Genomic DNA, 143228 nt, shown 5'->3' on the forward strand with positions numbered 1-143228 from the left:
ACTCTGGGATCAGGGGATACGTGCGCATGCTACTCCCATTGACTGTGGCAGAAGTGCTTGAAGGGTAAGCAGAAATGTGTGATGCCTCTTAAAGTCTCCTTCTGGAACTGATACTTTTTCGTATTTCATAAGCTGAGGCAAATCACTTAGCTAAGCTGATCATCTGAGGGGCAGCGTCACACACAATGAACCAGTAAGGAAATCACACACTCCAGGTGTGGAACTTGGAAACAAAGGAGGCATTGAGTCCTTGTCAGAAAGTCCCGCCCACTATTCATGGCACAGCTAGACCACTGTTGGCTTCCTCACATGAAGGCCTGCCCCTATAAACTTAACGCCTAAGGAAAAGCAGCCCCAAATGCATACTTCATATAGGAATCTGGGTCTCTAAGAAGAAAGAAAGGAGGGGCTGAACTGGGAATGCCCACTTCCCCTTTCCCTCATCAGAATTCAGAGGGAACAAAGGGTTGGTAGGAGGCCCAGAGCATGACCCCAACTGATGGTCCTAGAAATGGAAACATGGACAGCAGAGAAGGTTCTCCCCAGACACCACGAGGGGCACTTGGTCTTCCACAGCCCACTGGGCTAGGCATATACTCTCCTTGTATGGATGGTACCCCAGGGGCTGCTGTTTGTTCTAAAGGGAACAAAGGTTGTGTTATTTATTCGCTCAAGGTCCATCTATTGAATCTCTATTAGGTGTCAGAACTGTCAGAACCCTTTAAGATCCTCAGGCCATAGGCTCTCCTGCCTTAGGACCTCCCAGCACTCACTATATCAAACACATTGAAAGACACCACCATCACACATTAGACATTCTCTTTTGGAAATTTTGAAAGCCTTTAAGATGGTTTCACCTTTATTTATTTTAAATTTAATTTTTTTTCAATTGACAAGTGGAGGCTAAAGTAGCTCCATCTTAGATGCTAGTCTGCCATGTTGACTTCCGATTAACCCCAGGTCTGGGAATGCCTCTAATTCCCACTTTATCTCCTGTCCCTGTGTAAGAGCATATGCTTGCCATAAATCCTGCCTTTAGGTCAAGACGGCCTTGATATTATCATACAAATTCAAGGCTATGATGTACACAGCATTTTTGTCCTTTCCTAGAAGGTCAACTTTAATTGTCCTGCGCATTCCTTATAGGTCACATGTATCTTTTCCCTGTGGTATATAAGCCCTGGGTCTCCGGGAATAACAGTGTAGAGAGCTATCTGTCTTATGGCCATACAAGACCACACTTCTGTCCATAATTTCCTCAGTAAATCATCCTCTAAAGGCAAACTAATTTGTCTGCCTTGTTCTTTGGTTTCTTAGCTTCTTTCGCATTTTGGGATCACTTTGTATACATGGCCTTTCACAAAACAACAAATAAAAATGACATATATTTATGGTGTACAAAGTGATGCTTTGAAATACGAATGCACTGTGGAACGGCTAGATCAAGCTAATTAACATATGCATTACCTCACATACTTACCATTTTTTGTGGTGAGAACATTTAAAATCTACTCTTTTAGCAATTTTCAAGTACATAATACATTGTTATTAACTATAATCACCATACTGCAACAATAGATCTCTTGAACTTATTTTCCTGTACTGTCTAATTTATGTCCTTTGACCAACATCTCCTCATTGCCCCCTCATTTTACTTTTAAAATGATTTGTATTTAAGTAATTTATTGTGATTATCTATGATTTCTCATCAACCATTATGCATATGAGGGATTCTTGCAAAGAAAGAAAACCTACCCTACAATTCGTTTTCAATTGTAATGACATTCTTACAAACACTAAAGTGAATAACTAATGAAAATGATTTGATGTTACGGTTAATGGACAAACATTAATTTTAAATTTGGTCTCTTTTTTCTATAGTTGGAGCTATTATTTTTTTTCACGTCCCAGATATTTTTGTTTGACACTTGCAAATTTAACTGGCCTTAGGTACAGCACTAATTTATCCCTAAAGGGTAAAGTAGGGCTGAGTACTGTGCAGGAAGCAGCAGAAACAAGGACAGGAAAAGGCAGCAGTCTCGTCTTCTGGAAACTTCCAGTTTAGAAGGCCAAATGGAGATGTAAAAATAGAAATGACAACGCAGTGTGAGAAATGGGATCATAGGAATGTGTCCAGGGTGTAGTGGGCACAAGAAAAGGAAGGGGCAGCCTTGGTGAAGGCTTTGTGGAGGCCAAGGTGCTTGACTATGACCTGGTGGGTGAGTGGGTGGTCTCAGGATGGTGAGGGGGCGAGCAGGGGTTGTGGCAGGACAGAGGGGAGATGGGGAAGCGATTCCAGTTCTGGGGAAGGGTGTAAGCGAAAGAGCATGAACGAACATGGTTGGGTAGCTTGGAGTAATTCATTGTCGCCGAAGCCTAGAATGTGAGCAGGAATGTGGCGAGCCTGTGGCAGAGGTGGCAGCCTGAGGCGCCATCCTTGTAGCTGGGTACCTGGGCAGGCTTCAGTGGTGTCCTAATTTGGTTTGATGCAGGAAAGTATAACTTCCGAAGTCTGGGAAGTTTTCTTCTATTAAAGTGTGGACTATTGCTCCTGTATTATTTGTGCTTTCTTTGTAAAACTTTGTACTAATAGGTTAATATTTTGCCCCTTCATTTCTTTTACATTTTGTTATAACAGTCCTTCATTTACAGACACAAAAGGCCTAACAGGTGACTTATTTTTAATTCTTTCTCTCATCTCTCAGCAAACCCACTTGGGGCCTATCTGCTTGATCAGACAGCCTAATCATTTAGATCTTCTCTCTCTCTCCTCTGTGGCTATTAATTTAACATTTTTATTCCATTTTTTTCTTCCTTTTTAACTGGAACTGTGACCTAGAAATCTTCATTAGTTTCCTAGGGCTGCTGTAACAAATTACTACAGACTGGGTGGCTTCAAACAACAGAAATTTAGTTCAGGTGGTCACAAGTCTGAACTCAAGGTGCTGGCAGGGCCATGGCCTCTCTGAAGCCTCTGGGGAGCATCATTTTTGCCTCTGCCAGCTCCTGGTGTCTCCTGAAAGTCCTTGGTGTTCCTTGACTTGCAGCTGCATCACTCCAATCTCTGCCTCTATTGCCACATGGCCTTCTCCTCTCTGTGTGTGTCTCTTCCTAAAAGGACACCAGTCTTTAGGCTTAGGACTCACCTCATTCAGTATGGCCTCATCTTAATTTAACAAATTAAATCTGCAAAGATCCTATTTTCAAATATGATCACATCCCGAGGTTCTAGTGGACATAAATTTTGGTAGGGGGGCGGGAGACACTATTCAACTCACCACACCCTCTGTAATTTGATTTGCTGCTTGGTCAGCTTTGTCTTTAGTGCCTCAGAGGTGGATTTCATCTTTGCAACTGCAATCCAGCTTTCCTGCAGGCTTTTGTCTCAGCCTACCCTTTTCATCTCAGCCTGCTGTCCTGGAGTCTGAGATTGTCAGCTGAAGCTCCTGGATCCTATTCCACAGAGGCCACATCTTCTGAGATACCCTATCTATGGTTCCTAACAGTTTCCTTCTGCTTAATGGGGAAAATAATTTTCAGAGCAAGTCGTTTTTCCTGAGGCTTTCTTGTAGTGTTCCATTTCTCTGTGGCTGTAGCACTTTTCAGGAGTCCTAGGATGTTTTCCCCCCATCTATTGATTCCTTCTTAAAAGAGACAGATTCCACCTGTCCAGACTATGTGGACTCCCTTTGGCTGATGCTGAAGGAAGGGGAGTTGTAGCCAACTCCTAGCTCAACTTCCAGCATCCAGCCAGCACCCACTGATTTAGCTCTGCTGAGCTGCGTAAGACTTTCTGTCCTCTCAGTTCTATAGGGAGGACCATTTGCATTAGAAGAGCAGCTTTCATTTACACCAGCCTAATCAGAATGGCCCCAGGGAGCATTTCACAAACACAGATTCCTGGGTGTTATCCTAGAGAGTCTGAGTTATTAAGTCTGGGGAGGGGTCCAACAGTCTGTTTGTAACAACTCCACGAGGAATTCTAATACATGGCCAGATTTGCAGACCTTAACGACTTGTTTCAGGTTTGCTTCCCCAACAGGGCTGTGAGCTCCAGAATGATAGTTAATATTTACATAGCACTTTCCTCTGTGCCAGGCACTGTCTAAGCACTTCATGTACATTGACTACTCACATCAACCCTATGAGGGTACTATATGTACATTCATTATCCCCACTTTACTGATGGGGAAATTAAGGCACAGAGTAGTCACAGCTGGTAAGTAGAGCTGGGATCTGAACGTGTAATCTTTCATTTTAAATAATACACAGCCTCTCTTTCCATGACAGCAGAAGCTGTGTTTGATGTACTCCTCATGGAAGTCTCTAAGTGGCGCAACAGGGACTCAATACGTAATTGTTGTGTAAATGACGCCCACCTCCCTCTCCCAGAAGAGGCCTGGTTGACCCTTGTCAGTCCTGTAGGGATAAGGGTGTGGTCAGAACATCTTTACTTGAAAACGCTGCTGACTGTGGCCTAGTGAGGTGGTGCGTTCGCCACTGCACTCCAGCCTGGGTGACAGAATGAGACCCTGTCTCTCCAAAAAGATAAGGAAATGCTGCTGAATGGAGTTAAGGGTGGGAGGATTTCAAAGGGAAGGCTTGACTGGGGCAGGTAGAGATGTGCTAATGTGTCACATCCCAGGAAGACACAGGAGACTACTGAGAGCCACACATTCACAGAACCTGGGAAGCAGGAGCGAGGGAGAGTGGATTGACAGAGATGGCATGTGGCTGGCTGGCCAAGCCTGGAGACCGGAACAGCCTAAGGTTGGGATCTTTGTGCTTCCCCGGGCAGCGTGTGTGGCCAGCTGCCTAACCTAGACGGCTAGGACTGACTTTGGGCAAGTCTCTGAAAATTTCCAGGTTGCCATTTCCTGACCTGAAAAATGGGGCAAACAGTATCTGTTGGTTCCTATCTTGTGTCATCAAGCACTTTGCTCTACGAACAATGCTGAGAAATGCTTATTTTCACAGCAGTTAGCATGGGCGTGTTTTGTAGGGATGACTGGCCTTTGTGGAGGGGCACATATAAGCTAACTAGGGCACAAAAAGGTGCTGGGTCTCCAGGGCAGCTCAGGAGGTACGGAGGAGGGGAAGGGTTTCTTTGATGCTCAGGAAGTGAGTGGGCGGAAGCGGAAGCGCGGAGAGCCGATGGAGCCAGCGAGAAGCATCCAGCCAGGGTTTTGTCGCGTGACCCCCCACGGCATCCGCTCCCCATCAGCAGCATCACACTCAGGTAACTTCTGGAAGTGCTTGAAAGAGTGGAGTTTTGTGGAAATTGGACCTGGGGCTGGGTTCTGAGAGAGGAAGCAGGAAGTCAAGCAGCTGGGGAGAGGATGGGGAGGGGCATCAATCTGGGCACCAATCGAGTGGACTCTGAAATGGTGAGGAGGCGCTGGACCTTCATAGTAATCTGGAATTGGGCTGTGGGCTAGATTTAATATGATTTTGAAGGTCAGGAGGTCCTCTATGGATGGCAGAGTTATGCTTAAGTGCCATATAAAGTGTTCCTATGTGTAAACTGAACTTCTGTAATTACTGCAAGGGGGTTAAGTCCCTTACACTCCAAGGCAGCGGTTCTTAAACTTGGCTGTCATTGGAATCCCCTGGTCCCTGGGGAGTTTTTAACAATTCCAGTGCCCAGGCTGCACTCCATACCAGTTTAATCAGAATCACTTGAGGCACAGCCCAGGCATAGGTATTTTTTAAATTTCGTAAGACTCCAAAATACAAACTTGAGAACCAATGATCTAAGGCAGACATTGACAACCTTTTTCTGAACAGGGCCAGATAGTGACTATTTTAGGCTTTGCAGGCCAGCCAGTCTGGCACAACTACTGGACTTTGTTGTTGTGGCATGAAATCAGACATAGGCAATATGTAAATGAATGTGACTATGTTCCAGTAAAACTTTATTTACAAAAACAGGCAGACAGCTAAATTTGGCATGTAGCCATAGTTTTCCAGCCCGTGGTCTAATGTATGGTACAAAATAAGACATTTAACAACACATGGGACTAGAGACCTCCCAATAGACAGATGGTATGATGGTTAAGAACTGGGCACTGAAGACCTGACTTGGAGTCCCAGCTCAGTCACAAATGAACTGTGTGACTTTGGCAAGGTCCTTAACTTCTCTGTGCCTCCATATCCTTATTAATTAAATGGACATAACAGAAGTACCTACTCTACAGCATTATTTGAGGATTAAATGAGAGGTAATGAATATAAGAAGCTGGCCAGGTGAGGTGGCTCAAGCCTGTAATCCCAGCACTTTGGGAGGCTGAGGCAGGTGGATCTCCTGAGGTCAGGAGTTTGAGACCAGCCTGGCCAACATGGTGAAATTCCATCTCTACTAAAAATACAAAAATTAGCTGGGCGTGGTGGCGGGAGCCTGTAATCCCAGCTACTAGGGAGGCTGAGATTGCACCATTGCACTCCAGCCTGGGTGACAAGAATGAAACTCTGTCTCAAAAAAAAAAAAAAAAAGAAAGAAAGAAGAAGAAGAGCAATGCCAGCTGAGCATGTCGTACAATTCTTAGTAATTATTTTTCTTTCTTTTTTTTTTTTTTTTTTTTTTGGCGATTCTTACCATTTTTCTAAACGAAGAGGATCATGGAACTTTTACCAGGACCCTCAGATAGATGCTGTTTGAATAGATGCTGATTTGCTTTTAAGCTAGCAGCTAAAGCAACAAGGGAAATGCATTTCAGGGAGATAACTTTTGTTTTCTGACAATTAAAGTTAATTTAATTGCCAAGGAGTAATTAGCATGTTAATCTAGGTCTCAGTTTCTCTCTTATAACCACAAAGAATGAACTTTGATAAGAAAAACTCTGAAACAAAACCAAACATCCAGCAAATTGAAGAACTGTGGGACCTACTTCCCCAGACCCCACCAGGGAGGCAGGCCCCTGGGTGGGGCAGATGTAGTCCTGGGACTTCTAGTATGCCTTTTAATTACCTGTCAAAATCATCTCCAGGGGCCCCTTGCCTGGTTTTCATTATTTTTTTTTCTGTTACTATCATGTAAACAATGACCATTTGTTTTCTTAAAAGATCCTCACGGCGGACAACAAGCCCCCGGGCTGCAAAACCCTCAGTTATGTAAGGATGGGGTTTAGGTATTGCTAGGCTCTGTGACTCGGAAAAATATCTTGGTACCAAAGGTGACCTTTTATTTTTTCTCTACCTGAAGTGATGAGTTCATTTGCTTGTCTCCCCCCACCTCCCTACCCGCTAAAAGAGCATAGCTCAATCTGAACAGCCTCACCAGTGGAGCGTCAGCAATATCTCACTGTCCAGGTGGTTCCAAAAAATACATCGTCACCATGGAGCTATTTTTACCATTGCCCAATATTTCTGTTTCCTCTGTGGTTTGCAAGGATGGGCATCACTTCTCAGTGACGCACGAGCTTCTCAGAGTTCCAGGGAGCCTGACATGTTTCTTGTAGCATACCCCATCCTTCCTGCCTGTTCTATCCTTGAACTTTCTTCCACACAGCCTAAGCCTGATCTATTCTTGAAAACAAAATTCAAACATCTCCCCAACAGAAAGTGAATGTCTAGTTTTACTGGGCCTCCCCCACCTTTTGTCTAAATTTCTTGACAGGCAGGGAATGCTCTCTCTACTGTGGTGCTGAAAATTCTTCAAGGGCAGAAGGAGCAGGCTGTCTTCCTCTTGCAGAAGACATTGTCAGAGCAGAAAAAGCAGATGGTGCAGGGAGAAGGGTGTGTCCTTTGCAGCCAGAGTTTGAACTCCAGCTAGGTGACTTAATGAGTAAGGCAAATGATTGGACCTGTCTGAGCTAAACTTCCTCTATGTAAACTGAGTATCATAATCCCAGTGTCAGAGATTGTGGGCTGGTGGTGGTGAAATGCTCTGTATTAGGTGCCTAGCACAGCAGCTGCAAGAAAGGGCACACCAAGATGTGTTGATTCATTGATTTCCCACCTGTTTGACAGGCTAAAGGTATTCATGGAAATGTATGTGGATGGAAGAGAGAAGTGGCATAGTCCATTTGGGCTGCTGTAACAATTTATTGCTCACAGTTCTGGAGGCTGGAAAGCCCAAGATGAAGGCACCAGCAGATTCAGTGTCTGATGAGGGTCTGCTTTCTGTTTTACAGATAGCTGTCCTTTTCCTATGTCCTCACATGGCAGAAAGGGCAAGGGGTCTCTCTTGGGCCTCTTTTTTAAAGGCACTAATCTCATTGATGTGGGCTTCACCCTCATGATCTAATCACTTTCTAAAGACCCCACCTCCTAATACCATCATGTTGGGGGTTAGGATTAGGATTAGAATATGGAATAGACACAAACATTCAGACCACAGCAGGAGGGAAAGGAGAGGGAAGACAGGGGAGTGGGAGGAAGGAAGGAGGGAGGGAGGGAAGGAAGGACGGAAAAGCTGGGGGAGAACTCTAAGCAGAAAGGCAGGTGATGAAATGCAGGACAGCTGGGCATCCAGGAAGTTCTGGAGTGGGACCATGGAGACCTGTGCCTTAGCTAGGCTGAAACTTAGGCCAGGCCAGGCCTATCGTGCTGCGCTCAGCAGGCTCATCTTGCCTCGGTGTGGCTGGATGCTTGAGCAAGGCTGTTGGTGCATTGAGGACATGGTACAGCCTGGACAGAGCAGGCAGGACTGCTCAGTAGATAAGAGGCTGGGTTCTGAGTTGTTCTAGGCTAAGTTTGGTGAGACAGGAAGTTCTAGAGAAAGGCCAGTGGTTGGTCTCCTGCTGGTGGTTTCGAGGGAAGAGGCCTCATGGTCAGGAGGCAATAAGATATGCTAGCATCACCCCAGAGCAAAACCTGCTGAGTCTTAAAGAGCCCAGTCTGTTATGAAAGGACTGACTCCCCAGAGACAGGTTGGTGGTCTTTTGGGGCTGAAAGTTCATTTGCCTTGTTCATTTGTTGAACATTTATTGAGTGTCTACTGTTTGCTGTCCTAAGTGCTGAGACAAAACATTGTCCCATACTTGAAGGAGCTTCCAGGCTATTGGAGGTCATGGGTGTCAATAAGTGAACAGTTTGTTCCAATTCAGAACAATAAGTACTGTTCTGGAGCTGAGTGAGGTGCAGATGGGCAGGATGCATGTGTCAGCGGACACAGAGAGGACCCTCAACCTAGCCTTGGAGGTCAAGCAAGGCTTCTGAGTATTTTGCTTGGCCAAAAGGGTGGGAAAGATGTTTCATTTGGAAATGCAATATTTGGGGGCTCAAGAGAGAGCATGGTGCCTGCAGCTGGGATATGCTCTGATTGTGATCCTAGGGGAGGCTGAGGGTGAAGGATGCATGGATACCAGGCTAAGGCCTTGGCATTTTATCTTCAAGGCACAGAGGAGCCAGTGATAGGTGAATTTTGACCAGGGGAGTGCTTTGATCTGGTTTACCATCTAGAAGCATCATGGGGGGAAGCTGAGAGTGGTCAAGAGCATTCCCTGGACTTGGGGACCAGAAGGGTGTAATGGGAGCCTGCATGAGGGTTCTAAAAGGAGAGAGGAAAGGAGTGGCAAGGAGAAGGTGGACAAGCATGCTGGGGAGGCAGAGCTAGCTGGCCTTGGTGACACAGTGGATGTGAGTGTAAGGAAGAGAGGGACAACCCCTGGGAACACAGAGGCTGCAGATTGGATAGGAAGGGGTAGCTCTAGAGAGAGAGGTCAGCAAGGAGGAAGTTAGGAGTGTTGGGCTGAGACACGCTACTCCTGATCTGGAAGGAGGGTGGTGTGGATGGAGAGCAAGTGCCTGTATTGGTATGTTTTCTTGCTGCTGATTACAAGACAGGGTAATTTATAAAGAAAAAGAGGTTTAATGGACTCACAGTTCCACGTGGCTACGGAGACCTCACAATCATGGTGGAAGGCAAGAGGCACATCTTACATGGTGGCAGTCAAGAGAGAAATGAGAGCCAAGCAAAAGGGGAAACCACTTATAAAACCATCAGCTCTCATGAGACTTTTTCACTACCGTGAGAACAGCATGGGGGAAACTGCCCCCGTGATTCAGTTATCTCCCACTGGGTCCCTTCCACAACACATGGGAATTATGGGAGCTACAATTCAAGATGAGATTTGGGTGGGGACATAGCCAAACCATATCAGGGCCATTTTTTTTCTAAAATATTTGGGAGAAATCTCCCTCTCTGTGAGCTAGAACCCATTTCCTGCAATGGAAGTTGATACAAATTATATGCACCTGATTTCCCAGGTCCCTTTGCATCCAGGCTGTGTGCACATGACCTGGGCTTCTGCTCCTTGAGTCAGAAGTTTGTGAAGAAGTAGAGATATCCTGGCAGGGCTGGTGGCAAGGCTCTATTGGATTTCCAGGTTAGCAGTGGCAGGGTCTGGAGTCCAGCACTGGTGATGCATCTGTGCCCGGCAGCTCAGCAGCCACGTCTCCACCCAGTGGGGTCTTCAGGATAGTTTGGGGTGTCAGTCCTGGATATGTAGCTTCCAAGCCTGGTTTTCTAGCCCTCCCCAAGAGTGTTACCTCCCTGATGTCTTTAAAAAAATTTTTTTTTTAATTGTGGTAAATTATACATAGCATAAAAAGCACCACCTTAACCATTTTAAAATCCATCTCCAGAACGGCTTCATCTTCTCAGACCAAAACTCTATACCTGTTAAACACTAACTGCTCTTTCCTCGCTCCCAGCCTCTGGCGGCACCATTCTACATTCTGTCTCTGTGAATTTGACTGTTCTAGGTACCTCAGATAAGTGAAATCATACAGTGTTTGTTTTTTGTGACCAACTTATTTCACTTAGCAGAGTGTCTTCAGATTTCATCCATGTTGTCGCATGTGCCGGTATTTCATTCCTTTTTAAGGCTAAGTAATTTCCCCCGTGTGCATAGACCACTCATCTGTCGATGGACTCTTGGAGGCTTCCATGTGTTGGCTATTGTGAACAGTGCTGCTGTGCATGTGGGTGTGCAAATATCTGTTCTAGTCCCTGCTTTCAGTTCTTTGGGGCATATATCCCAAAGTGGAGTTGCTGTATCACATGGTAAATCTATGTTTAATTTTTTTGAGGAACATCATATTGTTTTCCACAGCTGTGCCATTTTGCAGAGATCGGATTCTTTCTGGGGCTCTAAGTAGGTCTGAGCCTGGCTGGGGCAGATTCAGGGCTAGGTCCTAGGAATTATTCAAGAAACCAGATTATTCAAGGAACTCAGATGAAGGGTCATCTGAGTCCTCCTCTTTCAGGGATTGACATCCAGGGTAGGGAACAAACTCATGACTCAGTGTCATTTCTTGCCTGTTGGACTATTCTGGGATCCGTATAGTCATTTGTACAGAGACTTCACCTCTTCCTCCTCCAAAACCCCCTTCCAAGATCAGTCATCACCTCCCTCTCATTAGCTCCCATGGGAACATTAGCTCCTTTCCCCATAAGCAATGCACCTTAAAAATGGCCAAAGCCGTCCGAGCACGGGGGCTCACGCCTGTAATCCCAGCACTTTGGGAGGCTGAGGCAGGTGGATCACGAGGTGAGGAGATCGAGACCATCCTGGTTAACATGGTGAAACCCCATCTCTACTAAAAATACAAAAAATTAGCTGGGCGTGGCGGCATACGCCTGTAGTCCCAGCTACTTAGGAGGCTGAGGCAGAAGAATGGCATGCACCCGGGAGGCGGAGCTTGCAGTGAGCCGAGATCACATCACTGCACTCCAGCCTGGTCAGCAGAAAGAGACTCTGTCTCAAAAGGAAAAAAAAAAAAAGGCCAAAGCCTGCCGAGGAGGAACAGTTAGAAAATTATTTGGTTACTTCTCTGCTCACCCCTCTCTCATTTAAAGAAAACCTTTTCCTTGGAGGCTGTGAGCACTGACTTGGGAATGAGGATGTCCTGATTAAATCCTGGCCTTATTTAACTCTCAGGGTGACCTGGGTGAGACCCCACCCTCTCTGGGCCTCAGTTTCTCCATTTGTAAAACAGAGAGCTGCTGTAGAACAGGGATTCCCTACCCCCTCGCCACCAAGATACTCTTTGGTTTTTGTCCTTGGAAGGCTATATTTTGAAAGATGTTATCTGTCAAATAGAGCTTATTTAATAACATTAGGTTCTCCATGTTTTATTAAAGACATCCATAACTTCCAACTAAAGCTTCTGATCACAGTATAAGCAAATTGAGTTGATGTCATTTCATGCAAGAGCTGGTGCGACCTCATCTTGGTTGGGAATGTGATGTTCCCTTTGCAATTTAAAATATTGAAAATAGTTCTCAGATCCCCATTACTATTCCTGGGGAACCTAGCCTCAGTACCACTGGTAATGTGGCAAGACTGCAGTACCTGAGTCTTAGAACCAGCTCTATAATTCTGTGAAATGGAAAGAGTGTAGACTTCGGGGACAGAAGCCTGAGTTTTTAATTTTATTTCAAGTCTACTGATTAATCTGGTGTGACCTTGGCAGTGTGGAAAAAAGTCCACAAATTCTTTGAAACTTCAGATGAGTTTGGCCACGTTCAGGGTGTGTGGCCGTAAACACCCAGGTGCCTTCCACTTATGTGAGGACTGTACATACTTGGTGACTATGCAACTAGAATGTGGTGGGAAAGCTGATGTTAGACTGTTAGCACTAGAGCACGAAAAGCATTGCAGCTTCTTCCTTGTTCTCTCTCTGAGAGCACTTGCTCTGGAGGAAGATGGTTGCTCTGTTGTAAGGACACTAAAGCAGACTATAGGAGTCACCCTCATGGTGAGGAACTGAGGTCTTCTGCCAGCAGCCATGTGAGTGAACCACCTTGGAAGCTTGTATTAGTTTTCTATTGCTGCTGTAACAAATGACCACAAGCCTAGCAGCTTAAAACATCACACATTTATCTTGAAGTCTGTAGGTTAGAAGTCCAGCAGGGTCTCCCTGGGCTAAAATCAAGGTGTTAGCAGGGCTGTTTCTTTATGGAGTCTAAAGTAGGGGAGAATCTACTTCCTTGTCTTTTCCAACTTTAGCAGTAGCCTGCATTCCTTGGCTTGTTGCTCCTTCCTCTGTCTTGAAACCAACAACACTGCATCTTTCCGACACTGCTTCTGTTGCCAATCTCTTTCTCTGACAATCTCTTCTGCTTCCCTTTTCAATTTTTAGGACCCTGTAATTACATTGGATACTCTAGGATAATGTCCCTGTATACTAGTTGGCAGCCTTCATTCTGTCTGCAACATTCATTTCTTTTTGCCATACAATATTCACAGGTTTCAGGAATTAGGATATGGACATCTTTGTGGGGCCATTATTCTACCTGACACAGAAGCGGATCCTCCAGCCATCCATCAAGGCTTTGGATGACTGGGACCCCTGCCAATGTCCTGATTGAAAACCTCATGAGAAACTGAGCCAGAATTACCCAGCTATGCTTCTCCCTGGTTTCTGACCCACAGGCACTGTGAGATAATGCATGTTTGTTGTTTTAAGCCGCTAAGTTTTGGAGTAATTTGTTATGCTGCGAAAGATACCAAATACAGGCAAGTTAATTAGCCTCTTTGAGCCTCTTTCATTTATAAAATGGGGATGGTTCCTACCTTGCAGAATTGTTGTAATGGTTAAGTAGGTCAGTGTTTGGAAAATACCTGGCATGGAGCAGATGTTCCATAAATGCTAAATTTCTTTTTTCTTAGCCTCCCTTTTTGTTTTCTAAAGGGCACCCCAGCAGTGGCAGAAAATGAGGGCAGCCCCCGGCAGTGGCAGAAACTCCAATCTTTAGCAATGAGTTTGTCATGCAAATTCAGCATCAAGACAAATATCCAAGGCCAATTACCAACCAGACCACCTCCCTTAAGCCAATTCTACACAGAAATTCTGATTGGTGTTACCCTTGAGGCACTGCTGGAACTCTTATAAGCTCCAGGGCACAGCAATGGAAAACCACTGATAGACAGATAGACTCCACTTAGAATATTCACCTTCCAAACAATGAGGTGAGCATGTCACACACACTACTGTGTGTAACTCTTAAAGGTTTGGAGGTGATATGTGGGTTTGACCAGGTGAAGGAGGGATGGAGGAGCAGCTGCTTTGGCTCTTTGTTACATAGGAGTTCTCATCAATCGTGCACCAGCCACAGCTTCTCAGGGTGATTACTATGATTTTTTGGCTTCTGAGGCTTGACAATTTAAGATATTAATACATTACCAGGAGTGGAAATGTTTGGAATATTAAATGTCATTATTTTAAAAATGGTTCCTCCATCCCCAAAAAAGTGGTTGTAAATTTAGGAGAGACATGTCAGAAGTGGAGTGAGAGCGTGGGCATGGATTTGTCTGCATGAAAAAATAAATGTGCCATCTTGAGTACCTTTATAAAATGTGGCACCATCAATGGGAATGACTTGCTTATTGAAAATGTACAGTGTGGGCTGGGTGTGGTGGCTCATGCCTATAATCCCAGCATTTTGTGAGGCCAAGGCAAGTGAATGACTTGAGCCCAGGAGTTCCAGACCAGCCTGGGCAACATGGCAAAACCCCATCTCTACTAAAAATACAAAAAATTAGCCAGGTGTGGTGGCGTGTCTGTAGTCCCAGCTACTCAGGAGGCTGAGGTGGAAGGATCAGTTGAGCCCAGGAGGCAGAAGTTGCAGTGAGCTGAGATCATGTCACTGCACTCCAGACTGAGTGACAGAGAGAGACCCTATCTCAAAAGAAAAAAGAAAATGTACAATGTATAGGTGGGGCCCTTAGAGGAAGAAAGGAGGTGAGAGAAGACAGAAGTAGAATGCAGAAAAACTGTACTGGGATTAGAGGGGGGACCTGAGGATTGGGGGCAGAGGAGGATATCAGAATGATTTCTGGAGCACTGGGGCAGGTGGAGCACTGGGGGAGGTGGAGCACTGGGGCAGGTGGAGCACTGGGGGAGGTGGAGCACTGGGGCAGGTGGAGCACTGGGGGAGGTGGAGCATTGGGGCAGGTGGAGCACTGGGGCAGGTGGAGCACTGGGGGAGGTGGAGCACTGGGGCAGGTGGAGCACTGGGGCAGGTGGAGCACTGGGGGAGGTGGAGCACTGGGGCAGGTGGAGCACTGGGGCAGGTGGAGCACTGGGGGAGGTGGAGCACTGGGGGAGGTGGAGCACTGGGGGAGGTGGAGCACTGGGGCAGGTGGAGCACTGGGGGAGGTGGAGCACTGGGGCAGGTGGAGCACTGGGGCAGGTGGAGCAGTGGGGCAGGTGGAGCACTGGGGGAGGTGGAGCACTGGGGCAGGTGGAGCAGTGGGGCAGGTGGAGCGCTGGGGCAGGTGGAGCGCTGGGGGAGGTGGAGCGCTGGGGGAGGTGGAGCGCTGGGGGAGGTGGAGCGCTGGGGCAGGTGGAGCAGTGGGGCAGGTGGAGCACTGGGGGAGGTGGAGCACTGGGGCAGGTGGAGCACTGGGGGAGGTGGAGCACTGGGGGAGGTGGAGCACTGGGGGAGGTGGAGCACTGGGGCAGGTGGAGCAGTGGGGCAGGTGGAGCACTGGGGGAGGTGGAGCACTGGGGCAGGTGGAGCAGTGGGGCAGGTGGAGCACTGGGGGAGGTGGAGCACTGGGGCAGGTGGAGCAGTGGGGCAGGTGGAGCGCTGGGGCAGGTGGAGCGCTGGGGCAGGTGGAGCGCTGGGGGAGGTGGAGCGCTGGGGCAGGTGGAGCGCTGGGGCAGGTGGAGCGCTGGGGGAGGTGGAGCGCTGGGGGAGGTGGAGCGCTGGGGGAGGTGGAGCGCTGGGGCAGGTGGAGCGCTGGGGGAGGTGGAGCACTGGGGGAGGTGGAGCACTGGGGGAGGTGGAGCACTGGGGGAGGTGGAGCACTGGGGCAGGTGGAGCACTGGGGGAGGTGGAGCACTGGGGCGGGTGCTGTAAGACTCGCAGATGCAGGAAAAGGACAGACAGGACAGACATCTCAGAGTGAGATAGATACACATACGAGACATACATTTACCGAGTGAGGAAAACGGAAGAGTATTTGCTGGGGCTCAGGCTGAACAGAGGGGTTAGTGACACCCCAAGGAAGGGTGAGAGCATGTGCCACAAGCTAGAACCAGTGCAGCTGAGCCAAGGAGAGAGGGTAGAAGGAGCGGGAAGGCAGTCATGCTTGGGATCAACTGTTTAGGGCTTTTCGTACATTCAGTCTTTTGTTGTAATATTTACTGAGCATTTACTGTTGTGTCATGTCCAAGCTAGGCAGGAGGGTGGGATCTGCAGAATAATGCACCCCCTCCCCAGAGATGTCCATGTTCTACTCCCAGGTATCTGTAAATATATTAGCTCGCATGGCAAAGGGGAAAATTAAGAATGCAAATTGGCCGGGCGCGGTGGCTCAAGCCTGTAATCCCAGCACTTTGGGAGGCCGAGACGGGCGGATCACGAGGTCAGGAGATCGAGACCATCCTGGCTAACATGGTGAAACCCCGTCTCTACTAAAAATACAAAAAACTAGCCGGGCGTGGTGGCGGGCGCCTGTAGTCCCAGCTACTCGGAGGCTGAGGCAGGAGAATGGCGTAAACCCGGGAGGCGGAGCTTGCAGTGAGCCGAGATCGCGCCACTGCACTCCAGCCTGGGTGACACAGCGAGACTCCGTCTCAAAAAAAAAAAAAAAAAAAAATGCAAATTAAATTAAGGCTGCTAATCAGCTGACTTTATATAAGGAGATTTTTCCTGGATTATCTGGGTGGGCTTGATGTAACCACAGGGTCTCTATGAGTGGAAGAAGGAGGCAGAGTTAGAGTCAGAGAAGAGAAGACACTAGGAGAAAGGTCCAAGTGTGAGAAGAATCCAGCCTGCACTTGCTGACTCTGACCATGGAGGAAGGAGCCATGAGTCAAGGAATGTGGGCAGCTCTAGAAGCCAAAAAGGTGAGAAGTGGATTCTCTCTCAGTCTCCAGAAGAAACGTAGCCCAACGGCATGCAGATATTAGCCCAGGCAGACTTGTGTTGGATTTTGAACCTACAGCATTGTAAGATAATAAATGTGTATTATTTTAAGCTACTAAATATGTGGTGATTTGTAATAGTAGCCATGGGTAAGTCATACAGAGAGGAAGGCATTTTTTTTTGAGATGGAGTTTCGCTCTTGTTGCCCAGTCTGGAGTGCAATGGTGCGATCTTGGCTCACTACAACATCCGCCTCCCGGCTTCAAGCAATTCTCCTGCCTCAGCCTCCTGAGGGATTACAGGCATGTGCTGCCACACCTGGCTAATTTTGTATTTTTAGTAGAGATGGGGTTTCTCCATGTTGGCTAGGATGGTCTTGAACTCCCAACCTCAGGTGATCTGCCTGCCTTGGCCTCCCAAAGTGCTGGGATTACAGGCAGAAGGCATATTTTAAGCCCCATGTCTGATTGCTCATCCCTGGCACTCATCACCTGGTATAGGCTCATTAACGATTTGTGGAATGAATGAATAAGTTAGGGCTCCTTAGTCAGTGTTTCTGGAATGAATGGATAAAGATGCCAAGAGGATGGTGGTCTGGTCAGAGAGACAGGCTATGAAGAGTCCCCATGGAGTGAGACTGGTGCTCGAGCAGGCATTAACACAGGCTTACCACAGGCACCCACCTGCTGTGGGTCGGTGGCCATCACAGATTCGATTCCCAGCCAGTGGACTCTGAAAGGGAGGTTGCGTGCAGAAGGCATATGGGGGCTGCTGTCAGCGACACCTGCAGGGGTGCAGAGCAGGGAGCAGGGCTGGGCAGAGGCAGAGGCTGCCATGTGGCATGGTTGCAGCATAGGAAGCTCTAGATGGTTCTTCAGAGTTGCACTGAGTGAAGGCCAGCAGCTGCCTCTCTGCCCTGGGCCCTACTGCCCGCATCGACAGTGATCAGGCTGGAAGGATGGCATGGCCTTGGGAGAAGCAGCTCTCTTGGGAGAGGGCAATTCCTGGGAAGGGATCCAGTGAGGAGCTCCCAGCCTCCAACACCCCCACAGCTGGGGAGGAGAACTCAGTCCTGAAGGAGGATCTGGGTGATGCCCAATAGCATCTCCTCTGGGAGGAGAGAGGGAGGAGCTGCAGAAGAGACTCCCTGTGCATTGGGGCTGTAGAGCAGAGGGCAGAAGGGATGTCAGGCTGAGAAAACAGCTGTGGCAAATTGTGGAGGCCTGGAAAAGTAGAGAAGACATGGGTCCTGCAAGTCTCTGGGGACATCTGGAGGGAACTGTGCAGAGGAGGACTGGACATTGGTGGGCAAGGAGCCTGGGAGGCGAGTGATGACCATATGATGAAAGAACTTGCAGATGAAACAAGGAGGTGGCTTCATCCTCTGGGTCGGGGTATGGCGGGATAGGGTCTGGATAGACTTTGAAAGCTTCCTGGGGCACAGTTCAATGCAGAGGAAGCCATGGGAGGCAGGGAGGCTGCAGTCCAGGCGAGGGTGATGAGACTGCTGGTGCTGGCTCAGTTACTGCAGTGCAGAGCCAGGGGACCTTGGTACAGTCCCCCAGGGCAAAGCTTGTCTCCAGAAATCTCCTCACTCACTCTGTGTGTGTGTGTGTGTGTGTGTGTGTGTGTGTGTGTTGGGGGATGGGATTAGACTAGGACCTCTGAATTGCATGTGCTGGATGGCACTGCTAGAGGGAATGGCCAGGACCAGGGAGGACCATTGCTGGGATGTCTTCTTTCCTTTTAATCCTTGGGGTGACACTGATGAATAACTTACCTTGATATTGGCAGTAGTGCCGAAGAGGTCAGGCTGTGGTGGACCCCAAGTGGGCAGAGGTCTGAGATGGGGGTTAAGCATTCCCCACTGGGAGGGGTCACAGGAATGCCAAGGGAATGAGAGCCACACAGCCCAGGTGTGTCTGAGGTGCCAGAAGCATCACCAGGGACTGGGGCAAAATCCTGCTGTTTTGGCCCAGAGGATGTTTTGGCCCAGAGGATGTCATGACCCTGCTGCTTTGACCTCATCGTGCAGCAAGCTCACTGGTGAACTTGAAAGAAATAATGATGCTAAGCAAAACCACCTGGCAGAAGCCAAGATGGGTCCAACAATTGCTCAGTGAATCCAAGCTTTGTTGTATGACCACGTGGACAAGATAAGCCATGCCCAGACCCATAGCTTGCTGCCCCGTGCATGCCAGGGGCTGCCCCTAGCCAGCACTTCCTGAAGTTGTAAGATGCAGCAGCTCTGTGCCTGAGTCCAATCCTATGAAAACAATTTCTAAAATGACTAATGGACATGGGGAAAGCAAGATACAGCTCATGATATGTGGAAAACTATTTTAAGGGCTTACATTAGTTCAATGGATTTCATACCAAAAATAGTTTCTTACCAAAGTCACTATTATCATAATTTTGATTCCAAAGCTCCTATATATAAACATGGGATAAGCCATCCCTGAGGTCACAAGGGGAAGGCCAGCATGGTCACTGGTCGGACTGGCAGGGTCAGAGTGTCCTAAATTCCCAGACGAACCTGGAGTTTAATTTGGAGCAGATATAAGAGTTGGCATTTTGGAGTACAGCAGACAGAGCTTGTTGTGGCCTCTGTCCTAGTGGGTCTTGGTAACAGAGTCATGAAATCAAAGAGCCACCACAAGTCTGATCATGATTGAGTGCTTTCTGTGTGTCAGAAGCTGTGCTGGGTGGTGGTCAGGGAGGGGGTGTTACAGGCTGATGTCGTTGGAGGAGGGGCCTGCTGGGAGGTGACTGAATCATGGGGGTGGACTTCCCTCTTGCTGTTCTCATAATAGAGTTCTTATGAGATCTGGTTGTTTGAAAGTGTGTAGCACTTTACCCTTCACTTGCTTGCTCTCCTGCCAGCCATGTGAAGATGTGCCTGCTCCCCTTCACCTTCTGCCTTGATTGTAAGTTTCCTAAGGCTGCCCAAGCCATGATTCCTGTACAACCTGCAGAACTGTAAGTCAATTAAACCTTTTTTCTTTACAAATCACCCAGTCTCAGGTATGTCTTTATAGCAATGTATGAATGGACTAATACACAGGCATTGCTACATTGGATGACTAAGAGGTAGCAGAGGTAGTTTCTCCAATGAGGGAGCATTGGAACTTTAGGAGGATTAAGTCAATTTTCCCAAAGATAACCAGCTGAGAAAGAGTGACCAGGATTAAAACAGAAGCTTGCTGGACTCCAGAGGTCCCACTCTTAACTGCCTGCTGGGTTGCCTCTGGGAGAAGACATATATAAGCCTTTAATACACCGTTGTGTGAGCCTAACCCCTTCTCCATCTTCCCAGGCTCCTACTGGGCCAAGCCTCTGTCATCCTGGCTGAATTATTACAAGAGCTCCCTCATTGACTCTGCATCCACCTTGTCCCCAGCCATCTATTCTTCACATAGTAGACAGTCCTCTTTTAAAATTCAAGTCAGATCACATTCCAACACTGCTCAGAAGCTTCCGGTCACTTCCAGCCATGCTCAAAGGAAAAGCCAAAGAGCTTTTTGTGGTGCACAAGGCCTTGTACAAGTTGGCCTCGTCCCAACCTCTCCTCCTTTCCTATTGCCTTCCTCTGGCTCATGCTGGCCTCTTGCTGTTCCTTGACCAAGTAAAGTCGCTCCTGCCTCAGGGCTCTTGTACATGCAGTTCTCTTTGCCTGGAATGCTTCCTCCCCAGATATCTGCCTGGCTACCTCCTTCTGCTCCTTTGGGCCTTTGCTCAAATGAAACTGTCCTAGTGAGGCTTCCCTGACCTCTGATCTAAAATTGCAGCCACTCCCCTCCCGTTTTTTTTGCTTGTCTCCACAGCCCCTGTTTGGCCATCTGACACATGGTATGTTTACCTGTTTACCTCTGTATGTGGGGCTTATCCATCTACCAGAATGTCAGCTCCACAGGGCCAGGAGTTCTTGTCTGTTTCCTTCACTGCTGTATCTCCAGCACCTAGAACAGGACTTAATTCATAGATAGGGCTCAACAAAAACTGTGTTAATGAATGAATGCAGGTATAGAAAGATAGAGAAAGCATGTCCTTGTTAAGAGTCTGTTTCTGTCATCATATTGGCCAATGGGCACAAAAGTTGTTTTGAAACAGACAACATCTAAAGATCCCTCAGTTGCTAGACAAGAGTCAGTCTGAGTGCAGGCAGGGCCCTTCATGCGCTTTTGTGGAGTCTCTGTTATTTTCTGGAATTAGCCACTCCTGTCCAAGGCAGAGGCTTCTCCCTGAATCCCTGGGTGTGTATTTCATCTCTGTCTTCATCCAAGGCCAGGGGTGTGCCCTGACTTCTGGGTGCTTTGACCAGTAGGTAAGGTCTGTCCTGCAGCTACCAATGTTCGGGGAGGTGCTGGAGGGGAGGCTGGAGACCCCGACTGTATTGGAAGGTTCCAGCCTGGGAGCATGTGAGAGTGGGGCTGGGTGGGACAGGGCAGCTTCGCTAAGCAGAGTGGGAGGAGTAGGCATGCTGGATGTCAGGAGCAGAGGTCCTGGGAGGAAATGGCCCAGGACACAGGAGTGTGGCTCTCTACATCTTTATTTATCACCAAACCGGGTTCTTGGTGTATGTGTGTATATGTGGTGTGTGTGAAGTGTGTCGGGGGGTGGGGTGGTGTTATTCCTGACCTCACCGTTTGGGCTTTTTCTCCAAAACTTGTGAACTTGTGTAGCAGAGAAGAGCTCTGCAATTGTTTAAATCCCGACTCCATGTGAATCTAGGAGATGCTCCACCCACCTCTGACCCTCAGTTTCTTCATCTACAAAATGGTGGTAATATTCTTATTTCATGGAATTAACATATGAAGTTCAAATAAAATAACCAATAAAAAGTGAACCTAGGCCAAGTCATATTCTCAGTAAGCAGTTCATGTTAATCCTGATGATCATGCTCACAATTTTGCCACCGGGTGGGTGGATTTGTTGGCCATTGCTGTTAGTGATTCTGAGTCTCCCAGCAGAGACTGGCAAAATCTTCCTCCCCCTGTCAGCCTCAGCCTGGGTTTTTCCAGAACTGTCAGGGAAGCAGCTCCCCTTCCTCTGCTCCCTGGGCCCAGGAGGGGCGTCATTGTTGTAGAAATGAGAGAAGCACGCAGGTAATTAATTGCCTGCTGAAGGTAGAGGGAAGAAGAGCAGGGACCTGTCACCTCACCATCTGCTCAGGCTCAGCCCCATCCCTGCAGGATCCTGAATAGGGGCTCTACTCTCCTCTCTTCCTTGCACCATCAAAACACGCTCCGGGTGGTGCTGCATGAAATCCCCACATGCTCATGCCTCCATTTCTTTTTCCAATTCAAAGACATTCTGGGAGTGTCTACCACATGCCCAGCCCTGGACCAGATGGAAGCATCATGTTTGTTCGTCAGTATCACTGACTGAGCACTGTTCTGTGTTCAGCACCTCTTGAAGATGTGCCTAACTTAATGCTAGATTTAAAGCCTACAGCAACCAATGGAGACAGGCATACTATTATCCCCATTTTACAGATATACCCAAGGAAATCAACAATAATTCCAAAGCATCTCCTGATATCCAGTTCACATCCAAGTTTATCTAAAAGAAGGACCAAGAAGATTTGACTCAACGTTCCTCTTCCTTTCATCTGAGGTCGTCCTGTAGCATATCATTTCCAGCATTGACCCTGGATCTTGCCCTTCATTAAATTAACATGCTTATGTCTTTAGTCATTGGTATTCTCTACAACTAGTGGGGAGTGGGGAAAACAGGTAGGTGAACCATCAAGTGGTAGCTACAGTGATGGAGATCAATCCATGCTGCTTTAGGAGCATGAAGAAGAAGCTGATCAGCCTAGGAAAGGCAAGGAAGGTTCCTTGGGGAAGGGATATTTGAGCTGCACACTGAAGAAAGAGAGGTAATGTTTCAGGGAGGAGAAGGCAGGGAGGGCATTCCAGGCAAGAGGGGACAGTAGAGCAAAGATAAGAACATGGGACATATCATGGGGACATGTAGAAAAACTCAAGCAGTTAGGTGTTGCTGGAGTGTGAAGTGCAAAGCAGGAAGCAGTGAGCAGTGGCGGCTACAGAAGTCTGTAGGAGCCAGGTCATAAAGGGCCTTAAAGGTAGGGTTAAGGACGTTGGGTTTATCCTCCAGATGATAGGGAGCTATTGAAGGGTGCGGGTAATGATTTGTGTCTGGTATCACTCTGATGGCAGCAATTGGGAGCCATAATCATATCATATCATATATCATATCATATCCATTCATTCATTCATTCATTCATTCAAACACTTATTGAGTACTTTCTATGTGCCAGATGCTGTTTAGATGCTGGGAAAACAGCAATGAATGAAACAGCCTAAAATTCCTACCTTCATGGAACTTAAAATTGAGTGGAGGGAGACAGATAGAACAAATGAATGTAAGGTATGCCAGAGCGTGAGGCGTGTTATAGGAAAATAAACAGGGGCAAGAAAGGGTCCAGTAGTGGTGTACTCTGTGTGTGAGGGTGTTAGTGGGTATCTTTTTTTTTTTGAGATGGAGTCTTACTCTGTTGCCCAGTCTGGAGTGCAGTGGTGTGATCTCGGCTCACTGCAAGCTCTGCCTCCTGGGTTCTCCTGCCTCAGCCTCCTGAGTAGCTGGGACTACAGTTGCCTGCCACCACGCCCGGCTAATTTTTTGTATTTTTAGTAGAGACAGGGTTTTACCATGTTAGCCAGGATGGTTTCGATCTCCTGACCTCATGATCCGCCCTCCTCGGCTCCCAAAGTGCTGGAATTGCAGGCGTGAACCACTGTGCCCAGCAGGTGGATGTCTATTTTAAATAAGGGGCTGGATGCAGTGGCTCATGTCTATAATCCCAGCACTTTGGGAGGCTGAGGCGGGTAGATCACGAGGTCAGGAGATTGAGACCATCCTGGCTAACACGGTGAAACCTTGTCTCTACTAAAAATATGAAAATTAGCTGGGCTTGGTGGCTGTTGCCTGTAATCCCAGCTACTTGGGAGGCTGAGGCAGGAGAATCCCTTGAACCCGGGAGGTGGAGGTTGCAGTGAGCCAAGATTGTGCCACTGCACTCCAACCTGGGTGACAGAGCAAAACTCTGTCTCAATAATAATAATAATAATAATAAATTTTTAAGAAAATATTAAGGGCCATTAGGGAAAGCTTTTTTAGATGAGTGGCACTTGAGGGAGGTGTGGGCAAGAGCCATGCAATTATTTAGGAGTTCCAGGCCAAGGGAGCAGCAAGTGCAAAGACCCTGAGGTGGAAACATGTTTGAGGCATTGCCAGGGGGCCACAGTGGACAGAGCAGAGGGAGCAGAAGGAAGAGTAATGGGAATTGAGTGAGAAGGGTAAGGGGGATGGGCGACAGATCAGGTAGGGCTCCATTGGCTATTGTCTTGACTTTGGATTTTAGTCTAAGTTAGATGGGAAACCACTGGGGAGTTTTGAGCAGAGCACGACATAACAGGGTATGACTTCAGGTCAAATGGTGCTGACAGGTTGAGTAAGATGAAGGGTGAAAACTGTTGGATTTGGCACAGTGATGATCATGCGTCATGAAAGCAGTTTGGGAGGAGCAGTGGGGTGGTGAAGGGATTTGCAGGAGCACACATAGACAATTGTTCCAGTGTTGAGTGCTGTCTTGTCACTCACATCTTAGTGGCACAGAGCAATGGCAATCATTTCATTATCTGTCATGGTTTCTGAGAATAAGGGCTTGGCTGGGCAGTTCTGACTTGGGACCTGCCAGGCAGTGTCATGCAGGCCCTCAGTGACTGGAGCCGGAGCTTGCTGGGTGCTGATCAGGCAGATCTCTGTCTCGCTTTTCATGAAGTTTCGGGGTCTCTCCATGATGTTGCTGGATGGGAGCTCATTTGGGCTTCCTTGCAGCATGGCGGCTTCAGGGTATTGAAACTGCTTAAGAAGGAGAATTTCTGTGAGCAAAGCAGAGCTGTGTGTGTGGCCTTTTACCCTACCTTGTTAGTCAAAATACTCTCAAAAGCCTACCCCATTTCAAATGGGAGACATGGACCTCATCTCTCCCTGGGAGCAGTGTGAAAGAATTGGCAGACATAATTAAAAACCTCCCCAAGAACTCTATCAAGGAGTTTTGCAATAAAAAAGAACAAAGAAATGGGGCCACAGTGGGAGCGAAATGTGGGGTTGAGTGGCTCATTTTCAAAATGGAAGGAAGTGACTCCATGTTTATCTTGGATGTATATGATGTATGTATCATGTATCATGGCTGTAAAGCATGACTACCACGTATATCATGGGTAGAAAGAGCCCTGGCCCATAGTCAGAAACCCTGAGTCTTCTCACTTACAAACTGGAGACCACAAGAGGATGGGGGGCTGCAAGGGTTCCTAGAGGACACTTAGTTCCATGTCTTTTTTAGAGATGGATAAACTGAGGCCTGAGTGGGTCATGACCTGTCCAGAGTCATAGAGGGAATGAGCGGCAGAGCCAGGATAAGCTCCCAGGCCCTGAAATTTCTGGGCCAGTGGCCTATACACAGAGCTTCCCACCCTCCCTACCTCATTGGATTTCTGCAAGCCCTCCCCAACCCCAGCACTCTGCAGGGCCTGGGAAGTGAACCAGGTAAGCTGCAAACCTAAGGCCTTATTATTAGAAAGCCCATCCTCACAGGTTGCTCCCTCACTTGGAAGGAGAATGTGGCCAATGTGTCTTGTGCCTTGCTTGGCATGAAAAGTCGGACCTTGGGAGCAGCAGAGGCAGGTGTTGCAAAATTCTAATCTTATAATGGCGCTGGGACTGTAGAAAGCCTGGGCAAGCATTGTGGATTTTGAATTTGAGAAGAGAGAAGAGCCAAAAGAAGATTTCTAGGGCATTTGAAAGGCAAGTCCAGTGCCAAGCAAAGTTCCACAGTACACCAACTATAAAAGGAGGGAGGAGCGGAAATGAAGGAGTCAGTGCTGAGCCTAGAACAGACACTAATCATCCTGGGGCATAGCAGTAATGGGGAGAAAGGGAGCTGGGGGCAGGGGGCCTCAGCAAAAGCCTAGCCACGTGTGAGATCTGGCTCACACCCCACATACCCCATACACCTGGGGTTTTCTTGATACCATTTTTACAGATGAGGAAACTGAGGCTCTGTGTGCAGGGAAACATGGGTGTCACTGGTGGCCTGCAGATGCCCAGGGAATTGGGTCTTGTTGCAGAAGTATCACCCCGGGACTTGGGAGAAATGCAGACTCTCAGGCCTCCCTCCTCCCTGCAAAATCAGATCTGCATTTTAACAAGACCCCCCAAGGTGGCCACACTAAAGGACTCCCCAGGGTCACCTCATTGAGTAGGGCAGCACCATGATGTGTCTGCCTGACTCCAATGCAAGACTTCTTTCCATTTATGTGGTTTTTGCCCTCAAAAAGCCATCAGAAGGAACTTTTAAAAAATGCAAATCAGTATAATGCAAATGACTTGCTTATAATTTTTCTGACAATTCTGATGTCCTTCAGAGCAAGCCCAAACACCCCATGATGGCATTCAAGGTCACAGAGCGGGTAGCTGATTTATCTGAGGTCACATAACTGAACTCTCCTTCCAGGGGCAAGAGGCTCATTTGGAATGGGGATGTCAGACTTCCTGGCCTAAAAGCAGATGTAGGAGAGCTGGGGACAGGAGGAGGGCTGTGACTCAAACAATTCTTCCTCCTGAACAGCACAATCTAGTAACTGCTGAGGAGCTGAACTGAGGGTCAAAAGTTAAGGAAGAGTCAACGTGGGGTCATGGCCTCGAGAGCTGAGAGTTGCGGTGCAGTAAGGCACAGAAGACATCTAAAGCCTTGTAAACCTGTTGTCTGGGCTTGTGTGGGGCTCACTTTCCTGGGAGCATTTCTGGAGTCTTTCAAAACCCCAATATTCAAGCCACTTTAGGCTGCTGTGCTGTCAGCCAGGGCCAAGGAAAGGAGGGATAGGGAGGGGGAGTCTGGGGGCAGCTGCCCATTCCTGTCGGCGGTTATCTCTGTGATGCTCTAGCCACAGTCTTGCAAGGCAGGACCATATCCCCATCTGATGAGGCCACCGTCCACACCAGCCTTGAGTCACCTTGTCTGCAATGGCGGTGGCAGTTTCTGAGACCTTTTTCTACAGCTATGTCCACTTCTTTGAAGTGTTTTTATAAACCCCATTCTCTGGGAATTTTTTTTTTTTTTTTTTTTTTTGAGACGGAGTCTCACTCTGCCGCCCAGGCTGGAGTGCAGTGGCCGGATCTCAGCTCACTGCAAGCTCCGCCTCCTGTGTTTACGCCATTCTCCTGCCTCAGCCTCCCAAGTAGCTGGGACTACAGGCGCCCCGCCACCTCTCCCGGCTATTTTTTTTTTTTTTTTTTTTGTATTTTTAGTAGAGACGGGGTTTCACCGTGTTAGCCAGGATGGTCTCGATCTCCTGACCTCGTGATCCGCCCGTCTCGGCCTCCCAAAGTGCTGGGATTACAGGCTTGAGCCACCATGCCCGGCCTCTCTGGGAATATTTTTAATTTTTCTGTGTGGCTGGGAGTATTCTTAGAGAAGAAAAGTGCTGATTTAAGAGATGCTGCATTATTTGTGAAATATAAAATTCATCTTGTGAGTGTAAGAGATGCCTTTGCAGACGGATGAAATTCCTGGTATAATTAGCAGGTAGACAGACCCCACGACTCTCCAGAAGAACGTGCTCAGCCCTCCGACATGGATCTGTGCTGTACTCACTGAGCTTAGGGGCCCTCCCACCCGGGACCCTCTCTCCATGCCTTTTTGAGCTTTGTTCTTTTTTGTTTTCCTCTTTAGGAGTGCAACGAAGCTGCTGTGTTCTCCAGCTCTGAGTTAAGGGCCAGTCAGGATCAGACGTTTTGCCCTGATGGAAAAGAAGATGAACAGATACCTCCTGACCTGGATAGCCATTAATTTTGGGGGCCTAGATCCCAAAGGGCTTTAGGATAGGGCAGCAGTTTGGATTTAGGATCAACATGGTGTTTGTAAAAGCATTGCAGTGTTGGGGAAGCATCATTTAAAAGAACTTGTGGGTCCTTGTCAGGCCCCTCTTGAGACAGGCCAGCCCCACAGAAGAGAAGGCCTAGGGCTGGCTCCCTAGGGTTTTGAGAAACTCCAGAACGGTGTTGACTTCTTTCTTCCCCTAGGGTCACGCCAGCATGTAGCATGATGCCTTGCACACAGTAGGTGCTTAGTAAACACTTTTGGATCACTGAATGCAATGACCAGTGGATAGAAACATTGTTCTTGCCCTGACCAGATAAGACCCGCTTCCCTGGGCATCCACAGGCCGCTGGTGATGCGCAGCCTTCTCTTTGTGGCCTCTCTGCCGGGGGAAGCCTTGTGACCAGTTCCTCCCCGCTGAGTCAAGGGAGAATGAGGGGGAGCATGAACATTTGCTTGTTTCCCTTATGGCTTCTGAGTCTTTATTTTTTTTTTTAATGAAAATGTCTACTTGAATTTAGTTAAGGAAGACCTGGCTCTTAGTTTTTACATTTTGAACTAAAAAAAAAAAGTCTTTCAATGAACACTAGCAGGACAGTCTAAGCAATCATGATAAAGACCTAATTCCTGCCTCTTTCTCCTGCTCTGATGGAGCTGACAACAGCACAAATGGGAGAGGGAGAATGTAGCAAGGACGCTGAAGGACAGAGAGTTGTCCAAGCCACCAGGAAGGTGGAAGTGGGAATTCATTTTCTGTGCGATTGGGTGGTTCCTTAGAGAGGAAAAAACATAGACTAAGAAAAATGTATTATTTGTGGAAATCAAGTTCATATTGCGGGTATAAGAAATGTCTTTGTGGGTTGACAGCATTTCTTGAACATGAGCCTTTATTTTTGGAGCTCCTCCAACGTACCATGCACTGTCACCTTAACAGTTCCTTACAGTGAACCCATAGAGTCAAGAGTCAACTGCATTTTTGCAGAACTGAGGCTCAGAGAGGTTGAGGGTTGTCCTAGGTATCCAGGTAGCGAGCAACAGAGCAAGAATTTGAACTCAGGTTGTAATGCTTCATTGTATGTGTCAACTTGACTGTGCAAAGTGATGCCCAGATAGCTGCTAAAGCACTATTTCTGGGTGTGTCTGTAATCTCTTTCTGGAAGAGATTAGCATTTGCATGGGTAGACTGAGTAAAGAAGACCTGTTCTCACCAAGTAAGCAGGCATCATCCAATCCACTGAGGGCCCAGATTGAACAAAAACACAGAGGAAAGGTGAATTCTCTCTCTTTGCTCTGACTGGGACATCCATCTTCTTCTGCCCTTGGACATTAGAGAGTTTAGTTCTGGGGCGTTTGAACCCAGTAACTTATAGCAGCTGTCCCCCAACCCTATCTCAATTGTCAGGCCTTTAGACTTGGAAAAAAGTACACCACTAACATTCCTGGTTCTCCAGCTTGCAGAAAACAGGTCATGGGGCTTCTCAGGATCTATAGTCTCAAGAGCCAATTCCCATAATAAATCTCCTCATGTATATCCCAATGGTTCTCTTTCTCTGGAGAGCCCTGACTTATGCCCAGGTTGAACAACCATTCCGGGGTTCTTTTTCCACCTTGCCATATGGCTTCTTAGAACAAGACAAGGCCTCCACTGTGGTTTGAGTCAGAAGACTCATGAAGGTTGTATGAAAGAGTTAGTGGTATTTATGAAGAATGGCTAGGGAAATACTTTTGTTCCTTTGTGAGGAAGTGGGCACCGTGGAGTGGGGATAGATTGGAGGGCCCTCTAGGAGAACGAGGCCACATGAACAAAGCTGAAGATCATGAAGCATTTTAGGTAACTGCTAATAATAATAAGTAGAATTATTAATATTAATGCTGGCTGCTATTTCTGAGAGTAAATTCTGTCTCAGGAACTTCACATGCATCATCTTCCATCCTCACAACTGTCCTGGAAAATAGATTGTATTCCTAATGTGCAGATGAGTGGTTGAGACTCAGTGAGACCATACCTTGTTCAGGATCCCATGGTAAATACGTGGTGGAGCCCAGATGCTATTACAAAGCCCAGTGAGGCAGGAAAGCAGGAGTCATAAAAGGGAGGACATCTGGGGCTCAATAGAAGTGGGGAACCCCAAGAGGGCCCATCAACTCCTCCCAGTGGCAGAAAAGATGGTTTTCAGAACCAAGTCCATTCATTCTCTTTCCTGTGCTCCTTCCCATGGCTTTCAGCTCAAAGACACAACTGACTCTCTAAGACCAAGAGAGAGCAATACTATTAAAAACACTCGCTTTTCCTCAGTGACTTCTCTAGCTCATGGCCCTCCAGACAGAACAAAGGGCTCCCAAAATTCCTAGTGTGGAATCACAGAATGGCCCAGGCTTGAACCATCTTTATTCCCAGAGACAGTCACAGGGATGCATGGTAAGGGACAGTCTTGGCAGGGCCTGTGAGGAGAAAGTGGAATCAGCAGGATGATGGGGCTGGCCTTTGCAACATGGATGCCTGTTTTTGGTGTGCCGGTACTACACACATGCATTCACACATATATGCAGATACATGTACTCACACATACACACACACACAATAAAAACACCCACAGACATGCATGCTTTTCCATTTATTTGTGATTGGTGTGCCCCAGAGAAGAGTCTCTTACCAGCTGCTCTAGTTGTTTCTGACTTCTGGAAGAGTCTGCACAGAGAAATTCCCAGTGTATCCTACATCTTATTCTTGGTGTGAACCAGGAACACGCACTCGTTCCTATTTGGCTATAGTCAGTATTCACAGCTTTCTACTGTTTCTTTTAAAAGAAGGAAACTAAAATAATATAATTCAATGTTGTCCAATCAGCTTTGATTACTGTTGGTCCGTGTGTGTGAAGTGCTGTGCTGGCTTGAATGGGAAATTCAAAAATCAAGAAGGTAAGGTCCAGTCCTTAAAGCCCCTAGAGCAAGGGTTGACAAACCATAGCACTTGGGCTAAACCCAGCCCACCACTTGTTTTTGCAAATAAAGTTGTATTGGAACACAGCCATCCTCATTCATTTAGATGTCTCTGGTTACTTTCGTGCTCTAATGGCAGAGTTCAGTGGTTGCTACAGAGACTGTATGGCCCACAAAGCCTAAAATATTTACAATCCAATTCTTTAAAGAAAAAATTTATATACCTTAGCCCTAGAGGACTGTATTGGAGAGAATACATGTACCCCAAAAGACAAAGAGCTTGACCAGTCAGCCGTGCTAGGTGCCCTGTGCCTTTGTGGACAATAAGTGGCTTCAGAGTGCAGAGGAAGGGTATGTGTGGGCTGAGGTAATCAGGAACGGCTGCTTGGTGGAGGCAGGCTCTGGGTTTTTTAGTGTACAGGAGTGTAGGATGGAGTAGTGGTGGGATGGGCACGAGGTTGTTTCAGGTGTGGGCATTGGGGTGAGTTCAAGTCCAGAGGTAAGCACAGATCATGCGGGGGTGAACATTTGTGGTTTGGAGCTAATCATCATCCACTCAGCCATGGCTAGTCAGAGCTCCGATTTCCTCTGAAAGTCATCACAATTTGCTTCTAATGAAGGTGACCTCCTCCCTGCTTCCAAGAGCATGCAACTCAGGCCTGGCCAATCAGAGCCTCAGGTCCCCCTCTGATGATAGTGATTGGCTCAGGGATGGGCACATGACCCAGCTCTGGCTGCAGAGCCAAAGAGCCCCAATCCTAGACTTGTTTTTGTCATTGAGGAAGTTGATTGTCCGCTCTCCAATCTTCTGGTTGTGAACAAAAGATGGTGTGACTGAGGCAGCCACCTTCCCAGTTCTGGCCCCACAGGTTGAGCCTTGAATCCAGCAGGGCCTGCCCCTCCACCTCTCCCTACACTTTCCCATTATATGAACATATTTTCGGTTTTGCTTATGGCCATTTGGGATGAGCTATTTAATACTTGTTGCTTGCAAACAGAAGAGCTAAACAGATCTGGCATATTTGGGGATGCTCGGGTTTTTTTGTTTTTTTTGTTTTGTTTTGTTTCTTTTGTGATGGAGTCTTCTCGCTCTGTCGCCCATACGAGGGTGCAGTGGCACACTCAGCTCACTGCAGCCTCCACCTCCCGGATTCACGCCATTCTCCTGCTTCAGCCTCCTGAGTAGCTGGGACCACAGGCACCCACCACCACGCCTGGCTAAGTTTTTGTATTTTTAGTAGAGACGTGGTTTCGTCCTGTCAGTCAGGGTGGTCTCGATCTCCTGACCTCATAATCCGCCCGCCTTGGCCTCCCAAAATGCTGGGATTACAGGCGTGAGCCACCGCGCCCAGCCAGGATGCTCGTTTTTTCTGTGGGCTGAGAGTAGCCAGCTCAGACCAAGCCTCTGACAAGAGAGCCTGAAGTACTGGGAAGACGGATTTACCCCTCCTGGGGGCGATTTTGGTGAAGCCCCTAATTTGGGTGAAGTTTTGAGGTCCATCTAAGATTGGGCGAATGGCCTCCCTGGGAAAACAAGAAACAGGACACAGGCGGCTGTGGGTGGACAGGCCCCAAGTTATTTCCGATGGAACCTGCTGGAGGGAGCGTAGCACAGCAGTTAAGAGCCTGGGCTGCCGTGTTTGATGTCTGGGTCCAAACTGGCTTCTCAGGCTTTGCCTCCTGTTGGTTAAGCCATGCCAGGCTCCCTGCCAATCTGCTGACAATGAAGAAGGCAATCTTACATAGACTTGGGCTGCTCTGGTCCCTACAGAGTTACACCTCGCATTGTTTTAATAAATTAATAAACTGGCCTTCTGCTTCTTACTTCGCTGCTGTGGGCTGGGTTAGTGGACATCTACTGAGAACTGGAAAATTCAGTTTCTATGAATGCAAGGTTGAAGGCTGACTCTGGATTGCGAAACATTGACCAGGAGGCCTCTGGGAGACAGGTTGTCAAGCGTGGTAGCTCCCTGTTGCTGCCCGTGCCAGCATGCTTAGATTCTTGTCCAACATTTACTGATCATCTTCTGTGGCATTGTACATGCTTGGCCTCTTTTAATTGTCCTGCCCTCACTGTTGAGGAGTTTCCAGTTGGGAGACCTGCCCCAGGGGCCTAGATGAGGATGCTACAGTGGAGGGGTAGAAGGAGGAGGGGCAGCTGCCTGTAATCCTCAGAACAGCCCTCCTCTGTAGCACACTCTGAGCCTCATTTTGAAGTGACTGATCTTCTGCTTTTAAGATCAATAGCTCTGAAACGTGTTCAAAGGGAAGTGGAAGGGTGAAATATAGCAGCAGCCTTCAAACTGGATTTCTGATTCTGTTGGCCAAACCAAGCCCTGAGGCTGTGGCTCATAAATTGTTCTGTGTCTCCCACGCCAGCTACCTGCACAAGAAGGACAGTGATGGCAGGTGGGACAGCAGGGCTGGTAATGGGGTTTGATTGACAACGGTGTCAGGGACGTCTGCCCTGTGTCACTGAGGCTGTTGGTACCTGATGGATAAGAATCAGGCTGCCTGCCCCAGCCAGGCCCACATGGGGACAGCAGGGTCTTAGTGGGGCTCCTCAGAAGCCAGCAGTCTGAGGTACTGAGACATTGTAAGCCATTCTCAAATCCACACTGAGGACTTTTCTTACTCATTGTTTTCTTCTTCCCTGGATTCCTAATTTTGAAAATGTGGTTGCCTAACTCTGTATATAAAGTGATGTAATAGTTAAGTAACTGTATCCATCAGAATTCCTTCCAGATAGAGCCCATATTCCTAGTTGCTAGAATATACAAAGAATGCTCAAAGCTCAACAGTAAAAAACCAATCTACTTAGAAAATGAGCAAAAAATGTGAACAGACATTTCACCAAAGAGGATATAGAGATGGTAAACAACCACGTGAAAGCGTATCCAACCTCATTAGTCATTAAATGAGTGCAAATTAAAATCACGAGATACCCCTACACACCTATCAGAATGGCTAGAATACAAAATAATGAAGACACCAAATGCTGGCAAGAATGTGGAAAAACTAGATGTCTCCTACATTGCTGGTGGGAGTAGAAAACGGTACAGCCACTTTGGAAAGCAGCTTGGCAGTTTCTTGTAAAAGTAGACAAGCAACTACCATGCAACCCAGAAATAAAAACTTGTGTTCACACAAAACCTGTATCCAAATGTTCCTAGCAACTGTGTTCATCATCGAGACTGGAAACCATTCAAATTTCCTTCCACAGGTGAATGGTTTAACGGTTGTGTGTGCATACCATGGAATACTATTCATTGATAACGAGGAGTGAACTATTAACAGATACAACAATTTGGATGAATTTCCAGATAATTATGGTGAGTGGATAATATCAATTCCAAAACATTATATACTGTATGATTGCATTTTGATGGCAATCTTGAAAGAACAAAAGTATAGAAATGGTGACTAGATTAGTACTTGCCAGGCGAGTGGGGAGGAGATGGCTCTGGCAATAGAAGCGTGGCTTGAGGGGTACCTCTGATGGACCTGTTTCACATCTTGATTGTGGTGGTGATTACACGAATCTGTGCATCTGATAAATTGCACAACTAAATGTGCACATGCACACTCACACACACAAATGAGTGCATGTGAAAGGAAATCCGATATAGTGGATCATATCTAATATGGTGGGTCATATCTGAATACAGTGGATTATCAACCAGGGCTTTCTTGGTTATGATGTTGTACTACAATCATACCATAGGAGGAAAGTGAATGAAGAATATATGGAATCTCTCATATTATTTTTTCCAACTGTATGCAAATCTACCATTATTTCTCAATAAAATATTAAAAAAAGAGAAACAGAATTTTAGCCATGGAGTTAATTTAATTAATGTGTTGTTTTGACCCATTTACCTTTTGGGGTAGATAAATCCAAATTGCTGTGACTGGTCCCAGAAGGACCTATAAAAGTTCTATGGTCGGTCCTAGGAGAGTGTTCTCTGGAAAGTGGCCCAGGATCAATAAACGGCTGCTGTCTACCTTTGAGGGCGCTACCTCCAAACACAGTCACGTTGGAAGTCGGGGTGTCAACCTAGGAATTGGGGGGAAACACAAACCTTCAGTCCTTAATGGGAATCCAAGTCAGGGGGGTCATAAGTTGAGTGTCAGAAGAGAAAGATGAAGGAGGTATTATTAGTGCCGGTGGGCCAAACCTGAAGTCTGGACACTTACTTAATCATTACATTGATTCATATAGTAAATATTCACCAGGTACATATATATTGAGTGCTGGGCTAGTTTCTGATGATGCAAAAATGAATGGCTTTATTGTCTTTGTCCTCAAGGCCCTCATGGTCTAGTGTAGAAGACAGGCTGTAAATATTTACCACTCAGTATGATATGTGCTGCTGCAGAGCGTGATTTGGGCGTTATGGGGAACCAGAGGGCATGGAGCCTGGTTTGGAGGGCTAGGGAAGACTTTCTGAAATATGGGAGACAAGTTGAAACCTATCTGGCGGCAACATGCAGGAGGAGGCGGGACATTCATGGCACAAGGCCAGCATGGCAGCAGTGTGAGGTGTGATGGGCGCGATCCATTCGAGGAACTGCCAGGTGCCCCATCTGGACCAATATGTCCGAGCTGGGGGCCTGGCATGAGGGTCATGCGGTCCTGTGGGTGCCAAAACAAGGTGGTTAATTTTATCCTAAAAACAATTGGCATCTACTGAGGAGTTTTCTTTGGGAAGATGTAAAATTAAATTAGAATGGGCAATGTATCTCTGGAAGCAGAGTGAAGGGGGAGCTGGAGGGGCAAGCCCAGAGGCAGGGCCGACACTGAGCCGCATGGTCCCTGCAATGGACAATGTGAGCCTGAGGTAAATGGGCTGATGTGGGACTGTTGGATGCAAGGTGACAGGCTAAGTAGGGACCGTCATTGCTCCCAGTCACACTGCAAGCTGCAGCAGGGCAGAGCCACATCTGATTTGACCCCAGTGCCTGACCAGAGTTGGGGCTCAGAGTTTGTTGAGTGAATTCTTACTGCATGGCCAGGGTTTCTGGTCCTGGCAGCTGGGTGGATGGAGGGGTCATATGGAGAATCCTGGAGTGCAGTAGTAGCCATGTGTGAAGAGTCAAGCAGGTCTGCAGCCTGAGGATGAGTGTGGCAGCAGGAGGGTCCTCTGGGAGCTGGTCATGAGTTTGATATGGACCGTGGGATGGGGCCCAATTTTGTTTGTATCCTGGGGTACAGATCACAGCTCCATGAAGGTTTGAGCTAGGCAGGTGAGCCATGCTGGGAGCAAAGATGGTGGTGGCTAGGTACTTGCTTGTCCCTACCAGAAGGGCTGTCTGAATTGGTTTGGCCTGAATAGTTACAAAGATCTGCCCAGATGGCAGGAGAGCTCCTTGCCCTTAAGTAGCAGGTGTGGCTGAGAAGGAGGAGTCAGAGCTGGAGAGGGGTACCAGGATAGGGTGAGGTGAACAAGCTGGGTATGGGTGCACAAGGCTGGAGCACCAGTCCTATGTATGAAGATGGGAGTCAGCTTTTCTGCTCCTATTTGACCCCCTCTTCCTAGTGGTTCCCCACCAAGGTGGGAACAGACACATTAGGACAAGGACACTGCCAGCATTGGCTGCTGTTCTGGGAGCAAAAGCATGGCTGCCATGTGAGTTTTTGTCTTCAGTATAGTCACGGTGCTGAGAATCATGCCTTGAAATCCGGCAGCTCTGTTAAAAACTGAGCAAGGTGTACTTCGGGGTTGTATTGAGAAGGGTGGTGTTCAGCTAAATCAGGAGGGAAGGCCAAGGAAAATCAGGCCTAGTACATGTCAACAGGTGGGATCCAATAGCCAAGCACATGGTCCTGCACACTGTACTACCCAATGTTCACAGCAAGGATTGCAACTTCTCACCAGGGCATCGAAAATTTGCCTTCATGTCAACCACCACCTCAGCCCTTGACTTTGCCTAACAGACTCTTCCCAGGTCAATAGCCACTTCCTCCCTGGGGCTTAACAGGCATTCCTTGAATCCTGCCCTGGGCAGTTAGTCCTTCCCTTTTTTGTGAACTCATGGCTGTTTTCATTGTCTACACACAGAGCAGTGGTCTAGGGAGTGAAGGGTTTGGGAATGGACCTTTTCCTTTCTTAGCTTGCTATAGGGAATGTGTTTCAACTAAGTAAAGTGGAAAAACAGAAGTACAAAGCAAGGGTCCCAGACCTGAGGGCTCTGTAGCTCTGGAATCTGGATTTTATTCCAGATTCAACACTTAGCAGGGAGCTGAAGTGGTCAGCCCTGTGCTTTACAAGGCTGATTGGGCAGCACCCATAGTAGAATTGTCAGCATAAAGTAATTGAAAGGATCAGAATCCAGGGTTTTTAAAGTTGTTTTTATTTGCTTTCAAGTTTACTTCTCTTTAATCGGTCTCACTTTATTGACCAGGCTGGTTTCGAACTCCTGGGTTCAAGTGATTTCTCCTGCCTCAGCTTCCGAAAGTGCGGGGATTACAGGCGTGAGCCACTGCACCCAGCCCAGAATCCAGTTTTAAAGAGTTTATTCAAGCCAAAAGCTGGGAGTGACCGTCTGAGAAACACAGACTCCAGGGAAATGGAGCCAGGGCTCTGAACTTAAAAGTTAAAGTCTTGCTGACATAGGCAGAAAACAAAGAAATTTAGTAACCTTGTAGAACATTTTCTTGTATAACATTTCTTGTTTAACTTTGTTGTTTAACATTTTCTATGCGAGGCTGGTTTATGAGTTACAAGGTACAATTAATTAGAGGTTGTTCCCCTGCCCCCACCTTGTTTTCTTTTCTCTACAGCTTGTTTTCATTTCCTTTCCAATTTAAGAATGTGTTTAACATTCTACCCCAGACAATGTGATGGTCATGAAGTCTCTGGAGAGAGGAAAGAGGGAGTTAATCTATACTGAAGATCAAATCACCAGTGAAGAGGAAAGGGGTCTTCCCTGGAGCCCTTCAGTCATATACAACATTTTACACAACAATGTAAGTAAGGAAAAAGGCTGATCTATAATCAGAGAAACGAAGGTTGCATCTGCCTGTTTACATGACTCAGGTCCCATGATCAAATTCCCTTAAGGCTCAGAATATTTTAAAGTTCCAACAGCTTAGATTTTGAATTGCTTATTTTCACAGAATGGATCTGCCTAAGGAGGTATGTGTGGGAGAAGATTCCAGAAGGTCTTGAGACACTCCAGATGAAGGTTGGTGTGGGGCTGTGCTGCTGGAGCACCAGAGAGTGAAAAGAGGCAAGTGATTTATAGTGTCATCAAATATCGACAAGTTTGGGTTTTCCTTTAGAGTTGGGCAAGGCCTGGCTTGACTTCTTTCTCTGCCGGTCTCCATGAGGCTCAAACATGGTCTGATTTTCAGGTTCTGAAAAAACTCTCAGGGAAAAAGCAGCTTCCATTCTGTTTTTTGCACTTTCTGAATTCCACTTCCCTTTGATTTTTGGCCTGGTAATTTCTGTCTTACCAGCTTTTAGATGTCCTTGAGATTTTTCTTTTCTTTCATTTGTTTTTTTTCTTGAGAAAGGGTGTAAACCAAAAACTCTTTTATTCTTTTTTTTTTTTCTTTTGAGACAGGATGTACACCAAAAAGAAAATTCTGAGGCACCCCCACCCTTCAACCATCTGAATGGATTTCCTCCTGGGCCAGAGCACTCTTAACCTGAAAGACTGGTTCAGGCCATGATGGGAAGTAGAGGTCAGACAGGACTCATTATACCTCTCTGATGAGAAGCATTTACAATCTATTCTCTCTGAAGCCTGCTACCTGGAGGCTTCATCTGTAGGGTAAAACTTTGGTCTCCGCAACCTCCTATTGCAACACAGACATTTTCTTTCTATTGATCCCAGATCTTTAGATAAACTCAACCAATTGTCAACTAGTCAATTTTAAATCTACCTATAACCTGGGAGCCCCCAACCTCTGCCTAACAATTCAAGTTGTCCCACCTTTCTGGATAGAACCAATGTATTTTTTAAATGTATTTGATTGACATCTCATGTCTCCCTAAAATGTATAAAACAAAGCCATACCCCAATCACCTTGGGCATATGTTCTCAGGATCTCCTGAGGGCTGTGTTACAGGCCATGGTTACTGATATTTGGCTCAGAATAAATATCTTCAAATACTTTACAGAGCTTGACTCTTCACTTGTCAATAATCTCACTCTCATCCAGACTGGAGTGCAGTGGTGCAATCACGGATTACTGCAGCCTCTACCTCCCTGGGCTCAAGCGATCCTCCCTCCTCAATCTCCCAAGTACCAGAGACTACAGGCATGCACCACCATGCCTGGTTAATTTTAAAACTTTTTGTATGGATGGAGGTCTTACTGTGTTGCCCAAGCTGGTCTCAAACTTTTGGCCTCAAGTGATCCTACCACCTCAGCCTCCCAAAGTGGTGGAATTACAGGGAGAAGATTTTTATTTTATTTTTATAGAGATGGGGTCTCAGTATGTTGCCGTGGCTGGTATTGAACTCCTGAGTTCAAGCGATAACCCTGCCTCAGCTTCTCAAACTGCTAGGATTACAGGTGTGAGCCACCATGCCCAGCCTGGGAGAAGACTTTTAAAACATATTTTGTTTAGGCCGGGCGTGGTGTTGAGGTCAGGAGTTCAAGACTAGGCTGGCCAACATGGTGAAATTGTGTGTCTACTAAAAAATATAAAAAACTTAGCGAGATGTGGTGGCAGGTACCTGTAGTCCCAGCTACTTGGGAGGCTGAGGAAGAAGAATTGCTTGAACCCAGGAGGTGGAGGTTGCAGTGAGCCGAGATCACGCCACTGCACTGCAGCCTGGGTGACAGAGCGAGACTCTGTCTGAAACAAACAAAAACATGTTTTCTTGAGTTTGTTCAGCTGTGTATGCACAAGTTGATTGGAATCTCTCAGCCTGTCCCAACCCCACCCCGGAATGCTCTTCCCAGGCTTCCTAACAGGTATTCTTCTTTACCTGGATTGCATTTGTAGAAAACACTCTGCTTCAGTGGGAGGCAAGGAACAGAATCTTTCTCTGTCCAGGGCATACTCCTCCAGGTTATCTGATTCCAATTCTATGGGACCTGTCTTACAATTCTCAAAGCTACAGATAACTGATAGCAATGAAAAATAATTCTTGTCTGTGGACATGCAAATGCCTGTGTTCTGAAGAGAGACAACCCTTCCTTACCTCCCCCAAATCCCCGTTTGCTTCCATTTTGCACATTCATTTCAATATTTCTCTTCTGTTCTTTCTTTTCTCTTTTTAGGGTGTCTCCCTCTGTGCCAGGCCAGAGTGCAGTGGTGCAATCATGGCTCACTGTAGTCTCAGCCTCCTGGGCTCAAGAGATCCTCCCACTTCAGCCTCCCAAGTAGCTAGGACTACAGGCACGTGTCACCATATCTGCCTAATTAAAAAAAATTATAGAGATGGGCTCTCCCTATGTTTCCCAGGTTGGTCTCAAACTCCTGGGCTCAAGTGATCCTCCCATCTTGGCCTCCCAACTTGCTGGGATTATAGGCATCTGCCACTGTGCCCAGCCCGTTTCAGTATTTTTGATCAATAAATTTGACTTTCAGATTCTCATTTGAATTAGCTGTCACACCTCTTCAGTTTCTTCACTGGGGAATTAAATATAATCTTTAGCACATGATATTGTTTAGCTCGGTGTCCCCACCAAATCTCATCTTGAATCGTAATCCCCCTGTGTGTCAAGGCAGGGACCTGGTAGGGGATGATTGGATCATGGGGACGGTTTTCCCCATGGTGTTCCCATATAGTCAATGAGTTCTCACGAGATCTGATGGTTTTAAAGTGTTTGGCAGTTCCCCCTTCTCTCTCATTCTCTCTCTCTCTCTGGCAGCTTGTGAAAAAGATGTTCACTTTTCCTTTGCTTTCTGCCATGATTTTAAGTTTCCTGAGGTCTCCCCCAGCCATGTGGAACTGTGAGTTAATTAAACCTCTTTCCTTTATAAATTACCCAGTTTCAGGTAGTTCTTTATAGCAGTGTGCAAATGGACTAATACAGCACATATTCATTTTTATATCTATATTGAGTTATCATTTAACTTGTTTTTGAAAATTATCTTTTAACATGCATTTTTCTCTTTCTTATTATCTTCTTTTGCTAAAGCCTGTTCTCCAGTAGCTTCCTAAGAAAGGGTGCACAGGAGACCCATTTTCTGAGCCCCTCCTTATCTGACAATGTTTTTGTTTGACCTTTGATTAATAATGTGACTGGATGTTGAACTTGTGAAAGGAAAATAAAAACTCGGGACCCCAATTCAGTATGCCAAAAGGAAAAAATAAAAAGAAGCTAAAAGCTGAGTCATGCAAGAAACTGCCTTTCCTTTTGCTCCTAAGTAGATGGCTACAGATAAAAGGTTAAATATCTCCACAGGTAGCTACTCTATGTTCACCTTATCTTTTGTAAAGTGCCGATTTACTGAGCAGGAGACAGATATGTAATTGACTATTCCCTACCTGCTCTTTTCCCCTTGCAACATGTGGATTACCATACTCTTCCTCTATCCCCTCCAGAGATGAATTTTTCCGTGTCTGTTTCCCCCATTTAAATACTGAAGCCCTCACTATCATCTTTGGAGAAAGGGACAGATCATACTGTTTCTATGATTCTGTGTCCTTTTCTTCCATGCATGTCCTTAACCTTGGCAAAATACACTTCTAAATGGATTGAAACCTGTCTCAGATACTTTTTGGTTCACTAACTCTAGGATGGGAAATATTTCCCCTCAGAACTTTGAAGGCATTGTCCCCTCATCTTCTAGCACTCAGCATGGCCATTGAGATTTGATGGCATTTTAAATTGCAACATGTTTATTAACGAGACCAGTTTTTTTCTCACTAGAAGTTACACATAAAATACTTAAAATAGTTTCTGGAATTTAATGAACTGAATTAATGTTAGCTATTACTATTATTGAAATATTTTTTTTCTCTGACATTCTTTAATATTTTTATTTTTTTTCTAAAAAACAGGGTCTCACTTTTTTGCCCTGGCTGGAGGGCAGTGGTGCAATCCTAGCTCACTGCAGCTTTGAATTCCTGGGCTTAAGTATCCTCCTATCTCAGCCTCCTGAGTATCTGGGGCAACAGGCATGTGCAACTATGGCTGGCTAATTTTTTAATTTTTCATAGAGATGTGATCTCGCTATATTGTCCCGGCTGGTCTCAAATTCCTGGCCTCAAGCAATCTTTCTAGATTATAGAACTTCTTGGCTTCCACAACTGCATGAGCCAATCCTTTATAATAAATCTATATCCATCTGTATATGTCTGTGTCTGTCTCTCTACCTATCAATCTATCCATTCATCCATCCATCCATCCATCCATCCATCCATCCATCCATCCATCCATCTATTTTATTGTTTCTGTTTTTCTGGAGAACCCTGACTAATACAGAAGGTGAGCCCAACTTCTGAGGATTCTGAAGCCTCAGCCTCTTGAAGTGCTGAGATTACAGGCATGAGCCACTGCATTCAGCCTCTGATTGTCATTGACAATTATGTGCTCTAGTGTGAGTCTCTTTTACCCACTGTGCTGGGTATTCACTGGCCCTTTCAACTTGGAAACGTGTGTCCTTTGGCTTTGCAAAAATATCTGTAGCATTGATTGCCTGATTTCTCTCCCTCAGATCAGGGCTTCTGCAGCGTCTGACTCCAGGGCACTGTTCACCCCATATTCTATGAATGGCATCCTCTGGAGTTGTGCTGTTGCACCTGCACCTTTTATTTATTTATGTTGGAACACACTGGAGTCAGATGCCAGACTGCCTTGATCCTCTAATTATCTGATCTCTTTCTTCCTGTTTTCCATCTTTTTGTCTTTTCATTCTACTCTCTTCAACTCTTGGTCGAGGAATTTTTCATTTTGCTCATGCCTTAAAAAAATCTTAAGAGCCTTCTTTTGTTCCCTTTTTAAAAAAACATTCCATTGTTGTTTGATGTGTGGGCTCTACTGTTTTCTTTCTGAGCATATTATATCTAATTTTTGAAGGTTGTATTTTCTCCCTTGTTTTAATTTTCTGCAGATACTTTTTTTTTTTTACTTTCCCCAATTAGTTTGTTTCTGACTTTCTTCCTCAATCTCTCCTGAACTATTGTTTCTTTTTAAGATCAGAGCAGATTCTTAGGAACTTTTCAAACTGTATGTGGGTGGGATTGTCACCTAGAGTGCTTTTTTGGAGAGTAATTGGATGGTGTGATAATTAATTTCATGTGTCAATTTGACGGGTTCTTAGGGTGTCCAGTTAATTGGTTAAACATTATTTCTGGGTGTGCCTAAGAGGGTGTTTCCTGATGAGATTAGCGTTTGAATGGATGGACTAAATAAAGCAAGCTGCCCTCCTCAATGTGGGCGGGCACCGTACCCTTGAAGGCCTGAATAGAACAGAAAGGCAGGAGAATTTGCTCTCTTGGCCTGAACACTTGAGCTAGAACGTTGGTCTCCTCTTCTCTGTGGACTAGAACTTACACCATCGGCTCTCCTGGGTCTCCAGTTTAAAGGTGGCAGATCATGGGACTTCTTGGCCTCCATAATTACATGAGCCAATTCTTGATAACAAATCTATATCCATCAGTCTATGTGTTCTGTCTATCTACCTGTCAGTCTATCGACCAATCCAGCCATCCATCTGTCATCTGTCTATCTTACTGGTTCTGTTTCTCTCAAGAACCCTGACTAGCGAAAATGATGAGCCCAACTTCTTGTTGGGGATCCCCAGATATCAACGGGCAGAGTATCTCCTTCTGGCACCTTCAGTTTCTCCAGAAATGAACCTTTCCATTTCCATCCTAAGCGATTGCGAGGGCTGTGGACTTGCCAGGAGGGAAGGGAGCAGAGGCCCCCGCAGTTCACAATGTAGTGTTTCCCTTAAACACAGCCCCACTTTCAGCTGGGATCCCACCCTTTCCTCCCCTGAGCTTTGTGCCCTCAAGACTGGACAGGTGTGGTTTCACCACACAATCATTTGGGGTCTCCTGAGGGAGGTGGGAGGAGGGGTGTGGTCTGCTTGAGCAGGTGAGGGAAATGGATTGGGGTGCTAGCTGGTAACTGTATACTGACTTTCATTTTTAGAGGCAGAATCTCACTCTGTTGCCCAAGTTAGAGTGTAGAGGCATGATAACAGCTCACTGCAGCCTCAAATTCCTAGGCTCAAGCAGTCTACCTGCCTCAGCTTCTTAAGTGGCTGGGACTACAGGCACACACAACCATGTCCAGCTAATTTATTTTTTGTAGAGATGGGGGTCTCCTATGTTGACCAGATTGGTCTTGAACTCCTGGGTTCAAGTGATCCTCCTGCCTCAGCCTCCCAAAATGTTGGGATTGCAGGTGTGAGCCACTGTGCCCAGCCAGTATACTGACTTTCAGTCAACCTCATGCTTTCAGTGCCAGTTCTTCTTGGTGCCTGATGTTTGCAAACCCAGGATTTATTGGAGAGTCTCTGTTCTCGATGCCCACCCTGCCCCTCCACTTTCCCACACCCCCTTCAGCTTTACCATACACTGTCCTCAACTCTTCTGAGGCTGCTCCCAAGTGTTGGGTGCTTTGATCCTGTCTGCCATTGCCTGAGGTCATGTTCTCTCCATCCCTGTGGGTTAACAGCTTTTATTTTGTTCATTCCCTTACTGTCATTTTCATAGAGTTTAGGAGGTAGGGAGGAGATAGAGGCGGGAAGTTATTCTATCACATTTGTCCAGAGTCCGCCCTGTTTTGGGGCATCAGTGGGCGGAGCTGGGAAGCCATGGTGGCTGCTGAGATTTGGAAGGACAAGACCAGGAGGAAGGAAGGACGATGCTTAGGGATGGGGCTCAGGTGCGGGGTTCAGGTAGCCCGTGCGTGGTGAGGAAAGGGGGCAAATGAGGAGAGTGTGGTAGATGGTAGTGTGTCCTGTTTGTTTTGATGGTGGGTCAAAGAGGGAGGTGAGGAACGGGTGGAGAGGATTTGGCCCCACTTTGAATGCAGGGCAAGGGGAAACCAGCATCTCGGATGTGCCTCAGTTTGTGCAGGGCTAAGTGGGACCTAGAACAGGAGGGGCAGACTTGGACAGGAGGACAGTGAGCTCAACTGGGGACCTCTGGAGTTTGCAGTGAATATGCAGGGTCCTGGGTGTGACGCTTGGGTTGTTTATCTGGCCTAGGGCAAGTGACCAGCAGGCACATGCCTCCAATCCAGCCAGGCTGCAGGTGTTAAAAATCTCTGTAGTCACGTTTTCTGGCTTCTCTGAACAGCGCCTGTAGGTGCTCACACATGTACACATGCATGCATATATATATATACACACACACACACGTGTATACATTTATATACATATATTTAGATATATTTATGTATATACATATATTTATATATTTTTATATTTAAATATATTTATATATTATATATGTATGCACACACATGCACACAGATGTACACACACATATGCACATATACATATGAGCACACATACCCTGCAACTCAGACCTTTCCTTTCAGAGCTACCCCTGACTGAGACTTCCTTGCCATGTTAAAAATGAGCATCTCTTTTAGAGTAGTGTAATAGAACGTGGCACTTCTTGATAAAAATAGAATTCTTTGACTTCTGCCCAGGCTGCCTGGTAGGCAGGCTCACAGCCTCGTTCTTTCTCAGCTTTCCACGTTATTAATTTTTAGTGCCAAAAGACAGTTTTGCTGCTCCAGGCCTCCAGCCAACCTCTACTAGGTTGGAAGTCCCTTCTCAGCCTAATTCCCATTAGCACAAGGCTTGGAGAAGCCCCTTCCTCACTCTGATCCCGCTGCCTGGAGCTGGCAGATCCGCTCCTCACCCAGCAGCCAAGACTCATGCTTCTGGTTTAGAAGGGTCCGTCCTGACAGCTATCTCCGCTGGGCAGCCCAGGGCTTCTCTGGACACAGGACCCTGCCAATGTATTACTCACGGTGGCACCAGATAGACACAGCTTCACCCAGCGATCTGCCGGCACTACTCTCTCTTCCTCCAGTCCTGGGCTTCTTCGTGTCTAAACCACGTGGAGAACAAGAGAACTAGGATCAGCTCTTTTGGAGATAAAAGTCACCTTCCAGCCTGGAGTCAGTGGCGTAGTCTCAGCCCGGGTCTGGAGACAGGGAGAAGGCTGCCGTGCCCGCCAGCCCCATCCAGCCCCAGCTGGCAGCAGTGTGAAATCGTGCTTGCTAAAATGAGCCTGCTTTTGGCCTGGATGTGTGTTTCCCAACAATTCAGAGACCTAGAGAATGGGAAAGGCAAACATTGTATTCCCACTTCCCTCGGCAAAAAGAGAACGGTGCCGCAGCCACAGGCAAGGCGCAGCCACAGGCAAGGCGGGTTAGAAAACCTGTTTGCTGGCAAATTATTGTCTGTAACTTGCCTCCTTAGTTCTTACAACACTCTCTCCTTCCCCCTCCTCCCCTCCCATGGTCCAACCCTGAGGGTCCCACAAGCAGCTGGGAGGCCTCCGATGTTATCTCAGAGCGCCTGATCTGCTGACATTTGAAAATCTTCTGGCTATAACTTGCTCATTTAGCAGCTGCTGTTCTGCAGGACTGAATCCTCCTAAATGAGACCCTACACAGAAAAGTACAAAGTAAACAGCCATCGCCTGAGTCCCCCGAGCCAGAGATAGCCTTTGGGTACATTTTGCAATATTTTGTTTTGTTTGCTCTCAGCCTGGACTTGCCCCCCTTTTTAGCACAGTCAAGTTCTACTACATATACTTAAAAAAATTCCTTGTTCTTTTTGTTTGGCATTACATCCTAAGCATTTCCCTGCATCATCCAACCTCTATGGGATGTCATTTTTCACATACACACAGCGTCCTCTGGTGTGGTTGTATGACACGTCACTTAACTATTCCGCACCCAAAGCCTCCCCTTTTCCAAACTCTTCCTTGGGATCTCCTGAAGGTAACAGCAAGATCGGAGCAGCGCTGGATGGATCCTACTCTCAGTCCCCTGTCTGGGAACGACCCTGAACCTTAACAGGGATGTTAGCTTCCTAGGGCTGCTGTAACAAATCCCACAAACTGAGTGCCTTCAAACATTGTCTGGTAGTTCTGGAGGTCAAAGGTGCAGAATGAGTTTTACTGGGCTGGAACCAAGGTAGGGCCGTGCTCTCTCCTGAGGCTGTAGGAGAGAATCTGCTTCCTGGCCTTTTCTAGCTTGGAGAGCTGCATTCCTTGGCCCATGGTCCCCTTTCCTCCTCTTCGAGGCCAGCAGCGTAGCATCCTCAGATCTCCCTCTGCTTTCATCTTCACATTGCCTTTCCTTTTCCGCAGTCAGATGTCCCTCTGTCCCTCTTATAAGGACACTTGTGTGATGACATTTAGGGCCTATGTCAGCGATCCAGGATCATATATAGATCTAGAACTTAATTTTTTTTTTAGATGTGGTCTCACTCTGTCACCCAGCTTGGAGTGCAGTAGCACCATTTCGGTTCACTGCAACCTCCGCCTCCTGGGTTCAAGCGATTCTCCTGCCTCAGCCTCCCAAGTAGCTGAGATTACAGGTGTGCACCACCACCTCCAGCTAACTTTTTTGTATTTTTAGTAGAGACAGGGTTTTGCCATGTAGGCCAGGCTGGTCTCGAACTGCTGACCTCAGGTGATCTGCCTCGGCCTCCCAAAGTGCTGGGATTACAGGCATGAGCCACCGTGCCTGGCCTCAAGATCTATAACTTAATCTTAAGCAGTGTCTGTGAAGTTTATTTTGCCACATGAAGTAACACTCATAGGTTCCAGAGACAAAGACCTGGATAGATCTGTGGGGACATCGTGCAGCAGACCACACCAACCCAGGGGTCTAACCCTGAACCTTGAGGCTAGTGAGTGTGCCCTTGGCCCCTCTCTGCTCCGTCCCCTGATGTTTACTTGTGGAGTACCCGTGCTGAATGCTCGGCTAGATTTCCTTCTGAGTGCAAGAAGAATGTGACTGCTGTTTCAGCTTGCAAATCTCACAGTGAATTTGTCTTGGGCCCCTGGTAACCTGCAGCTATACAGGAAAGGAAATTCTGGAAAATGTATTTCTAGCTTAGCTACATTGACCCAGCACAAATCCACACAAAAGCACAGACCTCTGTGTTTTTAGGTTAAGAAATGGAGTAGCTTCTGGGCTGAGGTATTCTCCCACTCTTCATTCAGACACCTTTCCTCTCAGATGGTCTCTGAGGCCTCTCACAAAAAGTCCCTGTGGCCTCAGCAGCTGGACCTGATTGCTGTTGGCTCACTTCTTCTCAGGAGCTTTACTGTGGTTGAGATGATTTCTTATTCTATACTTGTTTAAAGTTACGTTATTCTTTTTTTTTTTTTTTTTTTTTTTTTTTTTTGAGACAGAGTCTCGCTCTGTCACCCAGGCTGGAGTGCAGTGGCACGATCTCGGCTCACTGCAAGCTCCACCTCCCGGGTTCACGCCATTCTCCTGCCTCAGCCTCCCAAGTAGCTGGGACTACAGGCACCTGCCACCACGCCCAGCTAATTTTTTGTATTTTTAGTAGAGACGGGGTTTCACTGTGTTAGCCAGGATGGTCTCCATCTCCTGACCTCGTGATCTGTCCGCCTCAGCCTCCCAAAGTGCTGGGATTACAGGCGTTATCGGGAGAACCCGCTCCCAATGTTTAACGTGGGTTCTTTACTATTTCCTAAGTGTCTCCACTGGGTTGAGAAATAAAGGGAAAGAGCACAAGAGAGAGAAATTTAAAGCTGGGTGTCCGCGGGAGACAGCACATGTCAGCAGGATCCGTGATGTTTCCCCAGCTGTAAAACCAGCAAGTTTTATTAGCGATTTTCAAAAGGGGAGGGAGTGCACAAATAGGGTGTGGGTCAGAGATCACATACTTCACAAGGTAATAAAATATCACAAAGCAAATGGAGGCAGGGCGAGATCGCAGGACCACTGGATGAGGTGAAATTAAAATTGCTAATGAAGTTTCGGGGCACGCATTGTCATTGATAACATCTTATCAGGAAACAGGGTTTGAGAGCAGACAACCTCTGACCAAAATTGATTAGGCGGGAATTTTCCTCCACCTAATAAGCCTGGGAGCGCTACAGGAGACCGAGGCTTATTTCATCCCTTGGGCTTTAACCATAAAAGACGGACGCCTTAAAAGGGGCTGTCTATAAGCCTACCTTCAGGGCGCATTGTCCTTCTCAGGGATGTTCCTTGCTGAGAAGAAGAATTCAGCAATATTTCTCCTATTTGCTTTTGAAAGAGGAGAAATATAGCTCTGTTCCGTCCGGCTCACCAGCAGCCAGTTCAAAGTTACCTCTCGTGTTACCTGAACATCACTGTTATCCTGTTCTTTTTTTTAAAGATACCCAGATTTCATATTGTTCAAACATACATGCTCTACAAACGATTTGTGCAGTTGACACAATCATCACAGGGTCCTGAGGTGACATTCATCCTCCTCAGCTTACAAAGAAGAAGACAGGATTAAGAGGTTAAAGTAAAGACAGGCATAGGAAATCACAAGGATATTCATTGGGGAAGTGATAAGTGTCCATGAAATCTTCACAATTTATGTTCAGAGATTACAGTAAAGACAGGTGTAAGAAATTATAAAAGTATTAATTTGGCCTCCGTTCGGGGTCCTTGACTTCATGCAACAGGCGTGAGCCACCGTGTCTGGTCACATTATTCTTATATAAAAAACAAATACTCATCTGGGGAAAGAAATCATTAGCCATTTTCCTGTTTTTGCCAGATGCACAACAGGTGGAGGTGACTGAAAGCGAAAGTGGAAGTCATGATGGGTGATCACTAGTGCTGTCCGGTGAAATCAATCACAAAGGTAATTTTCCACTTTTACTGAATAAGCGTGCTATTCTACAATAAACTCCCTAACAAATGTAGCTTTTCAAGGTCCTTAGGACTGTTACCTTTCAATATTACTGGGAAGTTCTTTGCTCTTCTTAGCAGACTGCAAAACTCAACTCTGTGATGACAAGATACGGAATAAATGCATGTTAACTGAAATTCTAGGCTCACACCTATGTGAGCTTTTCTGTCTCTAACAAGATGTCAGGGCCGGTTCAGGGAGTTCATCTCCAGCCACCTGTGCTAATCATTGCCCATCCTTTCCAAGTATCTAATGACACTCCCAACCGAGGTCTCTATAATTTCCAGCCAAAAATGAGTTACAACATATGGAACACCTAATTTTCTGTTTCCATTCTAGTTATTTTCTTCTTATGAGCTTGTGGGCTCCATCTACCCAGCCTCTGGGCAAATGCTCATCTGACTTCCATAGACACACAGCAAGCAGACAGCTACACAAAGAAGAAGAGGGAGAATATTTACCAGCCATGGAACATCTGCTGTGTGCTTATATCTCATATGCATTGTCTCTAATTATCAAAAGAAGGTATTATTATTATTATTATTCCCCATTCACTGACGACAAACTGAAGATCAGGTTGGTTAAATATTTGTCCAACATTAACTTAGCATTTGGGCATCATAGTTGGATTAAAACTCGGGCCTGCTCATCTCCAAAAACACCCTAAGCCTTACCACACTCATGGGACATGGTTGCAGCTGCAGATTCTGAAAGGAAAATTAAAACTTGGGAACCCAATTCACTATGCCAAAAAGGCAAAAAAAAAAAAAAAAAGCTGAAAGCTGAGTCATGCAAGAAGCTGCCTTTCCTTTTGCACCTAAGTAGATCGCTACAAATAAAAGGTTAAATAGCTCCACAGGTAGCTACTCTATGTTCACCTTATCTTACGTAAACTGCTGATTTGCTGAGCCTGAGACAAATACATAATTGACTATCCCCTACCTGCTCCTTTTCCTTTGTAACATGGGGATTCAGTCATGTGACCATATCCTGCCTTTCTCCCCTCCAGCCTGCTTTTCCATTTTAAATATCAAAGCCCTCAAAATCATCTTTGGAGAAAGGCACAGACTAGAGACTGTTGCTGTAATTTCGTGGTTTTTTTTTTTTTTTTTTTTTACACTTCCAGGCATGTCCTTAACCTTGGCACAACAAATCTCTAAATCGATTGAGACCTGTCTCAGATACTTTTTGGTTTACAAGATGGAGGCTGAAATTAAAGAGAAAGATCCTCACTCAATTCACAGAGGAGCAGAGTGGGAAAAGGACTTAGTGAGATTGCCCTGAACACAGGAGAAAACCGAAGCACAGAGAGTGGATGGCCAAGTCCAAGGTCACACAGCCAAGTCCATCCGAGCAGCACAGGATCCAGGTTTCCTGCCCCAGTGCTCTTTTTGCAGCCGGTTCCACCTGTTTTCATACTATCTCGGTTCACCTTCCAGCTACACGCCTGCAATCAGAAACAGGAAGTCTGAGAGTGTGTGTGGAGCCAAAGAGGGGACAGCAGTGGTGTGGTCAGTTTCATGCCTTGTGATTATTTATTTTCTCTCTTTCTTTTTGGACTTTAATCTTAAGTGGACAGCAATTTGAAATAATACCAGCACCTTGTTGGATTGTGCTGTTTGGGGGGGTGACACAGAGTGTTTTAAAAGGCAGAGCAGGTTAAGAACTTTTCATAAAGAATCAATTGAGAAAAAAATAAAATAGAAACAAAATGTCGGCTGGGCGCGGTGGCTCAAGCCTGTAATCCCAGCACTTTGGGAGGCCGAGGCGGGCAGATCACAAGGTCAGGAGATCGAGACCACAGTGAAACCCCGTCTCTACTAAAAATACAAAAAATTAGCCGGGCGCGGTGGCGGGCGCCTGTAGTCCCAGCTACTCGGGAGGCTGAGGCAGGAGAATGGCGTGAACCCGGGAGGCGGAGCTTGCAGTGAGCCGAGATCGCGCCACTGCACTCCAGCCTGGGCAACAGTGTGAGACTCCGTCTCAAAAAAAAAAAAAAAAAAAAAGAAACAAAATGTCCCACACTTGGGCTGAGCACCAAACAATGTTTTTTTTTTTTTTTTGAGACTGAGTCTTACTCTGTCACTCAGGCTAGAGTGCAGTGGCACGATCTCGGCTCACTGCAGCCTTCGCCTCCTGGGTTCAAGTGATTCTTCTGCCTCAGCCTCCCAAGTAGCTGGGATTACAGGTACACACCACCACACCAGGCTAATTTTTGTATTTTTAGTAGAGACGGGGTTTCACCATGTTGGACAGGCTGGTCTTGAACTCCTGACCAAGCGATCCACCTGCTTCAGCCACCCATAGTGTGGGGATTACAGGCATGAGTCATGGCACCTGGCCTCAAACAAGCTTTTTAATTGCATTCAGAAGTGCACCAACTAGGCACAGACCTCTGGCATGGGGACAGAATGGGAGGTTCTTGGTGTCTGACCTGGTCTTGCAGAAATCAGGGAGTTGCAGGGACCAGGCAGCCGCTGTGCATCGGATAGGAGTTTCAGCAGCAGGCAAAAGACAGCCCGCCAGTGTAGCTGAAATAAGAAGCACTTATTTTTGCCGGGCGCGGTGGCTCAAGCCTGTAATCCCAGCACTTTGGGAGGCCGAGACGGGTGGATCACGAGGTCAGGAGATCGAGACCATCCTGGCTAACATTATCCTGAGGCAGGAGAATGGCGTGAACCCGGGAGGCAGAGCTTGCAGTGAGCCGAGATCGCGCCACTTTACTCTAGCCTGGGTGACAGAGCAAGACTCCGTCTCAAAAAAAAAAAAACCCACAATAAAAAAGAGAAAAAAGAAAACAGATTCTGTCCTGCTCAATAAAGCCCCCACTGGGCCTCCCATCCTGGACTGTGGACAAAGCATATTTTTTTCCTATGAGGTCTTTACAAGTGGGTTCATGTCACTGCACATAGGTTCTTATCTGGGGTTGGTAGATTCAACTCAATTCCACAGGTTTACTGGGTGTTGCCTCCCATGCTTGGGGCCAGGAGGATGCAGGGATATGGGGTTGCCACCATACCCACTCTTCTTATGATCACAGCACGTCATTGCACCCCGTTGGGGCCTGGTACCCTGCTCTGGCACTTTGCCTCTATCATCTCCTTTAACCTCTGAGCTCTGTGAGGAAGGCATTACTACTATCCCTAGAATACAGACAGGAAAATTGAGTTGGATCGAGGCTCAGAGAGGTTAAGTCACTTACCCAAGGTCACAAAGCTAGAGAGTGGCAGGCCAGCATCCAAGGCCAGAAACACGAGCTCCCTCTGATCCAAATGGTGACTATATTTGATCAGTGCTGAGAGAACTCTCCAAAAGATCTTTATCAACTGTCATCTCTTCATTGCCCAGGCCCAGATGGGGAGCCACTTGGCTGAGGTCCCACTGAGATTTAGGGGCAGGACCCCTGATGTGAGGTGGAATGCCTGGTTATGCTGTTCCACCCTCCACCAGTCACTCCTGACTGGGTATGGACACTTAGTGTGCCCCATCCTGTGTGCAACGCAGTGTGGGAAGGGGATCAAGGACCTTGGCTAATCCCAGGCATTTCCCCAGAATGTCCCAGGTGTGGACTCCTTGAGAGGTACTGGGAGGCAGGCTGGTGTCCCACAGGCCTTGGTTCCATCCCAGCTGTGCTGTGCTAAGCTGAAACTCTTTGGGCAGCTTGTTTCACCTCCTGAGCCTTCTTTTTCTGAACTGTTAAATGGGATGGTTCGACCTCTGCTTGGGTTTTGGTGAAGATTAAATGAGATACTAGCTGTAAACCATTTCATCCAGGGTCTGGTATAGAGGAAGCACGCACGTGATAAATGAAAGCTCTATTGAGTATGATGATTGATCTCCCCGGGTGTCGTTGGGATCTCACGGCAGGAACAGTGCCTCACTCATAACTGATGCCCAGTACATATCGGGTGGATGCAATGTCCAATGAGACAGGTATTCATGTTCAGTTTTACAGAGAAGGAGACAGGGGCCAGAAAAGGAAGGAAGTGCCCAGGTCAGCCAGCTAGTAAGAGGCAGAGTTGAAATTTGAACCGGGTTCTGGCTGGCTGCAGCTCCACTGCTCCACTACTGCACGGTCTGAGAGCCACAGGCACCTTGTATTGTAGTCAGGCAGGCAGGGAGCTGGCTTCTTGCTGTCCTGCTGGATCCTGCCCTGGTGTGGCCCTCCCTGGTACCAGGGGTGGGGCTGGAGGGCAGGGCACAGAGAGAGATCTCCTGGGAAATGTACCATCTGCACAAAGGGCATCTGCTGGGCACTCAGCTGAAAACTGTCTGCAAACATCACTTCCTGCCTGCTTCCCTGGGGGCCCGAAGCTCAGGAGGGGGTGATGGCCCATGTCTGCACGTGGTGAGGCCCCTGCTGGGTATTGTACCACACCTTCATTGTGCTCAGGGTGGCCAGTGGAGGCCCTTCCCAGACTTGAGCTCTGGTCACAAGCCCAACCCCCTCCTTGCTCCTGTCTGGGCTCACCTGGAATCTCTTGCCCCACTCTATGGCCAGAGACCCCTTTGGAAGCCGAGGTCACCCCTACTACTCATGCCCCTCATTTGGAAATTTTCATAATCTACCTCTTGTTAATGATTTCATCCCATCTATAATGCTTTTCTATTTCTCGGAATTTTTCCTGATAGGCTATAACTGCTGCAAAGATAGAGAATTGCAATGATGAATATGCATTTCTGTATTTCCAAAAAGTTACCAGAATATCAAACTCATGATTTTGTCTATAGTTTTGATTAGATTCAAGCTATTTTTATATCATAAAACAACTTAAAATTTTTTATTTTTAGTTTTTGTGGGTGCAGAGTGACGTGTTTATGGGGTACCTGAGATGTTAGAATGAAGCTATTAAATGTGAGTGTGAAAGTTCACCTTTTTACAGATCATGGAAATTACAAGTGACATCCTGAAGTATGACCACAAGTGTTTCAAATTAAGCCTTCCTGCTAAGTTTCCAGAGGTGTGTGGCTTGGACGAGTGTTTCCAGAGTGGACCCTGGTCTACTGAGTGTCCTGCCTGTTGCTGGTTCTTTGCAGCAGTCCGTTGACCAACGCTGTCTACCGCTTGAGAGCCTCTGCAGGCCAGGGCTGCTCTTTGCACCATCCTACGTTACTATTCAATCTGCATAGAAGCCTGAAAAACAGGCCTTCTTTTCTCTCATTCACACATATGTGAAGAAGGCACAGCAAGTGAGAAAACGTGACCGAAAGCCATGCGGACATGTGGCCGCAGGGCCAAACCCGACTTCCATGGTGTGATCTGGCTACAGTTTGGAGCCCACGTATTTCAATAGTTATCCCCAGGCCTGACACGTCAAAGAGGCTCCAGAAATGTTTGCTGAGTGAGTGATGAATCAGCAATTTCTGATTTTCTCCCAAATTCAGAGAATAAGTGGCTTGTCTGCAGTCAACCAGGGCGTCCCTGACAGAGGTACAAGTAAAGCCCAGATCTCTGCATCTGTGGTTCAAGGCCTTTTGTACTACACACCACTGTCTCTTTGTCATCGTTAAAAACAGGGCTCAAGGGACATGTTTTCTAGCCTCAGTTCCCCATCTACAAAATGGGCCTCACGGAATGGAATGTCTCTGCTTCACTCCAGCATCAACAAGCGGGGAATTCCCATGGATTCAATTCGACTTCTTTCCATGGGCGTGTTCTAAGCAGCCTCTTTGTTCCAGAAGCTGCCCTCAGCCAGAGTTGGATAAGCAATCCTCACTCCCCAGCCTCCTTTGGATAGGGATGAAGACCCCACTGGGGTCGGAAGTGCAGAGGCAGACAGGTGTATGGAGTCACCTGTAAATTGATTCAAGTGAGCCAGGAAAGCAGCGAAGAAAAGAGAAACCTGAGTGACGATGTAGTGGAGGAACAGGGTTGGAAAGAGGCTGCTGGCTGTCTGGCTTCGCAGCTCTGGCTTCCTAATCAGCCTCGCTCTTGTCTCTGGTGTTCTCTGGCTCTTGTCCACCTGTCTGTTTCTCGTTGCCAGCTGTTGACTCATCTTTGCTGGAGCTGAGCTAGAATTCTGGTGTTTATAAGCCCGTAACTAGCTAAGCACTAGTTGATAACGTTGGAGTTAGTGGATAACCGCAGGGCTGGGCTACTAAGCTGTTTCAGTTGAAAAATAAATAAATAAATAAGCAAACAAACACACACCACACCCAGCACTTTTTGTATTTTTAGTAGAGACAGGGTTTCACATGTTAGCCAGGATGGACTCGATCTCCTGATCCCGTGATCCACCCACCTTGGCCTCCCAAAGTGCTGGGATTACAGGCGTGAGCCACTGTGCCTGGCCACCTTTGTCCTGTTTTCTACAGGTTAGAAGCAAGGCACAAGTCATACCTACATTCAAGGACTGTGCAAAGGATAAACTGCAGGAGGTGAAGAACTTGAGAGCTATTTTAGAAGCTGCCTTCCACACTTTACAGTCCACTTTGCAGCTACACTGAGCTCTTAGCAACTCCCTGGGCCTGCTGAGCACCTCTTGCCTTTCTGCCTTTGCATATGCTGTTCCCTCTGCCTGGAATTCCATCTCTTCTGCCTTTGCCCACCTCCTCCTAAGGCCTCTGCTTAGATGCAATTTCTTTGGGCTCTTATTAGCAGCATCCAAATCTGTGCTGGTTTCTTCTAATGCTTACTCTGCATCGTAATTTTTCTGTTTACTTGTTAATCCCCTCCCACTCCTGCCAGTACCTAAAGTAAAATCTACACAGGGCTTGGCACATTGTGGATGCTCAATGAAGATGTGTTAAATGAGTGAATGATTGAATGAAATAAGCCCCAGCTTGGAACCCAGGGCTGTAATTTCCAGTTCTGGTCCCTGTCTCCTGCCCAGGCGCTGTCTAAGGGCTCATCTCTCCCAGGAGCCCCTGTATCATCTCAGTAACTAGACTAGTACCCAGTACCATATCGACTTCCTCGACTTTGAAATAATTTTCACATGCAATTCTCAGGTGCGCTTCCCTAGAACCTCTCTCGCTGTTCTTTGCCTTCCTCCTCTCCCTGCCTCGTATCTCCTTGGTCCTGCCAAAAATCGGAAGCTCATTATTAAACAAGGAGCTGCCTTACATTATCCCAGAGACTATAGATGTTAAATATTTGCTTCTATCTCAACTGAGGACTGACATAGTAAAGGCTCCTTGAGATGTTAGCTGTCAAGGAGGGGAATAAAAGTTTTTCATCTGCATGAGTAATTGTTTCCTGTTTTATCCAGAGAGACAACAGATTTACATCCCAGACACATTCACACTGGGCCAAGAGCAGCTGCCATTGCAGATTCCAGTCACGTCCTTTTTTTCCCTCCTTCTCCTTCTTGGAGTTACAACAGAAGCTGGGGAGGTGAGAGTGCAGGTGAGAGAGGAGGGGGGCTCTGGAACATGTAGCCTGTGAGGAGGGAAATCAGGGTGGTGCTTGGGTGGAGGTGGGAGCTGGGCCAGGGTCTTGGCTAGTCAGAAAGGCTGGCGAAGCGCGTACTGGGGAGGCAGAGGGCCTGTTTTCCTTCCTCTCTTTCCTTCACACCCACCTCAACCCACTGTCGAGTCCTATGAGCCCTGAAATAGATCCTGCCTCCAGCGCCTTCTCACCTCTGTCTCCCCCATTCCAGTCCATGCCACCTCATCTCTTACTGGGACTTCCACAACAGCCTCCCGAGTGGTCTTGGCTTCTGTTCTCAAATCGTGCAGTGCCTTCTCTGCGGAGCCACAAGACAGATCTTTTTAATCTGCTCTCCTTGGTTTCTCACAGCCCTTGGAATGAAACCTCGGCCTGCAGCCCTGTGTGACCTGCTGCCTGTCCTTACCTCTTAACCTCATCTAAGATCCCCCTCCCCTCCTCATACCGGCCTTTCTGTTTCTCAGACACTCCAAGCTTGTTCTGCTCTTGGACCTTCACGCTGTCTTTCTGTCTTCTGAGAGTCTGTGCCCCCTCTGCCAGATCATGCAGCTGGCTCTCTGCCTAAATACTCTCTTCCGAGGGGTCTTCCTTGGCCCTGTGGTCTGACATGGTACCCTCCTCCATCCCTCCAGCCCATTACAGTGCCATAACACTTTTATTGCCATCTAGATAACATCAGTTGGTTTTGTGCATCATCTGCCACCCCACTAGAAAGGACATGGATGAAGCAGGGAGGCACGTGCCTGTCTCATTCACCTGTGGATCTGCTGCATCCAGGACCATGCCGGCACAAAGTAGGAGCCCAAGGAATATTTATTGAAGAAATGAAAGGTGACAGAAGGCAGAAGGAGGGAGACTCCAAGAAGAGGTAAATTTGGTATCTTAGCAAGTAGGTGACTACCACTGTCTGGGGGAAAGCTGATGTACGAGGACTTGACAATAATGACAGCAGTAAAAATCGCTACTATTTTGTTTTGAGATGAATTTTAGTTTCTGAAATTGTCCAAAGCACTTTTATCAATAGAAACTTGTTACACCTCCCTCCAACAGGGAGAATCAGCACAGGAAGCTGCCCCCTCAAACACTAAAGGCTCCTGGAGTTATTCACAGTGCTGGGGAACAACCAGAGAAGGAGGAGGACAGAGGGAGAGAACATTTTTTTAAAAATCCCAAACAAAACTAAATTCTGTACATGTATATCTCGAGTGAGTAAATGTGTAACATTCAGCAAACTCCTACACTTGCCAGGTTTTATGGCTTCACGGAGTCATATAAAATGTGCTTCACAAAGCTAGGAGTCTGCACAGAATATAGGGTTCTGATTCATATTTTATTTACTTATTTATTTATTTTTGTGGAGATGGGATCCCACTATATCGCACAGGCTGGTCTCAAACTCCTGAGCTCAAGCGATCCTTCTGTCTTGGCCTCCCAAGGTGCTGAGACTACGGGTGTGAGCGATCACTCCCAGCCTGATTTGTATTTTATAAAGAGGCAAAGATGGAGTGCACAGCTGAGCAATCTCTTGCATTTCTGGACCTTGAGAATCAGGTAGCTTAGGGAGGCTGAAAACTCAGAAGAAAGCTCGGAATTGAGATCTTTGATTTTTGCCCAGAGAGTCCAGCTAACACACTTTATAACCCAGAAGGCCTTACAAATATTTCAGAGCAGAGGCAGCATTTTTGCACTGGATAAACAAAGGTACGGTAATTTCTTCATAGTTTATTTTCATTACAAGTAATTCTTTTCCTGAAGAAAAATGTGTATTTCTGATTTATTTCCCCTCTGAAAGGGGAGGGGAGTTATAATATTCTGTTTTCATAGCACCATTTCTCAAGATCAAACCCAGGCAGGCATTTTTACAGCACACATTTCCATATGTCGTTGCTAATCCTCACAACCTTGAGGAAACCGAGGTGCAAAGGGGTTGAGGAATGTGTTTACCATCCCAAAGCCAACGAAGTGCCAGAACCCAGATCCAAGCTAGGCTGTCTCATCCCCAAGGACATACTCTTTATCCTGTTCCTTATGACTTTTCTGGCAGCAGGCATGAGGGAGCAAGAATTTGGCTCTTCTGACATTTCTCAGGCACCTGGTATGTGCCAGGCCTACTATAAACCCCAAGATGACATGGTCCGTGTCTATCCATTGAGCATCAAAAAGACTGTTATCAGGACTCGAGGCCTGAGGCACAGCTCTGAATCAGATGCAGGCCTCTGGTGTTTGCAAAGGATGAGTGAGTGTGTGTACATGTATGCATGCATTGTGTGTAGGGGTGTGTGTATGTTGGGGGTTGGGGGCAGAAAATTCTCCCTGAACTGTTGATATTAAGGCAAATCTTTGATGGAGTGACTAGAGTGTGGGGACTTGAACCCTAGTTTTGAAGTGGGGACTTCGAACACTAGTATGGCCAGCAGACAGGCTGGAGTTGCTGAATTCTAAGCTAGGTCTTTAATCCACTCCTCTTCTCTAAATCAGGGTAGAATTGGACTCAGTGCTAGTTCAGGGCTGAGGATGCAGGGAGATGAATGGTTCTAGACACTGGGAAGAAGAAGGGATGGATGATGAACCTGGCAGGTCACAGGATCATGGACTTGGCTGTATGTTGGACGTCTGTGTAAGATCTGAGTTGAGACCTTTGATTTTTGCCCAGAGAGCCCAGCTAACACACTTTATAACCCAGTGAGACCAGCCAGTGGCTGTTCATTGCTTCTGCCTTGCCCCTATGCCTGTCCGCCTCCCATAGCAGGTCCCTATAGCATAAGGAAAATGGGAACAACCTTTTCCCTGGACACTAGGGAATCTAGTTTGGTGGATAAAGATGGATGGTTGTTAAACAATCACATCTTGGGCTCTGTGTGTTCAGTGAAGCCTCATTTAACAGATCTCTCTGATGAGAAAGGTGAATGGTGGGGACAAAATACATGCCGTTACCAGAAGTCTGGCGGGGGCCATGTGCAGTGGCATGCACCTGTAGTCACAGCCACTCGGGAGGCAGAGGTGGGAGGATCGCTTGAGCCCAGGAGGTTGAGGCTTTAGTGAGCTATGATGGCACCACTGTACTCCAGCCTGGCTGACAGAGTGAGACCCTGTCTAAAAAAGGAAAAGAAGTTTAGGGGGAAAGCTTTTAGGAGATGGATGATGGTTAATTTTAATTCCGCCTAACATTTTAAACTTTGGTATGTCAAAAGGTGAGAATTGCCAGTGTCAAGGCACGGAACCAAAGGAAAACCAGAGGGTTGAGAAGGTGGGAAGGGCCGCGGTGTGGCAGGCAGCAGAGTTACCGGGATGACTTCTGCTAAAGGAACTGATCATCCACCACCTTCAGGAAGGAGGTGCCTGGGGCCCTTTAAGAGAGCAATTTCAGTGGAGGCTGTGGGCAGGTTGGCAGAAACAAGATTGTGAGATGGTCTGTATCAGGAATCAGGCTTGAGGGTTAGTGGTCCTAGACTTTTCTGAGAAGTCTGGCTTCGAAGGGAAGGCTGGAGAGCTAGCACAATGCTCAACAATAACAATACCTAAGGCAGTTAGAATGTGCCAGGCACTGTTCTAAGAACTTAGCACATTTCAGCTCATTTAATAAATTCCTTACAACTTATGAAGTATGTAGTCTTTTCATTATACCTTTTGACAGGTGAGTTACTTGCTGGAATTCACATGGCTAGTAAATACCGGAGCTGAGATTTGAACCCAGGCAATCTGGCTCCAGAATCTGTGTTTTTAACCCACATACTATATTGACCATCATGAAAAGATGGTGGTAGGCAGGCTTGTTTCTAAGGATGGGAGGGTCCTCATAATATCTGTATTTACAGAGAGTAGGAGGAGGTGGGTTACTTCCTCTCCCAACCCCAGAAAGCCAGGCATGTTGGCTGGCATCCCTGGGACCTCAGATATTCAAGCAACCATGGCCTTGCAAATCAGGCGTTCTATTTATTAGAGTTGTGTAGTGAGGTCCCTTCCATTTCGTCCCCAGAGTATCTCCTAGACAAGTTGGGTCCTACAGGGCCTGAGTATAAATAAGATGGTACCCTCTACTGTTATGGAGTAACTTGGAGCTGGGCCCCAGATGCTCTGTGTGGATTAGATGAGTCATTAGTATTTGGCAATGTAACTTGACAGGCTTGCTGAGTTACTGGGGCATATGTCCCCAGCTCATGAGTACCACCCTGACTTCTGTCAATCAGTGAACAGGGTTTGCAGTGTCCACCAGGTACCTGTGGTGTAGTAGAAGAGAGTTTGAACTTTGGAATCAAACATGCTGAAGTTCAGATTCCAGCTCCTCCACTAGCTACCTCTGTGATCTTGGCTAAGTGATGGTCACTTTTTTTTTTTTTTTTTTTTTTTTTTTTTTGAGACAAGGTCTCATTCTGTCTCTTAGGCTGGAGTGCAGTGGCATGATCATGGCTCAGTGCAGTCTCAACCTCCCGAACTCAAGAGATCATCCCTCTTCAGCCTCCTGAGTAGCTGTGACTGTGGGGCGCGCGCCATGATATCCAGCTAATTTTTTACCTTTTGTAGAGATAGGATTTCGCCATGTTGCCCAGGTGGTCTCAAACTCCTGGGCTCAAGCGATCCACCCACCTCATCCTCCCAAAGTGCTGGGATTACAGGTGTGAGCCACCGTGCCCATCCTGATGGTTGCTTTCAGAGCCTTGGTTCTTCATCTCTAAAACAAAGATAGGAACACTGCCCAGTTTCCATGGAGAGCTCGTAACACATGCGGGCCTCTCTCCCCTCACCCTTCAGTTAGATACTTAATATTTGCAAAGACCCAATTTCTTCATCTTAAGAAGGCGGCCACCATGCTTGAGGGAGTGACCCATTTACAAACAATTGCTTCCTTCTGGGTCATTCTGATGGATTAAATGAAGAACCATTTAAAACCACAGCCCAAAGAGCCAGAGGGAGAGGCAGCAGAGGGAAGATGCAGGTGGATCTTCATGCACTGCATGAGGAAGCTTTGTACCACGGTCAGGAAAAGCTCCAGGCACACAAGGGCAGCCTCCATGGCCAATCAGAGCGCACCTCTCACCTCGGCAACTCTGCTAACCTAAATAGACCAGTCACACAGCAGACCTGCAAGAAAGACATGATAATTACAGAGACCCCGGGGGACCGTCTGTGCGGACTGATGCTTTGTTTCTCCTGACCCCTCAGACCTCTCTATTTCACTGCAAACTCTCAATACCCAGGGCCTTTGTTTTGCTGTGAACACTTTCATTCCTGAGTACATTTTCTATGAGGAGTTGGCAGGAAGGGAGTCAGAATGAATTATATTTTCAGCACACCTCTGGGTTCATGTTGACCCAGGAAACCATTTGACTAAAGGATATTTCAATCCAACAAATACTCTCTGGGCCCTTCCAATGTTTCTGGCACTGGTTTGATGCTGAGGACATAGAGATGAATAAGAAATGGTCTCTGTCCCCCAACTGATTATCAATTATCAGTTATCATTGATGATCTGCCATGTGCCAGGGACTTCATAAATATTATTACCATTGCTTACAACAACATAGTAAGGTAGATAGCATCTTTGTGTTACAGGTGAGGAGTAGGAAGTTCAAAAAGGTTAAGTTATAAGGTCAAAGTCACACAACTAGTGAGGGGTAAAACTAACCTTTGGATTTGGGGCTGTTCACCATCAAACCCTATATGCTTTTGATACAGACAGGAGACCCGGAAATACTGGGTAGAAGAGGGTGGTTCCCTGGCAAAGGCCTTACCCTCAAACCTGGAAACCTGCAGCCCTAAATGGGAAGAGGCATTCCAGTTTTCATGCCCAAAAGTTGCCTTTTGGCCCACCATGTCCCCTATCCTATACCTGTATAAACCCCAGACCCCAGGCTCCAGAAGCAGATGAGGAGACAAACAGAAGAGCAGAAGAATGGCAGGATGGCACAGTAGAGAGAAGAAAAGGAACATCTGAATGTTGAGAGGAATTTGGCTGGGGGCAGTGGGAGAGGAGATTAGCCACTAGACAGCCAAACTCCAGGGGAAGATCATTTTCCCACTCCATCCCCCTTCCAGCTCCCCATCCATCCTGCTGAGAGCCACCTCCACCACTCAATGAACTGCCTGCATTCATCCTTAAAGTTTATGTGTGACCTGATTCTTCCTGGACAGGGACAAAGACCTAGGTACCAAGAGGGTCCACTGAACTGTCTAACACTTAAGTCATCCATGGACAGCAAGGCTAACAGAATGCTGTAACATGTGCCCACTTGGACTCTGGGAGTCACAGACACCCACCCATAGATGCTACCATGGAGCTGGAACCCAAAAAGTGCTCACCCTGGCTCCTGCACCTGCCCATCTGCATGCTCCCCCTCCGGTAAGGGGTTTGAGGATGTGGTGGCTGAACATAAGAGCTATGCCCCTGTCACACGTCATGGGACAGGGGTCAGGGAACTCTCCCATTTCACTTTCAAATATTCCAGGTCCCCTTTTCGTTTGGGAGCCAGAGTCTAGTGGAGACAGAGATAGAAAGCCTGAAATAGGATCTGGGCAATATAAACCTACATGCTGTAAGCCAAGTCAGAGTGAGGCTGATGTGATAACGGAAGTCTGAAGAAAAGGTGGGAGACAATTATTCTGACTGAAAAGGAGGCAAGAGTTCCCGCCATAGGCTTGATGCTATGTGCCCCTGGCTTCCTAACTCATTTGCAAATGGAAAATACTATTGCATTGTAGGAACCGTCTTTCTCCATTTATATGGGGAAGGAGAAAGAATGGCTGGGCTGAATGAATTTATCCCTTGGTCCTCTTCCAACAAAGCTCAGCTATGAAGCATAAATCCAGCTCTCCCCACCCCCTCTCAGTGGAGCTGGGGAGAAATCAAAAGCCCCTCTGTCAATAATGAGACCAAAGTTTGCAAGGGCAGGACGAGCCTGTGCTAACGGACAAAGTGTTGTTTCCTCCTCAATTTGGTTTTAGACTGTCTTGTCCTATGGGGGAGAAAAGGTCTGCCCTTGGGAGAGGTGCCAACTTTATAGATCTATTAATAAAAGAACTGGCAGGCTTATTGTTCTTGCCAATGAGGAAACTTGAATGAGAGAAGCCAGGCTCAACCTTGGCCAACAGGCTGGAGCCCATCACCCTAATTTCACCCCGCTTCTCCTTACCCAAGCATCCAAGGCTAGGCAGCACCCACCCAGCAGCTTCCACCTGGCCGAAGCCTGCACCTGCTCCAGACCAAGGTTAGGTGGAAACTTGGCATGGGAAGAGAGGGCTCACCTGTGGGCAGGATAGAATCTATCCAAGAAGGAGACCTGAAAAATTAAAGCCTATGAGACAAGGGGTGATCCTGAAGGCAGGCAGGAGAAAGGGCCGGAGGGAGAGGCCACTGGGGAATTCTTCCTGGTGAATACTGAAGTTACTAGATGTTTTGTCTTGCAAAACTCAAGGGAAAACTCTCAAACTCTAACATTTGTCTGTTCTGTGTCCAGATTGTCCTTTTGAAACGGACCCAACTTTCAGTAAAGAAACTTGCGCTGGCCTGCCCAGCCTGGTGTGCTAGTTCTGTGGAAACTGACCGGCCAGGGTGGCCACGGGAGGAAGAGCCTGGTTCTCCTTCACCAGCTCCTGTGAAAAAGGGACCTGGTCAATAAGGCAAATGACGTCACTTGCCAACATTTGATATTGCCAAGTGCTTTTGTTTGGCACTACTATAGATTTAAAAAATGTATCTCACTTTTAAAATTTGCATTTTCTTGATTACTTGTGAGACTGAGCGTCTTCTCATACAGCAACTGGCCGTTTTCATCTCCTTTTCTGTGAATTCTAGCTGTTCCCTATTTTTCCAATGGGTTATTCCCTTTACTTACTGATCTGTAAGAGTTCATTACATATACTGGAAACTAATACTTTGCTATATATTGTTACTATCTTCTCTTACTCTGGTCACTTTTGAAAATTCATGTATTGTCATAAGAAGTCATACTTTTCGGTGGCTCATGCCTGTAATCCCAGCACTTTGGGAGGCCGAGGCAGGCGGATCACCTGAGGTCAGGAGTTTGAGACCAACCTGACCAACACGGAGAAACCCTGTCTCTACTAAAAATACAACATTAGCCGGGTTTGGTGGCACACGCCTGTATTCCCAGCTACTCGGGAGGCTGAGACAGGAGAATTGCTTGAACCTGGGAGGTGGAGGTTGTGGTGAACCGAGATCGTGTCATTGCACTCCAGCCTGGGCAATAAGAACGAAACTCCATCTCAAAAAAAAAAAAAAAAAAAAAAAAAAAGGTCATACTTTTGCTTTCTGCATCATCTTTAAGAAGGTCATCCCTATCGAAGGTCATAAACATGTTCTTAATATTTTCATATGTTTATTTTCCAAGGTTAGGTCTTAGAAAATTACAAAATAACCATTTGTAATTTCATGCTGTGAAAGGTGGAGGAAGGGAATTTCCTCTTCTTGCCCCCAAACCTAAAACCCTTACTTGCCTCTGAGCTGATTCTCCTTGTTCCTTTCAGTTACACTGGAAGAAGAGTCCCTCCTTCCTTCAAGCCAAGCCATCCCCTTGGGCTCTCATCACTGTGCTTGCCTTCAGTTTATACCTTGCCATTCTCTCCTGCTTCAATTCCGTCAGCACAAAGACATAATTTAATTCCTTCTACTTTAAAAAAAAAAAAAAAAAAAAAAGCTCTCCCTCTCTTAGGGTAAGATGAAGTGGTTTGCAACATGCCAATGCTACTTTCAGAGGCGTTTGAACCACAGTGACTCCATTTTGAATAAGGGCTGAATAAAATAAGACTGAGACCTTACTGGACTGCATTCCCATGAGCTTAGGCATTCTAAGTCACAGGATGAGATAGGAGGTCAGCACAGGATACAGGTCACAAAGACCTTGCTGATAAAACAGGTTGTGATAAAAAAAAAAAAAAAAAAGCCAGTCAAAACTCACCAAAAGCATGATGGTGACAAAAGTGATCTCTGGTCGTCCTCACTGCTGATTATTCACTAATTATAATATAGTAGCATGATAAAAGACACTCCCACCAGCACCATGACAGTTTACAATGACATGGACACATCAGGAAGTTACCCTATATGTCTAAAGGGGAGGAGCCCTCCGGTCCAATTGTCCACCCCTTTCCTGGAAAACTCAAGAATAATGCACCCCTTGTTTAGCATATAATCAAGAAATAACCATGAAAATAGCCAACCAGCAGCCCTCAGGGCTGCTCTGCCTATGGAGTAGCCATTCTGTATTTACTTTCTTAATAAACTTGCTTTCACTTTACCCTATGGACTTGCCCCAAATTCTTGCATGAGGTCCAAGAACCTTCTCTTGAGGTCTGGATTGGGACCCCTTTCTGGTAACACTACAGCCACACTATGGAAAATCTAGATAAAAATAAAGATTATATTTTCCAAACCGTCGGGGAGCTACGGAAGCAACAAGGGCCAGAGGAAGTAAAATTCTGGAGAAGGGAGGACAGCTCAGAGGTGAGCATCTGCAGATGCCTTTCCCTTGCTGTCAGTTGATAATTCCGGGCACAGGCTAAAGACTGAAATTCGTGCTGAGTCCAGTCGGGGGCTGCTGTGGAGTAATCAAATTAAAGGCCTGAGGGGCCTCAAGCATCCAGCCAGCTTCCTCCTTAAGACGTGCTGAACTGTGAAGCTGTGTGATGTGAGAGGCTAACAGGCTAAGTTGAAGACCTCAGAAAAGTAGAGTGGAATTTCCTGTGGGTTTTTTTTTTTTTGAGGCAGGGTCTCTTTCTGTCAGGAATGCAGTGGCACAATCACAGCTCACTGCAGCCTGGACCTCTCAGGCTCCAGTGATCCTCCCACCTCAGCCCCCAAGTAGCTGGGACCACAGGCACGTGCCACCACACCCGGGTACTTTCTGTATTTTTTGTAGAGTGGGTCTGACCATGTTGCCCAGGCTCCCTGTGGTCTCCTGAGAAGACAAAGGCTCACCAGGGGGTGGAGTTCCTGAGAACAACTTGGCGGGAGCAGAAAACGCTGGAGAGCAGGTGAACTGACCCCTGCTGTCAGGCATCTGCAGCTGCTTTTCCCTGAGAACATTAGCCATGAGTCTTTGTGCATCTGGACAAATGTGGAGACTTGAGGGAACCTCAGATGTGTGACCAGTACCCTCTAACCACAGGCTTTTTACAATTTGAAGCAGTTCAGGGCAGGATGCTGAAGAGCAAAGCCAAACCCCCAAAAGCAAAATAATTTCCTGCAGTCTCTTAGTGTCATGAGCAAATGTGAACCCGAAAGAGCCAATCTTTCAAGAAAGATCCTTAGTGGCTAATGGGGCCTAAATGTAAAATAGAGCCAAGCAGCCATCTGCTAACTAGAAATCACATAGGTACTCTGAGTTCCCAGAAATCCAACACCTCTGTTCGACTTGAGGACTTTCAGAGCACGTCTAAACCAACCAGTCAGAGCCCACCTGCCTTGACCAATCAAGGCTCAGCTGTACCAACTAATTGGAACTACCTGAGTCTGAATCTCTCAGTTGCATAAATGGACCTGATTGGGAACCTGGGTGGGAACTTTTGCTACAGAACCCCAAGCCTCCCTTTGTTTTCTGGAACACATCTTGTTTTACACTGAAGGCTGCATCTCCCTGGTGTGCAAACTATTCACTGGAATATAAAGTCTCTTTCCTCCAATTTCCTTTCCAGAGAACTTTTGTTCACGGTGCTGAGACAAAGACCTATCAGCCTCTTGATTGAAGGTCATACTCTAAGAACAGGGCAAACTAGAGGTAGATGGGCTATTTTTTTTTTTAAAATAGAGTCTCACTCTGTCACCCAGGCTGAAGTGCAGTGGCTCGATCTTGACTCACTGCAGCCTTGACCTCCGGGGTTCAAGTGATCCTCCCACCTCAGCCTCCCAAGTAGCTGGGGCTACAGGCATGCACCATTACACCCAGCTACTTTTTGTATTTTTTTTTTTTGTAGAGATGGGGGTCTCACTGTTGCCTAGGCTGGTCTCAAACTCCTGAGCTCAAGCGATCCACCCACCTTGGCCTCCCAAAGTGCTGGGATTACAAAGTGAGCCACTGTGCCTGGCCACATAGACTGATTCTTTTCCAAACTGCAACTTAACCTTGGCTCAGTTCAGTCCCTATTGGGATTAAACTGTTTAATACTTCACTGTATCTGCCTAGCAGAGAATAGGGTTAACCGTACTTAGGGGGAAAACACTAGAGCCTTTCCAGTGCTTTTATACAAAATATTTGGCATTCCTTTAAATATTACTCAAGAGAAAAGACCATTTAACTAAAAACCAAGAGAAAAAGCAGACAATAGAAGGAGGCCCACCAGTAAATCAGAGTTATTAGACAAGAACTTTATGATTATGTCCAAAGAAATAGAATGATGGACAGAATGATTAAAAGTGTAGAGATTATCAGATAAAGTTTTAATTTTTCAAAAAAAGCATCAAGTGGGCATCCTGGAACTAATTAATATAATATTTGCAGCAAAGAAATCAATTGAGAGCAGATTGGATATAGCAGATGTCAGCATTCGTGAACTGGAAGATAAACCAATAGAAAACATCAAAATTGAAGCTCAGAGAGGGAAAAAAAGGGAAACAAAACAGGACAGAACATAGAGAGCATGGCACACAGTTTAAAGGGTCTGACAATGTGTAGTTGGAGTTACTGAAAGAGAGGGAAAGAGGAGAAGAAAGGATGAGACAGGAATAGTTGAAGATAATAATGGCTAAGACATTTCCTCAAAGAATGGATAAACTATTAGAGATAAGTCAGTTTATCTAAGTCTTGGATATAGTGTCAATGTACACAAACCAGTTGCATTTTTTTATAACAGCAACAAACATAATACAGAATTTAAAATGACGTTTAAAATGGCATCAATCAAATACTTAAGAGTTAATTTAATAAAATCAGAGAGAACAATGAAAGACAACCCAAAATATGGAAGGATACACTATGCAATCGCTTCAGATTATAAGGCTTAATATGGTGGAGGTGTTAATTCTCTTCAAATAGACCTATAGATTCAGCACAATCCCCATCAATCTTAGCAGGCTTTTGGAGGTGGGAAGGATTAACAAGCTGATTTTAAAATGCATATGCATATGTAAAGGGAAGCAAATAGCTGTATTAGGGTTCTCCAGAGAAACAGAATCTTACTATAAGATATAAAGACCTATTTTAAAGCTATAGTAATTAGCAATGTGGTATCAACACAAGGAGAGACGAACAGACTAGTGGAATAGAAAAGTGTCCAGAAACAGACTCAGACATGAATATTCCCAGATTTGTGACAGAAGTGATGATACAGTACAGTAGGAGAACGGATAGTCTTCTAAATAAATGGCATTAAGTTAATTGGATATCAACATGGACAAATGAATCTAAATAAAACCTTTAGAAGAAAATAGTGTACATTTTCACCTTGAAATGAGCAAAACTTTCCTAAACCCCCATTCTTCAGTTACATAGTTGGGTTGAGTTTCTTTTACCAGTTTGCAAGTTTTCTCTGGACGTTCTTGTTTTTGTTATTATCTGCACAGTCTCCATCCAGTCTTTTCTCTAGTAGTCACGATCTACTTGATTACTAAGCCACTCTTTCGTTTTATCACTAGTTCAAACATTAAGTGCATACTTATGCCACTCCTTGTCTCAAACATTCATTGCTCCTCATTCAAAACCAGCTGCTGGCACTGGCGTGTTTGATCCTTACAATGGAGCATCAGCACCTCCCCTGCCCCCACCACCCCACCACCACCACATTCTTATTCTTTATCGTATGAGCCTGGATAATCCTCATTATTCCTGATCTCCAGACACACCCTGAATTACCTCTCGTCCAGGTCTACTCATGCTGCTTCCTTTGTGGGATAACTTTGCCAGTTCCATCTATACCACGCTCTGTCTAGACTGTCTGCCTTTGGCATCTTGTCTGCCCTGCCATTTTGGCCCAGTACCGAGGAGGAGCTGAACAGAACTGTGCAGAGGTATCAGTGACTCTTACCCAGCCTTCCAATCCCTGCACAGTGCCTCCTTGTTTGTGGTCTGGAATCCTTCCAGCAAGCGGGTCCCCGGGGGCTTGGGGCTTGTGAAGGGTTCCCTCTGCTGGAAGAGGAGAGCATTGCGCCCAGGCATGAGTGCACTGTCAGTACCAGGCAATCCCGGGAGACATTCTGGAGAGATCAAAGACTTTGGTGGCACCTACCCCCAAGAGTGAATCCTTCAGGTCACAGGTACCAGAGATGGACAACTTGGCCAGAAGACATAGCCTTATCTCAGACATGACATGGACAAAGGCCAGCTGAAGGACCAGGGACCAAACTGTTCTCACCTGCAGCTCTGAGGCTTTTTTCAGAGCAGGTCCAAGGGTTGAGGAGTGGGAGACCTGGCCAAGGAGGGTGATTGGTGAAGCAATCAATTTTCCACCTCGAGGCTAACTGGTAGTTATTTCTTTCTGCCTATGGAGACCTCTACTTGCCTTCTGACCACCCACTCATGGGAAGGTGTTCTCCGTCTGCACCTTCAGAGCCCACCAGCATTTCTTCAGTAGCCACTGTGGATCTCCCTGCTCCAGGTTCTGCCTCTTCCATGTAATGAGCCAAACTTGGCCAAAGCAGACAACAAGCAGCATGCATGTTAGAACCAGGAACAGCTGGGTCCATATCCTTCCTCTGCTACCCACTTCGTTCAGGTTACTAAGCCCCTCAAGCCTCTGATGCTTCATCTATGAAATGGGGGTGACAGTCTCTAGTTTATGGAGTTGTTGGGAGATGTCAGTGAGATACCCTATGAAAAATGCCTGACATGGCATAGGGGCTTCCCACATATTAAGCAACCTTTACCTCCAACCCCACTGACAGTCACACACCTGCCCATCAGGGAATGAGGTTGAGAATATCAATATATATATTTGCAATAGAAAGTGATAGAGATAAATAGTAATTGCATTGGGGTTACAAGGGTAGGACTGATGGATTCTGCTTGGGAGAGGGAACTCATCTGAGAACATAACTATCGACCAGGGTATTTCAAGTGTTAACTATGTGTCAGGCTTTAACACTTTACATATAGCCTCATCGGATCCTCAGAGGAGTCCCATAGGGTAGGTACTTACAGCAAACAGGCTACGGGGGGCCCAGGAGACCAGGTGTCCCCATGATCCCTGCCTCCTAGTATTCATAACCTTGAGTAAGGGTAGGACCTACCCCTGACCAATAGAATGCGGCAAAGGTGACATACGTACGTGATTCCACATATAACGTGATTCCACATCACATTATATGAGACTGTGATGTCCCTTGTCTTCCTGGCCTACTCCAGTCCCACCCCAAGTGTTGGTTTCTTGGAAAAACACTGGGGAAGGAGGTGGAATTGCTGTGAAAACAAGGCTCAGACCTCCACAGAAGCTGCCCAGTGAGTTCTTCAAAAGTGGTTATCCTACCTGCCACTTACACTGGATCAGGGCTGTCCAGAAATCATTTTCACATCTCCCCAGCAGAATGGCGTCATCTCAATACTAATTTTCACTTGAACTAGAAGAATCATGCGTGTGGATTTCAAAAGGAAAAGGTTCCTATTCATGGTGCATTTAGGAGCAGCCCAGGGTGCTTATAGAACGGACCTTGCTATGTTCTTGAGCTTCTGTGGCCTCTTGACAAAGTCGAGCAAATAAGACGACCAGGCCAAGTGGGCACTCTGGGTCCCGTGGCCAAGGATGGGCTGGCCAGGTGGCCATGTGGCCTCCCGTGGCCTTGTTTCTGTCAGTTTTATCTGATCCTGATCTCAGATGCTGATAGGGCCCTGGCTTATTTCTAAGGAGAGGGAGCTTGATTTGTGCAGGATGCGCCTTCACCAGATATCTCCAGGGCCAAGAGTCCACAGAGGTTACACGCCCCCGCCCCCCATGCCTCTAAGCTCAAAGAAGGGTCCCTGACACGGAGTCCTGTTACAGGAACGGCCACAGGGTGGGAGAGACCAGGGTCGTGCATGCCAGCTCAGGATCTGGGGCAGGATGGTTGGCAGGGGGTTGCGAGGAGCAAAGGAGGGGAATCACCTGCCAGAAAATTGGGCAGGGGGATCTCAGAGAGGAGGCTGAGGAGGGACTGGGACCAGTGGAAGGGAGGTGAAATAGGTCTTAGGGGCCAAATTCCTTGCAGATGCCTGGGGTGAAGCCTGGGCAGCTCTATGCCCGGGAGCTGCCCTTTTGCCCCCAGCAGCTCCCGGTCCAGCCCCCGCCCCTCCAGGAGACCCAGGCCGGGTTCCTAACCCCCCTGCTCTTTGGCTTCGTCCCTGCCTAGCCCCTGCTGCAGGTTGCTTTTATTTCCCTCCTCCTCCCTCTTCTCTCCCTCCTCTGCTTCTGCTACCTCCCCTTCCTCTGCTACCCACTTCGTTCAGGTTACTAAGCCACTCAAGCCTCTGATACTTTGTCTGTGAAATGTGGGTGACAGTCTCTAGTTTATGGAGTTGTTAGGAGATGTCAGTGAGATACCCTATGAAAAATGCCTGACATGGCATAGGGCTCCCCACATGTTAAGCAACCTTTATTCCCCCTCCCCGCTCTTCCCCGCTTCCCCAACTGGCCCCGCCCCACTGCCGGCCCCGGCCCCACCCACGCGGGAGCTGCTCCATTTAAGGAGATTGCGCACCTTGAAAGGTCCACACATGTGAGCCTCGAAGCGAGCCCCCGGGTGCAGACTTGCCATGGCCTCCGAAGCTTCTGCGCGTCTAGGGACGCCCCCTGACCGTCTGTGGATCCAGAAGCCTGGCATCTACGAAGACGAGAAAGGGAGGACCTGGGTGACTGTGGTTGTGCGGTTCAGTCCCTCGCACAGGGAATGGGCCAGGGCCTCAAACACCCAGGGCAGCGCCTCCCAGGGCAGCACAGTGAGTCCTGGGCACGGTGGGGAGGCTGTGGGAGGGCTGCGCACTGACCCTTGCCCGTGTGGGACTGCGGTGGGGAATTAGAGGGGGCCGTTCTTACCCGCACTGGAAAACACTTCTGTGCAGGTCTAGGAGCGAAGCAATGCCCTGGCCCCAGGAACACCCCCGTGAAGGGACCACAGGCACAAACTTATCCACATGAGGTAATACGGTCCTGCCTGGTGAAGCCGAGGCTAAGGCAGCTCAGGACTTAGTGCCATTCCCAGTGCATGCTGGGAAGGTTCACAAATGGGGCAGCTATTGAGCTGGGCTTTGTGGGATGAGTAGGAGTTCTCCAGGTCTAGAAAGGAGGCGGGAGTAGTATAAGCAAAAGCATTGCAACCTGGAGGCACCAGGTGGGCCAATAGGATGAATGTGAGATTGGTTTCAGATTACTAATCTGCAAAATGAGAATAATATACCTCTGTGGCAAGTGAGTCACAGACATGCTCATGTACGTGGCTCACCGCCTGACTGGCCTGGGGAAGCATTTGACTGATAACAGATTCTGGAAATTAATTCAGGAGGCTTGGGTGGAGTCCCAGATTCTTTACTGTTCAAAAGCTCCCCAGGTGATAATGATAATGACTCAGGAAACGGCCGTAGATGAGGGCTTTAGATCACAGCCGGTCTTTGAGGGATAAAGTAAATACAGTAGAGTCTCTGGTGAGGGCGGGAATTGATTCCAGGACCGACTGTGGATGCTCAAGTCCCTGATAGAAAATTACATGGGTAGTAATTACATACAACCTCAGCACAATCCTCTCCTATATTTGAAATTAGATTACTAATAACACCTAATGCTACACCTACACATCACTTCAAGCTCTGCTTCTTGGAACTTTGTGGAAATTTTTTTTCCCCCAAATATTTTAAATCTGAGGTTGGTTGAATTCATGGGTGCAGTATCCACGGAAATGGGGAGCTGGCTGTACCTTAGTGTAATATGGTGAAAGTTTATCCGGATATTTAAAATGCCATTGAAGGCCAGGCGCCGTGGCTCACGCCTGTAATCCCACCACTTTGGGAGGCCGAGGCTGGCAGATCATGAGGTCAGGAGATCAAGACCATCCTGGCTAACATGGTGAAAACCTGTCTCTACTGAAAATACAAAAAAATTAGCCGGGCATGGTGGCGGGTGCCTGTAGTCCCAGCTACTTAGGAGGCTGAGGCAGGAGAATGGCGTGAATCCAGGAGGCAGAGCTTGCAGTGAGCTGAGATAGCGCCACTGCACTCCAGCCTGGGTGACATAGCGAGATTCCGTCTCAAAAAACAAAAACAAAAACAAAAAAACCCAAAACCCAAACATTTAGGTCATTGTAAACAATTCACTGCCTGTTTGTTTTTTGAGAGAGTCTTGCTCTGTTGCGGCTGGAGTGCAGTGGTGTGATCTCGGCTCACTGCAACCTCCACCTCCCAGGCTCAAGTGATTCTCATGCCTCAGCCTCCTGAGTAGCTGGGATTACAGGCTATTTTTTTTTACAGCTATTTTTTTTTTGTTATTTTTAGAAGAGACAAGGTTTAATCATGTGAGCCAGGCTGGTTTTGAACTCCTGACCTCAAGTGATCTGCCCACCTTGGCTCCCAAACTGCTGGGATTACAGGCGAGCCACCGCGCCCGGCCAGGTCACTGACATTTTAAACAATATAACACATTTCCTTAAAAATCTTCAAATAGGTTGTTTCAAAAAACATTGGTAGACAACATGGAAAGGCTTTTCTGTACATACACTAAATAAAGCATGCAAAAATTGTGGAGCAAATATTTTAAGTTTTTCAAAAGCCGGAGAAGGTGTTAATGGAGGGGACTGTGAAATGGTGCAGCCGCTATGGAAAACAGGATGAGAATTCCTCAAAAAAGAGAATTACGGCACAATCCAGCAATGCCATTTCTGGGTGTATACCCACAAGACTTTGAAGCAGGAACTTAAGCATGTATTTGTACATCCATGTTCACAGCAGTATCATTCATACTAGCCAAAAGGTGGAGGCAGCCCCAGTGTCCATTGATAGATGAATGGGTAAACAAAACACAAACCATGAAGTATTCACACTTAAAAAGGAAAGTCAGGCACATGGATGAAACTTGGAGACATTATACTAAATGAAATAGGCCAGTCACGGAAGGAGAGATTCTCTTGTATGAGGTACTCAGAGTGGTCTCGTTCATAAAGTGGAATGGTGGCTGCCAGGGGCTGGAGGGAGTCGGGGATGGGAAGTTAATGTTAATAACAGGTATGGAGTCTCAGTTTGGGAAGATAAAAAGTTCTGGAGGTGGATAGTGCCGACGGTTCCACATGTCAATGCACTTAATGCCACTGAACTGTACTCTTAAAAACAGTTCTAAGCTTTTTTTTTTTTTTTTTTTTTTTTTTTTTTTTTTTTATGATTCAGTGGAAATAGAATGGATTCTTCAAATAACTTAGCCATGGGTGGGATAAGGGACCTACTTAGTATTTTTTTCCCTCTTTCTTAAAAATAGATCGATGTCTTAGGGTGGGAATTAAGCTTCCTGGGCACATCTAATGCAAAGAGTAGCCAACTTTTTCTGTAAAGGATGTGATGGTAAACATTTTCCACTTTGAGAGCTATGCTCTTGCAGCTACTCAGCTCTACTATTGCAGTGCAAAAGCAGCTAAAGGCAACGGTAAAGGAATGAGGGAAGGAGCCTTAGTTTATTTACAATAAAGCTTTATTTGCAAAAGCAGATGGCAAGCCGGACTTCGTTTGCTGATCTCTGATCTAAAGTCAGAATACACAGAGAAGGAGAGATTTTTGCCACATAATTTAAAATATTTCTCTTTGCAAAAGCAGTCCGTAAAAAAGCTAGGACAACAAACTGAGAAAAATCATCACAACGTGTTTTTTTGATAAAGCGCTAATATTCTTAATTCAAAAAGACGTTTTATCACTAACGACAAATACTTAGAAAATTGTGTAAAAGACTTTCCATTTTGTTGCATAAGAAGCTTTGATTTTACTTTTCCTTTCATCTTTCTAACTTCCAGTACCAGCCTAATTTTGTTATTTTTATTATTATGTATTTATATTGAGACAGGGTCTTTCTCTGTCTCCCAGGCTGGAGTGCAATGACATAATCATAGCTCACAACAGCCTCTACCTCCTGGGTTCGAGAAATCTTCCCACCTTAGCTTCCCGAGTAGCTGGGACTGTAGGCACATGCCACCATGGCCAGCTAATTTTTTATTTTTTGTAGAGACATAGTCTCATTATGTTGCCAAGGCTGGTCTTGAACTCCTAGCTTCAAGCAGTCCTCCTGCCTCGGCCTCCCGAAGTGTTGGGATTACAGGCATAAGTCACTGCTCCCAGCCTTATTTTGTATATTTACTGTAAGTATGTGAAGTTCATGATCAGAACTGCAGCATATTTTGGGGGGAAAATCTATCACCCTCAGATCCAGGAGTCCATGGATATCTTGTTTTTAAAACGAAGATTTAAAAATTATGGCAATGGCAGAGATGGAGCCCCAAGAGAATACTTAGCTTTAACCCAGGGTGGTGACAGGTTGGAAACAGTGGCTAAATTTGGGGGTTGCAGTGGGGCGAGGCAGGGAGCAGGTCAGAGGGGGCCAGAAGAACCCCAGTCGTCCTAGATGTAGCCACAGGCACCAGTGCCAAGGCTCTTGGTCTGGAATTCTGAAAACATTTACCTCTGACCCTGGCAGCCCACTGGCCGGGCCGGGGCATCTAGGCCTGCATTGCTAGTATGCCGCCCAGTTGGCAGGGAACCCTATCCCTGATCTGCCACCCCCTCTCCGGTCCCTTCAGTATGAACCCAGCATCACGGTGCACTTGTGGCAGATGGCAGTGCATACCCGGGAGCCACTCTTTTCCGGCCAGATGCCCTTCTCCCAGCTGCCCCCCGTGTGGCAGCTCTACCCCGGGAGGAAGTACCGAGCAGCCGATTCCAGTTTCTGGGAAATAGTGGACCATGGCCAGGCAAGTGTGTGGTGGTTCCAGGTGAAAGTGACGGGTGGCCCCCCTGGTGACTGCCATGGCCCTCTCTCTTCTGTACCCCTGGCCCCCTCGGGGTTCTTGTCTCTCCTCTTCCTGTTGCTCAAGTCTTCCTTCAAGGAGGCCTGAATGTGTATGGGTGGATCAGTACATGAGTTCCCATGTGGGATGTAGGCAGAATGGGTGAGGGAGGGAGGGTTGCCTTCCCTGGGCTAGGGAAATCCACAAGCCGGAGTTCCCACCTGCCTCGCCCCTGCCTGCTGCTGCCAGCCTGCATGGGCGGCCCTTAAGGCCAACTGGAGGAGCATCTCCCAGAGGTTCTGATGGCTCTTCCCTCTCCTGCAGATCGACTCCATGGAGCAGCTGGTCCTCACATATCAGCCGGAGAGGAAAGACTGACAGTGGGAGTGGCTGGTATGTTGGGGGCCCGTGCCTCTCGGTGCAGGGATCAGACGAAAGCGAGAATACTTCTCCTCTTTTCAGAAAGACGGCATGGCCTCCTTCTCCTCCCTGCTGTTTCCTGAGATTTTTCTTACATAGCCACCTGCCACCTCTGCTCCCCCGCCCCTTGGATGTGTGATGGTCTACTGTGGGTGGGCCCCTATAATAAGTTCCTAAAGCATGGGATCTCATCGAATAAGATTAATCATTTAATCCTTGTGAGAATTCTGTGAGGTGTACATGTTAATGACCCATTTCACAATGAAAAGACTAAGACTCTGGGGATGGGAATGATTTCCTCGAGACCGTACAGCCAGGAAATAGCAGTGATCAAGCTCACATCTAATGATCTCAGGTCCCTAGACTTAACCATGGCACTGAGGTGCCATGCGACGGTGGCCTTCGAGGACCCAGCACTGACCCACAGAGGGCTCCTCCCAGATGGGCTGCAGCTTGGAGCAGGCCAGGCAGGGCCTGGTCCATTGGAGGGGCTGGCACTGGGTTTGCCTTTGACCCCAGCAGCTTGGATGGGGTGCCAGGCTCCTCCATAGTTCACTGACTATCTCCTTTGGTCTTCTCCCAGGCCCTGCTGGCCCTGCCCCTCTGGCCTGGTGTCTCCTCGTGCCCCCTCAGTGAGGATCTTCATGTACCGTCTTCTGTTTGCACACCCAGCATAGCCTCCTTGCAGGCAGGAGGCAGTGGGGCCCCTGAACACTCAGCTTCTCTCGTTTTCCTCAGTTATGAGTCCTGTCCTGTCCTGCTTGGATCTGCACTTAGGGCAACTGGCCTAGATGGACTTCACTAGGGGCCCTGTCTGTGCGCTGAGCCAGTTTCCCCTGCTGGCTGCAAGCTGTGGGTTCTTTTTCTCCTCTGTACCCCTCATGCTGATCTTCTAGATGCCACTCCCAAATTCCCTTCATACCCACCGGGATGTGTGCCCAGCCAGGCCTCCGGCACTCCCAGTGCAGCTCGTGATTGGAAACTCACCATCAGCAGGCAGTGGCTCGGTTTAAGAGACGGCCGCAGAGGGAGCCCAGTCTGGATATGGACTCGGATGCCCTGTGGGTATCAGTTCTGCTGACGCTTTGGCCCGAAATAGATCCAGTGCTGAGCCAGTAGTGTACGCCAGAGCCTCAGTGAGCCCATCTGCACAGTGGGGAGCGTGGAAGGACGGGTTTGGCCTGTGCTTCTGCTTGTTCAGTTCTTCAGCTCACGAAGGGATGCTAGTCCATGAAGGTGGCCTCGCAGTACTGGTTAATTAAACTTTATTGCACACTGTCCACTTTTGTGCTGAATTGGAGCTTCTCTTTGGCCTCTTTCTAGCATAGAAATGCAGCTTCCGGTATCGAAATGTTAAGGTAACATTTTAATGTTCCTTTTCATCTTTTTCCACACTGGGAAGGAAATTGTAATCAGTCCATTCAGCAGCAGGACGCTGGCGGGAGGTAAGGAAGGGGAGGAGACTCGTGCGGGCTCTGGGTGAAGCCCTGCTGTGAAAGGGCAGGAAAGCCGTGGTGGTCACAGGAGAACCGGGAGCAAGGGAGAGCTTCCAAAACGAGACAGTGCAACAGCATGTCAGTGCAGGAGATGCAGAATGCAGGTGCAAGGGACGAAGGGCCCATGTGTGGGAGAGATGACATGACAGAGAAGCAGAGTCCTTGAGCAAGGAGGGATGGGGCAGGGGGCCAAGGCACTGAGCGGGGCCGCTACTGTGACCAGGAAGAAGTGGACGATACGGTGCAGGTCAGGGTGACCATGCAGTGGTGGCAAGGAGAGGGGATTCCCTCCCTCATGTCATTCACAAGAAAAAATCACCCATGGGCTAAAATCCCAACCTTACAAAATCTGTAAAAGCATTCATAGAAAGTTTGGGGAAATATGTTCATGAATGTGGGGTACAAAAAAACCCAAGTAAGACACAGGTGTAAGCAAAAGACAGTGTAAAACAAACTTTTTCAAGTGAAGCATTTCTGTATGACAAAATATTAGGAAGCCTCAATCACAATTTAGCATGGTACATAAGGCACGCCAGTGTTTGCCTGGAGCGGACTTGCTCAAGGCCAGTGGTGTTGTGGCGAGGGGCTGTCTTGGGCATTGTAGAATGTTTAGCAGCATCCTTGGCTGCCACCCACTGGATGCCAGAAGCATCCCCTGACCCCAACTTGTGAGAACCAAAAATGTCAGATGGCTCCTGAGGGGGCAAAATTGCCCTGGCTGAGAATCACTACCCTAGATAAACACTTGCACAAACACTTGCATGTGTGGTGTACACAAGAGGCATGAAGAGGGAGCGTTGGGGTAAGAGTTGAGATTCCACAGTGTTGGCATGGTTAAAGGGAGGCTCCGTGAACAGGGGCTGGGGTGAGCACTGCAGGCTGGCATTGTACCTTCTGCTGAGCAGCTTATGTTGATCTGGCAGCCTGGTCTTTCAGGAACCCTCTTCCCCTAGCCTGCCTTCCCTCCCACTGGCCTGAGTCCGGGGTGTGCAGGAGAGGGTGTGTCACGCAGCATGCATCCCAGTCAACAGAGAAGGATTTCATGATGACACCAGTCAAGAGTTAGGAAAGTTTTTTTTTTTTTTTTCTGAGACAGAGTCTCTCTCTGTCGCCCAGGCTGGAGGGCAGTGGCGCGATATCGGCTCACAGCAAGCTCCGCCTCCTGGGTTCACGCCATTCTCCTGCCTCAGCCTCCCGAGTAGCTGGGACTACAGGTGGCTGCCACCACGCTTGGCTAATTTTTTTGTATTTTTAGTAGAGACAGGGTTTCACCGTGTTAGCTAGGATGGTCTCGATCTCCTGATCTCGTGATCCACCCGCCTCGGCCTCCCAAAGTGCTGGGATTACAGGCGTGAGCCACTGCGCCCGGCCTAGGGAAGGTTTTTATTGTTAAATGGGAAGTTGACAGAGCCAGAGAGGGAAGGAGGCATTGTTTTCCTACCCACAGAAACGTGCCCCCCAGAAAGGAGCGGGCTCTGCTGGACACACAGTGGGTGGTGGGTGTCTGCATCCAGGAGAGAGAATTCAGTCCTTTAGCTGCCTTCTTACAGGGCAGGCTGGGCACAAGTGCAATGATGAAGGCTGCACAGACTTCCTGGGTACCAGGTGGGTGGGGCCTGGGAATGCCAGCCGTCCAGTGCCTGGACATTTGGGGTCTATGTGTAATTGTAATAGGTTTGTTGTCAAATGTGCACATATCCCAACACTGGGTTGCAGCAGAGAAAGCAGTTTAATGGTAGGGTCACCGAAGGAGGGGATAGGAGGAAACCTCAAATCCATCTCCCAGAGAAGTTTGGATTAGGAATGGGCCGAAGTGTGGAGATTGTTGATTGGTTGAAAAGTGCAGGATGACATCATGGGACAGGGAGATGAAGCCGCTGTATTCTCATGCTTGGTCCTCTGTGGGGGTCTTCAAACTGGTTGCTGGAATTCAGACTCTGAAAAACATCTTAAGTGATTTATTCTAATATCAGAGATCCTGTCTATAGGAACAAAAGGGATACAAATAAATTATTAAACAGTCAGTCTTATAATCCTAAAGTCAGAAATCCTATCTGTGGAAACATCGGGTATGCAAATGGTCACCATCTAGAGTGCTGTGTGACTTTCAGCAACAAGAAAGTGGGTCTAAGTGCAGCCTGATCAATGCTTAATTATGACTATTTCTGTCCAGAACCCAGCATGCAAACTGCAAGGGGGGAAGTTTCAGGCTCCCAGGATGAGGGAAGGAAGCCATCAGTTCCATGGGAAGCAGAGCTTGGGTGCTGCTTCTTCCTTGGGAAATAGGCCCTCATCCCTGCCACTTAGGACACCTCTGCTCCTTGACCTTAGAGCACCATTAGTCCTGTAGCATTGGGAGGGGCCCCCAGCCCCAGGCTGGTCCCCAGGGAAGCACACTTTGGGATCTGCTGCCCCTCCTGGGTGCCGTCCTGCACTTGCTGGTGGTCTGCGTGCTCTCCTGGCCTCACTGCTGAGGTCTGCAGCAGAACAATGCATATTCTGTGCCTGGTGACTCCCAGGGCCTGGGTGACTTGGCTTCACCTGGGATCCTACTGCTTGTTCTGCCCCAGCTGTTTGCTGTGACCCCTTTCCAGCTGCCATCTGGCTGGTCCACACCCAAGCCTCTGCTGAGGTCAGCCCTGGCACTTGGCATCAGTGCTGGATGGGGCATGGCGGTGCCCCACAGAAGATGCACTCCAGAGAACCTCTCACCCCACCTCACCATAGTGATATGGGAGTTAAAAAGGAATTATTTAGGCAGATAGCAAGGGCATGGGAGTCCTCAGTAAGGCTTTTCTTTTCTTTTTTTTTTTTGAGACAGGATTTCGCTCTTGTTGCCCAGGCTGGAGTGCAGTGGCGCAATCTCGGCCCACCACAACCTCCGCCTCCTGGGTTCCAGTGATTCTACCTAAGCTTCCTGAGTAGTTGGGATTTCAGGCATGTGCCACCATGCCCAGCTAATTTTTTGTATTTTTAGTAGAGACGGGGTTTCTCCATGTTGGCCAGGCTGGTCTTGAACTCCCGGCCTCAGGTGATCTCCTGCCAAAGTACTGGGAGTACAGGCGTGAGCCACCGTGCCCAGCCCAGCCTTTTCTTTTTAATGAAAGTAGCCCCAAATCATTTTCTAACTAATGCAGCCTGCAAGCTGGGAGCCTGCACGGGTGAATGCTGGCGGGAACTAAGGACTAGACATGTGCAAGGCGGCAGACTTCTCTGTCAGCCACATGTATTGTAAGGAGCAGACAGGATGGGGCCAATCAACTGGGAAGCCCATTTGCGTAAGATCCGTGCGGGGTGACCAGCCTTCCCCGCCAAAACTACTGTGTGAGTCCTATATGAATCGGATACCGCCTCCTCAACTGGGCCATGAAACTCGGAGCATTCACCACCAACCGTCCTTTTTCCACTTGGAGACCCCTTCCTCTATAGAGGAAGCTGTTTCTCTTTCTCTCCTCTTCTACCTATTAGACCTCTGCTCTTAAACTCCTCATGTGTCTGTGTCGTATAAGGAACCCCAGGGTATATACCCCAGACAAAGTAGCCCCTTCAATAGTGGACTCTTTCACATTGCCTGGGCCCAGAGGCTCTGGCCCAGGCTCCTTTTGCTGTTAAGTTTCTGTAACATTGTGATACATTAAGAAATACAGATTTGGTCTCCATCCCCAGATCCTAGCATAGAGCTCCTGAAACCTCTGGAATTTTCTAAGTGATAGGAGTGAGAGGAGCATCTTTTGTTCTTCATAATAAACCCCTTTCAACCTACCATGTGATTACAGGATTGGAACTTTTAGTCCCACCCTTCTGACCTCCAGGAAATACAAAAATAACAACAGTGTTTCCAAACATTGGGAAGGGGAGAAGAGAGAAGGTAAAGTACATAGGTTTTCCCATGGAAATAAGTCCAGAAAATACAGTTGAAAGATCAAGTCACAGAGCTAGGAACATATTATTTAAAGGAAAAACTAGAAGAAATAAGACTCATAAAAAAACTAACCAAGACTGGCAGCAGGAGATATGGACAGGAGGAGAGAGGAAGCACAAGGATGCTATTTCCTCATCCTTCACAGGGGACAGTTGGGAGAGGTCGTAGAACAATAAACAGAACGGCCATATAAAAGCTCTAAAGGGCCGGGCATGGTGACTCACGCCTGTAATCCCAGCACTTCGGGAGGCCGAGGTCGGTGGATCATTTGAGGTCAGGAGTTCGAGACCAGCCTGGCCCACACGGTGAAACCCCATCTCTACTAAAAATACAAAAATTAGCCGGGCGGTTGTAGCGCACGCCTGTAATCTCAGTTACTCAGGAGGCTGAGGCAGTGGAATTGCTTGAGCCTGGGAGGTGGAAATTGCAGTGAGGGGAGATCATGCCCCTGCACTACAGTCTGGGTGACAGAGTGAGACCCTGTCTCAAAAAAAATAATAAAAGCTCTAAAAGTGCAATGCAGACCTTCTGAATTATATAAGAAAAACAACCTTTCCAGAATATATCTGAACCAATAAGAGAATTCAACAAGTGTTTATACATTTAACACGTAACACCCAACAGTTTTCTACTATATAGACACAAGTCAGAAAAAAAAAAATGGGTAATCACATGTAAAATACTTATATGAAGCAAATTTTAAAATTCTGAAGGACAGTCAACAAGTCTTGAATAAACCTAAAAATCTTAAAATAGTCATGTAAATTGAACAATTTACCTCTATGCCTCAGTTTCCTCATCTGTAAAACAGGGACAATAAAAATAGCCATCTCATGGGCTGTTGTACAGATTAACATATCGGGTTAAGTAAGCATTTGTAAAGCTCTTAGTGGTACACAGGGCTATGGAAAAGTGTTGCCTAAATCAATCGGAGGCTTCATTATCACAAAGATATAATATCTCCCTAAGCCTATTTATAAATGTAATGCAATCACAACAAAGAACTTAAAAGAGTTTTGTACCTGGACAATTTGAACCTCAAATTGATACGGGGAATTTAAGATGTAAGAAAAGCTGGGAAAAATCTGAACGAGGAGAGCTGTGAGGGCGCACTAGGGTTAGCAGCCATCAAGAAGCAACCCAGAGCTGCAGCAGCTAACCCTGGTGGTGCTCACGCACGCAGGCCTCAGAGCAGTGAAAATGGAACAAAGGCTGAGAGGGAACTGAAAATACTAGTGGAAATTTCACACATGAATGAAGGCAGGTCCCACTTTGGCATAACGATTATTTTATCCAATGGCCCTTGACAAAGAGCACTCTGCCTTCTCCTTTCTCCTCCTGAAAGCAAGAGAGAAACCTCCATGTGGAAGATGTCCTCCCTCTATCAGAAGGAAAGTAACACATCACTGGGGCTGAGAGAATTCCGTATAAACTAACATCATAAATGAACCTTTCTCCTTCAGCCACAAGTAACTCCCCTAGCCCAAGGCCCCTTGCCTGGTCACATTTTCACCATATACTACTCTTTGTCCAAAATTAGTGTTTAACTGTTTCTTCGTGTCTTTGTTTTCCTGTGAGGGCTCCTGTGTCACAGAAAACTTATATGAAATCAATACGCTTTTCTCCTATGAATCTGTTTTACATCAATTTAATTCTCTAGCCCAGCCGAAAATGCTAAGAGGGTACAGGTGAACTTTTGCCTTCCTTACACAATCAAGGTGGCATTTCAAAGCACTGCCAAAGGATACATTAGTCACTAAACAGTGTCATGACACCTGGCTAGCCATTTGCCTAAAAAAGTTGGATCACTGCTTCATTTCTCATATAAAAGTAAATTCCAGATAGATTAATGATTTAAACAAAGGAAAGGACAAAAGGATAGACGAAAACATGAAGGAAATTTGTTATTGTGGAGCAGAGAAGTCCTTATTAAGAAAAACCTGGGCCGGGTGCGGTGGCTCACGCCTGTAATCCCAGCGCTTTGGGAGGCCGAGGCAGGTGGAACACGAGGTCAGGAGAGCGAGACCATCCTGGCCAACATGGTGAAACCCTGTCTCTACTAAAAATACAAAAAATTAGCCGGGCGTGGTGGCGGGCGCCTGTGGTCCCAGCTACTCAAGAGGCTGAGGCAGGAGAATCGCTTGAACCCGGGAGGCGGAGGTTGTAGTGAGCCGAGATTGCACCACTGCACTCCAGCCTGGAGACAGAGCAAGACTCAGTCTCAAAAAAAAAAAAAAAAAAAAAAAGAAAAACCTAAACCCAGAATACACAAAAGAAAAGCAATATATAGGATGACAATGTTAAAAAATAAAACATTTCTGCCTAGCAGAAACAACAACAAAATAAAGTACAAAACAACGTAACCATGGCGAAAACACAGATAAGTATGTGGAGAAACACTGACAAAGGACTTCTTTCCTGAATATCCAAAGATTCTTTATGGCTGTTTCCACACTTCATTCATCCCTCACCAGCTTAGATTCCGTGTTCCAAAAACTCCTTCACACACGGAGTCTGCCCCGCTCTTCTGTATCACTTGCCAGGTGAAATGCCACATTTGGTGGAACCCACTTTCCCTTCTTATTTTCTAAACCTGACAGAAAAATATTGATAGACAAAATACTCATAAAAACAGGCTGACAATTTCCACTTTGAATTCCTGCCTGCAAACCTCAAAAGGCCAGATCTGCTCAGCAATTCTATCAGGTTTCTCTAGTAAGCTGCTTTCCCCTGGATCAGAGATGGCTGTGTCAGTCCATCTCTTCTACTTGGCTGAAAAAGAGACCTCAAATGGGGAATTCCCAGAGGGGCCTTGCCTGAAGGGCCCGCACAAAGCTCTTCCTGCCTTCCTGATCACTCTGCTCTTGTTTCTTTCCATCACGGGGCTTCCCTCTGTACTAGAATGCATACCCTCTGCACCTAGCTCAGGGCCAAAGATTGAGTTGAATAAACAAAGACCAGAAGGGAGAAACAGGGTAGATTCTGGCAACATCCAGACCACACCACTTACTAACTTGGGGCAAGTAACTTCTAGTCTTGGAGCCTGTTTCTTCACCAAGAACTTGGAGGTAACAAGAGTACTTACTTCTTCCTAAGGCCTAAAGGAGATAATCTGTGTTCATCACACATCACACTAGCTAGTCCACTGGGATCACTTTTTGGAACAACTGCCTTTCTCTCTCTCTTTTTTTTTTTTTTTAGCTTTCCTTCTTTATTAAATTCCCTTAAGCATTACTCATATTACAATTCAAGTTTAAGACAGGACAAATCTCACAAAGTATTTATGGTGAGTTCTCTTCTTCTTATAAATGAACCCATAAAAAAGTATCCCCTAATTCCTCTAGTTTTTTTTTGAGACCGAGTCTCGCTCTGTCGCCCAGGCTGGAGTGCAGTGGCCGGATCTCAGCTCACTGCAAGCTCCGCCTCCCGGGTTCACGCCTTTCTCCTGCCTCAGCCTCCCGAGTAGCTGGGACTACAGGCGCCCGCCACCTCGCCCGGCTAGTTTTTTGTATTTTTTAGTAGAGACGGGGTTTCACCGTGTTAGCCAGGATGGTCTTGATCTCCTGACCTCGTGATCCGCCCGTCTTGGCCTCCCAAAGTGCTGGGATTACAGGCGTGAGCCACCGCGCCCGGCCAATTCCTCTAGTTTTTCCAACCTCCTTGGTTTTCTAAAATTGAAAAAAAGTTATTCTGGTGTACTAAAACCAGAACCAAGTTTCCTCAACATCTTCAGTTAGACTACCTTTAATTCCTCAATCAAGGCATACCACACAATGTTACCTACACTTCACAGTAAAGGACTCTGAGTGGCTGCTGTTTTTTGCTTAGTGTAACATTACACAACAGTATGTACTTGTCACCCCCGGCCTCCTAAAAAAAAAAATCCAGAATTTATTATCTTGACCTTAGGTGCCAAATGAGGCTGGCCAGGCTTTCTACTGGGCTAAGATCGTAGATGGTTAGGAGTAAATAAAACCCCAGCTTCCTGATTCTGTATGACATCACACACTTTCAGCCTAGCATTGCCAACTCCTGGGCACATTACCCTGAGCTGCTTGTAACAAAGGTGGTGATGTTCATTTAAAAAATATCAAGACACAGATTAATAAAATTCAGAATATGGTATGTACAAATCCATCTTTACAAAAGGATTTTCTAGAAATTCAAGGAGAAAAATGCATAATATACATATTTTACTGTTTTCCTTATATATACAAAGACCTTTGTTATAAGTAATTACTAAGCTAATGATACAGTTTTACTTCAAGTTTAGTTTTTCCTATTGTGACATTAGCATCTGACTACATTCATTCTGAGATAGCCTGAAGCAAACGTAGGTGGGGGTGCCTGTCACCCTGTTGAACAGTTGCCAAAGAAAGTAGAGATGTTGAAAAAAGGCAGTTGTAACTTTGAGCAAAAATCGACCTAATTATTTGTGATTATATGCCATATTTTTTAAGGTGAGCATCTCAAGCCAACTGTTTGATTTTTTAATAATACAGCAAATTATGTTGTTTTTGCAACATTCTTGATCTCTTTAGTTGCAGACCAGTAGTAATTCCTTCCCTCCTGCTTAAATTATATGAATAAAAATGAAAGGACAGGCTGGGCACGGTGGCTCACGCCTGTAATCCCAGCACTTTGGGAGGCCGAGGCGGGCAGATCACAAGGTCAGGAGATTGAGACCATCCTGGCTAACACCCCGTCCCTACTAAAAATACAAAAAAAATTAGCCAGGCGCGGTGGCGGGCACCTGTAGTCCCAGCTACTCGGGAGACTGAGGCAGGAGAATGGTGTGAACCAGGGAGGCGGAGCTTGCAGTGAGCAGAGATCACGCCATTGCACTACTCCAGCCTGGGCGACAGAGTGAGACTCTGTCTCAAAAAAAAAAAAAAAAAAAAAAAAAAAAAAAAAAAAAAAACCCTTAACAAAATACTAGCAAACCAAACCCAACAGCATATAAAAAAGATTATACACTAGGACCCATTAAAATTCATCTCAGAAATGCAAAATGGTTCAACATACAAAAAAAAATATGAGTGTATCACACCATATCAATACAATAAGGGACAAACACCAACATTTCAATAGATGATCATCTCAACAGATGCAGAAAAAAACATTTGACAAAATCTAACATCTCTGCATGAAAAAAAACACTCAATAAACCGAGAATAGAAGGGAACTTCCTCAATGTGATAAAGGACATTTATGAAGAAGCCATAGCTAATATCAGACTTAATGGTGAAAGATGAAGATTTCTAAGATCAGGACCAAGGCAAGGATGTCCACTCTCATGCTTTCTTTCTTTTTTTTTTTTTTTTTGTCCCGAGACAGAGTCTTGCTCTGTCGCCCAGGATGGAGTGCAGTGGTAGGATTTCAGCTCACTGCAACCTCCGCCTCGAGTTCAAGCAATTCTCTGGCCTCAGCCTCCCAAGTAGCTGGGACTATAGGCACCCACCACCACACCTGGCTAATTTTTGTGTTTTTAGTAGAGATGGGGGTTTCACCATGTTGGCCAGGCTGGTCTTGAACTCCTGACCTCAGGTGATCCACCCATCTCGGCCTCCCAAAGTGCTGGGATTACAGGTATGAGCCACCGAGCCTCGCCCACTCTCACTATTTCTATTCAACACAGTTCTAGAGGTTCTAGCCAGGGTAATTAGGCAAGAAGACAAAAGAAAAATCATCCGTGATTGGAACAGAATAAGTAAAATAAATATCACATCATACTTGTGAGGATGGCCGTTATCAAAAAAACAGAAAACAACAAATGCTGGTGAGGCTGTGGCAAACCCTTGTGCACAGTTGGTAGGAACGTAAAATGTCGTAACTGTTATGGAAAACAGTATGGAGACTCTTCAAAAAATTAAAAACAGAACTACCATATGGCTCAGCAATCCAACTTACGAAACAGAACCTTGAATTGATATGCTCTTTAAAGGGCATAGAGTTTTAGTCATGCAAGACTAAAACTTTTTTTTAGTTTTTAAAAGTTCTAGAGATCTACTGTACAACAATGTTCATATAATAAGCAATACTGTACTGTACACTTAAAAGTCTGTTATGAGGGCAATTTCATGTTAGTTTTTTTGTTTGCGCTTTTTTGTTGTTTGAGAGAGGGTCTAGCTTTGTCACCCAGGCTGGAGTGCAGTGGCAGGAACATGGCTCACTGTAGCCTTGACTTCCTGGGCTCAAGCGATCCTCCTGCCTCAGCCCCACAAGTAGCTGGCACTAAAGGTACATACCACCATGCCAGGTTAATTAGATTTTTTTAAATCATAATAAAAAAAGTAAAGTTAGGAATCAATTTAACAAAAGAAATGCAAAACTTATACTCTGAAAACTGCAACATGTTATTGAAAGAAATTAAATAAAATATAGATAAATATGTATGCAATAAAATATGTAGAGGGAGGCTGGGCACGGTGGCTCACGCCTGTAATCCCAGCACTTTGTGAGGCTAAGGTGGGTGGATGACCTGAGGTCAGGAGTTGGAGACCAGCCTAACCAACATGGTGAAACCCCGTCTCTACTAAAAATACAAAAAAATTAGCCGGGCATGGTGGTGGGTGCCTGTAGTCCCAGGTACTTGGGAGGCTGAGGTGGGAGAATCGCTTGAACCTGGGAGGTGGAGGTTGCAGTGAGCCAAGATCGTGCCACTGCACTCCAGCCTGGGCAACAACAGTGAAACTCCGTGTCTCTCTCTCTCTCTATATATATAAATATATATATGTGGAAAATTATGAGGTATTTAGAATGCATTGGCAAAACAACTTTGTGTTTCCAGCCAAAACCCTAGAGTCAGTCTGGTGGAAAACTGAGATTCTGCATTGCATTTAGTTAATTTATTGGGGTCATTTATTCTTACAAAACAGCATTTCTTTTAGTAAGAAGTAATCCTTTTGCTATGTTTTTAATTTCCACAGCAAATCAAATCTGCACAGCGCTTGCCATCCCCTCTTCCTAAGAATCTAGCTCCCTCTTTTTCAAGGCCCAATCTTAAATACCACATCCACAGACAGGAATTTCCTTACCAGCCAATCGAACTCCCTATACTTTGTTACCCTGTTCTATTTTCTTCTGGGATTTCGCACCTTCTTTTTATCTTTTTCCAGAACTAAGGCTGCATGAGAGTAGGGCCTTCGCCTTGTCCTTGCTATGTCCCAGTTCCTGGCAGTGTTCATGGTGATGGTCAAATATTTGGTCAACAAAAGAATCTGGCACAAAAGCTTTCCTCTTCCTGGGTCCCCGCATTCCTATTCCTAAAATGAGGCGGCTGCCTGATCGCCCATGACCCCCCCGCTCTGCCTCTCCATGTTTTGGCCCTGCTGAGAGGCATCTGTACAGTAATTGCTCCCACAGACCAAGCTCCATTGCTGCCATGGGCTGTGCAGGGTGATTGGGTTACAAGAGACACAAACTCTGGCACACTGGGCATCAAGTGTTTCTTCTCTGTCTAGTGCTGGTTAAGAAACCTGGGTTCAGAGACTGTAAAGTGGGAGAAGTAGTGTTTTTCTTATACAATTCTGTTAAAACACTGCAGTTATATATCCCGCTGAATCCTCAGAAGAACCCTCTAAGTTCATCTGTGACAAGAAAGCTGTGGACTAGAGACACATGAAAGTAGGAGGGCCAGGATTCAACACAGGATGGATTCCCTTCTCTGGAAGGCATCCCCTGGTAATATTTGAGGTCCAGCTACTGTCTATGGAGATACAGGAGGGGCAGGGGGGCCTTGAGAAGGGAGCAAGAGGACAGGGCAAGGGGTGGGATCTGCTGTGACTGCAGGTCATGGGAGGTGGGGAAGGGAGTCTGCTTGGGGCCTGAGTGGCCAGGGACAGTTTCAGGCAGGAGGGGCTTCTGCTGGTATTGTGAACAGAGAGGACAGAAGTATCTGTGCAAGGACAGAGCCTGGTGAATGCCTGGGTGAGGAGAAGGCAGCGCTGGTTGGAGCCGAGGGCACATGGGAATGAGGAGGGTGAGGAGGGCAGGACCAGATGGAGGCACAGGGGCTCTTGAATACCAGGCATTGCCGACGTTTTTGAGATTGCTTACTCCAATGGTTCTCAACGTATGCCTCCAAGAACACTGGGGTTTTAAGCATTGGATTACATGGGGAAAAAAATTGTAGTCCCTTATCTCCAAAGTAAAATAAATAAATCCACGAATTTTTCTATTTGGTGGCTGCCTATTCTCACTTCTCTTCACCAGAATCTAAGTCAAGGATAGAAGCTGATTCAGCATGAAGTTAGATAAACTATCTTGCATTTAATCAATCATTACAAAAAGTATTCATGACACATACAACCTCATATAACACCCAGGTGTGTGACCATCTATAAAAGGGGGGAAACCCAACCTCTGTCCCTTTTCCACATGGGCAAGCCAAGGGTTCTGAGGGTTTGTCCACAGGGCTCGCCGGCCTGGCCTCCTGCTGCGTCCCGGGCTGTGGACCACTGATGCAAAGGCTTCTGAGTCCTGAGCGCAGACAAGGGCTCCTTTCAGGCCTTTTCTTGAGCTGCACCTGAACCCGTGTTCAGGCAGGGTTTGCAGGCACAGCACCGTGTGACACCACTGGTCCAGGGTCTCAGAGGCCCTGCTCAGGTGAATCGGCTGTGTTCTCACAAGTTCACGGAGCTGAGTGGGTGTGCAACATGAAACAGTAGTGCTGTGAGGGACAGCAGGGGCACAAAGAGGCTGAAAAGCATCAGCCAGCTGAGAAAAGCTGAGGCACAGGTAAAGGTGGGCACCTGGAAGAAGCTCTGCCAAATGGAGTCCTCCCTGGCAGGAGTGGTAGTGCTGAGGGGAGCAGAGTGGGCTACGGGCAGGTCCAGCAGGCCTGGGGAGAGCTCATCCTCTGTGTGTCCGTTCCCTCCCAGACCCCAGCGTGGTGGAGGAGAAGACACAGGCATAGTAAACGAAGGTGAACAGAAACATAACATCCCCACTGTAGGCTGGCCAGACTCAGGCCCTGGGGCGAAAGGAGACAGGTGCTGCGAGACCTGGGAAAGGACAAGAGAAGACAGAGTCAAGGGTGAAGGAAAGGACCAGGCAGTGGCGAGCAAGTCTAAGTGGGAAGCCTCGTGGTCAGGGATGGCCCCCAGAGGCCTTCTGAGCCAAGGCAAATTCTGAACAGGGCAGAAGGCTTATGGTCAGAATACAGTCAGAATATACCTGGCTCTGCAATCTGAAGATGTCAACTCACTGTACTTCCTCAAAACTCATTTTGGAGTTTTGTAATCTTATGTAAACTCAGTAACATATCTAATATCTGGCTCAGTTATATTATCAAGCACCAGTGCTTATTTAATAAAGCAATGGTAAGGCTGGGCATGGTGGCTCAAGCCTGTAATCCCAGCACTTTGGGAGGCTGAGGCGGGCAGATCACGAGGTCAGAAAATCGAGACCATCCTGGCTAACACGGTAAAACACTGCCTCTACTAAAAAAAAAAAAATTACAAAAAGTTAGCTGGGCGTGGTGTTGGGCACCTGTAGTCCCAGCTACTTGGAAGGCTGAGGCGGGAGAATGGTATGAACCCAGGAGGCAGAGCTTACAGTGAGCTGAGATTGCACCTCTGTACTCTAGCCTGGGCGACAGAGCGAGACTCAAAACAAAAAAAAACAAAAGGCAATGGGAACTGAAGTACTCGCTGAAACGTGAAGTTGTGAAGTACTGTGTAGATATGAGCAGCTGCGATAAAGGGGGCTCCCAAAGTGGTAAGGGAGAGACATGGGTGCCTCCAGGAAGACTCTCCCATCCCTGGGAGGCCTGAGATGGCAGCAGTCGGGGAGGGGTTAGCACTGCCTTCATGGAGAACGGGTGGTCTTTCCTTCTGGTACAGCCACTGTGGACTAAGAGGGGTCAAGCCCTGGTCAGTGGAGCTCACCGTGCCACACTCAGTCATCTGGCAGCAGCTCGAGAAGCATGTCCTCCACGCCGTCAATCTGAGAGGCAGACAGAGAAGGCATTGATCGGCCAGAGCCCTCCACTCCCTCCATTCCTCACTCCTGCGCCTTCCCCTAGCTGGAAACAGCAGGTAGGAACCCAAGTGTGAATTTCAGGGGCTCTCGGAGACTGCTCCTCCTCCCACCAGCCTTCAGCCTGTGGCTGCCCACGGGAGATGTCTTCCTGCGGCCAGCTGGGGGGCTGGGAGGAAGGGGAGGTAGGGTTCTGTTAGATACCTCAGAGGATCTATCTTCTCTCTGGGAAAGTCCTTTAGAAATCCTCAGTTGTCCATTCCCCCCAATTTTTGATGCTTTTGGGACTGGGATGGAGGGAAGATAAACCACTAAGGCCAGACACGGAGGAGGGGAAACCCAAGATCACCCGATGGATCCCTGGGAGAAGCACACTCACCTTGATGTGGTACACTAAGCGCCAGAAACTGGAGTCTGAGGATCGGTATCGTCCATCAGGGTAGAGCTGCCACAAGATAGGCAGCAAGCTTGGGCCTATCTGGGTGGGGGTCATAGGATTCCCCAGGATGATGTCTTCCTGACGAAAGAGCACCCGTAACCTATCCTCTATCTGAGGAGAAGAAGAGCACAGGGCATACTTTCAGGTTCCGCTTGCCAGGGCTCCTCCAGGCACAGAAAACCAGAGTCCTTCCTGCCAGCCACCCACCCATCTGGGCAGGGGTCCGAGTATGAAATGACGGTCATCACTGTTCCCTGAAGCTCACTTCCTTAGGCCATGCATGCTCCTCTCAGGGACTCTGGCTGGGCCAGGATCACCAGCACGCACATGTGTCTAGCCACCCAGACAGGGCCATGAAAGGCACACTTTTTTTCTGGCGGGTTGCAGTGGCTCACACTTGTAATTCCTGTGCTTCGGAAGGCCGAGGCAGGAGGATCGCTTGAGGCCAGGAGTTTAAGATCAGCCTGAGTGACGGAGCGAGACCCTGTCTCTACGGAAAAAAAAAAAAAAAAAAAAAGACAAAGAAAGAAGAAAGAAAAAGAATACTGGCCTTTTCAATGATGTGAGGCAAAATCTGTCCCACAGTTTGCTAGCGGGTTTTTGTGTGGCATTTATCATGATTATATGAAAAATTGTCTGGTTTATGATTCTGGTGTCACGTTGAAGAGATTTCTCAACCAGAGATTTAAAAAAAGAAATTCACCGAATATTCAGATTATTTCTTCAAATTTTGATTTTAAAAAAGTAAATGTTTAACTTGATTATTAAAGTAAAAACATATTTAAAAAATTGAAGTGCCAATAAAAATGCAAATTTTGGTGGTGGTTAACAGCCTAGAATTCCAACCCCATTACCTACTAGCAGCCCTACCTTGGACAAATGTACATTTTTGTGCCTCAGTTTCTCATCTGTAGAGACACAGTTAACGCTCAATAATTTTTGATTGTTTGCTACTGGACATACATGTTCTAATTTGTTTTAATTTTTTATGCTTTCTTCAGTCTATGTTTGGAAAGAGTTTGAACATTTTTTGACTCTTTTTCATCGAGTAAATCCAAATACTTGTAAAAGAGTTATATATTTGTTTAACAAAAACTTAACATGGACTAAGGACCCATCTTAAGGCATCACACATAAAACAAAGTCAATATTGATTCAATACCGGCGCTTATACTACGACATCACTTGTTAAATTTGTTTTCTAAATAAAGCACAGAGGTCATGGAAAATACTTCACACTCTAGGGCAGTGGTTGCTATGCCTGGTTGACGTGTTCTTTTGAGCTGTTGAGGGTTCTTTTTAAAATACAGATTTCTGGGACCCACCTAAGATGATTCCGATAATCGGCCGTATGGATGAGTCACTTAGAGATACCCATTTTTAAGGATTAGGACCCCGAAGCCCAGAAAAGCCCTGCTGTAGTCAACATTATAGTCACACTCCACAGGCACTGGGTCCCCTCCTTTGGCCGACATTTCTTTGCGGTTTTCCCACCCTTTTTCCCTGCCTGGAGAACTCCTATTCATCCTCCAGAGCCCGGCTCAAAGTGGCTTCATCTGTGGGGATCCTCCCTGCCCCACAGTGGGTGCTTCTCAAGGCCTCACCCTTCCTAGGGCATCTCAAACTCCCGGGGGCTGCCCCTGCTGCCTCGCCATCCGCTCCAGAGCTGGCTGTACCTCAATGGTTAAGGGCAGCCAGGCGCGCTGCTTCTCGTCCAAATATACGAACTTGTCCCAGGCCCACAGGCGGTCCGGGTGGTCGGTGACTTCCTCCCCACGTAACGGGCACTCGGCCATGGCACCCTCGGGCCGCCTAAGAAGCAAGAGCCAGAGCCTCTCCAGGCTGCTCGCTGGTCCCTGGGATATGGGGCCGACGCTTTATATCCGGGCAGCATGCGGCCGCCACCAAGCGGCGGGGCGGGAGGACGGCCTTGGGGCGGGACCCTGGGTCGGGAGGACGACCTTGGGGCGGGGCGTAAGGCAGGATGGGGCGGGGTTTGTGGAGGTCCCGGTGGCAAGTGAGGGTCCCACGCAGGCGCTACGTCCCGGCCTGACTGGCTCCCTGGAACGGTGGCAGCGCCTGGGAACGGAGACCCAGCCCTGGCTGACCCGCGGCTTCCTCGAGGCCCCGGCCAGCAGCGACCCCGACCGCCGCCCTCCGCTGCTGCTGGAGAGTCACCCGGGGTGACCTTGGCCCTTTCTTCTTCTGGGAGACCCCGCCGCTTCCCTCGGCTGCCGGACCGGGACTATGGGCCTCTGCTGGGAACTCACAGTCGACACTAGGATGCCCAGAGCCGGGACCCAGTCCTCATCTTCTGGGATCAGAAGAGACCCACGCGGGCCTGAGTTAGGCCTGGGCTTTCCCGGGTTCCCTGGATCTCCTCCAGCTTGTGCCTTTGAGTGTCAGGGTCCATTTCTTGGCAAAGAACAACTCCTGACGCTCCGTCTTCCATACACAAAGCATGCGTTTTCCGCAGGTCTGATGATGCTGTGGACATCTAATAGCTATTACAAAACGGAGAAACATGGGTTTTTCCCCTTGGGCTTTGAATTTACTAGTGAAAGCATAGTTCAAAATGAATACTTAAAAAGAAACCCCTCCTTCCACCCTAAGATCAATGGATTTGAAAAGTCCTTGGTTTATATTATCAAAACCATCCCTCTGTAAATTACAAGCAATAAGGAAAACAATTTCACTTTATTTTGCAGTAACACATTCCCACTAAGGCAATTAAGAAAGTCATGCACAATGAAAAACATGTGAAACCAGCTCCAACCTGGTTCAAACATCACCATGGAACGGAGTTTGGTGTCTCACCTTCTAGCTCTTTCCTGGTTCTCTGACCAGGCACTAAGAAAATAATCTGTGATCCTTTGAAATATCACAAAAGTGGAAATTAAGAGATCTGATGAGGACATCTGATTCACTTGACAGCTGGATATCTGCCTCTTTGCCTATCCAGACAGCCTAATTCCCAAGAAAGAGCTGAGGTGGCCTAAGGTAGTCGAGATATAACGGGATTTACCAGGAATACAACATAGAAGAGAAAAGTCAAGGGCAGTTGGGGGTGGAGCGAGAGCCCTTAAGCTCAGCAAACCTCTTTTCCACTGTAGCCCTTAGTAGTGTTAATACTTAATATGCAAACTTATAGGTTTCACGCTGATTTTCCTGTGAATGGCTCTTGACTTCAGACCCAGATAGCCACAGAGCATGATGAAAAGCTCGCTAATAAGCTCTGTTGCAGAGGTCTCAGCCCAGGCCAGAGCTTTGAGGTGAGAAATAACAAGTCCAGTTTAAATAGTGCTGCTGGGACGGACTTTTGTGGCCAGGGAAGGGGTACCCAGGAGCCAGTGTGGCCACTGACCCAGCCACATCAATGGCCCTAGGACCGAGAATGCTACAAACAATGGAGCAAGAATCAGATCCGTGTGTCTGGGTAAGCAGAATGTTCTGGAAATGTAATTCCTTTTTCCTTCTTTTGTAAGAACAATTTATTTCTTCAGTTTTGCATGAGGGCTTCTTACTATTGAGCAGGAATATGTATCATTCTTGTGTGAGATTTGGAAAATTATTTGAGAAAGGGTTCCAATAAATGAAAATGAATTAAGGATGACTGTGGAGTTCATTGGGCAACTTATAGAGCTTTTTTAAGTGAACATTCCACAAGAGGGGAACCAGTAGCTATTGCATAGTCTCAGAGCTGTCTCTGAGCCTCCGTGGCATGTTATCTGCCCCATCTAAGGGCTATAAAGGCCATAAGCCTAGCTTTAGAATTTTATGTTCCTGTCTGAGTCTTTATTAGTCTGATTTCCCTATGTTTCACACAGAAAGCTACAGGAAGCAATCATTCTGACAGAACCCTTAATGGATGCGTTCATGTCCTGATTTAGATCTAGTTTCGCCTTTACTACGATCACCTGTGAACCAGGCAAATCCTTTGCCAACTTGGCCTCAGTGCTGTAGTTTTGTAATGAATGGGCCAAACTACCTGTTCTTTAAGCCTGTTTCTAACTCAATGGGCCCCAATCCTCCCATAACATTGCCTAGTGGGAGGAGGGAATAGTTAAGAAAAGAGATAGACAAAATACATGATGTTAGTTCAGGAAAGCCTACAGTTTTGGGCACAGTGGTTCTGGATCAAGGACCCCAGTGGAATTCATGGAAGCCATTCTTCTTGTTTGAGTTCCAAAGAAGGGGTAGAGGGGTAGCCAAGGCCATCAGGGTGACCTTGACTCAAAGTGTGGTCCCTGGACCAGCTGCAATAGCATCATCTGGAGCTCATAAAAATGACAGAATCTGGAGCCTCCCCCAAGACCTACTAAGTCAGAATCTGTATCGGAACAAGACCCCCAGGTGATTCATGGGCATGGTAAATGTTGGGCTACATGGAGGGAGGGTCAAGAGGGAGAGATAGGGGGTGTCTGATTCAACACACCAGTGCCCCCTAGATTTCTCCAACTATGACACAGGACTTATACTGATGTTTATGTATCATTTAGTTCCAGGCTATCTTATTTTCTGTCAAAATCACCTCTAATATATAGAGTGTTTTCCTCTTAAAAGAAAATCCTGTAAGCAAGGTCATCCTAACCAACCCTGGGGTCTTTGATTGTCAATGATTATAGCAAGCTGTAAAGAGCCTATTTAGAGGCTACTCAGATGTTTAGGCCTCTGGGCCCTATGATGACTGACCCTAAACCACTGAGAATCATCTGGGAAGCTTTAATAAAACACCTGTGGCTGGATCCCACTCCAAACCAATTAGATCAGAATCTCTGAGATTGAGGCTTGAGAAAAGTAGGTGATTCTAACATGCAGGCAGGGTTGAGTACAATTTCTCTAAGACCTGAGTGATTGTTTTGATGTGTGCACCGATTTTTAAATCTAAGTAACTATGAAAATGTCAAAGCTATTCTTTCTACCATCAATTCTCATTGTAAACTTCACCCCAACTCCATATTTTACTTCTTTCCCTTTGCCCTACTTTGCTGCTTCCAATCCTTTGTGGTCAGGGATCCGTAGCCCTAAGTTTACTGGAATCATAAAGGTCTGAGATCTTGCTAATGTGTAAAACACAGATTCTGTGATATATATGTAGCTGTTAAGGCATCCATGCCTGGAGTGTTTCATTTGTTTGTTTTTTGAGACAGAGTTTCCCTCTTGTTGCCCAGGCTGGAAAGCAGTGCGCTATCTTGGCTCACTGCAACCTCCATCTCCTGGGTTCAAGCGATTCTCCTGCCTCAGCCTCCCGAGTAGCTGGGATTACAGGCGTGCACCACCATGCCTGTCTAATTTTGTACTTTTAGTAGAGACGGGGTTTCTCCATGTTGGTCAGGCTGGTGTCGAACTCCTGACCTCAGGTGATCCTCCTACCTCGGCCTCCCAAAGTTCTGGGATGAGCCACCCAGGCAGGAACCACCGCACCCGGCCTGTTTTTTGTTTGTTTGTTTTTTTATTCCTATGTCTGGGCCATAGTTTAAATAATTAAGGCTGCTGATCAAGTGAGTTGAGGGTAAAAAGATGTTGTAGCCTTTTACTCATAAGGGATGAAATGGTATCTCTAAATTAATGGAGAATCTGAGACAAGGATATTTCAAGTAGAAATTAGGGACTGATCCTACTCTGCCCACTACATAGCTATCTTCTCTCTCTTTAAACTTAACAATTCTAAGAAACTTAAAGCTTCTCCAACTTTAAGGTGCATAGGAGATTTTATTTAAATACAGATTCTAATTTGGTAGGGTCGAGGCGATTCTCAAGATTCTGAATTTGTAACATATTCATATCCTTGGAGTTGAGGCAGGTACTAATGGTCTATAAATCACCTCTGGGTAGCAAGGGCCTATACTAACCCCCATACTACCCTTGACACCCACACAAAACACAAATGAAAAACACAACTCGCAACCGCTACTCAAAATGCACCGAATAGTTGATTCTGCCAAGCTAGTGAGTGAGCAAGATGTGATAGAATTGCACTGGACACTTTGAGCTACAACTGTGGCTCCCATTTGCCAGAGGCAAGTTAAAGTTGACCTACATTTGTATTGGAAACATTTCTCAATCCTGGGATGACTCCACACCTTGGGTGTTATTGTCCTACTGGTGCTATGATGCCTACAGCTTTGTTTTTGGTTTTTCGTTTTGTTCAAAAATGCTTTAGCTATTCAGATCTTTTGTGGTTCCATATGAATTTCAGGATTATTTTTTCTGTTAATGTGAAAGTGTTGTTGAAATTTTGGTAGGGATTGCGTTGAATATGTAGGTTGCTTTGAGTAGGATGAACATTTTAATAATTTTAATTCGTTCAATCTATGAACATGAGAGATTGTTCCATTTGTTTGTGTCTTCTTCAGTTTCTGTCATGGGTATTTTGTAGTTTTCAGTATTCAGATCTTTCACTTCATTGGTTACATTTATTCCTAAGTGTTTTTTTTTTTTTTTTTTTTTTTACTTTTTGTAGTTATTGTGAATGGGATTTTTAAAACTTCTTTTTCACATAGCTCATTGTTAGTGTATAGAAACGTTACTGATTTTTGTATGTTGGTTTTGGTATCCTGCAATTTTACTGAATTCATTTATCAGTTCTAACAGCTTTTGGATGGAATCTTTAGGAGTTTTCTATACATATAAGATCATGTTTTCCACAAACAGAGACAATTTAACTTCTTCCTTTTCATTTGGATGCGTTTTATTTCTTTCTTTTACCTGTCGCTCTGAGTAGGATTTCCAGTTCTGTGCTGATTAGAAGTAGTAAGACTGAACATCCTTCTCTTGTTCCTGATCTTAGAGAAAAAGCCTTAAACTTTTCACCATTCAGTGTGACATTAGTTGTGGACTTGTCAAATATGACCTTCATTGTATTGAGGTACATTCCTTCTAGGCCTAATCTGTCGAGAGTTTTTACCTTGAAAGGATATTCAATTATGTCAAATGCCTTTTCTGCATCTGTTAAGATGATCATATGGTTTTTGTCCTTCATTCTGTTAATGCGATGTGTTACTTTTATTGGTTTGTGTACATTGAACCATCCTTGTATCCCTGAGATAAATATCATTTGATAATGATGAATGAGCCTTTTAATGTGCTGTTGAATTCAGTTTGCTAGTATTTTGTTGAGGATTTTTACATCTATATTCATCAGGGATATTGGCTTGTTATATATATATATATATATATTTTTTTTTTTTTTTTGAAATTTAAAGAAAAAATTTATTGAAGATCTGAAAAACAATTTCTAAAAGATTGACTTTTCCAGAAAACTAACTACACAATGCATTGCGTCTATCATGTTAAAATGTGCATTAGACACAAATACAAAAACCATGAAACAAGCCACCATTCTTCGACAATTTGAGCAAAGATAAAATGCCTAAGTAACAACATGGATGACTTGTAAAAGGATGGGCTCTTTACTTTAAGCAACATAAAAAAAAAAAAAAAGGAGCACCAGTGGATGAGTGTGTTCAGTTATATACACTGAATTGAACCTTTGGCACTAGGAATCAGAGCATTTTGTCATATAGCATTAACACATATTATAGAAGTGCATAGTGTCAAAGGAATAGAACCACCAGCATTCAAAAGCAGCTTGGTCAACTAGGCAATAAAACACTCTACAGCATATCCCTCTGTTGTCCATCATTGAAAACACTGGCAGCAAATTTGAAATGGAAAAAAAAAAAAAAAGAAAAGAAAAAAGGAGCTATTACCCCTTTTATTTTCTCTGTTTAAAAATCAAACAGAAAACAAACATCAATTGTTATACACTAACATCTTCAAAGCCCATCGTTTGTACAAGAGATAGACTAAGAACAAAAATGTGTTTACGGAGATCCAAACACAAGTGAGTGAGAGTGCCTCTCACACAGCTTTCCGATGGTACTCAGGGGGAGCCACTTCGTAATGGCTGGCACTAAGCAAAGTTGCAGAATTCTTTGCCAGGTACTTTAGGAAATCGTGAAGATAATTGAGTAATAAAGCAAGGCTCTTCTCATCCAGAGGTGTATAGGCCAACATTGCTCTAATTCGTACAAATAATCTGAGGAGATGTGGTGCTTCATACACCTGGGACATGGGTGCATCGGGATGATCTGCAAGAATTTCGGCATACTGTGGTCTCTCAAATTTGTAGAGTAGCTGGGTGCCCAACATTACGTTGAAGTATTCTTTTTTTTTTTTTTTTTGAGACGGAGTCTCACTCTGTCGCCCAGGCTGGAGTGCAGTGGCCAGATCTCAGCTCACTGCAAGCTCCGCCTCCCGGGTTCCCGCCATTCTCCTGCCTCAGCCTCCCGAGTAGCTGGGACCACAGGCGCCGCCACCACGCCCGGCTAATTTTTTGTGTTTTTAGTAGAGACGGGGTTTCGCCGTGTTAGCCAGGATGGTCTCGATCTCCTGACCTTGTGATCCGCCCGTCTCGGCCTCCCAAAGTGCTGGGATTACAGGCTTGAGCCACCGCGCCCGGCTGAAGTATTCTTTTATCCCTGCCACAACTTCATTAACTGCATACTCCTTATTATCTGTGTTTCCACGAGATTTCTTGTAATTTGCATAATCCTCAAGAATGGAATCCACATTCTTCTTGGCAGGAAGATAAAAGAGGTGTTTTTGCCTGGTAATTAAGTCCCAGTCATCAACAAGCCATAGTTTTAGCTCTTCAGGAATCTTTACTTTAACTTCAACTCTGTTCATGAATGTTTCCTCATTTTCAACAGTAGGATCTACCTGGGCCCTTTCCTTCCGAGGAGGCTGAGGGGTCTCACTGGTACTGCCACCATCTCCACTTCCAGGTGTTTTCTGTTTGGTTCTTTTTTGTTTTCACTTCAACATTTTTCTGTTGCAGATCAGATGTCTTCCTTCCTGGGGCAGCCCCTCTCATAGTCCCCTCTGCATACTGCTCCTGACTGGCTTTTTGAAGTTCTCGCTGTTTCTGCAAATTGGTGTCCACGTATTTGAGTACTCTGCCCTCTGGAACCCACTCATCCCAATATTTATTCCAACCACTGTAATGTAAAAAGTATTTCACTTGTTTGTCCTTTATGGCAACCTTTACACACTTTGCTTCATAAAAAAGAGGCCCATGAAAGCACAGCACTCACTCACCCTCCTGGAATTTCTGTAATACATTTTTTTCTTGCAGTGTCCTTGTCTGACTTTAGTATCAGGGTAATGCTGGCCTTATTCAATAAATTTGGAAGTATTTTTCCCTCTGCAAGTTTTTGGAGCACTTGGAAAGGGTTGGTTCTTTAAATGTTTGGTAGAATTCAGCAGTGAAGCATCGGGTTGTGAGGCTTTTCTTTGATGGGAGACTTTTTATTACTTATTCAATATTCTCACTTGTTATTGCTCTGTTCAGATTTTCTATTTCTTCATGATTTAGCCTTCCTAGGCTATATATATCTAGGAGTTCATCCATTTCTTCTAGTTTATCCAATTTGTTGGTACATCATTGTTCATAGGAGGCTCTTATGAACCTTTATATTCTGTGGTATCAGTTGTAATGTTTCATCTTTCATTTCTGATTTTGTTTATTTGGGACTTCTCTTTTTTTAGTCTAACTAAAGCTCTGTTGATTTTGCGCTTTTCAGAACATCAACTCCTAGTTTCTTTGATATTTTCTACTGTTTTTCTAGTACATTTCATTTATTTCTGCTCTGATCTTTATTATTTCCTTTCCTGTGCTAACTGGAACCTTAATTTGTTCTCTTTTACTAGTTTGTGGAGGTATGAAGTTAGGTTGTCTATTTAAGATCCTTCTTTTTTGATGTAGGCATTTATTGCTATAAACTTCCATCTTAGAACTGCTTTTGCTACATCTCATATGTTTTGGCATGTTGTGTTTCCACTTTCATTTGTTTCAAAATATTTTAAAATTTTCCTTGTAATTTCTTCTTCAATCACTAGTTGTTTAGGAGCATGTTGTTTAATTTCCACATGCTTGCAAATTTTCAAAATTCCTCCTATTGATTTCTAATTTCATGCCATTGTGATTGGAAAAGATACCTGATGTGATTTCAGTTTTCACAAATTTGTTAACACTTGTTTTGTGGCCTAACATATAATCTATCTTGTAGATGGTTCTCTGTGCTCCTGAGAATATATTCTGCTTATGTTGTGTAGAATGTTCTGTATATGTCTATTAGGTCCATTTTGTCTAAAGTGTAGCTCAAGTTCAATATTTCTGTATTGACTTTCTGTCTGGATGATCTGTCCATTGTTGAAAGTGGAGGTTTTAAGTTCCCTTACTGTTATTGTATTGCAGTCTATCTCTCTCTTCAGGTCTATTAATATTTGCATTATATATTTAGATGCTCTGAAGTTGAGGGTATATATATCTGTAATTATTTTATCTTCTTGATGAATTGGCTCCTTCATCATTATATAATGACCTTTGTCTCTTTTTATAGTTTTTAACTTAGTCTCTTTTTTTATGCAGTCAATGTTCTCCTGAATTAAAGTCTATTTTATCTGATGTAAATATAGCTATCTCTGCTCTCTTTCGGTTTCCATTTGTATGAAATATCTTTTTCCATCCCTCCACTTTCAATTTATGTGTGTTCTTAAAGGCAAAGTGAGTCTCTTGTAGGTAGCATGTAGTTGAGTCTGTTTTTTTCCTTTTTTTAAATCAATTCAGCCACTCTTTTTATTAGAGAATTTAATCTATTTACATTCAAGGTAATTATTAATAGGTAAGGACTTACTACTGTAATTTTGCTCATTGTTTACTGGTTATTTTGTAGATCCTTTCTTCCTTTCTTGCTCACTTGCTGTTTTCCTTTGTGATTAGATGGTTTTCTCTAGTGGCATGCTTTGATTCTTTACTTTTTATCTTTTGTGTATCTACTATAGATTTTTGCTTTGTGGTTACCATAGGCTTACATAAAACATCAAATAGTTACAATGGGCTATTTTAAGCTGATAACAACTTAACCTTGATCACAAAAACCTCTATGCTTTTACTCCAGTGCCCCTCCAACTACATTTTATATGTTTGTGTAATAATTTACATCTTTTTATATTGTGTATCCCTTAACAAATCGTTGTAGTTGTTATTCTTTTTAATAGTTTGGTCTTTTAACACCCCCACCCTTTTTTTTTTGAGATAGAGTTTCACTCTTGTCACCCAGGCTGGAGTGCAATGGCATGATCTTGGCTCACTGCAACCTCTACCTCCTGGGTTCAAGTGATTCCTGCCTCAGCCTCCTGAGTAGCTGGGATACAAGCGTGTGCCACTACACGTGGCTAATTTTTGTATTTTTAGTAGAAATGGGGTTTCAGCAGGTTGTCCAGGCTGGTCTCAAACTCCTGACCTCAGGTGATCTGCCCACCTTGGCCTCCCAAAGTGCTGGGATTACAGGCGTGAGCCTCCATGCCCAGCCTTAACCTTCATACTAAAGTTATAAGTGATTTGCACACTACCATTTCAGTATTAGGGTATTGTGAATTTGACTGTACTTACTTTTACCAGTGAATTTTATACTTTTATATGTTTTCATGTTACTTGTTAGCATCCTTTTCTTTCAGGTTAAAGAATTCCCTTTAGCATTTCTTGTAAGGTATGTCCAGTGGTGACAAACTCACTCAGATTTCTTTTCTGGGAAGTCTTTGTCATTTCCTAAAGGACAGCTTTGTCGGGTAAAGTATTATTGGTTTGCAGGATTTTTTTCCCTTCAGCATGTTGACTATATCATCCCACTCTCTCCTGGCCTGTAAGGTTTCTTCTGAGAAATCCACTGCCAGCCTTGTTAGAGCCCTCTTGTACGTGATATGCTTCTTTTTTCTTGCTGCTTTCAGGATCCTCTCTTTGTCTTTGATTTTTGACAGTTTGATCATAATATGGCTTGGTGCAGTCTTATTTGGATTGAATTTGATTGGAGACTTTTGACCTCCCTATACCTCAGTATTTATATCTTTCTCCAGATTTGGAAAATTTCTAACTTTTATTTATTTGTTTATTTATATTCTTTGGTGCCCCTTATGCCCCAGGAAGCTATTATTTTTTTAGATAAGCTTTCTGTTGTTTTTTTTTTTTTTGTTGTTGTTGTTGTTCTTCTCTTCTGCTTCTTGGTCATCCATAATTTAAATATTTGTTCTCCTGATGCTGCCCCATACATTCTTTAAGCTTTCTTCATTTTTAAAGTTTTTTTTCTTTTTTCTTCTCTGACTGTATACTTTCATATAACCTGTCTTTGAATTCACAGATTCTTCTTTTGCTTTATTAATTCTGCTGTTGATGCTCTCTGTTGCACTTCGCATTACATTCACCAAATTCTTCAGTTCCAGAATTTTTATTTTTGCATATGATTTCAATCTCTGTTTATTTTGTATATGATTTTGATCTATTTTGTTCATTTATGTTTCTCTGATTTAATTGAATTGCTTTTCTGTATTTTTATTGAAATTCTCTGAGCTTCTTTATAACAATTATTTTGAATTCTTTGTCAGGCAATTTATATATCTCCATTTCTTTTGGGTCAGCTACTGGGAGATTATTGGTTTTTTGTTTGTTTTGTGGTGTTGACTCCTTTTTAGTCATGCTAATCTCTCTAGAAGAGTTTGTTCCCCAGCCTGCATGGATCCTTCTCCTTTGGATTCCTCCCCTGAAGATGCTCTTTCCTTCTCTACCACATGAGTAGGCTGAGGATTTTTGCTCCCATATCTGACTGTAGGTTGTTAGAAGTAGCCATGCCACTTCTGGAATGCTTTGCTGCTTAGAAACTTTTTCCGCCAGATATCCTAGGTCATCACTCTTAAGTTTAGCTGTCCATAAAGTCCTAGGACATGAATAAAATGCAGTTAAGTTATTTGCTAGGGAGTAACAAGGGTGAATTTACTCCAGCCCTCAGTAAGTTTCTCATTTCCATCTGAGACCTTGTCAGCCTAGCCTTTACAGTCCATATTTCTATCTGCATTTTGGTCACAACCACTTAACCAGTCTCTAATAAGTTCCAAAGTTTCCCTTATCTTCCTGTCTTCTTCTGAGCCCTCCAAACTCCTTCAATCTCTGCCTGTTACCCAGTTCCAAAGCCACTTTCACATTTTCAGGTATCTTTATAGCAATAAAGATAGTCATGCTAATACTTTGGATATTTGTCTCCTCTAAATCTTATGTTTAAATGTAATCTCCAATTTTCAAGGTGGAGCCCAGAGGTATTTGGATCACAGGGAGAGATCACTCATGAATGGCTTGGTGGCCTTCCCACAGTAATGAGTAAGTTCTTGCTCTATTAATTCATGTGATATCTGGTTGTTAAAGAGTCTGGGACCCCCCACAATCTCTTGCTTCCTCTCACCATGTGACATGCCCCTTTACCTTCTACCATGAGTAATAGCTTCCTGAGGCCTCACCAGAAGCAGTTGCTGATGTCATGCTTCTTGTACAGTCTACAGAACCATAAACCAAAATAAACTTCTTTTCTTTATAAATTGCCTAGCCTCAGGCATTCCTTTATAACAATGAAAAATGGACTAATACAGAAACATTAGTACTGAGTAGTGAGGTGTTGCTATAAAGATACCTGAAAATGTGAAAGTGGCTTTGGAACTGGGTAACAGGCAGAGATTGAAGGAGTTTGGAGGGCTCAGAAGAAGACAGGAAGAGAAGGGAAACTTTGGAACTTATTAGAGACTGGTTAAGTGGTTGTGACCAAAATGCAGATAGAAATATGGACTGTAAAGGCTAGGCTGACAAGGTCTCAGATGGAAATGAGAAACTTACTGAGGGCTGGAGTAAATTCACCCTTGTTACTCCCTAGCAAATAACTTAACTGCATTTTATTCATGTCCTAGGACTTTATGGACAGCTAAACTTAAGAGTGATGACCTAGGATATCTGGCGGAAAAAGTTTCTAAGCAGCAAAGCATTCCAGAAGTGGCATGGCTACTTCTAACAACCTATAGTCAGATATGGGAGCAAAAATCCTCAGCCTGCTCATGTGGTAGAGAAGGAAAGAGCATCTTCAGGGGAGGAATCCAAAGGAGAAGGATCCATGCAGGCTGGGAAACAAACTCTTCTAGAGAGATTAGCATGACTAAAAAGGAGTCAAGTGCTAATATTCAGTAAAATGGGGAAAAGGCATTTCAGAAATCTCCCAGGCCACCCCTCCCATCACAAGCCCAGAGGCCTAAAAGGACAGATGGGTTTTAGGGGTCAGGCCCAGGGCACAATTGCCCTGGGCTGTCTTACCTTGCAATGCTGCTCCCCGCATACTTGTAGCACAGGCTCCAGCCTTGGCTCAAACAGCCCCAGATACAGCTTGCCACTCCAAAGAGTGCAAGTCATAAGTCTTGGGGCTTCCACATGGTATTAGATCTGCAGGTGTGCATAATGCAAGAGTTATGGAGACTTGGCAGCTTCCACCTATATTTCAGAAGATGTATGGGGAATCCTGGGTTCCCAGGTAGAAACCTGTCACAAGGGCAGAGCCCCTACGGAGAGCCTCTACTAAGGCAATGATGAGGAGAAATGTGGGATTGGAGCCCCCATACAGAGTCTCCACTAGGGGACTACCTAGTAGAACTGTGCAAACTGGGCTAACACCCTCCAGACCCCCAGAATGGTAAAGCCACCAGCAGTATGCACTTTCAGCCTGGAAAAGCTGCAGACATTCTACTCCAACCCATGAAAGCAGAGCCACGTGACCTGCACCCAACAAAGCCATGGTGATGGAGCTGTCCGGGGCTTGGAGGGCCTACCCCTTGCACCAATGTGCTCAGGATGTGGAACATGGAGTCAAGAGAGATTATTTTGGAGCTTTAAGGTTTATTGTCTGCCTTGTTGGGTTTTGGACTTGCATGGTACCTGTTGTCGCTTTCTTTTGGAAGATTTCTCCCTTTTGGAAAGGGAATGTTTACCCAATGCTTGTACTATCATTGTATCTTGGAAGTAAATAACTTATTTTTGATCACACAGCCTCATAACTCTAAGGAATTTGCCTTGACTCTGAGATGAGACTTTTGAGTTGATGTTTAGAACAAGTTAAGACTTTGGGAGACTACTGGAAACGGATTGTATTCTGCAATATGAGCAAGACATGATGAGATTTGGGGGACCAGAGAGGAATAATATATTTTGGATATTTGTCCCCTCCAAATCTTATTTTGAAATGTAATTCATCATGTTGGAGGTGGGGCCTTGGGAGAGGTTTTACACCATTGGGGCAGATCCCTCATGAATGACTTGGTGCCCACCCTATGATAATGAGCGGGTTCTTGCTCTATTAGTTCATATGAGACCTGGTTGTTTAAAAGAGTATGAGACCTCCATCTTTCTCTTACTCCCCCTATTGCCAAGTAATATATCTGCTCCCCCTTTGCTTTCTGCCATGAGTAATAGCCTCCTGAGGCCTCATCAGAAACAGGTGCTGGTGCCATGCTTCTTGTACAGTCTGAAGAACCATAAGCCAAAATAAACCTTTTTGTATATAAGCTACCCAGCCTCATGTATTCCTTTATAGCAATGCAAATGGACTAATATATGGTGATATGTATTCTTGGCTTTTCATGTTTCTTGCTGCCTTATGTTGAATTCTGCACATTTGTTAAGGTCAATCCCTTTCAGACTTTATGGGCTAGTTTCAATGTGGAAAGATCTTCTTCTACTTGGAAGTGTGAAGGCACTTCCTGGATGCTGTGTAGCAGTTCTGACACCAGCGAGGGTGCCACTGTTGTGTGGTATCTGTGCAGCTCTGTAAGCTCAGGTGTTGATGTTGCTGAAGATTGCAAGTGGCCAACAGTGTGGATGTCTGCAGTGGTGGTGAAGATTGTCGGGGTTTCACTGGTAATAGCTGCTAAGATCCTCTCAACTTCTTTTTCTCCAACTGGGGAAGTTGTGGAGAGGAGTTCCCTTTTGGTACTGGGTCCAGCTTGTGGGCCGATTTGCATTGGCAGCGGCATCAGTATTGATGAATGGTACCCTGGAGTAGCCATAGAGCTGAGATCTGAAGCTTGGGCATGTGTGGAGGAACTATGGCTCTGGGGCCTGCTGGTGCCTGGGAGAAGGCACCCCTGCTGCTGCACTGGTAACAATATATGAGATGTGAGCACTTGTGAAGTGTCAGCCAAGAATAGGAGCACAGACATGGTCAGAGTTACAGTGGCTCCGGGGTCAGGGCAGGGCCTAGTTCTCTATGGCAGCTGAGCTGGTGCCTGGAGGATGGGTACGTACATGTGCAGAGAGACCTTGATTCTGGGCTCTGGGGTGTAAGCTTGTTCTATGGCTATGTCTCTGGTGTCTGACACACGGGTGAGTGAGGTGCAGCCACAGAGCCTGGTGTCTGGAGTGTAGTCACTTATGAGGCAGCTGAGGCTTATGTGTCAGGGTCACACCCAAGAGGGGGGATGGTGGCTGTAGCCTTGAAGGCACACAACAGCATTTGTTTCTTGGGCAGGGAAAACCCGAGAGTTTCTCCCTCTTTCATATTGCCAGTGGTAATGGCTGTGGTTAACATCAAGGCAGAAGATGCTGTTATACCCCGAGAAGCAGGCTGTTGCGGACAGGATGGCTTCTACCATATGGCCGATGCCAGTAGCCTCTGCCTTTCTTCTTTGTTTCTAACCATTTTCTGGCATCTCTGTTCTGCCAGTCTCACAAGCAATCCTTTCTGTGTGGATATTCTGTTTTGTTTTTTTGTTTGTTTGTTTGTTTTTTCTCTATTGTGTTGCTGCAGATTCTTTAATGGGCTTTTTTTTTTTTTTTTTTTTTTTTGAGATAGAGTCTCGCTTTATTCCCCAGACTGGAGTGCAGTGGTGCAATCTTGGCTCACTGCAACCTCCGCCTTCCAAGTTCAGCAATTCTCCTGCCTCAGCTTCCCGAGTAGCTGGGATTACAGGCATGCACCACCATGCCCAGCTAATTTTTGTATTTTTAGTAGAGATGGGTTTTCACCATGTTGACCAGGATGATCTTGATCTCTTGACCTTGTGATCCACCCACCTTGGCCTCCCAAAGTGCTGGGTAATGGGCTTTTGAGCCCTCCCAGGGCTATTTTGGTTTGTGGATAACTGTCTATATTTGTTTTGTTGTTTGGGGTTGAAGGCTGTTTTCTCCTACTCCACTATCTTAAGTGACACCACTCTACATTTACTTCTTATATCCATTTTTCCTTCCTAGATTCACTTCTTTTTTTTTTTTTTTTTTTTTTTTGAGACGGAGTCTCGCTCTGTCGCCCAGGCTGGAGTGCAATGGCCGGATCTCAGCTCACTGCAAGCTCCGCCTCCCAGGTTCACGCCATTCTCCTGCCTCAGCCTCCCGAGTAGCTGGGACTACAGGCGCCCGCCACCTCGCCCGGCTAGTTTTTTATATTTTTTAAAGTAGAGACGAGGTTTCACCGGGTTAGCCAGGATGGTCTCGATCTCCTGACCTCATGATCCGCCCGTCTTGGCCTCCCAAAGTGCTGGGATTACAGGCTTGAGCCACCGCGCCCGGCCCTAGATTCACTTCTTGATGGAGTAATTCCTCTAAGAGCCCTTATATATAAGGCCTTTGTGTGATTAACTTTCTAAAGATGTGCCATCCAATATGTGGCCATTGTCCACAGTGGCTATTGAGCATGTGAAATATGGCCAGTATATTGAGATATACTATATGTGTGAAATGCGCCCTGGATTTCAAAGATGACATACATGTGTGCGCACACACACACACACACACACACGCAATGTAGTGTTACTCCTATCCCCATATATGCCAGCTTTCTTCATTTTGCGTTTAATCTTTGTCAATAAAAAATTCATGAATTTCTTAGGATTCTGTGTGTTGTGCAAGCAGATGGGCTCTGAGCAGAGCCTGAGAGGCTCCCATAAGAGCAGAGACATGAGCTGTAATATGCAGATATTAAGTCATCTAAAGGCTGCACGGAGAGCTTTTCAGTGACTGTCGAGTCCTGGAAACTCTCCTGGACAATCAGGGCTGCTGTTCAAGTACACTCTGGGCAGAGATGATGTCACAGTACCTCTCCATAAAGGAGGACATTATTCTTACATTTAATAAAGAAATTGGAATTAGGAAAACTGTAGGGGAATTTGGGTAGAGGTGGGAAGTAGGGATTCAGCAGTCAGGTGCACCTGGGCAGGAGGCATGCTGTGACCTGGGTCCACAGGCCTGAGGATGGGAAGAAGCTGAGATCAGGCCAGGGTGTCTCCAGGTGGGTGAAGCCACAGGGTGGTGCGCTGAACAGATGAATAAATATAGAATAAATATTGCCCTGCATAAATTACTCAGCAATGAAGTGGAGCTGGGGAAGATTAACCAGGATTACACTGTATTTATAAACATGGGTTTTAAGCTCATTGTTATTAAGAAATATAACTGAGAGGGTATCATGGAAGATTCACTAACTTTGGCAAAGTGGAATAAGAATAGTAACAGTATTTATTATTTTTTTGTATCACTAATAAATGAGAGTATTACATATAAGTCAGAGATTGCAGGCTGAAGTTCAAAGCTAGGCATCAGAGTCCTGTAATTATGTGCAAAATTTTCTTTATATGCAAATAAATGACTTCTTTTTCTAGGGAGAGGGCCTAAGACTCTAAAAGTTAAGAACTACTGATCATGTGGCTTATATTCATGATAATTTAAGTTTTTTCCTCCAATTATGACAACTTAAAAATATCATTGGCAGTAGGGGGTGGGGCAGAGAATTATCTCTAGAGGACAACATCACATCTATCCTTGAGTTCATAAATGAAGTAGACTAAATATAAATAACTCTTCTTTTCCGGGCTCTATCATGTCAAGTTATTGTACCATGTAATAATTTGGAAATGTTCACAAGGAGCCTGAATCAGGATGCTCACCCCTTAAGAGTTAAAGTCTGTGCTCCCCGACTCCTGTATTTCTTAGCTCCATTTGCCTTGCAAGGTGTTCATCTACTTTCTCTTCTCTTCCTGTTAGCCGTCACTTTCTGATGGTCTCTGTGCATCTTCGTTCTCCTAATCTGTTGTCTAATTTTACATGCTCTTATCTGAGTGAGATGCTAGGGATGGCAAAGGCTGGATAACACCCATTTTTTCCTAAAGCTTAGAGGCCTCACTAAAATCTCTTTCATTTCCTAGTTTCTGTTTGTGCCAAAAAGCTGACCAGTGGATTAGTCTGGGCATTGCTATATTGTGTTAAAATTGAGCAGAACAGTTGTGGCAATAACCTCTAGAGATTAGAATATATTGCTGGAAAATCAAGCCAAAGAGTTGCTGTTTTTTTTTTTTTCCTCATTTTAATTTCCAACCCTCTATTGCTGACTTTATCTCTTCCCAGGCTTCTGAGTGCTGCTGGAGAAGGTCATAGCATCTTTCTGATTTTATACATTCATCATGTCTAATCCCAGCTCAGCCCACTCAGCAGTCTTGATGATTTATTTCATTACTCACATTGAAGATTTCAGACTTATGCTTTTCTAACTCCCTATTGGAATGTAAGCTGTATAAGGGTAAAGCTTTTGTTTTGTTTTATTGAATCCTACACAGCCAGGAGAGAGCCTGTCACACAGGAGATGCTTAAGAAATACTTGAATGAATGAACTGCTGTCCAGAAAGAAACTTTATGTTGGGAAATGGCAGAAGCTCATTGGGCCACCCAGAGTGGGGCAGAGGGTAGCACAAGGAGTCACTAAACTCTGCCTAAAATGTTCAGTAAAAGACACCAAACACACAATAATAAATATGTGATTTTAGGTACATGAAATTCAAAATGGCAAGCATTTTGGGGGGAAGTGCTACTATTGGAAGAGGAAATGGGAGTGCTTGGTGGAGTACTAGAGATGTTTTCTATTTTGGGCATGGTGGTTACAAGGGTGGATGAATATGTGAACATTTATTGACCTGTATTCTTAAGATTTGTGCCTGTTAGTATGTGAAGTTATGCCTCAATAGAAAATTTTAAAAATGAAAAGGAAAACAAAAATTTTAAATGCAAAAAATGGAAAATTTCTCAACATAATTCATTACACTAATGACAGTAAATTGAGAAACTAAGAAAAGTCCAATGAACTTTCTATAGATGCAGAAAATGTATTTTGTAAATTACAGATCTTTTGAGACATGATATATATGACAATATAACTAGAAATACATCGGAATTTATTTTAATTAATAACATCTATCTGAAGTCTGTTTAACAGCAGACATTGCACTTAATGGGAACTTTGAGACACATTATTTCTAGGGCTGGAAGCAATGAAATTAAATGTTGCCAGATATAAGATCAACATACAAAAATCAGTAGCGTTTCTTTATATAAGTAATAACCAACAAGGAAAAAGTAATAGAAAATAAAACACCATTTATAATGAAGACAAATCTAGTAAATATCTAGGAATTAATCTGTTAAAGAATGTATAAGACCCGGGCACAGTGACTGATGCCTGTAATCCCAGCACTTTGGGAGGCTGGGGTGGGTGGATCACCTGAGGTCAGGGGTTCAAGACCAGCCTGGCCAATTTGGGGAAACCCCGTCTCTACTAAAAATATAAAAATTAGCCGGGTATGGTGTTGCATACCTATAATCCCAGTTACTGCAGAAGCTGAGGCAGGAGAATCGCTTGAACCTGGGAGGCAGAGGTTGTAGTGAGCCGAGATCATGCCATTGCACTCCAGTCTGGGTGACAAAAGTGAGAGTCCATCTCAAAAAAAAAAAAAAAAAAAAAATGTATAAGACCTTTATAAAGAAAATACTGTGAAATGATGTAAGAGGAATTCCAAGTAAATGGAGAGACACGACCACATGCCTATGAGAGAGGAGAGAGGAAGGAACAAGTTAGGCAGATAGTTAGGACAAGGCCTCAGAAGAATTCTTTTCTAACAAAAAGAGCAGCTTGGAAATCAAGCTACAAACACAGATAAGGAAATGAGGTCCAGTGGGCTTCAGTGAGCACACCCCTTATCTTTTTTGGGCATACTCAGATAAGGGAACTTGCACAGAGGATATTCCCTAAAATATGCCTGCAGCTGATACACAGAACCAGGCACATCCACAGATACTAGCCCTGAGATAACCCCACTCCAGGCTGGAAAGATGTCTACCCCAAGATAAACTCCTCTCCTCTCAGAGAGAGTCCAACCCCACCATAAACTTCTCCACACACATAAACATTCCAAGCTTGTGATAAGCCCCCTCACCCTAAGACCAATATATACTCTTAGTCTGTTGAAGGGGGCCAGCACCTCCACACCTGTGGGTGTTTCACATCAGGTGGGACAAGAGACTGAGGAAAGAAATAAGACACAGAGACAAAGTAGAGAGAAAGAACGGTGGGCTCAGGGGACCAGCGCTCAGCATATGGAGGGCCCATATCAGCACTGGTCTCTGAGTTCCCTCAGTATTTATTGATTACTATTTCTACTATCTCAGCAAAGGGAATGTGGTAGGAACAGGGTGATAGTGGGGAGAAGATCAGCAAGAAAACATGTGAGCAAAGGAATCTATGTCACAAATAAGTTCAAGGGAAGGTACTATGCCTGAATGTGCACATAGGCCAGATTTATGCTTCTTTCCACCTGAACATCTCAGCGTCGCAAAGCGTAACAGAGCAGCATTGCTGCCAGCATATCCTGCCTCCAGCCACAGGGTGGTTTTCTCCTCTCAGAACAGAACGAATGTATGATCGGGTTTTACACTGAAACATTCCATTCCCAGGGGCATGCAGGAGGCAGAGGCCTTCCTCTTATCTCAACTGCAAGAGGCCTTCCTCTTTTACTAATCCTCCTCAGCACAGATCCTTTGTGGGTGTCAGGCTGGGGGATGGTCTGGTCTTTCCCTTCCCACAAGGCCATATCTCAGGCTGTCTCAGTGGGGAGAAACCTTGGACAATACCCGGCTTTCCAGGGCAGAGGTCCCTGCAGCTTTCCGCAGTGCATTGTGCCCCTGGTTAATTGAGAATGGAGAATGGCGATGACTTTTATGAAGCGTACTGCCTGTAAACATATTGTTAACAAGGCACATCCTACACAGCCCTAGATCCCTTAAACCTTGATTCCATACAACACATGTTTCTGTGAGCACAGGGTTGGGGCTAAAGTTACAGATTAACAGCATCTCAAGGCAAAACAGTTGTTCAGGGTACAGATCAAAATGGAGTTTCTTATGTCTTTCTTTTCTACATAGACACAGTAACAGTCTGATCTCTCTTTCTTTTCCCTACAGTCTGTAAGAGAAAGCACTTCTCACCAAAATCGGCCAGGAGTCCCTCTCAGGTTTTATCTAAAGAAAACCTGTCTTTAACTACCAGCCACATTTCCTGTTTCTTTCCTCTTTCTTTAACTCTTGCACTTTCTTCTTTTGCTTATTAAACTTTTGCTCCAACCTCTCCCTTGGTGTTCTTGCTCCTTAATTTTCTTGGTTGTGAAACAAAGAACTTTGAGTGATGCCTTGGGCAACGAGATTGTTTCACCTGGATGGATGTGATGACTCAGTATTGTAAAGATGTCAGTTTTCCCCCAAAGTGGTTGACAAATTCAGTGTGATTCCAATCACAATAAAAGCTTGACATATTCTAAATTTTTATGGAAGAATAGAGTTCTTCTAACAGCAAAGTTAAAGCAAAGAGGGTGTTCCTTATGCATTTTTAAAATATTCTAATAGCCATAATGATAAAATTGGGCACAATTTTTCCAACAACAGACAAATAAATCAAAGGAATAGAGGAGTGAACCCAATATATGTGAAGATTATGTATAAGATCAAGGTATCATCTAATGAGGAAAGCATGAGCCTTTTAATAAACAGTATTTTGGAAACTGCCTTACTATATGGAGAAAGCTAGGTTCCTATCCTTCACAATATTTTAAAAACAAAACAAAACTCCAAAACAAAAACTCTAAATGGATTAAAGAGGCACACATGAAAGGCAAAAGAATATATATGTTTGTAACTCAGGAGTGCAGGAGAATCTCCTTAACCCTCAAATTAGAAAGCATACAGGAGGCTGGGCATGGTGGCTCACGCCTGTAATCCCAGCACTTTGGGAGGCCAATGCGGGTGGATCACCTGAAGTCAGGAGTTCGAGACCAGCCTGCTCAACATGGTCAAACCCCATCTCTACTAAAAATACAAAAAAAAAAAAAAAAAAAAAATTAGCTGGGCGTGGTGGTGGGTGCCTGTAATCCCAGCTACTCGAGAGGCTGAGGCAGGAGAATCGCTTGAACCCAGGAGGCAGAGGTTTCAGTGAGCAGAGATGATGCCACTGCACTCCTGTCTGGGGGACAAGAGTGAAACTCTATCTCAAAAAAAAAAAAAAAAAAAAAAAAAAAAAAAAAAGAAAGAAAGAAAGCAAGAAAGCATACAGGAAAAAAAAATTGGGAAGAAAACTATCAGCAAAAATGACAGGCAGGTACCAGGACAGGGAAATGTATTTGCAGTATCTAAAACCTATGAGGAATTAACATCTAGAGCATTCCAAGAGCTTTTTTATATCAACAATATCAACAATATAAAGACAAAAAGTCTAAAGGAAATGGGCAAAGTCCATACAGAAAATTCAGTTGGGGAAACCCCATTGCTTGAAAAGTGGAAGAGGATACTACAGTAGTTACAAGGAGCAAACTGTATTTACATGGAACCTCCTGGATAGACTGAAAAAGCACCTGTCAAAGGAAGGAAGTGAAAGACGAAATCAGATTGCTTGAAACAAACTCATTCATGTAATTTTTCTTTTTCTTTTTTTTTTTTGAGACGGAGTCTCGCTCTGTCGCCCAGGTTGGAGTGCTGTGGCCGGATCTCAGCTCACTGCAAGCTCCGCCTCCCAGGTTCACGCCATTCTCCTGCCTCAGCCTCCCGAGTAGCTGGGACTACAGGCGCCCGCCACGGCGCCCGGCTAGTTTTTTGTATTTTTTTAGTAGAGACGGGGTTTCACCATGTTAGCCAGGATGGTCTCGATCTCCTGACCTTGTGATCCACCCGTCTGGGCCTCCCAAAGTGTTGGGATTACAGGCTTGAGCCACCGCGCCCGGCCTGTGAATCAGGAAATGAATGAATGTCGAAGGAATGTCACAAAGAGAGCAGAAAGTAAGCAATCTGTACCTGTGGGCATGGATGAGTAAAATGTGGTATATTCCTGTGGAAGAGGATACTACAGTAGTTACAAGGAGCAAACTGTATTTACGTTTTGGAACCTCCTGGATAGACTGAAAAAGCACCTGTCAAAGGAAGCAAGTGAAAAACGAAATCAGATTTGTTGAAAAAAATCTCATTCATGTAATTTTTAAAACCACACCCCTCAAATTATTTTTTAAAAAGTTATACATCCAAACAAATATTAGAAGGGAAATTGGGAGGATGCATAAGCACTAGGTTGGATACTCTATAACATCGACAGAATTGGGATGATGGATGGAGGACGGAGGAGAGAAATAATGAGATACCAAAGGGGCTTCTTGCCCAAAACTGTTACCAGAAAGGGGTCCCAATCCAGACCCCAAGAGAGGGTTCTTGGATCTCACGCAAGAAAGAATTCAGGGTGAGTCCATACAGTAAGGTGAAAGCAACTTTATTAAGGAAGTAAAAGAATAAAAGATGGTTACTCCATAGGCAGAGCAGCAGCTTGGGCTGCTGGACTAAGGATACATATTTCTTGATTATATGCTAAACAAGGGGTGGGCAATTCTTGGAACTGAGTGTTCCTCCCCCTTTTAGATCATATAGGATGAATTCCTGATGTTGCCATGCCATTTGCAAACCGTCATGGTGCTGGTGGGAGTGTCTTTGCATTATTATATTTGCATTATAATTAGTGCATAATGAGTAAATAAGACAATCAGAGGTCACTTTCATCGCCATCTTGGTTTTGGTGGGTTGGGGCTGGCTTCTTTATCACAACCTGTTTTATCAGCCAGGTCTTTATGACCTATATCTTATGCCATCTCATCCTGTGACTAAGAATGCATAACCTCCTGGGAATGCAGCCCAGTAGGTCTCAGCCTTATTTTACCCAGCCCCTATTCAAGATGGAGTCTCTCTGGTTCAAATGCCTCTGACAAAACTGGTGCTAAGGTGCCAGGAAGTGACCATGAGGAACTCAGTTCTGTGCACCTGAGCTCCTAAAAACCACCCACCTCCCAAAATTTCAGACCAGCTCTTGGTACAGAAAGTGGTCAGAGGAGGACTCCATTCCTTGTTTCTTGCCTCCCAGCTCCCTTTCCTCCCTGCCTTGAATAACCTCTTTCTCCCTCTGTGCATCCATTTACCTGACCAGTCCCCACTCCCAACAAAGTGCCCAATGCTCTGTGTCTGTAACACAAGGTGAAAGCCTTTGGGAGCAGAAAGTATAGTTCTCAGACAAAATTCAATCTGCAACATGAGAAAGCAGCAAAATTAAAGCCCCAAGGGCTTTGTCTGGAGTTACTCTCTTTAAAGGAAGAACTTGGCAACTTGGCACGTACATGTTGCTCTCATGGAAGACAGAGAATGAGAAAGTAAGCGATGAGTTTGAAAGGTTTTTGCCCTTGTACAAAAAACAACTAAGCACCTTCTGTTACCCTAGTTCTGTGTTGAGGAAAGAGAAATTTACTCAGGTATGATATCAGTCACCCTGTCTGCTGTAGCAGAAGGAATATAGACCTTGGAATCAGACATTCCAGCATTGGCCTTGGGCTGTGTCATACACAAAAAGCCATGTGACCTTCAGCAAACTGAGTCATTGATGATACTCAGTTGCTGTATCTTTCAACTGGGGCCATTTATACCTATCTCAAGGACTGGTGAGGGAGTTAGGGTATGTCAGACTGGGAGCCCAGTGTCAAAATCTCCTTTAGAAATTACAGCCTGTTGGGGAAATAAAACACATGCTTTGAAACTTAAGCAACCATCTTGCTAGATATAAAACCAATATACAAAAAATGCAATAGTATTTCTATGTGCAAGAAACAGAAAGTAAAATTTTAAAGGTACTATTAAAATAGCATATTATTCATATATAAATATAACAAAATATGCATAAGATTGTATATTGAAATCTGCAAAACATTACAGAAAGGAAACGTAAATAAATGGAATGATTCAATATATCATGGATCAGAACACTCAATATTATAAAGACATCACTCAAAGCAATCCCAATCAAGATCCCAGCAAGTTTAATCTTTTTTGTTGTTGTTCTTGTCAGAAATTGACAAGAACAAAATTGTAAAATTCATATGGAACTGCAAGAACCAAGAACAGCCAAGGCCATATTGAAGTAGAACAAACCTGGAGGATTACCAGATGAAAAGCTACAATAATTAAGACAGTATGGGCCGGGCGTGGTGGCTCATGCCTGTAATCCTGTTACAAATAAAGTTTCAGCGCCACAAAATAAATAGCACTTGAATATAAAATTTTCTTTTTAATTCTCAGCAAGGCAAGGTATTCTATAGAAGGGTGCACCCTCACAGATGGAGCAGTGGTGAGCGCACACTTGGACAAGGGAGGGGAAGGGGTTCTTATCCTTGACACACGTGGCCCCTGCTGCTGTGTCATTCCCCTATTAGCTAGGGTTAGACCGCACAGGCTAAACTAATTCCGATTGGCTAATTTAAAGAGAGTGGGAGGTGGGGGGTGAGTGGTTTGGTGGGAAAAATGGTTATGACAGAGAGGTAATCGGAATGAGTCAGGGTGGAGCAGGTAATCAGAATGAGTCAGGGTAGAGTAGGTAGTCGAGTGAGTCAAGGTGAAGTAGGTAATCGGAATAAGTCAGGGTGGAGCAGGTAATCGAAAAAGGTTGCTTTTTGAGGAAGTTAAGTTTAAAAGTAGAAGGCAAAGAATTGAACATACTGACATATTGATTCTTTGAAAAGAAATTTAGAACTCATATCTAACAATCCCAGCCTCCCACTTTGGGAGGCCAAGGTGGGTGGATCACCTGAGGTCAGGAGTTTGAGACCAGCCTGGTCATCATTTTGAAACCCTGTCTCTACTAAAAATACAAAAATTAGCTAGGCATGGTGGTACATACCTGTAATCCCAGCTACTTGGGAGGATGAGGCAGGAGAATTACTTGAACCCGTGAGGCAGAGGTTACAGTGAGCCGAGATCACGCCACTGCACTCCAGCCTGGGGGACAGAGTGAGACTCCTGTCTAAACAACAACAACAACAACAACAACAACAACAACAACAACAACACAGCTTGGTAGGCTCAAGGATAGAAAAACTCCACAATGGAACAGCAAAGAGAGTCCGAAACAGACCTAGAAAAGAGACACCACAAGCGATGGGGGAAAGGATGGCCTTCCCAGGCATAGATGCATGGACCAAAATGAATTTCAATTCTTACCTCACACCATGTACAATGGATTGCAGATTTAAACAAGAAAAGTTTTTACCTTTTAAAGGAAAATGTGATCAAACGTATTCATAATCCTAAAGTAGGCAGATTTCTTAAGAAGCACATAAAATCACTAACCATAAAAGAAAATCTTATAAATCTGGGCTAAATTTGGATAAAATGAAAGATGCTCGTCATGACACACCATTAATAGAGTGAAAAGGCAACCTACTTCTTCTACAGAGTATTAGAAGATATTTGCACTGCATGTGTCAGAAAAAAGACTCTTATTCAGAATATGTAAAGAATTCTTAGAAATCAACATGTAAAAACAAGCAACTCAATATACAGGTGAGCAAAACTCTCAGATAAGATCTTCACCAAAAGAGTTATCGAGATATCCAATAAACATAAATAAGCTCTACCTCACTGGACATCAGGAAAATGGAGTTTAAAACCAATATTAGACATCAATGTTACATACTTACCAGAATTGCTAAAATGAAAAAGAGAAAATACTAAGTGTTGGTAAGAATGTGAACAACTGGATTTTCATATTTTGTTAAGTATACATTTATTCAACCACTTTGGGAAACTGGCAATTTCTACTAAAGCTGTGGTTTTGCTTTCCACATTTTCAGTTATCCATGGTCAACTGCAATGCAAAAATATTAAATGGAAAATTCCAGAAATAAGTAACTACTAAATTTTAAACTGCATGCTATTCTAAGTATTGCGAAGACATTTCTCACTGTCCTGCTCTGTCTTGCCTGGGATGTGAATCATCCCTTTTCCCAGCATATCCATGCTGTCTACACTCCTTTCCAGTTGCCACTTAGTGGCCATCTTGGTTTTCAGATTGACTGTCGGGGTATCGCAGTGCTCATGTTCAAGTTACCCTTACTTTACTTCATAATAGCCCCAAAGTGCAAGAGTATTGATGCTGGCAATTTGGATATACCAAAAGGAAGCTTTAAAGTGCTTTCTTTAAGGGAAAAGGTGAAAGTTCTTGACTTAAAGAAAAAGAAAAAAAGTATGTTGAGGTTGCTAAGATCTACAGTAAGAACAAATCTTCTATCCATGAAATTGTGAAAGAAGAAAAAGAAATTCATGCTACTTTTGTTGTCACACTTCAAACTGCAAAAGTTACAGCCACAGTGCATGGTAAGTGCTTAATGAAGGCAGAAAAGGCATGACATTTGTAGGTGGAATACATGAACAGAATCATGTTCAGATTGACAGCAATTGGGTTCAGTATTATTCCAGATTTCAGGGACCTACTCTTCTTACCTAACAGGAATGTGTGCACATTTCCACCAGAAGATATGTATTGGAAGGTGCATTGTAGTGCTGTTCAAAACAGCCTCAATCTGGTAAGTACCTGAAAGCCCATCTTAGCAATGAGAATGAACAAACTACAGCTATGCACAAAAAGATGGCTGAAACTCACAGACATAAGGTTGGGGGGAAGAAATCAGCCGTGAATGAACTTCACAGACATTCTGTGGGCAAAAGCAGACAGACTCAAAGGAGTACACATTGTATGACTCCATTCATGATTCCATTTACAGAACACACAAAAACAAGCCAAGCTAATCTGTAGTGCTGGAAGTTAGAAGAGGGATTACCCTCAGTGGGGAGACACGGTAGCTGGAAGGGTGTATAAGTTGAAGGATAATGGAGGTGTTAGTTATGATCTCCTTTCTTGAGCTGGGTGCTGGTCACACAGGTGCATTTGTGAACATTCACCATGCTGTATACTCAAAATACTTGCACTATGCTGTATGTCTATTATACTTCAATTAAAGCGTTTTTATTATCAACATTAAAATTAATATCTTTGGTGAAGTTTCTGAGTATTTTGCCCACTTCTGTATTGGGTTGTTTGTCTTTTCATGTTGATTTGTAGAAGTTCTTTATATATTCTGAATAATAGTCTTTGACACATGTACTGCAAATATCTTCTACTACTTTGTGGGTTGCCTTTTCATCCTCTTAACGGTGTGTCACAATGAGCAGTTAAATAATAAAGAGAAGTTGTCTGAAATGCTGACCATCAAGAACCAAAGGGGCCAGGGGTGTTGGCTCATTCCTGTGATCCTAGCACTTTAGGAGGCTGAGGAAGGAGGACTGCTTGAGGCCAGGAGTTTGAGAACAGTCTAGGTGAGACCCCATCTCTACAAAATTAAAAAGAAAAAAAAAAAGAGGCTGGGCACAATGGCTCACGCCTGTAATCCCAGTGCTTTGGGAGGCCGAGGTGGGTGGATCACTTGAGGTCAGGATTTCAAGACCAACCTAACCAACATGGTGAAACCCCATCTCTACTAAAAATATAAAATTAGTAGGGTGTGGTGGCGCATGCCTGTAATCCCAGCTACTTGGGAGGCTGAGGCAGGAGAATCATTTGAACCTGGGAGGCGGAGGTTACAGTGAGCAGAGATTGTGCCATTGCACTCCAGCCTGGGCGACAAGTGAGACTCTGTCTAAAAAAAAAAAAAGAAAGAAACTTAGCCAGGCATAGTGGTGCATGCCTGTGGTCCCACCTACTGGAAAGGCTGAGGCAGGAAGATCACTTAAGCCCAGGATTTTGAGGCTACAGTGAACTATGATTTCACCACTGTACTCCAGCCTGGGCTACCTGAGTGAATGAGATCCTGACTCAAAAAAAAAGAAAGAAAGAAAGAAAGAAAAAAGCCACACACACCACACACACACACACTCACACACACAAAACAACAACAACAACAAAAAACAAACAAACAAAAAAACAAAGGATGAACACAGGTGATTGGTGTGGCCTGGAGAGGTCCCAGGGGTCTTCTTGAATAGGAGCATTTAAACAGCCTTGAAAGATAGCTGGGCTTTTGATGAATGGAAAGAAGCCCTTTGGCTCTATGTAAAAAAATAACCTTTGAAAAATAGGTTGATGATTATAACCCGTTCTTTCCATGCAGGGAAATTTCTGAACAGCCTTGTGTAATTTTGAAGAAAAGGATTAAAAAGAAATTTCAGTGTGATGTAGTAGGTATGGAGAGAGGCATACTTTCCTCTATGAGCCTAATAAAGTTACTTGCTTCTCTGAGCTGCAGTTTCTTCATCTGTAAAATGAAAAATAATGCCCCTTCAGAGGGTTATGAGTGTTAAATATGATGGTTGGCATGAAACTGTTATGTGGAAAAAAAAGAACCCTAGACAGCCTTTATTAGTCCCTAAATAAACAGTGTATTATATATTGGTTTTAACCATAGCAAGCCTTTTCTAGATCTCCCACCTCCAAGAACCTGTGGGTGACATCGATAAATATATACACAGCCAACTTCAGGCTTCTGGTCTCCGGAATGGAACAATTGTTCATCAGCACAGAGGCTGAGGGTATTGGTGCTGGGATGATTCACAGAGAGGACTGGAATGGGTCTATGGTCATTATGCAGTTTATTACTTAATTCCCTTTGGCTGCTCCATGCCCTGCCTAGAGATGAAGCAGCGCTTTTATTTGAGGACAAGAAGCTGGCTCACAGTGGGTTTGTGAGTCCCCCATACCAAATGTGCTTGCTTTGTCAGACTCTGCAAGGTTGCTCCCTCCTGCTGAAATCCTGGAGGTGTAATGTCATGAGTTACAGGCATCCCAGGATACAGGAGATGGAGAGTGAACTCAAAGCCTTTACTGCCTAATTTGCTGCTCCTTGGGATTGTACCACCTCTTTCCTGGTCTCCTGGTAGCAGCCTCATATTAGACTTAATTACGCTAAATTATTTAGGCTAAATTATCTCCCTGTACCTAGAATCTTCTTATCATGCCCTCTACCAAGTAAGATCTTCTACAACAGGAATCTGAACAGGTCACTGCCCTGGGGATATTTGAATATATGAGTCAAAAGTGGGAATAGAGAACCTGGCCCAGGGCAGGTGGTGGACCACATCTCCTCGGCCGGCCATGGGGGATGGTGACAGAAGCTTGTGACAGAAGCTACATTCTAGAGAGCTGAGGATATGAGTCCTCAGGGGCTCTGCCATGAGCAGGTGGAAAAGACAGACCTCAAACCGCATCCTCAGAGGTACGGACAGTGTCTTCCCACCACACCCTTGTCCCCCTGGTTCTTGGGGTGATTCTGTGAGCTTGTTTATTTCATGATCTCACTTCAGGCCTGGCTCTGAGCCCCACTTCTCCTGTTTGGATTATTGGTTAAAGGTGTGGACTGTGGAGCCAGCTTCATGTGGGACTGACTTCTCCACTAGCTGAGGGGCCTTGGACAAAGCACCTAACGTCTCACTGCTCAGTTTCCCCTCTGTAGACAGGAGATGATGATCGGGCAGTCAGGAGGATTGGATGTGTTACCTTAGGCTGAGTGCTGAGGAAGGGGCCTAGTGTATAGGGGCATTGAGAAGTGACTTCTAAAATACAAGGCATCACTCAGCCTTGCCCCGAGGCTGTTGTGGGATCAGATGAATACTGTGAACTGCAAGGCAGGCAAAGCTACCACATGGGAGACACTCATGCTCCTCTACACGAAGCCCTCCCCTTTTAAAATCTGCCCTCCAAAGAGGCTCTGGAATCAGCCTTGTGAGCCACACTCCCTGTCATCCAGCTCTCAGCATAATTCCTCTAGCCTCCACACCTGCCACCTGCCACCTGCCACCTTTCTCCTTGGGATCCCCTCTGCCCAGGCCAGCTGTGCACGGAACCCACAACCATGAGCTGCCAGCCCTGGCTCTTGACCACCAGGCTCAGCACCCTCCTTTGACCAAAACACACGGTGTAAGCCTGCCTGGGGCCCCACTCACTCAGGACTCTGACATTAGAGTCCTCTGACGCTTGTCTTAGGACTCTGTGTGTCTAAGTCCAGAGACCGAACCATTCATCTTTGTATTCTCTGAAGTGCTGAGATCAGTGCCAGACCCAGAAGAGATGGTTCAGAAACAGTAATCACGATTTGTGTGTGTGTTGGAGAGGGTGGTATACACAAGGAGCTAGGCGGCATGTAACCCTCTCAGCAGCCCTATGAGGTGGGGACAATTCATATCTCCATTTTATAGAGGAGGGTACTGAGTCATGCACAGGTAAATGACTTGCCCACAGTCTTACAGATAAGCAAGAGAACAGGGATTCCAGCCTAGGTAGTCTAGCCCTCAGAGGTGTGCTTTAACCTCCAGCATGTGTGGCCATTCTGGGTGAATGGGCATTGGGCTGGATGTTGGATTGGGGTTGGATTGATGGGACATATTGCCCATGGCAGCTCATCAAGCAAGATTTTTGTCGTCCTAACTCCCACCCCTACCTCCACCGCCCCCCTCTGAGTTATTCTGCAGGCAATTTGACCCCAAGGGGACCCTAAAATGTACTGTAACTCCAATTTGACACCAAAGGATATCATTGATTTTACTACTGTCTGCAGATGGAGCTGACACATCTGACTACTCTTCCAAGGACTTGGAGGTTATTTTTCCTGGAAGAGTGGATGCATTTGCTGTGAGTCTTACTCAGCTCCTTGGTCCAGTTGCCTTCCAGTGTGACATAAGGGGTCCAGACTGTGTCCACTGCCCTCAGATACTCATATCTACCTCTGGAGGAGCCAGAAGAAATTACTCTGCACCAGATCCTGGGGACAGAAGATGGAGGGGATGCTTAAGAAGAATCAAAATGTACCCACCCAAACCCCCTGGAGGTGCTTAAGAGAGAAGCCATTGGAACCACACCTATTGCTTCCTGTCTTGTAATCTTGGGCAATTTGGCCGGCCCCTCCCAGGGCCTTAGCTTCCCCATCTGCGACTTGAGATGATTCCTAAGGTTCTTGTTTTTAGTAGCCTCTGAGCCCCATCGTTTTGTCTTCTGACCTTGCATTGGCTCTTAGATCCCCAGGGCCCTTTCTCTTTTCTCTCTGCAAAGGTAGGTAGCACAGCTGGCTGGCTCTTCAGTGCAGTGTGCACTGCTACAGTGAGAACCCTGGACAATACCTTTCATTGCACTAAATAGCATCACAGTTTTTTGTTGTTGTTGTTTGTTTTTGTTTTGTTTTTGTTTTTGCTTTGTTTTTTAAGAGGAGCATAAAAAAAGGATAAGTACCTTGGTAGGATGCTGACTTTGCCTTCCTAATTAAATCTAGGGGAGAATCCTTGTGGAAAAGATGCCAGCAAAATGTATCTCTGAAATTAATCATGATAGCTGAATCAGCATTGGATGAGCAATATCTTTCCTCTTATCTTCTTCTGACTTGGGTGATCTCAAAAAGTCAGTTATTCATTCTCTCAGCAAACACTTACCACGCTTTTGGGCACTGTGGTGAAGTGCTGGGGATTTGGAGATAATAATAATCAGGATGCCTGGCGTTGGGTGCCAGAACGTACAAGAGGCATTCTTCACGCATCATCTTATTTAATCCTAACTCTATGAAGCAGGTGATCTCATTACCCCCATTTTACAGATGAAGAAGCAGGCTGAGCATGATTAAGTAACTTATCTAACATCACAAATGGTAAAAGGCAGACCCTAGATTCAACCCAGTTATTCTTCAGCAAGCTGGTAGGGGAACTCCTTACCCTTTCTTTGAAATGGAGTAATTGCCATTTTCTCATTCTTTTGCAGTGTGTCAAAACCACTCTAGAAACTCTTTTAGTTTTGTATCAGGAGTGCAACAGTACTCTTTCTGGGCAGTTATAGCCTCGAGACAAATCTCCTAGCACCCCTCTTAGTCTAATTGCCATCCCTAAGTCCCTTCTGTCAAGTAAGTCTGTGGCAACCCCTGTAGAGAGACAGAGAGATAAATGCACTAGTGCATCAAAACCTCCCATGTGTTGAGATAAAGGTCTCCATAACGTATAAGGCAGACACAAAGGCAAGTCAGCTCCACTTAAGATGATGGCCTGGGCACAAAACTTACGTTAGTTCATATTGGTAACATTAGCTGCTGTAGGAACTGAAGTCCCAAGTTCCAGTAGGTTAACAAATGCAAATTGATGTCTCAGTCCATTGTGGGTATGATGGCTAATTTTATGTGCTGACTTGACTGGGCAAAGCCATGCCCAGATAGCTGGTTAAACATTATTTCTGGGTGTAGGTGTGTCTGGAAGGTTGTTTCTGGAGAGATCCTCATTTGAATCAATAAAGAAAATTGCCTTCACCAATGTGGGTGGGCACCATCCAATCTGTCCAGGGCCCAAACAGAACAAACAGGTAGAGGAAGGGTGAATTTGCTATCTCTATTTGAGTAGAGACATCCATCTTCTCCTGCCCTCAGACATCAGCACTGTAAGTTCTTAGGTCTTTGGAAAGACCAGTAGTTACACTATCAGCCTCCCCGGACCTTTGCATTGGATCACAACTTATACTGTGGGTTCTCTTGCTTCTCAAGCCTTCTGACTGAGACTGAATTATATCATTGGCTTTCCTGGTTCTCCAGCTTGCAGACAGAAGATGGTGGGACTTCTGAGCCTCTATAACAACAAATTAATATGTGTGTGTGTGTGTGTGTGTGTGTATCATACTGATTTTGTATTGATTTTGTTTCTCTGGAGAACTCTGATGAATATGGTGGATACTCTTGTTTGGAGGTGGTCATTCCCAAGGCCCTCCAGGTAGCCATGTCCCTCTCATCTTGTGGCTGTGCAATCCCATGGGATCTCAGAATCCTTTGCTGGATCCTCTGTATCTGGGTAGGAGACAGGGAAGGACAGGAGCCAACCATGGGAGGCTCCCATGGGCCAGGCTGTGAGTGAGTCCCATCACTTCTGACTCATAGTCCAATGTCCAGAATGCAGAGACCCTGGCTTCAGAGGAGGCTGGGAAATAGGGTATGACTATGTGTGCAGGAGGAAAGGGAGCAGGTTTGGAGAACAACTGGTCAGTTACTGTTGCACGCCTCCACACTCAATCCATCCCATTTTCCTGAAATTGCTTCTCTGCAAATGTCTGTTCCAATCAGAGTGTGCCCTTAAAGGGCAGAGGCCACTTCTCACTGGAATCCCATGCTGGAACACAAGGTCTTGGGCATAAAAGGAGCTTGACACGTTTCTGTTGGCTGACAGATGAAGGCATCAATGAAGACTTGGGTTCGATCTCCATCTAATTTTATATAATTTTGGATTAGCATTGTGATTTGCAAATGTCACGCTTAGTTGTGTACATGAAGGGCTCTGATTTGGAAAAGAAGAACCTCTTTCCCTTGGAAACCAACTTGTTCTGATGATCGAGCAAGTCTCAGCACCGTTATTCATGGGATGACAGACAGACTATGTAAACTACCCTGTGTATTATTTTGGCACAAATAAAATAGGATGGCAAACATCATCATTCTATTCAAAAGAGAGAACCTTTTCTTTGGCAATGACTGTCATTATTGGGTTCATTATGTGGTTGATCAGGAAGCCCCCTCAAGAGTCATTTGCCATTAGGGAAAGACAGGCAAAGGTTAGTGGGGGTGACAACAGCTGCCCAATGTTTTTAAAAGCCCTGAAATACTATCTAGACCAGGGTTCCTCAGCCTCAGCCCTACTGACATTTTGGGTGGGATCTCTGTTGTGGGGGTGTCCTGTACATTGTAAGGTGTTTAGCTGTGTCAATGGCCTCTGCCCACTGGATGCCAGTAGCTGCTCTCCAATCGTTATGACAGTCCAAAATCTCTCTAGACATTGTCAAACACCCGCTGGAGGTCAAAATCACTCTGGGCCGAGAATTACTAATCTAAAGAGTTCCTGATGAAGGATGCAGAGGCAAGGACCATGTTTCCCAGCTCTCTCTCGCACCCTCTGTAAGGAGCGGCATGGATCACCAAGCACTATCGTTTTTGACAAGGCGTTTGCACGCACCTCAGTTATGTTTTAGGAAAATGTGGTTATGAACAGTATCTCAGCTGTCACTTTCCAGCCCCAGCACGGAGCAAAATGTCAGGTTGGAGGGATGAGGTGAGCAGTTCAGGCTGCCTCAAAGGGGGCTGTTCCAGCAAGATTGTTCCATGCCACATGTCACGCCGGGTGGCATCCACAAAGGGAGTCTTCTGATGGAATCTCAGAAGGAGCTGTCTCCCAGTGGGCCTAGGTCAGTAGAGAGGACTTGGTCATAACATGAGATAGAAAAGCCGGCATTCCTCCCTGGTCACCAGGTGTTGGACGGTCATCGCCTGGCTTCTCTGCCCCATGACCCTAATTCAGAGAGAAGACAGCATTGCTCAGTGTAACTCTCTTACTTTGAAAAAGGGTTCTCTGCAGCATGACTCTACATTTGGTGTCTCCTTTCTGTTTTCAGTTCAGCAACAACCTTGGAAGGTAGACAGACTGGAAAGCATCCATTTCATGGATGAGGAAACTGAGACTAAGGTTGAGTGACTTTTCCCAAGAACTCAAATCATTATATCATGGACCAGATGAGTCCAAGCAACCCAAGTGTTTCCAGTTTGCAGGCTGCTGTTTATAATGCCAATTTAGGTGGAAATTTGGGGTTGTCAGATTCCCAGCCATTTGCCATGATGAACCTGGTGAGGACACAGGGTTTGTAGAACATGTATGCCTCTCATCTTCCCTTAGGCAGGATACCTGGGGGATGGGTAAGAATCCAGTGGCCAGGGGAGGAGTTGCGGGGTGGGGTGGGGGTGCTTGTTCTTATGCATGTGGTGAGGACAACATGTGCAATTGTTCTTGTCCAGGACATGTTAGCCATGATTGTCCCTCTCCGGTTTTGTTATCCTGCTATTCAACACAGCTGGTTCTGTTCTCCATAAAACAGGGATGAATCCCTCACAGGGGAATAGGTCTTGTTTTTGTTTTTGAGAAATGTAATTAAAATCTGGAAAGAGTTCACTAGTTCTGGAGAGAAGAGAGGCCCTCGCTCTGTGGCTCATCCCCACGCCTATTGCCTCGGATGCTTTTGAGTATGCTGTTCTTCAGAGGATGCTCTTGTTTTATTTCAGAGTAATTAGTATTTATTAGATTAGCAATTTTTAATGAGACAAGCAATTAGAACTCAGTGAGCTGGCAACATAACAAAGTAAATAGAGGGCATGGAGGTGGGGGATCCAGCACAAAGGGAAGTGGAAGGGTCATCCACATCTTTCCAATGGTCCTGGAGGTACAGGGGCGGCAAGACAATGGGATATGTGGATTATTGGGAAAATGGGGGATGGAAGGGAGCTCCTATCAGTCTGGAATTGAACTACAGGCATTGCATTCATTTTCATGTTTAACCCTCTCAACACACAATGATAAGGAGCTGCTCTCCAGGAATGCCTGAAAATCCCCTATGTCTCCATTAAACCAACATATTTATGGGCTTTCTGGGTGTATGAGGTCTTTTATTTGATTATCACAAATTCTGAGACTTGTCTATTATTATCCCTATTTGACAGGTGGGGAAATTGAGGCCCAGACAAGTTAAGGGCCATAAACTTAAACAAAGCAAGTGTTTACTGAGAGAGTTATATGGAAAACCAGGCCTGCCCCTTCCATGGCACCATGCCGTATCTCAACCTTGATCATAATCAAGTGCAACAACTGGAAATGGGTTCTGGGCCAAAAGATAGGCGATGCATTTTGCATGGGAGACAGGTTGCTGATGCATTCAATGAAGAAACAATTTCCTGACATTTTGCATTTGGTTGTGGGCAGTGTAAGGTGAGGGAGACAGAGGCTAATTAGATTTCTGGGAAACAGAGAAGTGGGTAGCAGCAAGATGGGAAGGAAGCTGAGAACTGCAAGGAGGACACATCCTCAGGGAGCAGACAATTGCGTGAAATGGGGGGCAACCAGGATGCCCTTTAAGAAGGAGAAATAGAAGCTAAATGTCAGTCTAAGTGCCTACCTAACCAGAATAACCAGAGAGATTTCAGAGAAAACAAGAACTGGGGAGTGACAGTGATTTCTGGCGCTCAGACAGTGGTAAAGCTCATTGAGATGAATGTTTGAAATCCAGTTCTCTGCAAAGCCAGGAAAGGAGACCATGTGGATCCCTATTTACTTTCTGTTTCTAGGCTCCATTGTGTCTCTCTTCTCAGAGCCATAGGAATTTCCGAAGGCATCAGCTGCCTTAATTAGATTGGAAGGGTCACAGTCTCTCTGTAACTCTTTTGATGCACTCAAATGGCCTGTTTCTTTTATGTAATTAAGCATGTGCAATGTTTCCTATAGAGGATAACTCATTTTCTTGCTTGATCACATTTTCTACTTTGGTCCTTAAACTAAGAAATTCTATCTTTTTGGAAATCATGGAAAGAAGTTGTGTCTGTTAGTTCACTCATATCAATTCATGACTCCTGTAGATAGGAAGAGGGACTTCATTGGTCTGGAGGAATGGGCAAAGGGAATGAGCATAGGTGTCTTGGGTTCTTCTGGGCTCTCCCTATCAGCATATCCAGTCTAAGATAATATGTTTTCCTTTTGCTCCTGTCCTCCATAGGGTAAGCAAACCTAGGTGAAGCCCAAATCAGTCTTGGCAACTCAAGACTTAGCCCCTCCGTGATTAATCAGGTAGGATTAGCCCCTTTCTTAGCCCCTCCGTGATTAATCAGGTAGGATTAGCCCCTTTCTTAGCCCCTCTGTGATTAATCAGGTAGGAGTCAGTTTCAGTTCTCCTTCGGCTGCTTGGGGAAGTGTCTGCTCTGCATACCTGGCTTTCCCATTGTGTATATTCCGTGATCTTTATGCTTCCCAGAGGAGATGATAGCTATGCTGAGATGTGAAGAATTACTGGGAATCAGCAAAGAGAAGATACATTGGAAGAGCCATCCAAACAAAGGGCATGGCATGAGCAGTAAGGAGGTGAGAGATGGGATGATGAAGGTAGGGATGGGCATGTGTCTGCTGTTTCCACAGCCCAGGAGGTAAGGCGGGGAGTACTAGGAGTCAGACTGGAGTGGTCAGTTTGGTCAATATCATGGCATCCTTAGATGCTGAGCTCTGGAGCTCTGACTTTATGATGTAGACTAATGAGTCCTAAAATACTTTTCTTAGAAAGCCAGTCCTGTGAAATGCTCCTTAGGAAAAAGTCCTGAGGCCAAGTATGTTTGGGTAATATCTTAAAGATTCCCAATAAATAGTAGCCCGCTGGGCACTGAAAAGTCCTCCAATGAAGAAAACTATTCAGTTTATTAACTTCGTAACAATTTTTAACATTCTGAAAAGCCATTTTTTAAAAACCTCTTTGGTAAACACTGCTTATGGGCAATCCAGGGTCTTTGAAAGGTCTTAAAGAAGAGAGTGATTCTATAGGATTTATCTTTAACAGTGTGGAGAATGGATTTGAAAGAAATAAGGTTGTATATAGGAGACTAGTGAGGCAAGGGTTACAGGAATTCAATGGAGAGATGCTAAGGATACACACGACACTAGGAGATATTAGGAAGTAAGCAGTTTCAGAGACATTTAGGACATAAAACAATCAGAACCTGGAAATCTATTGGATATGATGAGTGAGGGAAGGAAGAGTCAGGATGACTTCCAGGTTAAATCAGGTAGATGGTCATTTCACCAACTAAGAGAAAGAGTACTTTGATATGTTAACTTTGAGGAGTCAATGGTGTGTCAAGGAATAGGTCAGGTATGCAGATGGATTTGAGTCTGGCTCATGGTAGAAGTTGGGGTTGATGTTACAGTCTTTGGAGTTGTCTGTATTTAGTTGGTGATTTGAATAAGACCCCCCAGACCAAGGGTATGTGTAAAGTTAAAACAGTCATGGTCTGCTACTATAATGTTAAGGAATAACTTCAAGGGCCGGAAAGGGGAGGAGGTACCCATGAAGAATTTTGAGAAAGAATGAAAGTGGTGTGAGATAACCCAGAAGCTGTTGCTCCATAGAAGTCACGGGGGTGGGAGATTTAAGAAAAATACAGTGACTCACAGAGTCAAATCTAAGAGACAGGCAGAGTGAGATGAGGCATGGAGGAAGGATGTGGCCATTGGATGTTGGAAGCTCCCTGATACCTTCCTGAGAGTGGTTCCAGGAGGGCAATGGGAAGGAAGGCTGATTTTAATGGGCTTGGAAGTGAATGGAAGTCAGTGAATATCATGGAAGGCAAGTCCTTTAACAAGTTGGGAAGAGAAAAATATGAGAGATGGGATGACACCGAACTGAGAAAGATCTAAGTATGGAGCCAGTGAAGAAGGGGAGGCTAGAGGTGCAGGAAAAGAGGGGACAATTTATAGAACAGCAAGAGCAAAGATGGAACTAGAGAATTGAAAAAGGACAAGTGGAAGGTTTTGACAATGGAGTAGTGAGCCCAACTGAGGAAAGATCATTAATTTTAGTATATTTGATCAATGTAGTTGCATGATTTTCCTCCTCCTTGGCAATATAGCATAGAAATAGAGAGGGTGGGGCCCTGCATTGATAGAGTGATGGAGTTTCATCAGCTGGTTGCAGGGCACAAGAGAGGCACAAGGGAATTAAGGATGTTGGTGAAAGAATGGCTTAGAAAGTCCACGTGGAGTAAAAGCACCAGTGGGATGAAAAATGGGCACAAAAGATCCCAAAGACTGGGAGAAAAAGGACAGGCTGAAGGGGGAAGAGTGCTGATAAGGCCAATCTGAAATAAAGTCTTGAGAAGATGGGATAGTCAGATCAGAGTAGAGAATACTAGACATTATGACTTCAGAGGGAGGAAGATCCCAGGGATGAGGAAATAAAGGAAGTGGCTCAGGGAATAGTTACTGAAAGGTCAATGAATTGGAGGCAAAGGTGTTGCAGGGTCTGCTGCAGGGATGATGAGGCTGGAATAGATGACTTCCACGGCCTCTGCTGGGTCTGTGATAGAATGTGCTGGAAAGTATCAGCCAGCATTTTCAGTGCTTGAGGTATATACCTCCACCTACTCTGAACATCTCACCCAGATGTCACACAATCACCATGAACTCAACTAGACAAAAAATTGATTTCATTGTGTTGTCCCTGAAGCCTGCTTCCCTTCCTGGGCTCCCTCTCCCAATTAATGGTCCACCACCTATTCAATAACTCAAGTCAGAAATCTCCCCAATACAAGCCTCATCATTTCTGTCTTTGATATATCTCATATTCCAGTGCTCTCCTCTTCTTCGTATCTTCCCAATACTATTACCATTTCACCCTCATGGGCCTCTGCTCTGTTACAGTAACTGCAGCCTGCTTGGTTTTCCTACCATGGAAAGCTACCCCCACTCCGTTCATTCTGCCTTCAAGGTGCTCCTACAGTGATTCCCTTAAACTGTTACTCAGAGCGTGCCATTTTTCTGCTCAACAACAGAAGTTTGAACCCTTAACCAACCATTCAAGGCCCTTCAGTATCTGCCTTCAACCTCATTTCCAGCTTCATTGTCTGTATCTTCTATCCACACATCTTCAACTTCCAGCCAAAGGAGTCTATCTCCTGTCTGCTGCAGAGCCTCTGAGTGTTCTAACTCTTTTTCTTTCTTTGGGCTATTGCTTCTGCCTAGAAAGTCTTCTGCCTCCTCCAATGTGCCCTTTAAAATCCCACCCCCTTTTTTAGGACTGGTTCAAATGTCACCCCTTCCATTAATCTAATCTCCCTTTGCCTCTCTCCAACTAAAAGTAATATGCTCCTTTTGTAAATTCTCAAAGGACTTTAATGAAACTTCATACAGTTATAGCATTTTGTCTGGGCTTCTGGTCAATGCCATGCACATCTGACCTCCCCTGTTGTGCTGGGAGCAATTGGGAGTACAGCCAAGTCTTCATGTTTTTCCACATTGCTTCCTTTGAGGTAATGGGGGGGCCTATAGTTAGAGTCAAGTGGGAATCTCAGTTTCACCACTTGGAAGCTGTGTGACTTGAGTAAGTTTCTGAACCACTCTGCGTTTTAGTTTCCTCAACCCTGAAACAGGGATAATGATACCGACCTCCCAGCATTGCTGTGAGAATTAAAGGAGGCAGCAAAGGCAAAGCAATGACACTTGCCTGGCATATTGTAGGTGCTAAATAAGCACCTCCTTTCCCTATAAAGTCATAGTTTTGACTATGTGAAAAAAAAATGGAATGAAGGGAATCAGTTGTTACCCATGACTCTCTTTTGGAGAGGACCTGTGATATGGTTTGGATCTGTGTCCCAACCCAGACCTCACGTTGAAATGCAATCCCCAGTACTGGAGGTGGGATCCAGTGGTGAGTGATTGGATAATGGGGGCAGTTTCTCCTGGTTTAACACATCCCCCTAGTGCTGTTCTTGTGACAGAGTTCTCAGGAGATCTGGTGACTTAAAAGTGTATGGTACCCCCCCATACCCGGCTTTTCCTTTTGCTCCAACTACGTGAGACACACCTGCTTCCTCTTCCCCTTCCACCGTGGCTGAAAGTTTCCTGAGGCCTCCCGAGAAGCTGCAATGCTTCCTGTATAGCCTGCAGAACCGCGAGCCAATTAAACCTCTTTTCTTTATAAATTACCCAGTCTCAGGTAGCTTTTATAGCAATACAAGAAGAGACTAATACAACCTGTTTACTGGGCAAGGGAAAGAAGCAAGGCGGTAGGACCAAAGATTTCTTCTCTTTTACTTCCAGGATTTTCTTTAATGAACATCTCTTATGTTTTAACTTAGAAAGCATTTCTGTAAGTGTGTGTATACACACAAGTACATACATATAAGTATTTACACATATAAAACACTTGTAAGTTTATAAATATAAACATTTATATATGTATACACATACTTATATATGTATATAAGTGTTTATATATAAGTATATATATGTGTGAGTAGACATATATACACATATGCATATACACACACACTTATTTTATATTAGAAAAGCCTTTATTCACTGACCACTCCAGAAATGTTTTTGGGCTTGCTCCTGAGTTTACATCTGAAGACCGCCAGCTAAGGCTGCTTTAAAACGATCATCTCTCTGAACAGTCCTGAAGTTACCCAGATCCTCTATGGAGATCCTGCTCTCCCCTCATTTTCACATTCAATTTCCTTTCATTTGTCTCTAGGGCAACTCCTGCAATGAGAAGTTTTAATTGTTTAATCCTCCACCAGGACTGGAAAGGGCATACAGAGCATGTTTAATAATTTGTTTTTCCTGTTGGAGTGGGTGATGGATGAGATGCATTCATGTGCTATTTCTTCCCCAGATATGTTGCTGCCATTCTCCTTGAGGTGGGGAGAACCATCATGCTGAGGATCCTGAGATATGCAGGGGCTGCTCGAAAGCCCTAGAGAATGAGAGGTGCTGGGCGGGGATGGGGGCTAATGTGAGTCTGAGGTGGGATGTAGCTGAAAGAACACTGGATGAGGAGACAGCCCCATCTGTGTTTGGCCTCAGTTCTGCTGTGTCCTTACTTTGTGACTTCAGGCAAATGCCTTATCTTTCTGGCCCTCAGTTGGTCATTGGGAACACGAGAGCACAAACAACCATTTCCTAAGCCTCTTGGAGGGCTAAGCAAAGGTCATTAAAGACCCCAGCCACAGTCTCTATGCATGAAGTAAAGGCTCGATAGATGAAATCCCGGGAACCCACGGCTCCTCATGTGACCGGAGAATATGGCTTCTCAGAGAATGCTGACGTTCACGTGACATTCAATTTCAGGGCAAGCACCTACTAGGCAGGTCCAGATAATACGGACACGTCTGCCTCTGTCCTCAGGACATGACAATGTAGTGTAGCTTGGGAAAGGATGAGGAGATACTGTTAGTCCTCAAGTCCAGAAGAGTTGGCTGGGCCAAGCAGGGTCCTAGGGAGTGCATCTCAAAGGCTGCAGGAGACTCCAGAAAGCAGCAGGAGCAACCTGTCCCCAAGATCTGACACCAGTGGCATAGCCTTTGTTCCTGAATATTGACACCTGAATATTTCACAGATGAAGAAACAGAGGCCCAGGAAGGTTTAAGTGTCCCATCCAAAGACACAGGTTCTGCCTGACATAGGGAATTCAGCAGCCACTTCTTGTATAAGTTAGTAAACAGGTGATGATGCTCTTACTGCTGACTGGTGACCTCAGAAGGTTTCTGATCCTCCCCACCCTTCCACAATCCATTCTTCCTACTTGATCGCATCATTGTCCTGGGGAGCTGCCCTCATTCCTGCATGCCCTGGTGCAAATACCCTTAATGGACTCCCATAGCACATGCAAGTCCTAGGGACAAAATCCAGGGCTCTGCAAAGCCTAACTTCAACTTACCTCCCTAACCTTACCTGTGATTACAAAGTTCTTCTTGGTCGTCTCCTCCCAAGCACCCTAGGCTCTGGATTGCTATAACCTTCCATCTCACAATCCTTGTCGTTTCCTTCCTCCATGCCTTTGTTTATCTTAGTCCTTTTCCTCACCCTTTCCTTTGTTTCGCAAGCTCCTCTTCATCACCTCTTGCCTTTGAAGTTCTAGTTAAATGTGACCTCCTTGGAAGGAACCATGTCCTGTGCTCACAAGGCACTGCCTGTCCCTCTGGAGTTGCCCCATCACACCTTCCCATGGAGTGGAGCCATTTGTGTTCATTACCCACTCATGAGTGAGCTCCTCAAGAATGGGAGAATGAGGCTGATATGCCTCTGTGACCCCAACTCCCACCCAGGGTTTGGCATTGAGGAGGTGCCCAGTGTGCACTTACTGAATAAATAAATAAGTGAGCATAGTTCCTATTAACCTGCCAGGAGCTTGGGGTAAACAGGGCACGGTGGGGTGGGGTGGGGTGGTTGACTGGGGGAATTGAGAACATATGAGTTGCTGAGAGGAATGGGCAACAAAGGCAGGGAAGGAGGCTGGGCTCAGACAAGGAGCTATGGTGAGAAACTGGACCAGCCTGGGGGTTGTGTGTCATAGGTGCCATGGTGGAGGCGGGGGGTAGACATCATAATGCCTGTTAGCATGTAATGGATTCCTATGGTGTGCCCAGACTTGTATTGGATTCATCCCATGCCTTCCTTCATTTGCTCCTTATAATAACCCTACAAAGCATGTTTCATTATCCCCATCAGTTATTATTATTCATATTTTTCAGACTAAGAATTCAAGACTAAGTTGGGTGTGGTGGCACGCACCCGTAGTCTCAGCTACTTGGGAGGCTGAGGCAGGAGAATCACATGAACCTGGGAGGCGGGGGTTGCAGTGAGCCAAGATCGTGCCACTGCACTCCAGCCTGGCCACACAGTGAGACTCTGTCTCAAAAAAAAAAAAAAAAGAATTCAAGACTAAGAAGAGTGAAGTATGAAGTAATTCACCCACAGACACCCAGCTAGTGAGTGGCAGACCTGAAAGGTGAAACTGGTTCTATTTGGCATCAGAATCTATGCTTTTAGCCACCTCACCACATTCATGTGACATCCGACAAAGTGGTGCCTTCACCTGCTACTAAGTCTTGCTAGGGCTAGTTCCAGAGCCAAGACTACGAAGTGGACAATGATCAATGAAGTGCTAAGTGAACAGGTGTCATATAAATAGCTTGGATCTCTGCATGCATGTGTGTATTGTATATGTTTGCTAAAGACCTTGTTACAGTGTTTTTAGGCATGGCTCACTTTAAAGGTCGTCACAGTTGGCCAAGCTGTCTCATATTCATTACTCATTTGATACACACACCTGCTCAATGATGCTGGTATCATTAGTCTCCATAATGATTCTCCCATCATTTCACAGATGGGGTTCAGAAAGATCAGGTGGCAGATCCATAGTCACACTCTAGTTAATTGATAAGACTGAGAATTCAATGCATGCCCATTGCCTTCTCTTACAAGTCTTGGGGTATTTGAGTGTAATTCAATAATGACAACCCCTTCTCTGTCCAAAAGGGGTCAATGGAACATCAAGCTGTCACAAAGGCTAGGTTGGAGGGCATGGCTTATATCCTTGGGTAAGTAGGCTTACTAAACTTAAACCCTAAAGTTGGACTTGCTTAACTTCCCAGTCCCAGCAGCTGGAGTGTGACAGGACACTGGGTCTATGTGGAGAGGGGTCTGCCCAGATTAGCTTTAGGACGTGGAGAAGCAGAGAACTAATGTTTCCACAAACAGGTTCACTCTCAGGATAAAGACAAGGAACCAACCTCAGCCTGCCTGCTTTGTTTTTCATATTTGCCAATCAAATAAGTCACTTCAGCCCCCAGAGAGATTTAATAAAGGAGCAGAGAAAGACTTCTAATAAAATTCCCTCCACATGGAAGGAAATAGGAGACATTGGGAGTTGCGTTAATCATGCTCATTTCTTAACAGCGTGAATATCAAGAGTTAGAAATAAGAGTTCCTGGCTGGGTGCGGTGGCTCACTCCTGTAATCCTAGCACTTTGGGAGACCGAGGCAGGTGGATTGCCTGAGCTCAGGAGTTCAAGACCAGCCTGGGCAACATAGTGAAACCCCATCTCTACTAAAATACAAAAAAATAGCCAGGCGTGGCAGCATGCACCTGTAATCCCAGCTACTCGGAAGGTGAAGGCAGGAGAATTGCTTGAACAAGGGAGCCAGAGATTACAGTGAGCCGAGATTGCTCCACTGCACTCCAGCCTGGGTGACAGAGTGAGACTCAGTCTCCAAAACAAAAACAACAACAACAACAAAAAAAACAGAAATAAGAGTTCCCACATGACAGCAAGAATCACTGAAAATGCTGGACCCACTGTCAATGCTGTATTGTTGCAAAGAAAATGTTTTTCTTGCCTAACTTTAAAGTCACACATCACTGGGAATTTCCAACTAGAACACAGCTGGACACCCTCTCCCTGCAGCCTCGTTGAAAATGGCCTCCTTTACCTTTCCTCACTGAGAATATGCCCAGTGAGGACTGTGGCAGCAGAGTCAGGGAGAATTTTCTAGCTGATTAGGGTTAGGAAACGAAGACAAGGGCTCTCCTGTAATCAGCAGGAAGCTATGATAGAAAAGAATGCCTTTTAAATTTGAAGTGCAAAACTAGGAAATAGAAAATTATTAGGGGGATTTGATGTGAAGTTTCACATCAAACTTGCCTGAAGTTTCAGGACTCTTTTCAAGACTGTGTGTTTTGAAGATAAGATTTTAAATAATGTAGGAAGGTACAGTCTATACTGATGGGTTCAGGATATGCTAACCCAAAATATGGCACCTTGGTGTTTGAGAAAGTGGCCGAAGCAGGAAGGTTATTCTCACCATCCGCCTCCCTTTCCCCCTGAAGCAGGTCTCCTTTGAGAGGCCCCTCCCTGTACTGGAAAGAAGGAACATTCTTATCTTTGAAGACACAGGGTCACAGAGAAGAATCTGAACAGGACTTGCTAAGTTCTTCCAGTTTGTCACCATTTGCTCATACCATCTTTGTCCGGTTATACTTCTCCAAAGCTATCAACTCTTCATCAATCTTAGCATAAAAATTGTAAAACCTTACACATTTCTTCAGTTCTTCCTTTTCCTTAGGAAGCCTCCCATGTCACCTAAAACTTAAATAAAATCAATCTGTATGCTTTTCTCTTGTTAATCTGTCTTTGTGAGGCCTCAGTCATGAATTTAGTGATAGATGAATTTAGTGATAGATTCTTCCTCCCTTACAGTGCCTAGAAATGCATTAGGTTAAATTTAATAATAATTGTTTGGAAATGCCACAGTGTCCCTGGGTATTTATCCCTTTTTCATCAGCTTTATGGAGGCATAATTTACATACAATAAAATTTACCAATTTTAAGTGTATAATTTATAAATTTTGACAAGTGTATGCAGTCATGCAATCACTAGTAATAATTATTGATTAGAAAAATATCAAATTCTTTCTATAGTGTTTGTGTCTTTTATAAAGCTTCATGAGGTCATTCAGCGTTTTCTAAGACTTACCAGATTGAACTAATTTTATAGAAAATTCTACTTTTGATTAAGGACAGGAGTGATTGAAAATCTTTCTTCCATCCATCAGCGTGCACTTTTTTTTTTTTTTTTTTTTGAGACAGAATCTCACCCTGTCACCCAGGCTGGAGTGCAGTGGTGTGATCTTAGCTCATTGCAACCTCCACCTCCTGGGTTCAAACGATTCTCCTGCCTCAGCCTATGGAGTAGCTGGGATTACAGGCGCCTGCCAACATGCCCAGCTAATTTTTATATTTTTAGTAGAGATGGGGTTTCACCATGTTGGCCAGGCTGGTCTCGAACTCCTGACCTTGTGATCAGGAGGCTGCAAGGTCTGCTGCCTCTAGGGATTTCTCAGGGGGTTACTCAGTTTCCTGCTTAACTCCCCTACTGCTTAAGGTAGGGGATCTTTATAAAGATCATAGTGCAGACCTCTAACAGACTCAAGGGAATACAAAAACCAAAACAAAAAAACTTCTAATTTTACGGATAAAACTAACTGGAACAAACTGCATTATTTTCTTTTTTTTTTTTTTTTTTTGAGACGGAGTCTCGCTCTGTCACCCAGGCTGGAGTGCAGTGGCCGGATCTCAGCTCACTGCAAGCTCCGCCTCCCGGGTTCACGCCATTCTCCTGCCTCAGCCTCCCGAGTAGCTGGGACTGCAGGCGCCCGCCACCTCGCCCGGCTAAGTTTTTGTATTTTTAGTAGAGACGGGGTTTCACTGTGTTACCCAGGATGGTCTCGATCTCCTGACCTCGTGATCCGCCCGTCTCGGCCTCCCAAAGTGCTGGGATTACAGGCTTGAGCCACCGCGCCGGGCCACAAACTGCATTATTTTCATCTGAATTCCTTTTCTCGTGGCTCATTTTGACACGGAGAAAATAAACTGCCATCTACCCCCAAACCAGCTGCTTCCAGTCAGAGCGAATGGATCATGATTTAATAAAGACAGCCATCTGTTACAGGGTAAAAATCCTAATTAAGCAATATATGAATCAGAACAAAATTAGCCATCAGGTCATTAGACTTCTGTAACTGCTGAGAGGAGCGTGGTATCACTACCACGTGGGGCAGTGCTTCTCCAAGCACCAGACTGCAAGGAGAAACCCATCCCTCCCCTGGAATGCTGCAGCCCAAACAGGAGGGATTGGAAGATTCTGAGGTGCTAATTGAAATAAATAACCTGCTTTCAGAGAAGCTCTGGTGTCCTACGTAATGAATGTGCTTCTTGTCTGTCCAACATGTCAGTTTGACAGATGCTTTCGCGCCTAGGAGGACATGAACCCTCCTCTACTAACCCCTTGTGTAGGTCTGACGGTGGGAGCTGCAGGTCCAGTGACTCACTTGAGACCACGGTGGGAAAGGAGCCAAGGCAAGGCCAGCACCCAGGTGTGTGGCCTCCATATCCTGCCACCGACACTGCCTCCTCCTCAGACGAATGTCCCCAAGGAGCGTGTGTTATCCCAAATTAATGAGAGACTCTAATGACTGAGGCTCTTGGCTCTGCAAGATTGGATACCTCTCTGAGTCTTTCTGATGCTAAGGGGATGACTCTAGCACACTGCAAAGCTGCTGAAAGTTTTCTACACCACACTCTACTTGGCCAGAGGACCAGCTGACTAAAAGACCCTGACTGTCTTTCATTGCTGTTCCAGTAATGCTGATAGCTCTGCATCCTGCACGTAGTAGGTACTCAATAACTAAACGTCGAATGGGTGAAGAATATGTGAATAACCTTGACAAGTCCCTGCATCCCCCTTAACTAACCCTCTGGACTCTAGAGAAAGATATTTAGTTGTTCCCTCTTGCCTATAATGTAAAGCCTTCGATATATCATCTTTATCAAAGCCTTTAAATAGGGACAAGTCGTACCACTAGACAATGCCATCTCCAAACCCACAGGCAAAGAGCAGAAAGATTTCTGCTCCATCCCTTGCCAGCCCCGGGACTCTCCTATGGTCACAGCTTTGCTAAGGATAAATGGTAGTTCATCTTTATTTCAGTTTACATGTGGTTTGTTACTACCGAGGAGGGGAGGTGCATTTTCCTATATGTCTCCCTACTAATTTGGAAATTGTATCCTTTACTCATTTAGTTACAGAAAGCTCAGTTTTTCTTATTGATGTGTATGATTTTTTTTTTTTTTTGAGATAGAGTCTCACTCTGTCGTCCAGGCTGGAGTGCAGTAGCGTGATCTCAGCTCACTGCAACCTCCACCTCCCAGGTTCAAGCAATTCTCCTGCCTCAGCTTCCCAAGTAGCTGGGATTACAGGCACCTGCCAC

General features: G+C 45.5%; 2 protein-coding genes, 1 long non-coding RNA gene and 2 pseudogenes across 6 annotated transcripts; 3 read left to right on the forward strand and 2 right to left on the reverse strand.

Moving 5' to 3' along the window:
- The first annotated feature begins 5123 nt into the window (after positions 1–5123).
- LOC141406919 (uncharacterized) lies at positions 5124–50016 on the forward strand. Of its 2 annotated transcripts, XR_012416093.1 has the most exons (6): positions 5124–5239; positions 33895–34003; positions 37456–37641; positions 37792–37904; positions 49357–49443; positions 49831–50016. It is a non-coding gene; the product is annotated as an uncharacterized lncRNA (long non-coding RNA). The 2 variants fall into 2 exon arrangements; XR_012416094.1 differs by lacking the exons at positions 49357–49443; positions 49831–50016 and adding an exon at positions 38241–38797.
- Positions 50017–50658: 642 nt separating this feature from the next.
- On the forward strand, positions 50659–65691 carry LOC107130490 (uncharacterized; annotated as a pseudogene).
- A 6815-nt stretch (positions 65692–72506) lies between these two features.
- Positions 72507–78462, forward strand: TCL1B (TCL1 family AKT coactivator B). Its single transcript, XM_005562150.5, has 4 exons — positions 72507–72732; positions 76557–76727; positions 77088–77156; positions 77767–78462. The coding sequence occupies exons 1-3, from the start codon at positions 72550–72552 to the stop codon at positions 77139–77141; spliced, it is 408 nt and encodes a 135-aa protein (XP_005562207.1). The 5' UTR covers positions 72507–72549; the 3' UTR covers positions 77142–77156; positions 77767–78462.
- A 1930-nt stretch (positions 78463–80392) lies between these two features.
- Positions 80393–94877, reverse strand: TCL1A (TCL1 family AKT coactivator A). Of its 3 annotated transcripts, none has more exons than XM_065549332.2 (4): positions 94698–94877; positions 92962–93132; positions 92492–92549; positions 80393–80616 (listed from the first exon to the last, which is right to left on the reverse strand). In XM_065549332.2, exons 1-3 carry the CDS (start codon positions 94815–94817, stop codon positions 92502–92504), a joined length of 339 nt encoding a protein of 112 aa, XP_065405404.1. In that variant the 5' UTR covers positions 94818–94877; the 3' UTR covers positions 80393–80616; positions 92492–92501. The 3 variants fall into 3 exon arrangements, with proteins under 3 accessions (XP_065405404.1, XP_065405405.1, XP_065405403.1); XM_065549333.2 differs by having other exon boundaries at positions 80393–80627; XM_065549331.2 differs by lacking the exon at positions 80393–80616 and adding an exon at positions 90849–91606.
- Positions 94878–101352: 6475 nt separating this feature from the next.
- LOC102135235 (mortality factor 4-like protein 1 pseudogene) lies at positions 101353–102136 on the reverse strand (annotated as a pseudogene).
- Positions 102137–143228: the final 41092 nt, after the last annotated feature.

Source organism: Macaca fascicularis, chromosome 7 (genome assembly GCF_037993035.2).
Source record: "Macaca fascicularis isolate 582-1 chromosome 7, T2T-MFA8v1.1".
Lineage (NCBI taxonomy): Eukaryota > Metazoa > Chordata > Mammalia > Primates > Cercopithecidae > Macaca > Macaca fascicularis.

Excerpts from the sequence above, each read along its gene's own strand:
- TCL1B (XM_005562150.5), top strand. The coding sequence starts at position 72,550 with ATGGCCTCCGAAGCTTCTGCGCGTCTAGGGACGCCCCCTGACCGTCTG. Across the intron at positions 72,733-76,556 it reads GCGCCTCCCAGGGCAGCACA|TATGAACCCAGCATCACGGT; the intron begins GTGAGTCCTGGG and ends CGGTCCCTTCAG. Across the intron at positions 76,728-77,087 it reads AAATAGTGGACCATGGCCAG|ATCGACTCCATGGAGCAGCT; the intron begins GCAAGTGTGTGG and ends CCTCTCCTGCAG.
- TCL1A (XM_065549332.2), bottom strand. The coding sequence starts at position 94,817 with ATGGCCGAGTGCCCGTTACGTGGGGAGGAAGTCACCGACCACCCGGAC. Across the intron at positions 93,133-94,697 it reads GGCTGCCCTTAACCATTGAG|ATAGAGGATAGGTTACGGGT; the intron begins GTACAGCCAGCT and ends TCTTCTCCTCAG. Across the intron at positions 92,550-92,961 it reads GCTTAGTGTACCACATCAAG|ATTGACGGCGTGGAGGACAT; the intron begins GTGAGTGTGCTT and ends TCTGCCTCTCAG.